This window comes from Wyeomyia smithii, chromosome 2, assembly GCF_029784165.1.
Source record: "Wyeomyia smithii strain HCP4-BCI-WySm-NY-G18 chromosome 2, ASM2978416v1, whole genome shotgun sequence".
NCBI classification, from domain to species: Eukaryota; Metazoa; Arthropoda; class Insecta; order Diptera; family Culicidae; genus Wyeomyia; species Wyeomyia smithii.
In genome coordinates this window covers 191802352-191946530 of record NC_073695.1, presented here as the reverse complement: position 1 = coordinate 191946530, position 144179 = coordinate 191802352, and the positions used below count along the sequence as shown (strand labels likewise).

The 144179-nt window shown below is 39.9% G+C and overlaps 1 long non-coding RNA gene across 1 annotated transcript; it reads left to right on the top strand.

Annotated features, from left to right (window-relative positions):
* The first annotated feature begins 36935 nt into the window (after positions 1 to 36935).
* LOC129725389 (uncharacterized) lies at positions 36936 to 123340 on the top strand. The gene is made up of 3 exons (XR_008728083.1): positions 36936 to 38074; positions 92577 to 92600; positions 123284 to 123340. It is a non-coding gene; the product is annotated as an uncharacterized LOC129725389 (long non-coding RNA).
* Positions 123341 to 144179: the final 20839 nt, after the last annotated feature.

Sequence of the window (144179 nt, the reverse complement as noted above, 5' to 3'; positions counted from 1 at the left end):
TGTGCCAAAAAATAATATCGATAATGAAATCTCTCAACTAATATAGTTGATCGAGACCGCCATTAGCCCCAAGGCTAAGCGTGCGATATTGTTGTATGAGTGTCATATCACTAAAATGAAAACGGAACCAGTGACGTTTTGCGTGGAATTTTTTCACGATTATTTTGAACGGTAAAATGATTTCACGAAGGTGAGAAAGGTTAACAAGTAAAAGAGAAAGGTAACAAGACTCTCTTTGAGACTAACTAATTTTTGAACTGCGGCAAAGGAAACGTAAGGTGAAAAACTAATCTTTGAATTTTGTTTAGCGGTAGGGCTTCAAAGTTTTGTCTCTCCGTCTTTTTCGACTGATGACGAAAGGCACAGTTCATACAATTGTCGATATGGAAATTTTTGTTGATACCAAATATCTTAGACTTGCGTAAAACGCCGAGATCTGGTGTTTTCTCGAAAAAAATCGGAACAACCCGACTTTCTGGGACTTAGAAATTTTTGTGCTGGAAAACTCATATCACTTGTCACATTCTCATTTACCATTGGCTGAATATCGCACTTCAGGCATAAAAGTTAGAGCATTGCAATATTCGGAAATTTGTGGTACTACTTGGGGACTACAAGTTTATCATACATCGTTTCTCAAAATTGTGCTGGTAGAGTGAGCTATCGGTAAAACGAAACTGCAACCGAAAAAACACCCACAAATTGAATAATTGAAAAGAATTTGCCGTATTGGAAACTGAAATATAATTAACGTTTTCGCAATAATATAAAAAATATTTGAAAATATTTTTAGAATCACGAAAAAATATCTAACTTATCAAGCTATGATTAGGAAAAACGATATATTTGAATGAATTTAAGTCGGATTTTATAAAAATTGTTATTTTTATAAACTAGACAGATAGACTTTTCCGATAAATGTATTTTATTTATGATTACAAGTAATAATAATGGTGAAAATGTGACATGAAAAGCGATGTACCTTGAAAATAGTCTAAATTGGTCTGATCATGATGATCGAAAATTGGTCGGATCATGATACATTACCCTAATACTTGATTAAACTATGACAACTTAGGTTTGGAATGGCTCCTAAGCACATTTGCGAAGAATCACTTGCAAATTTTTTGAATTACATTTCATTAGACAATTATTTTTTCCTACTCCTATCGAATAAACGACATCTTCGTGCTTTCAACATTCAGATCCGGTCGAACTAGTTCCGACAGTATCTGCGCGATCCAAATTCGATCAACCGATTCAAGAAAGACACTCTCCCGTGCGTTCACATTAGTGATGTGCAAACAAACAAAAAACAAGGGCTACATGTGACATGTTTCGCAACAGCTGCGAGAGATTTGCGGAACCGGTTGCAACAATGTTAGCGGCTCCCGTTATCGGCAGACTGCTCTCGTTTGGTCGTTTGTTTGCTCGCTGAACGACGACCGTTGACAGGTTTTCGCATTCCTCCCAGTTTTTGGTTTGCGCGTCGGGTCTCCTCCCTAACAGGTTCAGGTTGCCACGATCCGATGCGTGCAGCTTAGCTGAGCACTTGAGTGCAGATCGGAGACCGCCGAAGAAAGCAGAGCACGGCCATACGAAGATCCGTGCTCCATACCTAGTGTTTGTGGGACTAACCACAGGTTGACGGAAGGTGCGCTAGTTATGTTATTGATTGTCATTATAGAGAATAATGTACGGGTGTCCATAAGTTATCGCGTTGGTTTGAGGATAAATAAATTCAGTGCATAACTTTGAATGTTAACGAAATGGTACTATCGAGCAAAACAGAAAAATTTTTCTGTCATAAAAATGGTTACACCTGCCTCTTTTTCGCTAAACGTGCAAAAACCGAGTGTCAACTGATATTGAACTTTCTGATTATCAAAATGTCGAATTCATTTTCTTAAAACTTGCTACAGACCATTCAAAAATGTGAAAACTACCCTCAGGCTGATGATTTTGCATTCAATTATAGTCTTTTAGTGGTACCTTCAGAATACACTTTTTTCGGAACTATATTTTAAAATCTATTCAGTATAAATACTAGATCTCTGAGCAAAATGCACCATTAAATTAATATAAGACATCCAAATCTGTAATTGAGGTTAAACAGAAAATGGCGAAATAGCAAAAATATAATAAACTTATCAATAATTGCATTTAACATTACCATGCGTTAAACAATATATCGTTTTACCTGTGCTCCCATTCACCGCATACTTCCTAAAGTCATGCCTCTTCCAAATGTAGCTTTCCTAACCACTTAGCGGCACTTCTTCCGCTTCCGTTTCCGGTTCAAGTAACAGCGAAGATAGAACGGACAGCTTAAAAATCTTACAAAAACTTAATTTGCCAAAGAGCAAGAAGTCACCCGGATAAGTGAGTCATTTCTTCAGGTTCAGTTGTGCCATGTATCAACGGAATCCGCCAGAAAATTTTGGCAACATTTCAAAGCAATCGTGAGGAGAAACTCAGCGGCCTGCAGCGATCTCCTCCCGAGCCATGGTTGGGAGCCGTAAAAAAATATTTTTTTTGTTTAGATGCTGATATTTATTCCCGAGAAAAAAAAACTTAGTGCGCAGCACTCTCCTGAAGGGCTTTTTCAGGGTCCTCCCATCCGGGCTGGGAAATCAAAAGAGCTGCATGGGTTGCCTACGAAAACTAACCAGCTGAAATGAACCCGTTTCTGTTTGTGGCTCGGTAAAACCGGCCATGAAATAGCAGTAAATAATTCGACATTTTGGCACAACCTTGCAGTCCTAACTTTTTCTCTGCTCGGTGGAATCACGAACCGGGGTCCGTTGAGGAAGCAGCGAGCGACAATGTTCGACCTACCCCATCAGTTAGAAAAGCAGTTGCCTGGGCGATGGCCAGGATGAAGGCCACCACGGAAAGAGACGCACATTTTTTTCGATTGCCAGGCGTCGAATTTAAAAAACCTTGTAGCTATGATGAGTGGACCCGAGTGGTGAACTAAGCGCGGAAACAGTGGAATCGGTAACCGGCGGTAGAGAGGCTCGACCGAGCGAGATTGCCGCTTTGCAACACAGCTGAATGCCCGCAGCTTTTTATTTACGCTGTACGCATACCTACACTAGTTTCACGCTCTCCGTCGAACAGACGCTGTAAAAATATTGTGCGGCAAATGTATTCGCGAATAACCAACCAACAAAAAAAAAAACACACTATCGAACATGCTTCTCCGTGATCGCATTAATATTTAATGTATCCCGCACACATGCGTGTGCAATAAGTTACGATTCGCCGCGCGCTTCTTGGTAGACGCACATTCGTGTGTGGGAAACGGCAAGGCGATTAATTAGAAGACCTTGAAGTAGAGCCGAAATTTGTTGCAAAATTTGTCCATATGCGCGAACGCTTTGCTACGATGGTCATCGAAGTGGGAAGTTGCCAGCAGTGGGAAGAATTAATTTGCGAATAATTGTTCCGGAGACTTTAACCATATACTACAACAGCTGTATACTATAGATATGCAACTATTGATTGTCAATTCTGTAAAATTCATTTGAATAAGGCATTGCAATAACAAGCGAAGAACAAAACGGCATTGCAATTGAACGTATAGCGATTAAATAATTTAATGAATATTTTTATACTGAGCTGGTTCTTCATTGGAACGTACCTAAATATTTTGGCTGCATCCAAAACTTCAGCTTTCATTTCCATGGAATCGTAATTTAAAAAATCATATTCCATAACCTAACACTGCAATAATAATCATCTGATTGAAATGATACTTTCGAAAAATCGATACTCAACTGTAAGAATGGGTTTTAAAATACATCTATTCTTATGAAACTGAGCAATTTTCATTAGCCGAGGTATTTTTTTAAACTAAGTTGTAACATAATTTATACGATGGCAATGATTTAAGTTTGCGAATGTCATAAAATATAATAATTCTACCCGGTGCATTAAAGGTAGTGACCCATAATTGTAATAATGTAACATTTTGCGGGTCAGTCCATAATGTGGCTATTTTTATTACTTTTGCATGATCAATACTGAATGAAATACCTAACTTGTTATCACGCTTTTACAAAAATAAAATTACTTTTGTGATATATTTTGACGATTTTATAGACTAAATGATTTTGAATGCCAAAAGAGATCCAAAATTATGTCTTTTGCTATGTAAGTGATATTTTCCTTCCCAATCGATTTGCACACATCAGCTGCACTTAAATTAATTGCTGATCGAAAGCACACATCAGAACACAGAGATAGATAGTATAACATTGGTAGTTGATAACTACTCCGATTTTATATTTTTGAATATTCAGACAACACGTTGACTGACCCATAATTGTAGAGGTTTAGAAGGTTACTGTTTAGAAGGTTACTGCAAATATAATTGTTGTATTATGTTGAATGAAGAAACATTTCCATGACAAAAAAAAACGATAAAAATATTCCATACCACAATTAATAACGTTGTTGACCCATGCAGATCGTTCGAGGAAAAGATTTAAGAAATGTTAGTTTGATACTTACCGCCACTGAGGTATAAGGAGACCCGAGCATCACCCACAAGTTTAATAGGAAGAAGCTGGTGTTAGTGGGAAGGTAGGTAGGTAGGTAATCATACTGGACACAATCATAATAGCGCGTGAAATTTCTGGTAAATTGCCGACGAATGAAGTTCCGTACCGATTCAAACTTCGAACACTTTAGAATAAAAATCGAATTATTACAGCTTACGTTTTGACCTTCTCTCTCAGCATGTAGCGTTGAAGTACTGGTTTTTCGATTCGCTTATTTCAACAATTTGAGACGCTTTTTCTACTGTTTGTATTTTTTTGACATTATTTTTTGACATCATCATCAGCGAATCATGCTACCATCCGAAATTTAAGGAATATTAAGGGGGTTGAAATTATGATATATTTAAGGACAATGATTGTATTTCAAACGATTATATTTGACCTATTTGATTTCTGTATTATAATGTTTACCGTGAAAATGGGTTCGATGAATCATGGAATCAATCAATTCATCGCATCGCAGCCCGTAAACATTTCATTCGCTTGTATATTGCTTAGGAGCAAAATAAGAAACTTTATTTCAAAACATTAAATTATGCAATATTTCTGGTTGTAATTTAAGCTGTGTATATAACAACAATGTATGGAACAACTTTTCCACACATAATAAATAAATAATATGGAGCGGGGGCCTAGTGTGGTTGGTAACGTCTCCGTCAACCACGCTCGACGCCTGGGTTCGAATCCCACCGCCGACATAGGTGTCGATGGTTGTGAGGTGGCGTGATCCACTCACAACCAACCCAACTGGTCTAGATTCAATCCTAGCCGACACCGGGAGATTTTCTGAGGCGAAAAATCTCTGGGATCACGCCTTCCATCGCATGAGGAAGTAAAGCCGTTGGCGCCGGTCCGTTAATAAACGGGTCGTGAGTTAGGGTCCTGGGTGGAGTCGCCTCCCTGGGCGTCAGTGATTGGCACAACAACAGTGGCGGAACTAGACCGACGGAAAATAAGCGAGAATAAAAAAAAAAATCAAAGCCAAAATTTAAATTCTTCGGTTTTTCATGCACAAAACATGTTTGAATCTATATAAATATGTAGTACTTTAAAAAAAAAAATTTCCCTTAATGATATAACTGTACGAAATTTATACGCAGTATGATATCATCTATATGAGAATAGATTCTTCTAAGTAAAATTATTTGTCCAATCTACGCCATACAAATCTCCAGATGATTTTTATTTAGTTTGACAACACTCTCTTGAATTCGTTGGTCGTTAATTTTAATGTCCGGTACGTGTAACAATTCAAAAAAAAATACAAATACCATTTCATGGTTTTGTTTTCACTCGTGACATTGTACATGATTTCATTAAAAAACGCCTTTCTTTTCAATGACTTGATAAAGGGTGTTACGGTCAAAAATTGGTGAACTTCAATTAGCCGTAATATTCTTGTCGTGAGGCAGAAAAAACCTTATTTTAAAGTTGTGTGTGTAAAGTATCATATTTTGACAATTGCTCTTCAGTTGTGAAAATGGTGTCGAAGCAAAAAAGCATCGCCTTAAAATGTTGGTCTCGCATCGCGGAAATCCGAACTACTCGCACGTCAAGTAGGCAAAACTTTTGAATGTGACCAAATCAACCGTCCCCAACGTAATAAAAGTGTTTGGAGAACGTTTGTCTACTGCTAGGAAGACAGAATCGGGAAGAAAACGATAGCCGAAAGACGCAAAAACGACGAACAGAGTTGCCAGGCGCTTCAAGCGGAATTCCAACCATTCCGCTAAAAAACGAGCCGAACTGTCGACTTACAAAAGATGGTGACTCCAAATCGTCAGGATGAGCAAAACTGCTCGGCCGGAGAACGACCACAAAAACTGTACGTCAAGATGCTGACGAAGTTCGACTTTAATCAGCCCTCTGGACAGAAATATTATGCGGCAACTGGGAGAAGAAAAGTGACAGAGATGATCAAACACATTAAGCTGTCGAAGTTTACAAATTGGATTGAAGAGGTTCCGTCTGTTGCCTTTCCTCAAGCACCACAATTGTTCCGTTCTGTTTTGGCCGGATTAGGAATCTTGTTTTTATGGAAAAATGCCATGAAATGGTATGCCGCGAATAACGTCCAGGTGGTGCCGAACGATATGAACCCTCCCAACACACCAGAGCTCCGCCCTTTAGAAAAATACTGAGCTTTCGTCAAGACGAACGTCAAGAAGACACGAGAGACAGTTGTCAACGAGATGCAGTTGAATACTTAGTGGCGCGGCGTGCTGTGGCGAACAAAGTGACCAAGAAGGCTGTACAAAACTTCATGGAAGGAGTTAAAAGAAAGGTCAGGCGATTCGCATTCGCTTAAAAGGAAGCTTGAGTCAATAGTTTTCCTTGACAAAAAACACCGTAACCTTCCGGGACGACGGGTAAATATTACGTCGGGACGCTAACTACCTGCAGCCCGACAATTAGCTGCTACTGACGTGTTGATTGTTAACCGGCCACAAACGTTGCTACTCCAGGACAATCTGAGAGGTGGCTGCACAAACCGCCCTACAGATGTCCGGGTCGTCGTACATCCTCCAGACTAGGTTGTCTGGAGTAGTGCCTAGCCCACTCACTGCCGTTATGTCGCTCTTCGCACGTACAAAATATGGGCATACGAAGAAGACGTGCTTAGTAGTGTTCTTCGCATCGACGCACTCAGGACACATGGGGAACCCCGCTTGTCCGAACCTATGCTGATATTGCCTTAGACAACCATAGCTTGACAGGAGCTGTTCCAGGTTGAAGTTCACTTCACCATGGTCCCTACCGACCGAATATCTCTGGAATCAGTGGAGATAGTGCTGCAATAGCCGATGAAGCTCTTTCACAGAAATAGTCGACGTGGCTCCCAAACCTGAGCTTGTCGTCGAACATAACCCCCAAGAGCCTCAGAGATTACTTTGAGATAATAGTTCACTCTCCGACTCTGATCACCGCCTGTTGGTCCGAATTGCGGTTATTCACAACCATGACATCCGTCTTGCGGTGTGCTAGCTAGTGCCAGTTTCCTGGAGTGTATCTAGGTCTTCAGTGCGCGGCCGTCAACTCGACATATTCGATCGACTCTCCGTGGAACTCTCGAGTTATGTCGTTTGCGAAGCCGACGATCACAACTCTTAGAGGGATCTTGAGTTTCAACACACCGTCGTACATGACATTCTTTAGGATAGAACTTTGCGGAACTCCTGCGGGGATTGGGACGCACTTCTGACCCTCCTCCTTGTTGTAATTTCGAAAGTAATTTCCCAGAATCTTGTACAGCGACACCGGAATATAGATGCTCCTGAGCGCTATGGAGTCCCAACTGGCGCTATTGAATGCATTCTTCTCGTCACGCGATGACGATTGCGCATCAGCGAATGCCCGTTCTCTTGCGCTGTAGTGCTATCTCCGCCGTCTTGGTGACGGAGAGGATAGCATCCAGTGTGGACCTACCCTTCCGGCAACCGACCTGGTTACTTATAAGATCATTTACACGATCTGTGTACTTCACCAGTCTGTTGAGGATAATCTTTCCAAGCACCTTGCCACAGTGTCCAGCAGACAGATAGGCTTTATGCCGATGGGTTCCCTGGTGGTTTCAAAGCCTTCGACAGTGAGACCAACCTCTGTCGCTTCCGCCTATCCGAAAATAAACAGTTTTCCTGGCATCTTTGTATGACTGCCTTGAACAGCCCAGGGGCCATTTTTATTGACAGGTTAGGGATTACATCCGGTCTTCGTGCCTTGCTCACCTTTAAGGAGTTGGCGATCACGATGGGTTCCTCAGTCGTAACCCTTTCCTTCTCCTCAACCTCGACACGGCTGTCGTGGTGTATGGTGTGAGGCTCTCTATTGGTACGATGACGCAGCACACAAACAATCTCCCAAAACTCTAGAGCATTTTTAGCGTGCCTTATCTGTGTTTTTTTTGCATTACGAGTCGGTGATCCACGACATTCTGGAGAACCTTCAAGTCCGTGGTCTCTGCCAACCACGCTGGGTTCGAAACTCTAGGCCACGTAGGTGTCGATGATTGTGGCGTGGGGTGATTCTCTCAAAACCAACCCAACTGGTCTAGATTTAATCCTAGTTGACACCGGGAGATTTTCTGAGGCGAAAAATCTTTGGGATCACGCCTTCCATCGCATAAGGAAGTAAAACCAGGCCGTCAATCAACGGGTCGAGAGTTAAGGCTCTGGGTGGAGTAACCTCCCCGGGCGTCGATAATTGGCATTCGATAAAGAGTCGATTTCTCACTATTAGGCAAACACGTGAAGCGAGAAAGTCGATCATAAATATCACGATCACTTTTTGCGAACTCTCCAATAACAGCCAAATCAATGAGTACGCACCGACCACTAATAAACCAGATATCGAGAAGGAGGAGTTCTATGAGGTCCTAGTAAAAATGTAGAGAGAGTGCCCAGGACACGACATCGAGATCGTCATCGAAAAGGCGAATGCCCAGGTCAGACAGAAAGCCTTCCTTCTACGTACGGCAATGACCTGAGGCTTATTAATATCGCTGCAGCCAGCATGATTATCTACAGAACTCTTTTTGGCAAGCTGTGATATTCGGAACCTAAACCCGAGGCACCTAAAATGGGAAGTCTGCTCTCAGATCGTAAAATGTTCTGATCGATGGCCAGCACCTTTCGGGCGTTACAGAGATAACGTTCAGAGGATCAAACGTTGACTCAGATCACTATCCCGTAGTATACAAGATCCACGCCCGGATATCCATGGTATTAGCATCCAAGACAGCGAGGAACGTAGGATTGAACATCCAGCGGTTAAAAACTTTCAGAAAGTTGATGAGCAGATCAATGAGCAAATTGAAAAAGGCCTGAACGAACAGTGGAGATTGGAGACAATCCACAGTACGAATAGTCCACCAGCACGGGAGGTGTTGGGTACAACCACGGCTGCAAGTACAATGAATGGTTTGACGCTGAGTGCCAGCAAGCAAGTGTTGGCTACGGCTCTCTGAAGCAGTAGAGTGGGATGGGTAGTCGCTGAAAAGAGACTCTACTAACTAGACTAGACAACCTTCAACATTGAGTGTGTTCTTGTGGAGGGTTGCTTCTCCCTGCACGAGGTGCAACGACACTGAGGGGAACCTGACTACCAATAAATTTGAGTTGGCCTGGCGTAGGAAACAAGATTGCAGTGTGCTGTTTAACGGTGAAGAATACAGAGAAAAGAACACAGTGGAACAGCTGAAAAACTGCAAGGCAGCTGGGATAGACGGTATTCTCGCTGAACTTTTCAAAGTCGAATGTGAACAGCTGTGTAGTACTATCCATCGGATCTTGCTGAAAGCTTGATCTGATGAGGAATTACCCATGAACTGGTTTAAAGGTCTCATATGCCCGACTTTCAACAAATGATTCCACCTCAGCTGTAGCAATTATCATAACTTTTCTAAATATCGTTAAAAAATAAATTCTCTCCCGCATTTTGAGGTTATTTCAGGAAACCTTTGTTGGTGAATATCAATGTGAATTTCGAGGGGGACGCTCCACTCCACTTGCAGACTCACCATCTGTCTATAGACTTCAAGGTAGCGTACGATTCAATTAAGAGAAGTGAGTTAGAGCGGATTATGCTAGAGCATGGTTTCTCAACAAAACTAGTTAGATTCCACATTAAGCGTCAGGGTAGCTCGTGAAATATCTGACATTCTCGTGACATTAAAAGGTTTGAAGCAGAGTGACAGACTGCAGAACTTATTTTTTAATATCGCATTGGAAGATGCTATACGGAGTGTTGGCGTCGAAAAGATGGCACCATCATTACGAAATTTAAAATGCTCCTATGTTTTGTGGATCATATCGACATCATTAGTATTAACCGTAAAGCGGTGGAAGATGCCTTAGGATCTGTCAAGAGGGAGGCTGCTCGAATATTGCTTCTAACGAAATCTGCCAAGTACATTCCGACTGATAGGAAGCATAGTAGCCTGTCGGATGTTGGTACTGCAGTGGTGATTGATGGAGGAATATTTGAAGTAGGAAAACTGCTCCATTATTCATCTCAATAAGCCGATATTCACGAAGAACGCACGGATTAAACACCAAATTTTCACGAAATCATAGAACAAATGAACAAAATATGCTTACGTGCTCTTATGGAATCGTTCAGCATTGTATATTTAGTAATCTTAGCTGGATTTATCCTGAATTTTGTAAAACAAACCATTTTTCACAATGCAGATTAGCTTAGTTAGAAAATATGCGTTTTTTCCTGTTTTCAATTGTGTTTCCATGTTGTATGAGATGAATATATGGGCTGAGATGAATAATGGAGCAGTTCCCCTAGTCGACAAATTTATTTCATTAGTGGGATACATTGATGACGTGCGACATTAAGTTGAGCCGTAAGATAAAGAGGCGTGCAGCCTGCGAACCCGTACAAAACCTGCACTCTATAATACACTGATTCACCCGGTGGCCCTCTATGGCAATGAAACATGGACACTGAAAGAGGATGATCGGCGAGCTATTTCTCACTGATGTAAAAATCTCGTACTTTGCGTTACTCTCCATTCATAAGGTTCTGTACAGTAGCCTCGGTTATCTTGCTGGCAGCTCTTGTCTAGATTTGATGAAAGTGTTTATCTTTTTTGTCATCCTGCTTCTTTTTGGAAACTGTCCGCTCCACCAGGGCCCAATATGCCAAATTAGCCCAAACCATAGGATTGACATCATGACGCTTCAAGAAAAGCAACAATCGTTTTTGTAGACACTCCTTCTGGTAAATTTTCTTGTTGATTGTGCCAAACTACTTACTCTTTTTGCCACAGATAGAAATTGCTTGTCAAACAATTCTTGGGAAATTTAGCCATCTTTTTGCCCTGAAATACGCTTCGGTACCATTTCTGACCGTTGCAGTGTAATAAGCCAATCCTCGCAGTTTTTTTAAGTCTTCCACGACATTATGTCTCATCGTCCATTACAAAACATGACATTTTTTACAGAAAATCGCAATACATTTTCGAGAACATGTTTTTGTCATGAAATTCTGCTTATCGTCGCATTTGAAAGCTTTCTTGGCTTTGTAAGACTTCAAACCGGAAGGCTCCTTTTATTTCTGAACGAATTCTGGTGACATTCCTACTTTTCGAGCCACAAAATCTTCTCCACCTTTCTGTCCATAGAACTAAGTATTCGCACGACCAATATTTTTGTCACTTCTTGCTTTTCTTTTGACACTCAAGCGTTCAGAAAAGCTTTGTAAAACATCGTTAACTGTGGTTTTGAGTAGATTAAGTTTTTTTCAGTTTGTTTTTCTGTAATTTCAATAAGAGGAAAATATCGAAGTTCGTAACCAGACGCTCCGGCAGCGAGTGCGTTTTCGATTCATTGCTGCGAAAATTTTATGAATCTTTGAAGCAGTAACTTAGTTGAAGGCGAAAAAAAAATATTCAGATTAATTGCCATTGTACTTATTGTTACAAATATCAAGACCCGTAAAGACACAGAATAGTGTTTGTTTTACAGCCCAAATTATTCCGTCACTCTTGTTCCCATCATCTGACCGCACCGATCTTCGACGCAGTAACTACACATTGCAAGTTACCAAAAAAAAAGAGAGAGGAACACAAACTAAGCATTCCCGTGTGCCATCAAACTATAATAGTCCGCCATGTAGGTGCTGCACAAATGTGTGTACGATGATCGCCAAAATGTGTGCGAATTCTCGACACGGAAGGGCAAACGCGATTCGCAATTATTGTATCGATCATGAGAGATTGATTTTTTTTTCTTCCACTCGAATTCCGGCAGCCACAACACAGAGGATGTTCGGATCGGGTTCGAAGCACGGACCTATCATAATCGTAGATCTCGCGTCAATCAACTTCGGTTGTTCGCTGCCTATCGGCTGACTACTTTCTGTGAAGGTGTATGGGAGTGCTGATCTACTAGCGCACAGATTCGATCGGTGTTGGCGAAAAATGTTGAATCGAACGATGGAGGCAGCAAAATCCGCAAAGAAATCGAGGTCATTTTTTGCGGCATTAGATCACCAACTATTGCAAACTGCTCAAACGGCGATCGATATTTCATTGAAGGCTTTCTCGTTATGAACCCATTCAAAAATTGAACTGGTAATGGAACCCATTCGAAAATTGTGCTGGTAATGGACTGGAACAAAATGAAAACCGAACAATCTGGATGCTCGTAATTATTCGGGTTAAACTACCTTCGTCAGGCACGTCGGTCACTGGAAACCCCGCCCGACAGCTCGTGTTAAATCATCTCAAGGATGCAGGGACGCATAGATTAGAGAGTTTAGTGGTACCGCGGTTTAAATAGAATACCGTCTGGAGCGCAGAAAGCGATCAGTCGATCAGCATTGCAAAACCGCGCTTGTCTGCGATCAAAGCTCGAAGTTTCCTGTCGCGGTCACCCGCGTGGCCCAGCTGACGATAGGGTGACGATGTCAGTTCTAATGCTAATCTAGATTCTCCACTGTGCAGAGCAATCGAACGTCTGGAGGTGCGTGATTTATGTATATATACCCAGCGTGATTTGAGAGTCAATTGCGCGATCAACGGGCTCCTGCTTGGGCTGCATGTAATCCATAGGATATTCAGTAGGTACAGAAAGAAAACTTTTTGAAAATCGAAAGTCATTGAAAGACCCATTCCAAGGTCAACGGTAGGTTACTTTGAACAATCAATTGCCTGAAATAATGCCAGTTACTTTTGATTTGATTGAACAAAACTGTATTTTTTTTGGTTTACATCGTACGTCGATTATCTTCCGATATCGTTAGGAATTCAGCAGTACGCAGGTGAACAACCAATTTACTTTCGAAAAAAGCACCAAAGGCATTTCCGGAATTTCACCAATTCTCTTTCGTTATTTGCTCGAGGAATAAAAAAATGCTCGCGGCTTTTTATGCATGGTTACACGTTTCTGCTTTTTCGAACCTGTCGTCTATAGCACATTCCTTCATGGCTGATGGCTCACAATAGATAACGATGGTTGTTATAATGCCCTTTTTGGGTACACAGATTGTACATTCCCAAAACTTGATATCACGTGACCGAGGTTCCTTTTTCAGAACTACATCATATTACGTACGTATGTCATCATTACCTTCTTCTTCATCGTTTGATTTTCTTCGTCTTTGTATGATACTAATTTTTACTAACTCTTTTCATCTTTATTCTGATTCTCTGAATACATTTGGTTTCTTCATCTTATATTTAAATTGAATTCGTCCATCCGCATGTTCTTTTTTTCCGTTTTTTTCTGACTCTCTTCTTCCTATTTTTATAAAATAGAATTTTTTCTTTTATTATTCACTCCACTATACAGTTTTGTACTTTTTAATTTCTTTTTTCCTCTTCTGATTCACTTTTTCGGGTCTGAATTTTTTATTTTCAATTTATTTATTTATTTTTAGTCAATTCTTCTCTTCCAGACTTTCGATATTTCTCTTGTGTTCTTTCGGAGTTTTCTTCTTTTCCCGTTTTTACACTTGCTATTGAGGTTTTCTTCTTCCTCCATCTCGCTTGATTAAAGCGAAAAAATGTTACCTTAAATCTCAAAACAGTTGTACAAAAAAGGATTTAATTTTTTAACCAACTCTGCAGTAATTGCTCGCCGGGTCGCTTCAACGTTGTGTTTATGAAAAAACTCTTTTCAGTTCCTTCCTTTTTTCCAGTTTGAGCTTGAGCACACCTGTGTTGATCAGTGTTATTCTCTTTTTCTTTTTTCCTTACACTTTGTTGATATTCTCTTCAGTTCATGAACATAAACGAAGCAACCGAGAAAAAGTACAAACTTGGCATCTGCCAACACAGGTTTTGCTCAAAATTAGAGTAAATATTTATGTATGGCCACTTCGGAAAAATCCTAATTTTGGTGTCAACTGGAACACCCCTCGCTCTGTTTGTTGCAAAATAATGCATTTACTTATTTAAAACCATTTTTTAATTTTCGTACAATTTATAGATGTAAGAGAATAAACTGATAGGTGATTCTTGAAGGAAATCAGTCCAGATATTCAAAACTTATATCAGTTTTGGCAGAAGGTTCGCCAATGTGAAAAGCTTGTTGAACACTTGTGAAAACTTGAATCATGTACGCTGCAGGTTCGAAGTAACCATAATTCGTGCGGTGGAATATATTTTATTTTAAATGAATACCATATTTCATCGTGTTTCTCGAAAATTTATCTCTTGGTGTCAATTCCAAGAACATATTTGACTCTATATGTTGGAAAATTTTGAAAAATATATTACTTTTCATATTTATATATTTATATTTCTATAATTCAATTTGAAAATATGATAAAAATGATAATGATTTGAATTTTTTTGCATTTAAAGACACACAGATTTGATTTCTCAGTATTTTTTCCTAAAACTAGGCATTACTATCTTTCATTTGATACAAAAACATCGAAATTCGATCAACTGGTTCAAAAGTTATGATAATTTGTAAATAAAATATATCGAATGAAGCCGTTTCGGTGCTGGTTGCCCAAACGACCCAACAAAAATCCCTGTCATTTTGAGCACATTTGAAGCACTTTGGGCAACCAGTTCCAAAATAGAGGGACTTTGAAAAGTTTTTTCGACAAAGTTGCTTAAAATTAACGAGGCAGCAACATTACAGAAAAATTCTTTTTCTATCTACAAAGATAAAATTCCTAGATACCTGATATCATCGAAAATTTGGATGACTGTAATTTTTGATAATTTGTAAATGAGCGATTCATCATATACAGGATATTAGGGAGCTGGCTTAAAATCCTTTAAGGGGTGACAGACTCTATTTGGTGAAAATAATCATAGTTTAGTCAATGGTCAATTCTAGAACAACATTCGAATTGTTGTTTACCACATGATATAAACAGTAGGGTGCAAATGGAAATCAACTATCCGAATTTCGTTTAGCGGTTGAAGTTAAGTCTTCTCGAAGCCCCTATGAAAATTTCAACACAATCATACAGCAGCCTCCTCTTTCGCATGTACACGATCATCGATTATGTGATCGTGTACATAGCATACATAGATATCGGTGCTTCAAATGTCTCCAGTAGGAGACTTGTAAGAACTTTAGGAAAAATAAAGCATTCATTTCTCCTCAAAACCGTCTCTGATGTAACTCATTCAACCGAACGGTCACAAGAGGAAACAAAAAGTTAAAATCGTAACAGGACAAAGGACAGTTCACTCAATAATTACACAACAGAGCTTACTGGAGTGCTTTTATTGTGTATCGCTTAAGCTTACATCAAATAAAAAGAACTCGTAGGTAGGAAAACACTTTATATCTCGAAAATGAAAAAAAAGTACGAGGGTAAGACACCACCGCATGACGTTGAAATACGGTATTTTAATATTCTATTAAAACAAATAGTAGACGGAATTGAACTCTAGTATTTTTTGCAGTTTTATCTAACAGTGCATTTCTAAATGCTGAGACGTTAAAGCGTTATAAATAATAATATACCTATAATAGCGCTGTCACTTCAGAAAATCCTTTGTTCGTAGCTGCACTACCAAGACAAACATTTAATTTAGCGAATTGGGATTTTTTTTCCTATCTTAGCAAAAGCAATCTTAACGAAACTATCTGAAATTGGAGACCAGAACGATTCAAGCGGAAATTCTAAGATTGGAAGTTGTTTGACATTTAACCGATAATACTCATACTAGGTTAGCTCCAGCCCAGCATATTACTTCATGTATTTAAGGAATTGCGTTTATTTTAATGACTTAAAAAAGCAAGAACTCAATTACACGCTTTTTGCGTAGTTGTTGTAAAGGTTTTAGCGAGTGATAGTAAAATATATTAACTTCTTTTATTATGATTTATAGCATTTCTAAATGTTTTGTTATTTTTCACGATAGAGACAAGTTTGTATCTTTTTTTCTTTGTGTGAGAGAAACAAAAGTAAAACCACGTACCGAGAAACAAAAACGAAAATTTATTGTATGCTTATTGAGAAAACTTTACCAATAATTTATGGTGATCTTTTTACAAATAACACAGTGCAACAAAAATTGACTTTTGTTACTGTCTTGGCTTCTACAGATGTTTTTTTCGTGTATTTTGACGCAAAGCCAAATTTTCCCGAGTTTGGCCATATTTCAACTAAACGGGCAATAATCGCGCCATTTTGAATTTTTGAGAAATCGGGAATGTTCGATGTTTTTTCGACGCCATTTTGTTTTGAAGCCAAATATAAAATTTCTAAGAGTTTACCCACATATGAGCAGCTTCTTCTTACCCATCTTAAAAAAAAAAACACAGATCTTAAATCGGACAAAAACTGAGCTCAAAACGGTGATTCTATGAAACCGGTTTTGGCATGGTTTTGGTATATTTCACAAATAATATCGAGTATCTATGAGCATTAGCGCTAATATCTAAAAGTGGTAGTCAAATTATTTCTTACACGGCGTAGGTGTCTGATCCACGTAAAATGTTAGCAACATGTCGATTTTGCCCCAATTCGCCTACAATACTAAAATAGGTTTATCTTGACGTTAAATTAACCTATTTGAAACCTGTCTATTGTAATATCAAGAGTGAAAGCGATACTCGAAGATAAAATAACTGCTCGTCTTCACATAATCCTCCCCTTTTTGCGGGTTTTCAAAGACGCGATGATTCTGTCTCATAGCTGAAACGAGATTTTCATGTTTTGACCGATCCTGGCCAAAAATTAGACCCCTCCCCACAAAATGGGAGGATCAAGAAGACGAGCAGTTATTGGATTTTTTAATTTCACTTACACTCTTGATATAACATTAAATTGATTTAAAATTAGCTAATCTAACGTCGAGATAAATCTATTTTAGTATTGTAGGGGATTTGGGGCAAAATCGACATGTTGTTGACATTTTACGCAGATCAGACACCTGCCAATCGATATCGGAGACTTTTTTACTCAATATAAGAAATAATTTGACTACCACTTTTACGAATGAGAAATTTACTTCGATGGAGTACGCTTTTATAAGTGACCGATATTTGCCACCACCCGCTTTTTGCTGCTCTAAAATAAACCGCCTGCTTCGCCGGTCAATGAACGAATGAGAAATTCAATTCGGTGGCGTGCGTATGATACCGTTACAGTTTTGGAATGAAAATGATGGGGTGAAATGTTCGAATGGTACCTTTTATATCAAGGTTTCGTAGGTTATTTGGAAACAGGGTGGAGCGTGGAAGTATAGGAAACGGCAAGGAAAGTAAAAAAAGAAAGCGACCACGAGTAATATAGCAACAACAACAACAAATCGTTTACAAAGTAAGATCGGTTGTATCCGTTAGTATTTTCTGCTTTTGGCGCTTACGTCAAAATCCCAGCCCACGGCAGTGTGGTGTAAGTAGCAAGTCTACTATTTTTCTGCGAGCAGCAGAAACGCAGCACAAGGTAGAATGAAGAAGTTAGGTGCAAAAAATACTATACGCAGCGATCATACTGGGCCAGAAGTAGGCTGTGAATATTCACTCTACTCTTTCCATATATTGAGGAGAATAACAAGCATGTCTGGCAAGAAAAACTTCTGGCCAAAACTGTTGTTTTTTCTAGATATCTTAAATGTTTTCTCCAAAAATAATCTACCTCGTTATTTATGGACAAAACAGCTCTTAGATATAACATAAGAGTTTTTGGCTAAAAATGCGTTTTTTCTGAATATAAAGAACGCCCGTCCACCAGGTCGTGTTCAAGTGGTTCGGACACTTCGTATGATAAATTTTTTTATTTGTTGGTATTACGCTATACAGTATGCGACAGAAAAAATAAATGCGAAAATGTTCAAACGTTAGTATTGAGTAAGTTTGTGTATCTAGTGACCTGTTCTGTTGGACAGTGTATCTGTTTACATTTACTTTTGAGTGTTGTAACAAAACATCGTAATCGGCGTATAGCAGATAAGTTAAAATGCACGCCAAAGAAGTGATTATGAGTTTACTGTTCGCCCAAAAGACGCTGAAAAAGCTATCCTAGGCCGTTGGATGTCATTTAATCATTTATAGCATCAAAAAGATTTTACAGGATGGCCCTAAGCAGCGAAAGCCGGGAAGTGGACGTCCTCGATTTGCACGTACGCAAATCGGGATTGAATCAACCAGCGCAAAGGTTGCTTGTAACCCGGTACGTTCTATAAGGACACTTGCCAAGAATGCCAACAGTTGTGAGAAATCAATGCGAAAAATCATCAAAAAAGACTTGCACGCATCATCCAAACGTCACTTAATCATAAAGCGGACAAAAGGACTACGAGTAGGGTGGTTTACCGGTAAAACAAAAACCGATAAAACCGATATTTTTTCAATACCGAAATACCGGTATTGGAGAGGCGAAAAAACCGGTATTTTCGGTATTTTTCTTGAAATTAAAAAAAAATGTCACAATATTCATAAATCATTTTAAGGCTAATCAATACTACCCACTTAGGTAGACGTTAAAATCACATGACGGTGTATATAATAAATACATTTAGACAGGAGCAACATTGAATATTATTTTCCCTTATCTATTTATCAATTTTTGTGTTTTTCTTGTTTGTTTTGCTTGGATTCAGACGAATTTGTGTGTGTGTTTGTGTGTATCGATAATATGTCAAAAAACTTTATATCAATAAAGCAAAACATTTATGTTTTAAGTAGAACAGTCAATTTTGTTTTACACTCATTCTTACAGAGACAACTCGTGGGTTATGAACCTACCAGTTCAACTACAAATTCTGAAAATCATAGTTTGAGCAGTAAAAACAATCATGCCCGCGAAAAAAGGCATGTCACATTATTTGTTTTGTGCTATCTAAAAGACTAAAAAAAATAAAAAATAATATATAAACATCAATTTGAATTTTGTTTTTGTTTGGCGTCTCCGTGTGCATTGCCCAGGTTGCACCTAGTTATGGGCAAGTTGCTCCTAATGTGTTTACAAGATGAAATTATCAATCAATAAAAATTTTCATTCTAAACATAATTGCTTCTTATTCAAGATAAAGCGAAATTTAAATAGCTATATCATGGCCAAAGCTTCTTCGCCCAAACCGCGGCGGATTTTAATAGCAATACTTCTAGCTGAGAAAAATGCTGAATTTGAACGAACTGTTCAAAAAGCATCGAAACCCCTATGTGCCAGTTCGTGATATCCTCGCTCAGCGAAACTTGCCATACATGCTACATGTTTAGAACTATTTGAAGAGCATCAAGGTGCCTATTTAACAGCGAGACGAATCTCTGATGAAAAAAACATGCTAGCTTTAGTATTGAGCAAAATCATTTCAAATCGCCTGGAAATACGCGAAAATTTAATCGACCATTTTTGATTTGAATGAAACTTTGCACAAGTATTTGGCTTAGCAAACTGAGCATTTTTCACAGGTGGAGAGATATTTTACACCCATGAGTTACATTCTGAAAGGGCGTATGCCTTTTGGCATTGGTTTTATTCGAAGCATTGTAGCCCAGAAACCGTTGGTTGTATAGAAAAACTATCTGAGAATGAGTTGTAGGGAATTAGAAATTCACCATAAAAAAAATATACACTGTACAAAAAAAAATTTCCGACCAAAAAAAATTTAAAATAAACATTAAATTTCAATTTAAAATAAAAAGAGTTGAATTTTTTTTTATTTTTTTTTTAAAGAAAATCGCGTTAATACGCAATTTCTGAAAAAAAAGTCCAGGATGGAGAAATGAAAAATAATTTTTTTATGGTAGACTAATTTTTTTATGAAAATTCTAATTCAAACATTTTTCAAAATATTTGTATTCGGATGATTTTAAAAGATGCAGAAAGTCATTTTGATCAAAAAGCTCTTGGTAGTAAACATTTTAAAGGCATTGGTTTTCGAGTTATTTCAAATTTAAGCTCGAAAAATTATAATTATTTAGAAAAATACACGTTTTTCTTAATTTGTCCATAGTTCTCCTGCAAAAACCATACGTTCATTGGAATGCTTGATCAAAAATATACAATTCAGTCTTTATAGTTAAATAGTTAAATGTTCTAAGTGATATAAATATATATAAGAATCAAAAATTTATTTTCGAGTTTTATTATGTTAGGAACATATTTTTTTATGACATAGATATTTTACAGAACTAGTTTCACCTTATATTTTATATACATCATAAGTAAATGATTCGTCATCTTTTAAAAACAGCTTCGTTTGTATCTTATGTTCTGAAATCGGAACAAAAGAGTAATACTTTTGTGTGGCAGCTATTATTATAGATTTTTTGAAAATATTGCTCCATTCTGTTACTCCTTGTTCATATTCTTCAACTAAATGATATTTTTGATGAATTTTTATTATAATCATACAATTCTTTTGCGCTTGTAAAGGGATGTTCATGATCTTAGCTAAACTTGCATTTCCTGCCATTCGTTTTAATATGCCACCAATTGCATCGCATGGCCCTTTACCGTGAGAAGTCGCAAAAAAATGCCACTCTGCATCGACGTTATATTTTGTTTCGAACTTGCAAAGACTTGCAAAGTCTTTTCTATTTTTATATTGTGAGGTAGCTCCATCAGACATTAATATCGCTTTTTTCAACTCTATTGTTGTTTTCAAAAAACTCACTCGCTGATATTCTTAAGTGTTCCAGATTCTGAATAGTAAACAACGAAGGGATGAATGGTGACTTGACTATCATTCCAATAACTACACGAATCACAAATTGATAAAGACGTATTAAAATGAGCTTGACTGTTCAATATTTTCGATTTTGCAATAACGTTTTCGTTTAATTTGCGTAAGCATGATGAGCACCGATAATCAGGAAAGGGTTTACAGCGTTTAGGCTTGGTGTATTCTATTTTCACTTTATTCATCTTCACAAAATGCAAACTGTTACTAACATCAGGATTATTACATCAGGAGTAGTGCAATCGTATTTATATACGAAAACAGATATTATAGGTAACCCAGTAGTTATTGGTTGCGTACTTTACAAACAGTTATTATTAGTAAACAAGTAGGTAGTGATGCACGACAAATATATTTTTTTATAAAACATTCGGCAAGGGGGAACGTGTAGGTAGGCTAAGGTTTAGCGCTTGAGTTATTTATCCAATCGTTTTGTTGTCAAAGAATGAATTGTATATTTTTGATCAAGCATTCCAATGAACGTATGGTTTTTGCTGAAGAACCACGGACAAATTAAGAAAAACCAGTATTTTCCGAAATATTAATAATTTTTCGAGCTTAAATTAAAAATTACTCGAAAACCGATGCCTTTAGAATGTTTACTACCAAGAGCTTTTTGATTCAAAATGACTCTCTGCATCTTTTAAAATCATCAGAATACAAATATTTTGAAAAATGTTCAAATTAGAATTTTTATAAAAAAATTAATCTACCATAAAAAAATTATTTTTCATTTCTCCATCCTGGACTTTTTTTTTAAAGTTGCGTATTAACGTCAAGTTTCTTTAAAAAACAATAAAAAAAAATTCAACTCTTTGTTTTAAATTGAAATTTAATGTTTATTTTTAATTTATTTTGGTCAAAAATTTTTTTTTGTACAGTGTATATTTTTTTATGGTGCATTATTAATTCCCTACTACTCATTCTCAGACAGTTTTTTTATACAACCAACGGTTTCTGGGCTACAATGCTTCGAATAAACCCTATGCCAAAAGGCATACGCCCTTTTAGAATGTAATCCATGGGTGTAAAAAATCTCTTCATCTGTGAAAAATGCTCAGTTTGCTAAGCCAAATACGTGTGCAAAGTTTCATTCAAATCAAAAATGGTCGATATTCGACCATCGGTCATTTGGCGCGATTTGTCTCTATTAGATTTAGTTTCAGCTCGTAGTCGGTAGCGAGGATACAAAATTTGCCTTTAGCTTATAAGATATTTTAGACCATTAGATATAATTGGGTCCGTGAAACATTAATTTGTATTGTGCCGTGTCAAATAAATGTTGTGTGAACAAAAAAAAAAGAGCATCGAACAGAATAGAGAAGAATTTAACTTCGGATTCATAAAATGAAAATTCTTGTCTGATCGTCATTTCATTTCCTTCTTCATTCATTAACTCTTCTCAACAGTTTCAAATATTGTTTCTCTAAGAATTTTAAAGTTTTTTACTAGCTTAAAACTAGGTTTTGTGGTGCGAAAGAAATTTTTAATAAAAACCTGCATGATTTTTCGTTAATATGAGTTTCGAAATTATGTTCTTTGTAATCATATCACTGAATTCATTCATTGTAGTTTATCAAATACTGTTAATCCAGTGTTGTATCTGGATCGTAAACCAGAAGAGATCAAACGATGGCCACAGTGGTGCAAATCTAACGAAAAAAAACCTGGATCGTAATGAAGCATAGGTACTCATAAAAGCAAAAATTATTATTTTTCAGTTTTATTAGACTGATTTGTATTTATCGCGAGCATGATTGACATTACTTCCCCAAACCTTGATTTTAAAAATTTTGTAGTTGAACAAATAGGTTCAAAGACCACGAGTCGCCCCTGGTTTGTATTAATCCGAAAAACAAATTTGAAAAAAACCGGTTTTTTACCGGTTTTGATTTCTATGAAAACCGGAATACCGGTTTTCCGAAAAGTCGGTAATACCGACCACCCTAACTACGAGTGGCTCGTTCGAAGAAAATGCTTTTTTGCTGTTAAAGAAAAAAAGATAACCCTGTTCTCTGACGAAAAGCGGTTTAACCTCGATGCTGCGTCGTATAACCGCACAGACTGGTTCATTCCACCGAAGAAAGTTTATTTATTTATTTATTATTCTATTTCCATCTGACCTTATAGGTTATAAGTTAGTGGATGGGGAAAAGCCTATTTGAGGCTGTCCTCATGTAGGCATAAAAACCCCATCATCTTTGATAAATATACATGAAATTTTACGTTACAATGAGTCAATAACAAAACGACAAACAGTTCATATCTAACATAGAATTAAATGAATAATACATTGGGTCCAACTTAGTCATTACATAAAACATTAATCCTATTATTAAACAATATGGTCAATTATAAAATATTCGACATGTACACTTTCTGAAGAAATTTATGTGACGGTTCGCCGAACTCGAAGATCTCCTCTACTGGAGCGAAAGCTCGAACACATGCCGTGACAGGTTCATTATATCCGAACAAAGTGCGATGTACATTGGGTTGAAGTAAACCAGCAGATCGAAGTGACCGTTGCGGTGCACGAAAGTTCAGCAAAGAGAGGATTCTCGGGGAGTCGACTTCGCCATTTAAAACCTTGGCCACGAACACGGCTTGTTGAATTTTCCTGCGTCGCTCAAGCGTATCAAGAATAATAAGGCGACACCTCTCGGAATACGGAGGGAGATTAGCAGGATCACGCCAGGGAAGATTTTTCAAAGCCAACCGGATAAACCTTTTTTGTACTCGTTCGATCCTTAAAGTCCAAGCAAGTTGATAAGGAGACCAAATCAAACACGCATTTTCCAACAATGGTCTAACAAGTGAGCAGTATAAAGCCTTTGAACAGTACGGATCCTTAAATTCACGTCCTATTTTACTAATAAAACCGAGCTGTCGAGTTGCCTTGGAAATAATAGATGAGCGGTTCAAGTTAAAATTTAGCTTAGCGTCAAGTAAGACACCGAGGTCATTCACGTGATCAACTCTTTTGAGTACGTGTCCATCAATCACATAATCGAACTGAATAGGTTTCGCAGTGCGATGGAATGTCATGACCTGGCATTTTGCAACACTAACTATGAGCCAATTTCTGCGACACCAATTAATAAAAACATCCAGCAGTCTCTGTAATTCACGACAATCATCTACGGACCGCACAGCCAAATACAATTTTAAGTTATCGGCGTAAACCAACTTGCACCCAGCTCCTAATAGCAATGCCACGTCGTTAAAATGAAGAAGAAAAAGAAGCGGCCCCATATTACTGCCTTGTGGTACTCCAGAAGTGTTAGTAAATTCTGAGGATAAACAGGAACTTAGCTTTACTCGTAGTATTCGACCACATAAGTAAGATCGTAGCCAGTCAATGAATTGTTGCGACACACCAAGTCGAGAGAGCTTCCGTAAAAGTATTCGGTGATCAATCCGATCGAAAGCTGCTTTCAAATCCGTATAGATTACGTCAACCTGTGCCTTCTGCTCCATATGCGATATACAAGTCGAAGTAAAATCCAAAAGGTTCGTGGCGACAGAACGTCCAGGCATAAATCCGTGTTGATCGCAGGAAATGTAATTTTTCATACACGAGAGGATTCTTGAGCTCACTACAATTTCAAACAATTTGGACGAAGCGGAAAGACTGGTAATGCCCCGGTAATTTCTTATGTTTCGTCGATCACCACTTTTAAACACAGGAAACATGTAAGACTGCTTCCAAATCATCGGGAATCTTCCTTGTTCGAATGATCGATTGAATATGCGACATGAAGGTTCAGCTAAAACGGCCGCACAGCGGGTATAAACCACTGCAGAGATACCATCCGGCCCCACAGAAAACGAAGTTTTAAGTCGTTTCGCAGCAGTCACTATCATATCGGCAGTGATTTCGAATGTGCTTAGGTCAACTAGGTCAAGCGGTACCTCCGCAGAAGCAATTTCAGCATCCAACTCGGAAGCAGTGCTGTCGGCGAAAACAGAAGCGAAAAATTTAGCGAACAACTCACACGACTCCGGGGAACATGCTGCTTCAGTGCCATCGAGGTGTACATTAGAAGGGATTAGTGAACATTTTCGCTTCGAATTTACAAAATTCCAAAACTGTTTAGGGTTCCGGCGGAGGTCTGTTTGTACCCGCATTACGTAGCTTTTGTACAAACAGGCGTTCATTCGACGAAAATCGGTGCTGGATCGTTTATAATTACATTTAGTCTCAACTGTTTTAGTTTTTCGATATTTACGCTGCCAAGCATTACGTACACGCTTTAGTGCATGTTGTCGCGGAGTAGCCCATGGAGGGGAAGCAGGCTTATTCACTAGTGGCAAATTTTGTCTCAACCATTGGCATAAAGTTTCACTGAACGAGTTGGCTAGATCGTCAACGTCATTGATTTTGTACAGAGTCATCCAGTCGAAACTTTGTAAAAACTCAGTAAGAGCCGTGAAATTAATTTTACGGTAATTCAAAGTTCTCATACCGGTGCCGAAACCGGTGTCGTCATTCTTGACTCAGATGGCAATGATATAACAAGCGGGGGATGATGCAGATCAACGGGAACAAGTGGGGCAACACAAGTATCGACCACACATGTTTGCTCGATAGGACAAAAGATAAGATCGAGCATGCGGTCGAGGTGATTCAACTGCTGGTTCACTTGGCTTAGGTTTAAAAAGTCCATGCCATCGATCAGTGCAGCACTAGCAGCAGAAAATTGAGACGAACTGGTATGAATTGCTTTGTCCTGTGACCAAACGATGCGAGGTTGATTAAAATCACCACAAACGAGAATGGTATCATTAGCCGATCTCTTACTGCACAGCTCAGTGACCGAGGCAATAAGGCAAGTTAAGGATGTTCCTGAAAAAATAAGGTTTAGGTTCCAAACCAAACATCCGTCTGATATAATGATGTTTGGCTTGATAGCGTCCAACGGTATGGAAATGCCATATGTTTTCATAAATACTGGTGTTAAAATCAATACCGAAGTGTATATCGGTATTTTGAAGGACAGAGTGCGTCCCTAGGTGAAGGCCAACTTCTCTAAGGATCAATACGTTGTGCTACAAAAGAAAGGAGCCCCATGGCATACGTCTAATCGAACCCAACACTGGTTTGCTCGAAAGATTTGTGGCCCCTAGCAGCCCGGACCTTAACCCTATTAGATTTGGGTGTATGTTGAAGCAAGAGCCTGCAGAACATCTCACACTAGTGGCCCAAAAGTCTAACATAGCGCGCACATTGTTGTTAATGCCGGAGGACTACGTTCAAAAGGTCTAGCTTCCGACGTCGTTTCGAGGATTTCATTGCTAAAAATAAGAAAAATGTAGATTTGTTGGATAGGATCCTATACATATAGGTAACCAAATTCGAAAATGTTGATATTATTGCGTATATATTAGGGTGGGGAAAAATAATCGGTTTTCCAGAACCAAGTTTTTCTGGTTCCTTTTGGGGTCCCATACAACCCCAAACTTACTTGAAGTCGATTGGTTTTGCCTCAGGTTGGCGCTGTGCATTTCAAATTTGTATGAAAATTTATATGGGAAAACCTACTTTTTTGCATTTACCTTTCTAGAGAGCTCAATAATGCTCTGATAATGCACTACATTTTGTTAAAGTACAGTATTTTAGATGCCTAACAACTTTGCAAAAGACACTGAAGAGCTAGAATGTCCCTGACAAGAGTCATAGCTGTTCAAAGTTAAGTATGTCGATTTAAATGCAGAAAATCTTGTTTTCTGTAGGGTGGTTTACCGGTAAAACAAAAACCGGTAAAACCGATATTTTTTTCAATACCAAAATACCGGTATTGGAGAAGCGAAAAAACCGGTATTTTCGGTATTTTTCTGAGAATTTAAAATAAAATAATAAATGCCTTCCACTTAGATAGGCGTTACAAATACATGACGGTGTATACAATAAATACATTTAGACAGAAGCAACATTGAATATAAATTAACTCTTACATATCTATCAATTTTTATTTCCTTCTTGTTTGTTCTGTTTGGATTCAGACGATGCGTTTCTATGTACCGATAATATGTCAAAAAAACTTTATATCAATGAAGCAAAACATTTATGGGGAGCTTCGTAGCCGCAAGGTTTCAGAATCCACTTTGGTAAGCGGGTGGTCGTGGGTTCGATCTTAATAGAATCAGGCTATTTAGTTGTCAAAGAACTTCAGCTTTGGTTTATTCTCAGGCTCCTTATCACGTACCCTTCCATATAAAATCCACAGTACTCTTTTGACTCTCCTTCTAATAGAAATAAGTCCTTGTTATAACAAAACTGGTATGAGTAACGTGAGAAAGTTCTCCACAGGAAATTGAAATTAGGCGATATTGTTAGGATGGACATATAGTAAGGGAAAGGTAGAAAAACTTACACACAAGCACGAGTATTAAATGATTAGCGTATTACTCGCTTCAATAGTGATACTGCCAATAATATGAAGTGCGGAATACAGAAAACACCTGGGCAATATCACAATAGATCTAAGCTCTGGTCGCAGTGATAAGTCCACACAGAAAAAAAGCAAAACATTTATTCTCTAAGTAGAACTGCTAATCTCTTTTCACACTCAGACTTACAGAGACAACTCGTGGGTTTTGAACCTACCAGTTCAACTACAAATTCTGAAAATCATAGTTCGGGGCAGTAATCACAATAATGTTCGCGAAAAAACGCAAGTCATTATTCGTTTTATGCTATTTAAAAGTAAAACTTTTAAAAAATATAGAAATTTGTATTAGGAATTCATTTTTTGTTTGGCATCTCCGTGTGCATTGCACAGGTTACACCTAGTTTTGGACAAGTTGCCCCTGATACAAAGTCTTACTCTTCTCAACAGGTTCATATATAGTTTCTCTAAAAATTTTAAAGTTATTCACATTCTGCACACTGGTAGGGGCAGGCTACCCCGCCAGTGATCTGATACGCAGCTGATATGTCAGCAAGGATAATTCTCCCGCACCGCTGTTACCCCGCTAGCAGCACGGACCATCATACGATCGAGCGAGTGGAAGTCAACTACAAGTGGCATCTACAAGGTCGAGTGTAAGATACGGCCACTTTGTCACAACACGAAGCTGGATCGTCATTGTTTGTTCTGCGGAGACACTCGATTAATCCAACTATCAGCCGTGAGGTCGTGACTTAGACGTTCGGTGAAGTATTCACTTTAGAATTTTTATCATTATCATTAATATTATTATTATTATTGTTATTATTATAATTATTATTATAATTATTGTTATTATTATTATTATTGTTATAATTATTATTATTATTATTACTTTTATTACTATTGTTATTAGTAGTAGTATTACTGTCTTTTTTTTTATTTTGATCCATTGTAGTTTGAAAAATTGTTTTTAAAATTTAATATCAACTACTTGATCCCCCCACCCCCCCTCATTCGAATATTTATCGTTTGTGTGCGGTAGAGCGTAATGCTCCCGCAAAATGGACGACATGCAGGTGCAACTATTCCTGGATGTGGGAACAAATGGGGAAGAGATTGAGATCTCCCCCATCAATTCCCCTCTACCTTCCCCGCTACCTAGCCCCGTACCAAGGGTACCGGCAACACGGGTGAAAGCTTACCCAGATGCTTCGAAAGGTCCGTTCGTAGTTTACTTTAGGCCCATAAAGAAGCCTCTTAACATTATACATATAGGTAAGGACCTGGCAAACAGGCCGTAACCGAGATTACGAAGGTGAGGCCGAACAAACTGCGAGTTGTCGTGAGTAGCTTGAAGCAAGCAAACGAAATTGCTAGCTACGAGCTCTTTACAAGGGAGTACCGCGTGTACATCCCTGCCAAGGACGTGGAGATCGACGGTGTGGTTATCGAAGGAAGCCTCACGGTCGATGACATTTTGCGTCACGGGGTTGGCTGCTTCAAGAACCCCCTGATTCAAGATGTAAAGATACTGGATGTCAAGCAATTACATTCAGTATCCATCGAAGAAGGGAAGAAGAAATTCCTCTCTTCGGATTCCTTCCGTGTTACATTCACCGGATCCGCACTGCAGAACTACATCTCTTTGGACAGGGTTCGTCTGCCTGTACGGCTGTTTGTACCGCGGGTCATGCATTGCCAAAACTGCAAGCAGTTAGGTCATACAGCCACCTACTGCTGCAACAAGGCACGCTGCAGGAAGTGCGGAGCCAATCATGCTGAGACCGCTTGCAGTGAGGATACTGAAAAGTGTCTTTACTGCGAGGGAACTCGGCATGACCTTTCGGCGTGTCCCGCGTACAAACAGCGCGAGGAAAAAATTAAGCGTTCCCTTAAGGAACGATCAAAGCGCTCTTTTGCAGAAATGCTTAAGAGGGCTGAGCCACCCTCGACAGGAAACATCTTTTCCTTTTTGCCAACCGATGAGGGTACATCTGACGATCCCGTCGAAGGGTGTTCTTATGCCTTGCCAGAGGGATCTAGGAAAAGGAGAATGCTCAACTCTCCTAATCTTTCTCGCAAAGGTCGTAAGATAACCCCTAGCGGAATGACCAATAAGACAACACAGAAAGGAAGCGGTGAAGAAAAACCGAAGCAAGTACCCCCCGGTTCTAGCTTCAAATCAAACCAGGAGTACCCACCGCTTCCTGGGGCACCAAAAACCCCTCGTGCACCCATTTCTCGATCAGAAGACATAAAAGAAACAGGGTTCATAAAATTCTCTGATATTGTGGACTGGATATTTAAAACATTCAACATACCAGATCCCCTTCAAAACATTCTTCTTGCCCTTTTCCCTACAGTGAAAACCTATTTGAAGCAACTCACAGCAACTTGGCCCCTCATTTCAGCTATCGTATCTTTCGATGACTAATACGTCGAAAGAGGTTAGGAATTTTGTCACTGTGTTACAGTGGAACTGCAGAAGTATAATCCCCAAATTCGATTTATTTTCACATTTGATAAACACATACAATTGTGATGCGTTCGCGCTTTGTTAAACTTTTCTCAATTCAAATGACCAACTTAATTTCCACGATTTCAACATCATTCGTCGAGATCGAGACTCACACGGTGGAGGGGTACTTTTAGGGATCAAAAAGTGCTATTCTTTTTTCAGAATCGACCTCCCCTCGATCTCGAATATTGAAGTTGTTGCCATTCAAACGAATATGAAAGGAAAAGACCTTTGCCTTGATTCGTTATATATTCCCCCATCCGCGCGGATTGAACAGAAGCAACTCCTTGATATAGCAGAATTGCTTCCCGCACCTTTTTTGATTTTGGGAGATTTTAACTCTCACTGTTCGCTATGGGGGTCGCTGTACGACGACAACCGATCTTCTTTAATCTGTAACTTGATCGACGACTTCAATATGACAGTTTTAAATACTGGGGAAGCTACACGCGTACCTAATCCTCCAGCACGTGAAAGCGTGCTTGACCTATCCTTCTGCTCGACATCACTAGCGTTAGATTGCCAGTGGAAAGTAATCAACGATCCCCACGGTAGTGATCATCTTCCAATCGTTATATCAATTGCTAGTGGTTCAACTCCCCCGAACCCAATCAATATTTCCTGCGACCTTACACGTAATATTGATTGGAAGCGTTATGAGTCTATTATAGCGGAATCTATCGAGACTCACGAGGAACTTCCTCCGGAGGAAGAATACGCGTTCTTAGCTGGCTTGATAATCGACGCCGCGACTCAAGCTCAGACGAAACCGATTCCCGGGGTAACGATTAGACAGCGCCCTCCCAACAAATGGTGGGACAAAGAGTGCTCTGAGCTGTACGTGCGAAGGTCCGCGGCGTATAAGAACTACCGGGAGTACGGCACTGTCAACCTGTTTCGAAAGTACGAGGCACTGGGCAGGCAGATGAAGAGCTTAGTAAAGACGAAAAAACGCGGGTACTGGCGGCGGTTCGTAAACGCGTTGTCGAGGGAAACAGCGATGAGCACTCTTTGGGATACCGCCAGGCGCATGCGGAACCGTGACGTTTCGAATGAAAGCGAGGAGTATTCAGATCGCTGGATACTCGATTTTGCCAAAAAGGTCTGTCCGGACTCTGTACCGGAACAGAAAACCTTTCGCGACGCGTTATTAGTAACTACGGAAGAGCCTCCATTTTCGATGTTGGAATTTTCAATGGCTCTCCTGTCGTGCAACAATAAGGCTCCAGGGTTAGATAGAATAAAATTCAACCTGTTGAAGAATCTACGCGACTCTGCAAAATGAAGCTTGTTGAATTTGTTCAGTTGTATCTGGATCGTATACCACAAGAGATCAAACCAATGGTCGCAGCGGTCCAAATCTTACGAAAAAAAAATCTGGATCGTAATGAAGCATAGGTACTCATGTATGTAAAAAACATAACTATGCATCGACACGTCCATTCATGCAACCTGAGACTCTCTACATATTTAATTATTTTTCAGTTTCATTTTTATATAGTACAGAGAGAATGACTTGCGTATTAATCCGAAAAAATACCGGTTTTTTACCGGTTTTTATTTTTATGAATACCGAAATACCGGTTTTTCGAAAAGTCGGTAATACCGACCACCCTAGTTTTCTGCCAACATTACCAATGTACCGGCGTCAGTAGGATTCCCATCAGGAGTAACCTGTCGTAACGAGTTTATACACTCAGCTGGACCAAGCAAACAAATTTAGGTCAATATTCTAGGGGTAAATAGAATCAACAACGTGTTTCAGAGGTAACTTCTGATGGCAGTCTGACTGACGCCGGTACACTGGCAGTGTTGGCAGAAAAAATGATTTGCAACATAAATTTCGACATACTCAACTTTGGACAGCTCTAGTATTTTTTTGGCACACCCTAGCTTTCAAGTGTCTTCGGCCAAGTTGTTGGGCATCAAAAAATCTACTATATGAAGTCATGAAACCTATGGTTTGAGCCATTTTGAGCTCTTTAGAATAGAAAATGCAAAAATTTGGTTTTTCCATACAAATCTCCATATGAATTTAAAATGCAATGCGCCAAGCGGAGACAAAACCAATCGACTTCCAATAAATTCAGGATTGTTTGGGGCCCCAAATAGAACAAAAAAAACTTGGTTCTGGCTTTCTGCTATCAAATTTTTCCATTTAACGATTCCCCACCCTAGTATATATTATTGAAAGAAACATCATAAATTTGCGCATTTTTTTCCGCCGCACCCTGTATGGTTTTAAATTCTTCAGTTTCCATACAACAGAATGCAAATCAATTTTGCAAAGCTCTCATAATCGCCGCTATTTTTATAGCTGTTAACAGTTACTGATTGAAAATTTTCATTAAACCGCACGCCGGGTTCGTCGCTTCAACGTTATGTTTACGAGAAAACTCATCTAAGTCTCTGAAAAAAAGACACCAAAATACATAGGAATGGTTGAATAACTATTACCAGGCCCGGATTTAAGGGGGAGCGAAGGGGCCTTCCTAGTCCTGGGCCAGACGTGAAGGCAGAGTGGAGAACTCTTTTTCTGGCTTCGTCACCTTACAGCGAAGCGAAGCCATTTCAAAATTCAAAATTTTTTTAGAAATGGGGGCGCCACGAAAATATAAAATATTTAACTGATCGGGAAGATATTCAAGAACTAAAACTTACCTTCAAAAATTCTACAAGTCAATTTTCGAATTTACCTGTACAGACGACCGGTTTCGAGTAGAACACTGCCCCTAATTGCCTCCATAATTGCCTCCCCAGCTGGTCTCGAGGTATGATGCTGGTCTAACAAGCCAGTCGTCGTAGGTTCGAGTCTCGGTTCGGGAGACACTGTTAGTGTCAGTAGGATCGTAGCGCTAGCCCCGCAATTGTCCTGTACACTTAACAGTTGGCTGCGAAGTCTATGTAAAATAAACAGAAGGTCAAGTCCCGATACGGGATGTAGTACCAAGGCTTTGCTTACTGCCCCTAATTCAGGACGAGTTCTGATGTTCAACTTTTTTTTCTAGAAAATTTGACAGCGCTTGCCTTGCATCCACAAAAATTCGGTAAAAGAGGTTATGTTTGAGGCTATCCCAAAAAAATCGATATTGAAAAAGTCCAGCTGCTCAGCCCTGAATTAAAAGATAATGTTATTTATAGCATTTTTGTAGAACATTCCGACTTTCTAAAAAATTGTTTTCAGGTTGCCCAAACGTGATTTATAAAAAAATTACTTTTTCAAGCTACAAAACCACTCTTTTGCACTTTTTTTAAATCTGTTCGATTCCTACATTCTTCCATATATTTTTTTAGGGTTTTTTTTTTTTTGAATATGTTGCATGGTTTAGTTCAGCATCGCATTCAACTATTTGACTCACAGAGCCAATTGAACATCACAAAAAAATTAAAATTTACTTTTCAATCAAAATAAGACAGACGCAAGGTGTCTTCGACAAAGTTTCAGGTTATCTTAAAACAAGCAACTTTACCGAAGACATAATGTTTCTATCTTTTGCATATTACGAACAACATAGAGTTTTCTATAAGAAGGCACTAAAAGTCGTAATTTTCGTTCTAACTTTTTTCGCAGATTTTTTGAATTTTTAAACATTCTACTAATTTATCAGCCATCCAAACATGCATTTGTGTTCTGAACATTATTATTTTTAGTTAACATATTTGTTAAAATACATAGTTTTCCATCACATATAAAACTGCCAATATCTCAGCTCCCCGATAAAATATCAAATACCTTTTTTTTGTAAAATTTCGTCATAAATACCGCTTTGCAATGAAAATTTTAGTTCTCGATCAATTTTTTTTATTTGTGTTTTGAAGGATTTTTTTTCTAAAAATTATTAAAAAAAATGATTTTTCTGTTAAGTTTATTGGGCTATGGGAGTCAAATAGCTGAATGTAATGCTTAACTGAACCATGCAAAATATTCAAAAACAACCCCCCAAAAATAAAAATAAAATATATGGGAAAAATTAGGAATCTATCAGAATTGAAAAAAGTGCAAAAGAGTGGGTTTGTAGCTTTTTTAGAAAGTCGAAATGTTCTACAAAAAATGCTATAAATAACAGTATCTTTTAATTTAGGGCTGAGCACCTTGACTTTTTCAACATCGACCCGGGACACCCTATTATGTATGGTTTTTGGAGAATTTTATATTTTTTTTTAAATACTGCTCTTTACCTGAGAACATATTCTTGAACTTTGTTACCAATTTATTTTGATTTTAAAAATAAATTTGAGGAAGATTGATTTATGTTCATCTGAAATTTTTCTTACTATCAGGTAAGTAACTGTACTCGGTCTTGTTGAGCTTGTTTTTATATCGTTTTTAAACAGGGTATGTACTAGATATATCTGGTTTGAACTTATGTTGTATATCTTCTTTTCTTAAATAAAGATTGAACCTGCATCAGCCAAGAATATTTGTATTTAAATTTCAACGTACATGAAATTCAGTGCTTAAGAAGCCTTACGCTCAAAGTCTCTCATAACCAGCTTAATTGTTTGAGACCTGAATAAGGGTTACAATTTTTCAATTTGTTTGGGTTGAGGCTGAACGTTGTTGTTGTAAAAACAGTTAAATATCTACAAACTGATACGCGGCTATTTACTATTACTAAATATGTACAGGATTTTCTTACTTTCAACCATCGCATCGGCTTGGAGCTCTTTCCTCCCAAAAAACCGACCCAGCAGCAAACAAAAAAGAAGAATTTCACTCACCTTCTGGCCCATACCACAAGCACGCGTCGCTCAAAAGTCATAAATCTTTCGCTTTTCGCTGCAGATATCACCGGCCACACACCGGCCCGCCTCTGAACGTATGGTTCGTACGTACTACTGCTGCTGGGTAGCTCCAATACGTAGTCGTACATGGTCGTACGCGTACGGGAGCGCCATTGAGTTACCACCGGAGATTACAAATGGCACAGCATTCGCTCCCGCTCTCGCTGCGGAGAAAGCCTCGGGTGATATCGCGCCCGACGGCCCCCCAATTGACGAGAGCGCTCATTTTGAATTCGTGTTGCCGCTATCGGTGTGGAGCCGCACGACAAAAGGATTCACGTTAGCTGGAAACTGCCTACTGGGTTGCGGAGGGTGGTGGGACATGTTGGAATTACACCGCACCGCATGTGCGCACGATCATCGTAACTCATGTACGCACACACACACACAACAAACAAACGGGTGCCGAAAATTTCGCACATCTTCGACTTTGTTCGCCGGTGGCGGAAAACGAACGAACGAACCGATGGTCTTCGTCGATGTTGGTTGACGATTTTGCAACTTCAAATTCAGGATTTTATTGCAGATAGTGCCTTTTACCAAGTCAATCGAGTGAAAACGTTACTCCGTTCCGGTGGTGATTGTTAAGCGGATGGTTCGACTTTCTGAGTATCAGATTACCGTGGTGGGCCGGTGGCTCTGAGGAAGGTTGGAGCACGCGCGAGGATACAACCGAACAGAGTCTCCGATCGGATCAGCATCGGGTGCGATTTTGTCGATGTCATCGGGGATTGCGAACCCGGGTCTGGTGTAGTGTGGATCCACCAGTGGCAGTGGCTGGTCGAATGCCGGCAGTCGCGCTTAATCCATGAAACAGTGCGGTATTGACTTCTGATCATCATCACTACAGTTCATTCTGGTACTACAATAGATGCACTGACGGAGCACGAAGTGGAGAAGTGTTAGAAGAAGAAGAAGGAAGGAAGAAAAAGAAGACTACTAAAACTAAGCCAAATTGGGCGGCCAAGTTCTAGTGGTGTACCTAACAAGTAGTGGTTGTAGAAATATTTATTTTTTGTTCTGTATACTTTCGACAAGTGTAGACACGCCTCAACCCACCTTCAGCACTTGAGTTGTGTTCAGTGTGTATTTGCGTGCTTGTTATGTTCAGTTTAGTTAGTTTGAGTTTTCGGCTGATTATTTTTTACCCGGAGAATTAGACATGTTCGCTTGGCTGTAGACAAGCAAAAGTGGCGTACAGTGTGAACCAGATAGAGAAAAGGCGTAATAATATATGTAATCTAATATTTGCGAACCCGGAAGTTGGGTTTTTTGGCGAATTGACCTTTAGCGGTTGGTTGGCTGGCGAGCAACGGTGGTAAGCGAACGAACAAAAAAAATCGTTCACCTTCGATGGCCCTGCACTCAACTGCACTAAAGATCGATTACTACTCTTCATTCTGGGTGCTTGCTTATCGATCCCGCTATCCTCCTGTGCCCTTCAACATTCATATCACTTATTTACATACGGAACGCATTACATTCGGCTGAATCCGGCGAAGCACATTTGGCTGTTCTGTGCTGATAAGCGGTATACATAACTTTTCGCAATTTAAGGGCTATTCCCACTGCTTCCGTTCCGGGACCGGGCCGGGACCGGGCCGTGGCTGTTCCGCGTGTCGTCCGGGCTCGATTGAGATTGATTGCGTGCGTTCTTATGAACGCATTCACACCGACGCGCCGTGCCCAGACCTGGGCAGCGTTGAATTGCCGTCGTGCTGCCGCAGTGCGAGAGAAAAACTATCGTTGCCGACGATACTTTGTGTTGGCCGGAGAGTGCACGGGAGGCACTCGGGTGGATGCGTGTATGTTGTAGTGACATATTTCGCGCGGAGTGAGCTGCGGTATGAAAAAAAAGAGAAAGACGTTCTTTCACATATACACACCAACATTTCTCAGCCAGAGCGCAGCGCGGGCACGGTTCAAGCACGGCGCAGTGTGAATGCATGAAAAGTCCCGGCGAGCCCGGTCCCGGCCCGGTCCCTGAACGGAAGCAGTGGGAATAGCCCTTTAACCCCCTGCAGTTGGGTATTTCTCTAACAAAAAAAAAAACTGCCGCCGTTAAAAAAAAGAAGATTTGACTAAAACCTTGCTATTGCTAGAGCACATCATGGTAACGAAGATTAAGCCTTTCGCTGTATTACAATTGGCAGCGAATTTCAAGAAAACCTTCAAATCATCTAACAAAAAAAAAATGAACATACGAGAGATGAACAAATATTTGCAAATGATTATAACACAAACACTGGCGAAAACCAGCTGAGATAGAACCTGTCATTGCCGAAGTTGGCAAGGTGTGGAGAACAACGAACGCGCAGCGTGCGGGGAGGGGCTTACCAGCACCACCCAACAACAGGCATGTGGAACTATAGAAGAGAAGAAAAAAATAAGCGAGCGATAAGTGCGCGGCTCTTAACTCATCTGTTTCGCGAATTTTTTTTTCACGCTACTGTTCTTCTTTTTCGTATTTTATTTGCTCGCCAGCTCTAACTTCGTGGACTTGCGAAACCTTGGTGGATTTTTTTTACCCGAAATTGGTCTGCGTTCGAAGCTTGCGAAATATACGATCATCACCATCATCATCACCTCCCGTTGTCAACGGCTTCGTCGCCCTCTACCGTGTCGTCGGCTGCTATTTGTATGAGTTTTTTTGGTTTGCTCCATTTGACCGACCCTCACCGTCACTTGAATCCATTACGCAAAAAAAAACTGCAAGAAAACTCGCCCTGAACCAAAAAAAATGTGGGTTTCATATTGGTTGACGATTAAATGATAAACTACTCCAAGTTTGATACTGTTTTGCTTCTCTGCAAACAATAAACATGGCTAAGTTCTGTTTTTCTCAAATCATGTGGATCCACCTTGAGCAGAAGAAAAGAACATCTGCAGCGGCGAGTAATAGTTATCAGTTTTCATTTTATTGTTTTGCGATGAAAAGTTATTCAGACGGCAAATATGAGTCAACTTTTCCCGCTTTGTGAGGAACCAAGGCATCCAGTGTGTAATGGCAAGTGAAAAAAGCAACCGAACTTCCCTAGAACAATGATCGATAGTTTTCCGTTCCCGCTGTGGATATCCTCGTTCCGAGGCAAAGCAGCAATACTTTGCCAATCGTCGGGTTGCATGGCAACTACCAAACTTTTGTGCGATGATGTCAAACCGGACAGAGTCACTGGCGCCGATGGATGAGGTAAGCTGAGCTGAAGTTTGTTTCCCATTTTGTTCCCGGGCTGGCGATGCCAGAAATGAGTTTCATCTTAATTCAGAGTTTGGGAATTGGAATTTGAACTTGTTTTATGCTTTTTGTTTCGTTGCAATGTTTTGATACTTGGCTGAAACAGTTAGGCGGAAACTATAACGGCCTGGTTTAATTCTTTGCGAAGTACCTATAAATCAAAGATATTTGCGCTGCCAGAAGACGTTGACCTTTCAAATCTACTTTCTCGACATGCGCGCGCATCGATGACAAGCATGGAACCGCTGAAAAACATTTCTGTGCAGAGAATCTTTGATACCTATATTATAAAATAATATCAAATTATTATATTTTTTTTTCAAATTATAATTATAAAAAAAATATCAAATAATATCAACTTTATTTCTTTTTTTTTATGCTTATTGACGTATGAATATTCAGCCTTGTTTCAACTATTTTTTCATTTGGGAATACCTAACTACTTGATATCGGTATTGATATTTTTTTTGGTATATTAGTCGTTGAGAGCAAAAGTGGTACATGTGCTATTGAGTAAATTTTTCAGGAGACGCGATAAACGAAAACACTCGAATAGTTAATTATTTTCAACATTTTTTTCCCAACATAACTGCACTTAATCATTGATGAAAAGGTTTCGAATGACGGTACATGAAAACATATGGTTATGGTTGAGAAACTCACACAAACTTCAATGGAAAAACATACACCACTTTTGTTCCATGGGAAAATAATGACAACCAGAAAATTTTGAAAGCTATAACAAGGTTTTGGATGGTGATCTAGCAGGACACTTAAGGATCCTTGAAGTTTTTAAACCTTTGTTGGCAGTGCGTTTTTTACAGATTACCTGAAGGTTAGTTTACATCAGTCTGTCTCGAGACTACTTATTTAAAATTTGATATGTGAGTCTCAGTGAGAATAACTAACTTAGAATCGATTCTTTTGTTGCCGATAACCGATCTTTGGTATCGATACTTGAAAGGTGATCCTCCACCAATATCGATACACTACCCTTAGTATCGAATCACTCTACATAGATCGATGTCCACTCCACTTAGTACGAGAAAACTTATTTATATGATCATGTCATGTTCATAAAAATAAATAAATAAATAAAATAAGTAATAAGTAATGTAAAGGATTCTGTACTTCTCACAGTTTCATTGAGTGAAATACGAACACGGCAAAAAACTTACTTACTTCTTCTCTCGTACACTCGTACGTTTACGCTGCCTGTAAAAATGCGTTTTAACGTAGGATTACGTGCTACTTCAGTATGCAAGATTTTAAATGCTTAAAATTTATTACAACTGATCGGATTTCGGTTTTCTGGATGGATAGAGAACAAATCGCTCTGTATATGAGATCATTTTTTAAAACATTTTTCATAGTTAAGTAGTTCAAGTGCATTTGATGTATTTTTGACTGAGCTGACAGAAGTAGAACGACTTTTTTTATACTTTCCGGCGTTTCGCCGCTGATTAGTGACATTTTCAGGGAAGGCAGGTGATAATTTTTCAACAGTTAGCGGCTTTTAAAATATTAAACTGGTGGTCTAGCTAATTGACTTTGGCTATTGTATCTGTGACTTACATATATCTTGTCAAAAAAACTTTTCACCCATTCTTGTGAATTTTGGTGTCCTTATCCAGCTCCAAAGTGCGTAAAGTCTTCAGAAGCATTAATGACGTTTCCCAGTAAGCAACCCTAGAAGCAACGAACTCGGCGAGCATTGACTCTGTGGTCTTTTAAAGCACATCTGGGCTGGCAAGGAGCACCAAATGTCACAGAAATGGTTGACAAACTATAATTTATCGTATTATTTCAATCTAAGCACTAAGGAAAGCTAAGACAATAATGCTAACCATTTAGTAAAAAAAAGTTCGGGAAATAATATCGCTTGCACATCGACAATGAGCACCAAAATTAAAATCATCATAGGAAAAATAAAGAAAACAGATTTTTTTCAATTCGTATTATTGTTCAGTATGTTTTACTTGATACGTTACGCGCGACGCGACTGATTGTCAGATACGTGTTGTGATAAATGTACGAATCAGAAAAGTTTGGATGCTTTTGACGAGTATAATCGGTGAAACATTTATAGAAGCTGTTTGTTTTTAGTTTTAGGGGAACTGCTCTATTATTCATCTCATTAAGCCGATATTCACGAAGAATGAAGGGATTAAACACCAAATTTTCACGAAATCATTGAACAAATTACCACAATACGCTTTAGTGCTCTTATGAAATCGTTCACATTGTATATTTAGTGAACTTAGTTAGATTTATCCTGAATTTTGTTAAACAACCCATTTTTCATAACGCTTCCATATTCATCTAAAAACTTAAATCACTGCTCAATTATTCATCTCACGACGCCCCCATATTCATCACACATTAATCATGAATAATTCACATAATCATGAATCAACGTAGCCGCAGCCCGTCGTAGTAGGTTACCTTGATATACACCGTAGTTGTTTACGTGCAAAATTGGTAACCTAGGTAACCACTGCAGTGCTGCCGATTCATGTCAATTATATGTCGGAATAATTTAACATTTTCAGTATGATTTTTTCGTATTAACAGAATCCGATTTGGCAACTTTTGATTTTCTTCAACGCAGTGAAAACACATGAAAATACATACAGTTGAAATTTAGGAATTGTGAAAATTCATCTCATATATTTCTGCTAATTCAAGCTTGTTTTTGGAAATTTGAGGTGAACATTTCAAAGAAAGTATTCTTAGTGTAGTGAGTGATTTTGTTCAGTGATCAAAATAAAAAGTGGTCCGCTAGTGATGAAAAAAACTTTCGTTGGCTGCTGAACGTGTCCCGTTGTAGCCATATAGAACATTGCGCGGATTTTGTTTTCTGAGGTAGGTGATTGAATTAAATGAGTTTTCGAGTGCGGATGCCTGACTATAATATCAAATTTAAAGCTTTTAAGTGTGTTTTTGAGGATTCTACTTCATGAGAAATCTAAAGTGAGCTAAGGAGAATCCATTCCATGGATAAGCAGATTCCTTTTTCCTGTTTTCAATTGTGTTTCCATGTTGTATGAGATGAATATATGGGCTGAGATGAATAATGGAGCTGTTCCTCTATTCGTGGCAATAAATATGCAAAAACAGTAATATGAGTTTTACTTTAAATGATCCTGATATAGAACAGCAATACCTTGCAGTGTCGATACTTTTTCACGATTATAACGAAGTATCAGCACTCGCTTTCGATACCAGCTGCGATTCCAAGTATCGATGCTTCCTGTTGGGGTTTTTTTTTGGACCACTGCGTCCATTTATTTGAACTATTGTGGTATGCTCCGGTTTGCTGTACTGCGCTTGAAGCTTGTCTACCACTTATTGAGGAAGTGATAGACGGCGAGCTATAGCGAGATAGGTGCCAATCGGGAATAACTTGTTTTATGAAACTAGTTACCTTGACTGGCGGCGCAGACCAGGTTTCCTTGGTTTCTAAGGAGGTCTAATTAAAGTACTGAAGTCTGCGTCTAATTAGTGCTCCGCAATTGCAGAGCAATTGTTCTGAGGTTTCGCTTTCTAAGTTGCAGAAGCGACAAATATCATCTTGGGTGAAACCAATTTTCTGAAGATGATGTTTGCTCGGACAGTGACCAGTTATTAGGCCAGTGAATGTACTGAGATCGCTCTTATTAAGACTCAGCAACTTTTGGGAAATTTTTGATTGGTTAAGAGATTTCACTGCTTTCCAATTGGCTCGTTGTTCCCATTTCTTTAGCTCAGCCTTCAGGGTACAGTCTGAGAAACCACAAAATGGTTCTGGACCAATGAAGGTTGATTGGGAACCAAATCTGGCGAGTTCATCTGCAACTTCATTGCCCTCTATTCCGCAGTGACCAGGAATCCAGTAAAGATTTACAGAATTCAACTGGCTCACCTGTTGTAGAAGGCCAATGCAGTCCCAGACAATTCTAGACATGCACTTGTAGGCTTTCAGAGCCTTAAGTGCCGCTTGACTGTCCGAGAAAATGCCAATGTTGGCGTGTCTATACTTACTTTTCAGGCAGATATTGGCACATTCTATGATGGCGGCTATTTCAGCCTGGAAGTCTATTGGCCAGTTTCTCATAGGTACTGAAATTTTTGTTCTAGGACCGTACACTTCCGCCCCTGTTACGATCCCCATTTTTGAACCGTCAGTATAGAACTTGATCGATCATTTCGAACGCTAGATCCTCCCGCATCCCATACTGAGCGAGAGGGTTCATACACTGAGTATGGGATGTCGTAGTTGGTTCTAGGTTCCATCCAATCACTGTTCGTTGCTAGTTCAGCAGGTAGTAGATTCGAGATCTTAAAGTGACCTATCTTATCCCCGTTTAGTATCATCTTAAGTGCTCTTTGCTTGGCCCCTAGTTGTGTTGATTCAAAGGAAGAAGATGGAGGATAGCTTCCAATGCTTTAGAAAGTGTACTGCGCATTGCTCCGGTATTGGCAATACAAGCTAGCCGCTGAATTTTATCTAGCTTTCTCTTTGCCGTGGTCTCCTTGGTTTTTGGCCACCACACTAACCAAGAGTAAGGAATTCGAGGCCTTACTATTGCGGTGTACACCCACATTACCATTTTTGATCTCAAACCAAAGTTCTTCCCACCATCTTGGAGCAAACCCACAACGCTGAGTTTGCCTTGCTTGTTATTGAATCTAAGTGTGCGTTCGAGGTTAATTTAGCATCTAGGATTACACCGAGATACTTAACTGAATCGCTGTATTTGATTTCTACCCCACTAATATATATAGACTGCAGGCGTAGTTTTCATCTTTTTGTGAACGAAAAAATTAAAAAAAGGCCTGAGCATCAACCCAACAAAGTTAATGCTCAGGCCTTTTTTTATACAATAAGAGCGTGTAAGGTTTAAGGCCTGTTGCATCCTATCTGATATCACATTGTCGAGTTTACCACGAACCACTATAACTAGGTCGTCAGCAAAGCCCACAACTTCAAACCCTTCTATCTCGAGGCCCCTTGGAAGGTCGTCAACCACGTCATAGCAAGGGAGAGAGAACCCCCCTCTTGCGGGCAACCTTTTGTTGCAGTCACGATGGTTAACGACCCAGCCAGCTCTGGGGTAATTTGTCTGTTTGTGACCATGCTATGGATTCATTCGACTATGCAATCTCGAAATGTCTCTTTTTCATGGCTTGTGTGATCGATAAATATGATAAATATTATCGAAGCCCCTTCAATGTCGAGAAATGCGCACAGGGCTACTTCTTTCAATGAGAGGATTTTTTCTAGTGTAACGCTGTGATCGTTGTTTCTCCAGATTGATACGCAAACTGGAACTCAGGATAATGGATATTTAGTCATGTTTTCGGATTTCAGGTATTCGTATATAACCTTCTCCATCGTTTTCAGCATAATTGATGATAAACTGATGGGTCTGAATGCTTTTGGGAGTGACTTGTCGCGTTTCCCTGCTCTTGGTATGAAGATCACCTTTATGTGGTGAAGTATTAGGCTTGCCTTGAAAATCTCCATAAGAGATGGGATTGGTGCTGATTCTCCATTTTGAATCATGGCAGGTAGAATCCCATCTGCCCCTGCGGATTTATAAGGATGGAATGATCTCATCGCGTTTTTCACTCTGGCACTTGTGAAAACCTTTCAACTCTGCAACACTGTTCGCAACCTCTTTTGTTTTTTCAGACCTTGGTGTGATCACTCGAGAACATCTTATGTCGCAGGCTGGGTTGGTTTTAACAGTCTCCAGAAGTGAAACCTGGAAAATGAGTTTCCATCATTGAGTCTAAAGCTTCAGAAGACGTTTTTGTGAACGAGCCGTCATTGGCATTGACCGATATCGTATCGATACTTACGGTATCGATACTTAGGGGCCTGAATATCGTTGTTTTTTATCGATGCAAACGACTTAGATATCGAGCAGGATCGATACTTTCGCTCCGATATTGTTTTGATACTGAAGGGAAACTATAAAATCAGAAAATATTGTTGATTGCTACAAATTGTCTAACGGAAAATCCTTATAGAAGTGCGCGAATACGATCCATCGCGTTATTGTCTTCTTCAAACTGTGCAGAAATTTGATTTGCGCTCTTTTTGTAAAAGACGTCAACCGGATTGAATATACCGGCTCATTTCTAAGGCGGTTTTCATGCATCTTGCGAGAGAAATTCTCCCGCATTTGATAATACTATCGGAGCAGAGCAAAATCGGAAGTGCCCTATATTTCAAATTAGGCCGCAGACGCGCTTATGCTATTGCACTGCACCGTGGTCCCATTAGATCTACTGACCGCAGGGATACCAAATGTACAGATTTGTCTTCAAAACGCAGATTCTTTGAGTCAGTGTGCAGATTTTTATTGATTCGCAGATAATTATATTTTTTCCATAGTTTCTGCAGATTTTTGTCAGAGTCTCTTCATATTTGCGCAGACTTTCTCAACATCTGTGCTTTTGCCTGCGCGAACGCAATTTTTTCAAATCACAGACAATTTTTTTTAGACTTTAAGCAGATTTTATAGATTTTTTGAGTAGTTCCATACATTTTTCGAAAACACCTGGCATTTCTGATTGCGAGTATTAAAAATCAAGAACAAATGGTAGCTTTTCATAGACGTGTTTCAAGTAGCAGTTAGAGTATCGATACAGCTGGTATCGATGCTCCGCTCTCAATATCAGCCCGGTATCAATGCTACCCAGGAAAAATTAGCCATATTCGAGTATCGATACTTTTGCAACTTTTGACCAATGCTCGTCATTTTTTCTAAGGTACCCTAGCCCGTTCGAGTGGTCTTTCGCGAGCGTCTTATAAAGCTCGCCACAATTGGGGAGCATTCAATACTTTCGCAAGTGTGAACCCAAGATTTTCGCTTGGATCTACTTAGTTCATTGCAGGGCCAGCGTAACACTATTTTCCCGAGTGGGTAGTAAGGAATAGGAAAGGTTCCTGGGTGACAAAGGCATAGCCAGAGAGGTGGGGGGGGGGAAGATAATTGGGATTGATAAATTTCCCATTGAAGGTAATTATATAAGCTTACTTGCAAAAATCTACGCCCTTGCAAACGGCCTCCCGGCAGTTAACCAGAACATTCGCCATGGCGGGCGAAAACCTGCGTGTGGGCATGTTTTTGAGTTCTTTCTTCGTCTTTTTTATAAATTTCTCCTCAGTTTTCGTAACAAAATTGTTGGAGTAGATTTCACGCTTCAGTTTTTCCCAAAAACTCTCAATGGGACGCAGCTGGGGGACGCTATATCTTCTACAACGAATGCATCGAGTAGTGGTCCGACAGCCCGCGTCTTCACCCACTTCATCTCGGTGCTCACTTTCTTCGTGGGGGAAGTAAAATACGAAGTGCCCTGCCAGTCGTTGTCATCCAGGGTGAAATAGGGCTTGAAGTCCATCACCATCGCCACGTCGCGATTGCCGGGAAAATCGAAATATCTGTTCTTTTTTCAGCCACTGCCATGTATGTTTTGGTAATTTACACAGTTTGGCCGGTAGAACCAACCTCTCGGCCAAGCGCACGCAGCGATGTAGCCACTTTTCCCTCGGTCTTCCGAATCCTTTGGAGCTTATTCTCGCTCAGGGTTGTCGGCCGTCTAGAGCCGGGCTTTCTTTCGATGCTCTGATTGTTGTCCAATAGTGCCAAGATGTTGTAGATGCCGGTGTATCCGGCGTTCACAAAGTGTCGCACGATGTCCTTTTTCGGGGCGGGGTACCGTTCTTTGAACGCACATACTTTTGAATGAAGTAGCTTCCCTGTTTTTGCCATCACGGGTAGAGTTCGAGTCAATTTTTTTCTGCTGACTCGTGGGTTACCATGATTGATGCTGCATGAACAGTTTTGTTAGTGCGTCTAAGAGTGAACCCATGAAAAATCGGCAGTTTTTGTGCATTTTTGTAATGGATGTCGATAATTCCATTTCCGTAACTACACAAGGTCAGCTCTAAGACTTCTTGTTTAACAGCATTTATGATCGTGGGTTCATTTTCTTTATTGAGAGAATCAATGTTATTTGACGAGAGAAATTCTAAAAGACACTCACCTCGACTGTTGATGTTTGTACAACCCCACAGTGTGTGATGAGCGTTGGCATCGCAACCAACGATGAAGCTCCTGTTGGTTTCTCTGCAGTATTTGACGAACGTCACAATCTCTTGAGTAGGAGCCTCAGGAACATCGCCAGGAAAGTTAACCGAAGCAATAATGATTTCGGAACTTCCTCTGGCAGTTTGCACCTCAACCCTGACGCGACGAGGTCTCGTGTAATGAACTCTGTAATAGGAAAACACTTAATATTTTTGTTAGCTAATACAGCAGCTCTTGGAGAGTCGAGCTTGTCATCGTAGAATAACTTACACTTAGTTGTTTGAATACCAAGTATTCTACCTTTGTGGGCCCAAGGCTGCTGGATAAGTGCCAGGTCCATCGCTTCTTTGACAAACCTCCTCGAAAGCACGCTGGATGCTGCCTTCGCGTGGTGGAGGTTTATCTTTAAAACTTTAATGTTCTGCATCGCAATGCTTTTTCCCGCTCTTTTCGGGCGTTTGGGAGAGTCGGAATCCCTTCTTGTTTTGTTTAGGCTTAGAAGATGCAGAAATTGCTCTACGACCAGTACCCGAATTCGCTTTAGATCCAGGGGGTGTACGGTTTCGTGTGGCCTCGTTTTTCCCATGGATTTTCCCAGAGTTCCCTAGGCACCACTGTGAAGATTCTCTGCTTTACCAGAAAGCACATCAACGTTTCCTAGATTATCACGTGGAACCACAGGATTGGTACCACTGATTTCAGGGATCGTTGATGCACTTTTCGTGGAGATTTGAGGCTCTTCACCGACGGTTTCAGGATCACCTTTGAATACGCCAGTACTGGTTTGTCGAATTTGTTCATCCGCTTGCAGCTTTTGGCGTGGCTTTGGATTAAGTTTTGTTTCGCCAAGGTGGAAGTTTATGACGAAATTCTTGCGCATAGAGATATCGTCAACCGTTAGCATCCACTCTGCATGGATTCCATTATTTATTTATTTATTTCGTCAAGCAAATGTCAAGCTACAGCTATAATAATACAATGTTTTCTTATATTCTATACATTATTTCCAGTAGTTAGTCGTTTTTTTATTTGATTTCTGCCCATGGTGATGTTGACATTTTCGCAGTGCTGATTATAGTTACGCATCTTGCGATTTACTGGGCCATTTTTTGAGTAGTTAGGTCTGTGAGAGTTTTCCGAAAATATTTTACGATTTCTTAATTGACGACTGGGTGCATAAAAACTTAGTTGTGATAATAATTTAGTAGATTGCACGCGTTGAGAAATAATGTCATTGATAAAATAGAGCATTGAAAGTTCGCGGCGTTCTTTAAGTGCTTGTATTTCTATAAGCATGCAGCGTGCTTCATATGATGGTAAGGGAAATGCTGTCCAATTTAGCTTACGAAGCGCGTACAAAAGAAATTGTTTTTGGACAGATTCAATGCGTTCTTCATGTGTGACAATATATGGATTCCATACAATGCTACAAAACGAATTGGTCCAGAATTGGTCAGACGTATGTAATATACAATAGTTTGATTGTATATGGGTCTTGAAAATTGTGGCCGAAGCGTTTTATAAAGCCCAGCATACTATTTGCTTTGTTAATTATTGTGTTATAATGTTCTATGAATGTAAGTTTGGAGTCCAAGACTACGCCTAGGTCTCTTACGATTTTGCATTTTTCTACTTGTTGGTTTCCTAAGAAAATGTTTGTAGGTGGTGTTACTGTTTTTTATGCTGAAAGCTATTGAATTACATTTTTTAATGTTGAGTTGTAATAGACTTTTGTTGCACCAAGTGTAGAATACATTAATTTCATTCTGGAATATTTCGAAGTCGTCTGCATTGGTTATTTCTATAAAGAGCTTCATGTCGTCAGCATATACAAGCGCATGTATTGACTTAAGAAGAAAGGAAATGTCATTTACGTATAATATAAAAAGAAGAGGGCCCAGGTGAGAACCTTGAGGAACCCCAGAAGTTACTTCTATTGGGTTTGAAAAGGAATTTTGAAAGCGGACTATTTGTGTTCGATTTGATAAGTATGACTGCAGCCATTCCAAAAATTTTGTTTCAGTTCCGTATTTTTCGAGCTTGAAGAACAATAAAGGTATGTCGATTCTGTCAAACGCCTTGCTAAAGTCCGTATAACGAGCTTCTACGTGGTTGCCGTTGTCCATTGCAGTAAAAGTGAAAGTTATGAATTCCAAATGATTAGTGGTAGCTGATCGACCTTTGTAAAAGCCGTGCTGTTGAGTTGTAATTTGGTGTTTTACTTGCTGAAAGATTTTTTCATTAATTATTGATTCAAATAATTTTGGAATGCATGAAATAATGGCAATTCCACGATAATTACGAATGTCAGATTCAGCGCCAGATTTGAAAATTGGTACTAAATATGAAGTTTTCCAGAGTTCTGGGAAAATTCCATTCTTCAGGGACATATTAAAGAGGTGTTGTAATGGTGTAGATAGTTCTTCTGCCAAGTTTTTGAGAAAAATTGGAGCTATTCTGTCAGGTCCAGGACCTTTCGTAGCGTCTAAATTTTTAAGTGCGTTCTGAATTTCGAATTCAGATATTTGATTGACAGAAAAAGAATACGAAAATTCGGGAAAATACGAGAAGTATTCGCGGTCGCGATCTGTTTCTTCATATGTGGTGTATATTTTTTGAAAAAAAGTGGCAAAAAGACTACATATTTCATTACTAGTTTGTCCTACATTACTGTCAAGATGCATTCGTGATGGAAAGTTGTTACTTTTTAGTTTGGTTTTTACGTAATTGAAGAAGTTATTAGGGCAAGACTTGATTTGATGTTCGATTTTACGATTATGTTTTCATGTGCAATTTTAAGTTGACAGCAAATTTCTTGGTAATTTTAAAGATTTTCGCAATTGTTGTCTTTTTTGTATATTTTATGTGCTTTTTGTTTTCTATTTTTTAGGTTCTTCAATTGTGGATTAAACCACACTGGATATTTGCTGGTGTTCGATCGTCTTCTTTTTTTAGTGGTACATTTTCTGATATAATTTGATTAACTATTTCATAAAATTTTGGTACTTCTTCGTTGACATTTCCTTCTTTACAAATTATACTACGCCAATTTATTATGCGAAGTCTACGTTTGACTTGTTCGAAGTCAGTTTTGTGGTATTCCGGTACATCCTCGTACTCGCAGTCGCTAGGGTACGAAGTGTTATTCATTACTATTGAATATTCAATTGCTGTGTGAAATGCTTCATTTTTCCAGATGGGAGTCAATGATGCATCTAGACAGAAGTCTTCAGTGCAGTTTGTGAATAATAGGTCTAAATAAGCATTTTGTTTGTTTTTGACATGATTGGTTTGATATAAATCGAGTTCTGAGGATTTGCCAAAAAGATACTGCAGTGTTTCGTTTTCGCCTACGACTGGGAGTAAGATAGATTCATTTTCAATGTCTACAATAAAGTCTGCATTACGTTGGTTGAAGTCGCCAGGATTGGATCGTTGCAGAATGCGCCATTTATCGGTAATGAGATTTTTCTGGCTCTTAAAAAGTCCACAAATTTTCTCATTATCGAAAGATGCGCTTTGTGGGAAGAACGCGTCCTGAGAAACTAGCCTGGCCCACAAAAGAAGTTTTGGAACCGCATCTTTCAACTAGTCCGAGGTTTCGTTATCCTTGCACGAAAGGATCAGGTAACCGGACTTAACCGGCTTGTTTCTTTGCTGTTAATTGTAGCCACAAGTGAGTTTTGCAAGGAATCTAGCTGAGCCGTCGACAGTTCAGTGTTAGGATAATCTTCCGCGAGTATACCAACTGCTGAACGGCTGCCCCGTAGGAAATTCCCGACACCGGATCCATTGGACGTTTTTGCCAGTGCCTGGTTTCTGGATTCTTCCCGAGCAAGTTGGCTGGCCTGCTGCCGCACGTCAATACCCGCTCATTCACGGGGGTATAGATTCCTCGACTTTTTCTTCCTTGGTTTTTCTTCGCTGCTAGGCAATTCCGAGATCCGATGACGTTTTACTGATCCAGAGACAGACTGAGTCAATTCATGCATCCTAACTTCCTGCATAGGAATTCCGGAGGCAATCAGACTCTTGAGCTCTCTTTTCTGAGCTCTGGTCAGATTTCTCTTCCAAAGAAAGACGTTTCCAGGAACCTTCACTTTGGTTCCTTGAATTATGGTGACGTCGGTGCCACCACCATCGCTTTCGCTTGGCTTGCATGTCGTGAAGCGGAGGATGAAAGTATAGCATGGCTTAGCATCCACAAGTGAATCGTTTAATCCCAGCTCCACTTCCACACTCATCAAGTCATCCTCCTTCGTTGTGTTTTTTTCTGGCAGAAATTGGCTGTCGGAACCCAGAAGTTTTGATTTATTTATGTCATCCATATAAAATCCCACGAGCAGCTAATTAAAGAAGGGTCTGCTGCATCAGTGACCCGCGTAATGCAGTAGGGGCTAATTACTGAAAAGGGTGCTCCACAGGCCCCGTTCGCGGCAGACATTTATTGAACCCCTCTACCTTTCAAGCATAGACACGGGTCGCATGACACCTTTCCTTGGGGTTTTAACCATACAGTCTTTACGTAATAGTCATGGCTCACAACCATGGCCGGATTTTGGCGCTGGGGGGCCCGGGGCAAATCTGTTTGTGAGGTTCTCTTTTCTTTAAACATTTAGAGGTAACGTTCTGGAAGGTGACGAGCAAAAAAAAGGTCGCCCAGGACTAGGAGGGCCCCTTGAATCGGGAGGTTCGGGGCATTTGCCCCCTTTGCCCCCCCCCCCCCCCTCAAATCCGGGCCTGCTTACAACTATACAACCATCCTCCTTTAGGGGCTTTGGACTCTGCTCTGGATCTCAATAGTCTTATGGTCGTAAATGAAATTTTTTGTATGTGTGTATTTAAAAATTATGTGAAAAATTACTCGTTTTGCGATGTATAATGGGCTCTGAGAGTCAAATAAGTGAATGCGCTGCTGAACGAAACCATGTAAAATATTCAAAATTAACTCTGCAAAAATAAATAAAATATATGTAGAAATGTGGGAATCGAACAGAGTTGTAAAAAGTGCAAAAAGTGGTTTTAAAGCTCAAAAAAGTAGTTTTTTTTTAAATCACGTTTGGACAAACTTGAAACAAATTTTTAGAAAGTCGGAATGTTCTACAAAAATATCATAAATAACAATATCTTTCAATTTAGGGTTGAGCACCTTGACTTTTTGAATATCGATTTTTTTGGACAGCCTATCGAATATGCTAAGCAATGCTATAATATATAAATAATTTATTCATGCTAGAATAATGTTTTCATATGTCGAACTAAGCTGTCCGAAATAAACGCTCAACTGCCCGTGTACTTTGGTGCAACTTGGTTGAACATGCAATTACCCAATCAACGAGGGCTTATTTGTTGTTGATTAAATTTATGTAGAGCCTATGGAAATTTTGATAAGCATTCACACAGCCAGCAATAACAGTCGCCTAGCAGTGCTCAGTCACAAATTAGGAGATCAAATTGTTGCAGGTCATTGAGAATCATACTGAATTGTGGCCCTGTGATCAAAATAGATAGGTTGGATTAGCAGCCACTTCTGGTGCATACTAGATGCAGACGAATTAAATTATTAAAGTTTAAAGGCTCAGCAAAATCGCTACACACGCCACTCGATCACGCTAATCGAATTATTGAGTAATGCTTCTTTGTCTGCGCCGGTAATCCGCTCACTCAGATGCAGAGGTCAATTAACCTCTGCGGAGTAATAAATCAGAATTCGATCCGTGGGCACATGATTTACAAAAGCCACGCGTCGGGGTGTTCTGATTGCGATGCCGCCGGACAAAGGTGAACGAGATTCAGAAGGGATTTTTCAATGTCAAACTTATCTTCGCGTTGTTCTGCTGGGAGCTGCGGAATATAGTGGATTTTCATCGGACTGGAGATTGTTCAAGGTCCAGTTTTGGGATCCGAAATTACATGGTTCAGTTAACAGAGTGCCGCACGCATTAATTAGACCATTCATATGCATTAATCTTGCTTGTTTCAGGATTTACATACTACAGTAAATTTCGCCCAGATAATCCAGTTTGCGTGTGCACATCCGATGGCAATTGCACCGGTTGACAAAATTTTGCTTTAGTGACATATTCAGGAAGTTTATGCGGATTTGTGGATATGTGGTAGATAATGTTTTATGTTCTAATTTTTTCACCCACAAGAACTGTGGCTGTGTTTCCCACTAAAGTTGTTATGTATGACATTTATAGACCATCGGAATTCACTGGCGTATTCATTACCAGTAAACAAACTTCAAAATAGCTTGCTAGGCAATAGTTATTCGGGGAACTTTTGCCGAAACAATTTGTCGTACTGCTGCTATTCGCCCAGTGGTGGCGCCTCTTCCGACATCAAACGAGGCAGCGAATACAGGGGCAAGCATGCGATGTGAAATTTTCGTGTTATTAGATAATTTTTGTTGCCTTTTTTCGGTTCTCTATTCCTACAGTTGGACGTCTGTTCGTTCGTTCGTTGACTTTGGCAATTGCTGCAGTAATTTCGGTTCTCTTTCCCTGTCGTAGAATGAAATAGTGCCCGTAGCGGGTTCGTCCAAGGCAAAAATTGTATGCAATAAATAGCTTTTTCTGTTTTGAGGTTTTTTATTTGAAGTGAAAATTTTCGCAGTCGCTGGTAGCTCCACGAGGAAGACAAGGAGAAGTTCAAAATCCATTCAAACTTACAGAGAAGTTGGGAATGAAACTAGTCGATTATTGTGGCCAGCATGGAAACAAATTGGTAATTCCTATCAGGTTCGTCTCATTTCGATCGCATGTCATGAATTCAAGATTTGGGACGCGAAAGGTGCACTGCCGCACACGACGTTGTACAATGGATTGTGGTTGCGTCCGGGAAAAAAACTGAGTTTGGCCATAAAGCAAGGCACTGGGCAGAGCGGCGGGTGTTTTTTGTTGCGTCTGTTTCGTTACGAGGTCATAAATTTGGAAGAAATTGCTCCAAATTTGTCGCCAACCGTTTGATTGATTAGGTTTCAAACAAGTCAGTCTCGGTTTTGTTCGTAGTCGTATGACTCGTTGATGGTGTGACACATTCAACTGAAAATGGTGTGTCGAAAACATCCATGGTATTTAAGCTATTTTTGCAAATTGCTTTGTTTTATTATCCTTCATTAGTCAATATAATCCTCAACATGCTTGACTATTGAATGTTGAATTCGCCAATGTTTCATTATTTGTTGTAATATTCTTCATAATTAACCTTTGGTGATTCAATGAACAAAAGAAAACTTCCAATCCCAACTTTTCTGGTGAAACGTCTTCTCTCGAATTTGCTGTTATAATCTAAACAAACCCAGTACATAACGAAAAGGATTGTGACACAATCACCAACCCGGTAACTTTTTCGTCGCCATGGTCTGATTGTCCGGTGGCAACCTTATTGCAGTAATAATTGCCCAAAACTTCTTAGTTAATTATAACTTTTCGTAGTACCTTTCAATTCCACTGGCTCCGCCAGTTGCGCCATCTTCCAGTTTGGTTCCCAAGCCTCAATGTTCCGACTGTACCTCGTTCCGCCAGATGTTTCGAAGATTAATAGCTCAGCAACGGAGACAGATAGCCCCGTAAGGTGTGGCGATGAATTAAACTTTCGTCTATCCTTCTTCCTAGCACCTGATGCAAAAGCAAAACACAAACAAAAAAGAGAAAACAAATTGCTCACAATTTAATTAGAACCAACGATTGATTCATCCCCGGTGGACATCGCTGTAGGATTAGCCATTTGTAATTTCTGTTCTCGACCGGGACTCTTCCGCTCCCGGCAAAGCTATGCATCAGTGCTTAAGCTGCCCAGTTGGCTATAAATTTCATTGATGAATCATCAAACATGACAGAGAATTCCCAGAACATGCAAAAAAAAAAACAAAACTCGTGTTCGAGTTAGTCCTAAAGGTGTAAGAAGGAAGGACGTAAAAATCGGAACCTTCTCTTCCCCCGCCCCACTGCAGGGGCCGTTTCTTTTTATTTGTTTTAGCTTGTTTGTTTCCATTATTTTTTGATCATTGCAGCTTTCCTACGCCCCGTGGCAATAAGAATTGAGCAAAAGTTTGGCGCTTCTGCAGCGCCAAGCTGGGGCTTTGCTATCATCACCGGTTCGTTGTTGTTTCTGTTGCTCTTGTTGTTGTTACCGCCGAAGCTAAATCCGGTCGGCCGGATGAATGAGACCCATTAGGTGTAAACTTTTCGCCCCCGGCCCCCCGTGGACCGAGAGGCGGCAGTAAGCTGCGGTTTTTCATTGCGGCACCTCAGCTATTCTTTACGCTTGACTTTTGGGGGGCAAACGAATTAAAACTTCAAATGGAAATTGAATCTCTGGAAGACAGATGCTATCCTGGGAGCTTGGTGAATTATTCAGCGGCCAATCTTATGCATTATTTTACGTACGCATAACCTGTTTAATGAGGAAATGTTCTGACCCCGGACGCTTTGTTAGTGGTTTATTAAAGCATTGGTGGCCGTGCAATTGCCCAATACTAAGTTTATTAGATTTTGCTAGTGTTGTGTGAATCTAGACACATTTTCATGTTTATGTGAAAATATATTATTGTTTTCGAAAAAAAAAAATCGGGTTGATAAAAAAATTACAATTTAACCTAATATGTACTCAGTAAAAGCAAAAAGTGTTATTGTCTTCTCCAATCATTTTCATACTGTGTAACTCTTTCGTTAGCACTATTGAAATTAGAGGTGGGCAATCCGCTCACGAACTGATCTAAAGAGCTGGTTCCACAAAGTGAGTGAGTGATCTATCGCTCTTTTTTAAAGAGCGGTAACTCACCCCTTACTTCAAGCAAAACGCTGAAGCCGATTTGTTGATCAGACACCGCAAGCGAGAGCCATATGAACGTTTTACACCCCAAGCGCAAAGCGGCGTGCGACACTGCAATAGAACTCCCAGAAAATAGCTGCCGCCGGCTGCCTGCTCTCCTATGCATAACCATCCACCAGCCGCGGGAATAAAAAATAAAATCTACTTGCCACAGTTCACACACAGCACACGGGCTGGCTAAAGCCTGTATCAGACTAACCGTTGCAGCGGTCAACCGCTACCGTTCCGTTCTTTTTCGACCAATCAGAACACAGCGGTCGACCGTCGCTTGTTGTTGTTGCAAAAAATAGAATCTTTTCTATTTTTGCCGCCGACCGTTCCCAACGGTTGCCGGCTGCTGTCATTGACATGGCGAAGGCAACCGAGTCTCTTCACACCTACACAAGATCACATATAGAGACTTGACAAATGAAAATGAGTGCTTCTCTTTTTGGCACACACGACAGCCAGTCAAAACATTGATAGCACCGGCAACGTTGGTTGGCGATGTCAATTTTCGACAAACGCACACTGGCAAAAATGAATCCAAATTCCCACTAATTAAAAGCCGCTGGGCTGGATACCTTAAATATAGCATTTCCTATGTAAAATTGGTCAACAAATTGATTGGCGATGGTTTCATTTTGGACAGGGCACGAAAAGTGGAACGAAAAGAGCGAAAGAACTGGTTCACTGATCTTTTGAATCTATGCAGACAACCCGCTCGCGAGCTGATCAGAAAATCAGTTCTTTAAAAGATCGCAATCTTTTGATCGCGAGCGGATTGCCTGCGAGCTGAACAAAAGAGCCATCGGAAGAACCAGTTCTTCTGAGAGCGAAAGATTTCGCTCTTTCAAAGAACTGAATCTTTTGATCAGCCTGCGAGCGGATTGCCAGATGAGTGAATCAGTTCTTTCGTTCTTTTCGTTCCACATCCATTCGTGTGCGTACTTGGCGTTAGCCAACCCGTGTACCTGTGTATGGACTGTTGCAAGTTGTTTTGCCTTTCTCCTAGAAAGGTATAGCAATCACTGGAAAAACCAAAGGTATAAAAGTGGTCCCAATGGCCAAATGTCATATACCACTCGACTTCTTTCGACGAACTGAGCATTTTCTGTATGTATGTATGTATGTGTGTATGTGTGTGTGTGTGTGTGTGTATGTGCAACTTTTTTTTCTCACTCACTTTTCTCAGAGATGGCTGGACCGATTTTCATAAAATTAATTGCAAATGAAAGGTCTAGTTGCGCCATAGGTTGCTATTGAATTTCATCGTAATCGGATTTTTAGTTTAGAGGTTATGTATCAAAATGTAAAAATCACGAAACATCAATATCTCAGAAACCACACAACCGATTTTAATAAAATTGGTTTCAAATGATTGGGCTGTCTCCAGAACCCTTAACTTTTGAATTTCGTTTTGATTGAACATATGGTTCAAAAGTTATGTAAAGAAAAGTTATCCTGAGGTTGTTTAAACTCATTCATTTTTCTCAGTTATGGCTGAACCGATTTTCACAAAATTAGTGTCAAATGAAAGGTCTAGTTGCCCCTTAGGTTGCTATTGAATTTCATTGCAATCGGATTGTAACTGTGTCCGTTGTTCATAAAAATGTGAAATCACATAATGAAAGTAAACATATTGACTTTCTCCTAACGATCACTGGCTAATTAAAAGGTAGAAAAATGATTGAAATGGCCGAATGTCATATACTACTCAACTCAGTTCGACGAATCGAGCATTTTCTGCATATATGCATGTATAGGTGTATATGTTTGTGTGTGGGTGTGTACGTGTGTATGTGCACCTTTCTTTCGCACTCACTTTTCTCAGAAATGGTCTGTCCGATTCTTTCCATCTCGGTGTCAAATGAAGGGTCTATTTGCCGCTTAGGTTGCCATTGAATTTCATTGTAATCAAACTTTTAGTTTTGGCACTGCGTCAGAATGTGAAAAACGCTCTTATATCTCAGAAGCTATGAACATGGTTGAATTCAAATAAATGGGCTTTCAAACCCTCAAACAATGAATTTCATAATGTTTAAACATGTGGTTTGAAAGTTATAGAAAGAAACGAAACCCGCAGACTGTTTAAAACTATAGGTGCGATCAAAATATGTGGCCTCAACATCATTTAAATTTAATATTGTACTATTTCAATGTTTGCGGCCTTGCTCGGGATTGAAGTTGAAATTAAAAGTCATTTCTATCATTTCACTTTTTGCCTTTCTCCTAGAAAGGTATAGCAATCACTGCAAAAACTAAAGGTATAAAAGTGCTCAAAAGGGCCGAATGTCGTATACCACTCGACTCAGTTCGACGAGCTGAGCATTTTCTGCATGTGTGTGTGTAACGCTCTCCCAATCTCACTCGATTTTCTCAGAGATGGCTGAATCGATTTCAATGAAATCAATTGCAAATGAAAGGTCTAGTTGTCCTATAAGACCCTATTGAATTTTATTGTAATCTGATATCTAGTTTAGAGGTTATGTATCAAAATGTAGAAATCACGAAACATCAATATCTCAGAAACTACACAACCGATTTGAACAAAATTGGTCTACCGGTCTACGGTCTACCTAAAAACCCTCAACTTTTGAATTTTATGAAGATTGAATATATGGTTCAGAAGTTACAGAAAGAAACGTGTTCTGGAGACTGTTTGATCTCACTAATGTTTCTCAGAGATGGCTTGACCGATTTTCATAAAATCAGTGTCATAGGGAAAGTCTTGTTGCCCCATAAGACCCTAATGATTTTTTAGCGAACGGATTTTTACTTTTCCTGTTATGTTTGAAAATGTGAAATCCAGCTATAAAAAGAAACATTCTGACTTGATGACTACTTGGGCTCACTCACTTTTCTCAGAGATGGTTGACCCGATTTCCACAGAATTAGTACCAGATGAATGGTCTAGCTGCCTCATAACACCCTGTTGAATTTTGCTGTAATCGGAATGTAACTTTGTCTGTAATGTATCGAATTGTGAAAATCACTAAACTTCATTATCTTAGAAACTACACAACAGATTTGAACAATATTGATATCGAATGAACGGGATAGTTAAGGGATAACTGATAAATTATGATTGAACAGTTGGTTCCAAAGTTTGGCTCCCCCATACGTTCCCTTTTCATTTGCTTGTAATCAAACTTAAGCAACCGTTATGTTTTAATTTGTAAAACAACGAAAGTCTATTATCTCAAGTATCACACGACTTATTTGAACATAACTAGTGTCATACAAACGAGTCATCTCTCAAACTTACAAATAACAAACTTCATAAAAATTTGATATACTGTTCAAAAGTTTTGTAAAGAAAAGAAATTCAAAGACTATTCAACACTATAGCTGCTTTGATCAATATATATGGCCTCAACATGATTTAAATGTGGTATCGTACACGCAAAACTTGTCCTTATTACTTTGAAAGCAATAGCGCAAAATTACCTTTTAGGTAACAAATCCATTACTTAAAAAGCAAATAAAATTCTTCCCCAGTTAAGTAACAACACATACTGTCATATATTTAGCACGTGTTATGAGAGTACGACTATCTAATAATGGTCGTTTCAACCACATGCAACGTTTTTTCTGTCGAAAAATGCTCCCTTTCCACCTCAAGTCAAAAAAAATTACACACCGTCGCATAAGTTGCACATGTTACAAGTTTCTTCAATCTCCAATTCATCCGGTGGGCGTGTATTAGTTCGCTCGTTGTATGCATACGGAGTAGCGAAAAAATATGACAAGAGCTGCCAAGCAACATTTTCCCCGTCATAGAGTATGCAAACGTTGATGATTTCAAAGACTTGAAATGCGCCTTAAAATGACATCACGATCTGTAAGTGTAAACTGCGTTAGAGAAAAATAAAAACATTCGCTTTCTTGCAAGCTATTTACAGCACATAATCATTGGTTCATGGAAACTCATTTGGACCTGTTTGAATATACAAAACTCGTGCCCATCCAGAACAATATTCGCAACTTCGGCAACTCTGGTCAGACAGTATTACATATTTCCATTTCAAGTAAACACTGGGGGACGAAACGAAAGTGTTTCTAATTGGACATTTGAGGTTGACGGTTGAGATTCTGATTATGTGTGGATGGAGGGAGACAAAAAAGAACCAGATCGTTGCATCAATACAAATGCAGCGAGTGAAGTCTTGCCAACACATGCATTGCGGTGCTTGGCTGTATGTTCTCCTGCAAAAACACATACAATTTTTATTACTTTTTGTTTGTTACTTTTTGTGTATAATGCGCAGTCATAAGACACAATAAGTAATAAAAAATTGCCCAAAAGTAATAAAATATTCCCCGTTTGCGTTGGGTGTACTATTTGAACGTTCCCGGTATCGCTCGTGAATGAATTGTTCGAAATTAAGAGTCATTTCTTATATTTCGCTATTTCTGAAGCACTAACATTTCGTCAAATTTCATATTTTATACTTTAATTACAACATCAATATTTTAGAACCCAAAGAGTGAATATACCTTTTTGGACTTAAGCATTCATGTAAACCTATTTTTACAAATAATAAGTTTGAATGAGATAAGCTGAGTCTGACCGCTACGTTGATTAATTTGGGTTTTTTGCATGCTCTTGCGGCTGGCTGGTGGCTGGGTGATAAGAAATGCACGTCATGCATATCAGGGCAGACGTTTGGTGGCAGCTTGTTTCTGGGAGTTCTATTGTAATTTTGCGCGCGACCTTGCGCTTGGCAAATCGGGTGTAAAGCTTTCACCTGGCTCTCGCTTGCGGTGTCTGATAATTAGTTACACTGATAAAAACCAAAAATTATGTAGGAACGAAAAGAACGAGTGAGCTGTTAAAAAGAACTAGTTCATCTTAGTGAGCGGAACCGCTCCGATCCGCTCACTATAGTGAACCATTTTTCCCACCTCTAATTGAAATATTTATAAGAACAATCGTTCATAAAAATAATGTATGTGATTTTTTCGAGTAAGCGAATAATGAACACGGACTGAGGATGTGATTTAGACTTAGAAAAAAAAATTTCCTTCGTCCAGACGGAACTCGAACCCGCAATCTCCGAGTTTCGTCTGGACAAGGGAAAATTTTTCCTAAGTCTAAATCATACCCTCAGCCCGTGTTTATTATTCGCATCCTCAAAAAATTAAATACATTGCCTACTCTATAACCTAAAATAAGGATCATAGTACAAAAAAATGTAATTAGTTCATGAAGTAATTAAAAATTATCTAACAAGATTTCTTCCATTCAGATAGTACTCCAACGTAAGATGACGGATGGGTTCCTGAACTGAACCTGAACCAATCAATCGCGGCCCAGCAGCTACTATACCAAATAGCCACTGAGTCGTTGTCGGACATCGCCATCGTATCAGACCCTTACCGCATCCCTCCCGGAAACGGTGACTGGGTTGCGGATAAGTCCAGTACAGCGGTTCAGAAGGTTGTTTCAACCTCAGAAGAAGGGTACGTAGTTGCCACGTTGGTCTACCGAAAGGTCCACCCAGATGGTCGACCTGTTATCCATGAAACTAACGGGCCTAACGCCTTTGGTGGTGGTGGGCGACTTCAACGCTCGGGCTGTTGAGTGGGGAGATTGCTTCACGAACCAGAGGGGTCAAATCTTGTTGGAGGCTTTGGCAATGCTCAACTTAGATCTGGCCACCTTGCGGACCAAATGTACATACAGCAGAAATGATGCGGAGTCGATCATCGACGTGACGTTCTCCAGCCCAAGACTGATCAAGAACTGGAGGGTAGACGATGGCTACACTAATAGCGACCCCCAGCCAGTTTGCTAAAGTGTAGAAAACAACGAGAACCGGCAAGCGACGGGTAGAGCCAACACTCCGACCGTCAGCGGGTGAAAGACATCGCATTTTGATGCCGAGATATTCGAAGAGGTAATGAGAACATAGCGCGAGGGAAGCAGTTGGCTCCGCCCGACTGCTGACCAACTAGTTTCCATGCTATCACGCGCGTGTGACGCCACCATGTCTAGGACTCGCCAACCTAGGAATGGGAAGCTAGCGGTTTACTGGTGGATGGACGCAATAGCCGACCTTCGTAGTGCGTGCCTCCGTGCAAGATAAAAGTTGCAGCGTGCGCGAAACGAAGAAAAGAGGACAGAGCGATGCGCAGCATTCGATTCTGCAAGATCGATGCTAAAAAGTGCAATGAAGGTAAGCAGAAGGACCTGCTTCGATAGGCCAAGTGCGAGTGCCAATACGAATTCGTGGGGTGACGCCTACAGGATCGTAATGGCCAAGACTAAAGGCGCGCTGGCGTCTGCAGAGCGACCACCAGCGTTGCTGGAGCGTATCATCGAGGGACTCTTTCCGCGCCACGAGCAAAGCCCTCGACCTCCGACGGTCGAGTCTCACTTCCGACGTTCCAGTATCTCAGACATAGACCAGGGATGGTCGGCCAGCCTACCAAACATCTAATCCGTAAGCGACGACAGCCGTATAGAGGTTGAGGAGGAGGAGGCAAGGGTTACGAATGAGGAACTCATCGTGATCGCCAAATCCCTAAAGATTAGCAAGGCACCGGGACCGGATGGTATCCCTAACCTGGAGATCAGGCTGGCGATAAAAACAGCCCCCGGGCTGTTCTGGGCAGTCATGCAGAGGTGCCTGGATGACTGTCTCTTTCCGGACAGGTGGAAGGGGTGCGCAATCGTCACACTCGACGTGAAGATTGCGTTCAATAGTTCAATAGTGGGACTCTATAGCGCTCGCGCTCATATCCATGTACTGGTGTCACTGTACAAGATTCTGGAAAATTACTTCCAGAATCGAGTACTTGTTTACAACATGGAGGAGGGTCAGAAGTGCGTCTCAATTACCACAGGTGTTCCGCAAGGTTCTATCCTGGATCCGGTATTGTGGGATTTCATGTATGACGGGGTGTGGAAACTAACGCCATAAACCGCTGATGTATGACGGGGTGTGGAAACTAACGTTTCCTGTAGGGGTTGTGATAGTCAGGTTTGCAGACGACATAACGCTAGAGGTTTACGACGAGTCGATCGGGGAAGTTGAGTTGACGGCCGCGCACTGGATGCACTCCGGGACTCTGGAGCTAGCGCATCATGATACGGAAGTCACCCTTGTGTGTAAATTTGGAGCAACAGCCGGTGGTAAAGCGATCTCCGAATCTCTTGGGGGTTATGGTTGAGAATAAACTCACGTCGACGGAATTACTATCTCATATGATCAGCGGTTTATGGCAGCAAGCGAAGACTTCTTGCCAGCATGGTTTCGTCCATACTTAAGTATAGTGGGCCAGTTTGGTCCAGAGCGCTAGGTACTAACAGTTACCGCGGTAAACTGGAAAGTACCTACAGGCTCATGTGCCTGAGAGTTGCGAGCGCGTATCGTACGGTGTTATACGATGCAATCTATGTCTTGTTCGGCATGATGCCTATCTGCATTGCCATCAAGGAGGACAAAGAATGTTTTAACCAACGTAACACAAGGGGCTTACGAGGTACCAGAAGGTCATTCTCGATGCTCCGCTGGCAGCGGGAATAGTCTAACCTCACAAAGGGCAAATGGACGCACCGACTCATTCAGCAAATATTCGGTTGGGTCGGGAGGCGCCATGGCGAAGTGAACTTACACCTGACATAGATCCTTTCAGGCCATGGTTGCTTCAGGCAATATCTGCACAGGTTCGAACACGCGGGGTCCCCCATGTGTCCAGAGTGCTTGGAGGCGGAGGAGACTGCTGACCATGTCTGCCCCCATTTCATAGGAGTGACGACCCGGAAAACTGGAGCGCGGCTTGTGCGGCCGCCTACCAGATCGTCCTGGAGCTGCAACGTGTGTGGCGGGTCAACGACGTTAGGAGGTTACAAGAGTAAAGAGCAGCATCACGCACAAAAGCCACTCCCCGACGTAATACTTAACCGTCGTTTCCGGAAGACCAGGGCTGGAGACTGGAGGGGCTTCAGTGGGTCGGACAGGGACCAGTAGATGTTTTACACTCCCCCAAACATCTACTGGTCCCTGTTCCGACCCGACTTCCCCAGCATCTCTTCCCTAATTCTCTTCTCAGGTGTCTGTACGCAGATTTCCCCGCCACCTTATAAAAGACCCTGATTAGTATTAGCAGAACTGCATGCCACCACGAGTCGGTGCTTGGCGACCACCGAGGGCATGCATGCGTGATGTGTGTTCAATAATAGCGAGCTGGCCTAGGACGTGGTGGAAAGTCGGACACTGGGCTGTCGACTCCCCGTAATGGCCACTGTACCCGTAAGTAGCTCTGACGTAGCGAGTAGGGCCGTTCCCATCACCCAAATGCACTACTCCGCCCATTGGGACCAATAACGGTAACGCTGTAAGGCTGGCACCTGGACCGAGCTTTCTTAGTAAAGTGGGAAACGGATGCAGGGATCTTCGTCCCGTAAAACCTGGCAGGCCTTCCACGGCGTTCCGTGTTCATTGCCTAGTGGAAATCAGGCTGGAACAGAATCAGATGGTGGGAATTGCTCCTAATACCAGATTCTTTTTTTTTATCTGCGCCTGTCGGGGGCAACATAGCTACTCATAAGGCGCTATGGGCGACCTGCCCTAGCTATGACTGCTTCGGCATAGGCCAGGATAACGGCTGGGATAATGAATATGACAACAGGAGAAAAGGAATTGCCGGTAGAGGCTGATGGGCTGCTTAACCCATTCATCCACCGAGACCATCGGATGCAGGAAAGGTTGGCGCGAAGGTTGGTACGCCTAACGTGACACCAACCGAAGACGGTAAAGTTAATGCAAAGACGAGTACGCCTAGGGCGGCATCAACGACAGCGACAAAGAGAAAGCGTAGCTCTGGTGCCTTACTGGTTGCAACGGTAGAAATTCAGACGGATACTCCCCCGAGTGTGGAAGCTCTGCCTGTCCAACTTGAGAAGATACTCAAGTTCACGGACGAACGTAGCAACATGACGAAAGACCTAATACAGAGACTTCTGTTGCTACGCATCTGCATCAATTATGCAAAAAAGTAGTTCGCTGAAACCCTGAGGAAGACCGAGAAAACGGAAAAGCATGCGCAAGTGGCAGAACAAGCGGTTAAAAAGCGCGAACTCGCGTTTAAGCGCTTCCAAATGCGTACAAACGGACGTGTTAACTTCCGCAAAGAGGACGAGGCAGTCTCCGGGGGACACAGCTTCCGTGAGCACCGAAAGACGGTCGATGGAATTAAGCCCAGAGGATAGCTAGTCAACTGGGCCGACTCGCCCCACTGGAGAGAAGACTGAAACTACAGGTAACGGTCCATGGACTACCGTAGAAAAAACTAAGCGACAAAAGCGGGACAAGCGTGAAAAACAGGCCCGATAAGCCGCGTGAAGGTGAGGCGAAGAGTAGGGGCGACGTGCTTATTCTCAAGACTGATGGGTCTAAGTACGCTGAAGTCTTAAAGGCCATGAGAGGTGATGCCCAGCTCAAAAACCTCGGCGTGGATGTTAGGACAATTCGTCGGTTCGGTACTGCTGAGATGATCCGGGGACTCCGCAAAAAAAGGACTTCACCTAAAAAAAGGGAAAGTACATGGCGAGGGTGTGCAAATTCGGGCGCTCACCCGACTCTCCAGCTTAAGAATTTGGACGAGATTTCCGAAGAGTGTGACATTGCACAAGCCTTCGACAAGCAGTGTGGAGTGTGGTAACCATGACCACCGAGGCCATCCGCCTCCGTAAGGGCCCAGCGGGGACCCAAATAGCCACCATGAAGCTCCCACTAGAGGAGGGAAACAAAGCCCTAAAGATAGCCAGGCTAAAGGTCGGTTGGTCGGTATGCCCCTGGGTACCTTCCAGCAGCCCGATGTCTGCTTCAGGTGCTTTGAGAGCGAGCATAGATCCTGATCATGCAAAGGGCCCGACCGGCCTAAGCTTTGCAGAAGATGCGGCGGTGCAGGCCATGTAGCTGGGGGTTGCAATGTGCCTCCCAAGTGTTTTGAATGTACCCGCAAACGGGACGATAAACATACCACCTTACAAGTGCCCAGCAAGCAAGCTGGTTACTCAACCGCAAGGGTGATTCAATTAAACCTGAACCACTGCTATACGGCACAGCAGCTTCTATACCAAGCAGCATGCGTGTCGCAGTCCGACATTGCCATCGAATCGGACTCGTACGCCATCCTACTCGGAAACGGTAACAGGGTATCGGACAGGTCTTGTAAGGCGGTCATATGGACGACGAGTAGGTTCCCGTTGCAGGAAATTGTGTCTACTTCAAATGAAGGATACGTAATTGCCAAACTGGACGGAGTATTCTACTGCAGTTGCTATGCTCCGCCGTGTTGGTCTATCGAAAGGTTTACCTAGATGGTCGCCCAAGTGTCAATGGAATTGACGGATCAAACGCCGTCCGTAGTCGAATTCTAGGGGCCAGATCCTGTTGGAAGCTTTGGCGTAGCTCAACTCGGGTCTGGCCAATATCGGCGATAAGTGCACTTACAGCAGAAACAGTGAGGAGTCGATTATCGATGTGACGTTCTGCAGCTCGGGGCTGATCACGAACTGGAGGGTAGACGACGGTCACACTAATAGCAACCACAACGCTAGGTTACAAACTGTACGTTTTCCTCCAAAAGCGGATACCCAGAGCCTTACAACTTTTGGAAGACCGAATCAAAATTTTCCAATCAGAAGAGAATAACATAAGAATTTCAAAGCTCTATCTACACGAGATACAAATAACATATTTTGATACGATTTTGTGGTTTCCATATGCTTTTGATAACAAAAATTTACTGAGCTTTTTTCTGGGTTTGATACTAGTAGAATCATTTTTGTAATAATTTCTGCTATTTCATCACTTAACGTAATCAAATTGAAAACACAACCAAAATCATTTTTCGCATAACTAACCAACAGCTTCTGTTACATTTTTGTTTTGTCTTTCTGATCTGGTTATGCACTAGGGTGTCCTAAAAAAAATCGACGTTGAAAAAGTCAAAGTGCTCAGCCCTAAATTGAAAGATAATGTTATTTATAGCATTTTTGTAGAACATTTCGACTTTCTAAAAAATTGTGTTCAGGTAGCCCAAACGTGATTTATGAAAAAATGACTTTTTTAAGCTACAAACCCACTCTCTTGCACTTTTTTCAATTCTGTTCGATTCCTAAAATTTTCCATATGTTTTTTTATTTTTATGGGGTTGTTTTTGAATATTTTGCATGGTTCAGTTCAGCATTGCATTCAGATTTTTGACTCCCAGAGCCCATTAAACATCACAAAAAAATTAATTTTTCTAATAATTTCTAGATAAAACCCTTCCAAACACGAAAAAAAAATTCTTGATCAAGAACTGAAATTGTATTTGCAAAGCGGACGAAAATTACCATGAAAAAAGATACTTGATATCTTATCGTGGAGCTGAGATATTGGCATTTTTATATGTGATGGAAAACTATGCATTTTAACAAATATATTAAATAACTGTTTTATTTTGGGAGATGAAACATAACAATGTTCAGAAAACAAATGCATTTTTAGATGACTGATAACTTAGTAGAAGGTTTAAAAATTCGAAAAAAATTTGCGAAAAAAGTTAGAACGGAAATTGTTATTTTCAGTGCCTTGTATTTGAAAACTCAATGTTCCTCGTAATATATAAGAGATAGAAACATGATGTCTTCGGTAAAGTTTCTTGTTTTAATATAACCTAAAACTTTGTCGAAGACACCTTGCGTCTATCTTATTTTGATTGAAAAGTAAATTTTTTATCTCACTCATAGGTGGATTGATCACCCATCTTTCTACATTAAAAGATGCATTTTTGAATATCCTGAAACTCCTCCGAACATACCTTATGGCTATAATCATCGTTTGAATCACTATTTAGGAAATTTTACGCACAAAGGGCAAAATAAAACACTGTGCAATGGAGATATTGAGCTTTAGTGGCATTTTTGACAAAATGCATAGTTTTCCATCACATGTATAAACGCCAATATCTCAGCCCCCCCGATAAGATATCAAGGATCTTATTTCATGTACATTTTCGTCTTGAATCCCGCTTTGCAGTAAAAATTTCAGTTCTCGATAAAAAAAAAATTTATATGTGTTTTGAAAGGTTTTATCTGAAAATTATAAGGAAAATTCACTTTTTTGTGATGATCAGTGGGCTTTGTGAGTCAAATAATTGAATGCGATGCTGAACCAAACCATGCAAAATATTCAGAAACAACCCCACAAAAATAAAAAGAATATATGGAAAAATTTAGGAATCGAACAGAATTGAAAAAAGTGCAAAAGAGTGGGTTTGTACCTAAAAAAAGTCATTTTTTCATAAATCACGTTTGGGCAACCTGAACACAATTTTTTAGAAAGTCGAAATGTTCTACAAAAATGCTATAAATAACATTATCTTTCAATTTAGGGCTGAGCACCTTGACTTTTTCAACATTGATTTTTTTTTGGGACAGCCTATTATGCACTCTTTTCAACCTACTTTGTTAGTGTCGGATTAGTAATCAAATTTTATTCACATTAAATGTTTTCATATGTCTCATATGTCAGTATGCCAAAATCCATTACGATTGGTTTGGAACTTACCGCCAATAAATTCGGAATTTTATTTTGTAACAAATTAAATGACCACGAGGTGTATCAGTTAGAATTTCAGGTATGGTAGTTTCTGGTAGCCTATTTTCATAGTTTTCGCCTTTTTTAGTTTCAATAACCAGCTCTTTTAAACTAATTACTATTCAACGACACCACAGCTTCAACAATTTTTTCGCAAGCACGAATGCAAAATAGACTAGTTGAAGCCTACCACGCCAGATTCGAGGAACCATCCTCTTGAATTTGTTTGGTACGTGTTTGGTACGTAACTGGATCTGAAAAGTTTTGCAAGTAATCGCAATAGTTTTTGAGCCAGAAGCCGCAACATAGCGGCCTGTTATAAATAATAGCCAACAAACGGTACTCTAATAGCCAATAGGTATAATCGCCCGATGAACTATTTGGCAGCAAGCAGAAAAGGGCAAAAAACAATGAACTGAAACTTACGAAACAGCTGGCTGCAAACAGTAGCACCCCTATTCCCGCTTTCGGGAATTGTGGTGAACTTTCCGCTTTTTCTTCACCGCCATAATACAAACAGTAGCAGATGCAGAAACAGTACGACAAAAACTCGACCGACGAGGACACTCCCGCAGTCGTTGTCCAGGATAGATTTTAATTTAATTTCTGAGAAACCATCCCACCTACAGCACACTCGCACGGAAGTAAATTTTGCGATGATAGCCGCAAGTGAATGTAAATTGCAATAAAAGAAAAAGGTATGATATAATCCGTTGAACAAGAATAAAACGGAAGAAGCTCCGGACGGAATACGTGACGACTTACAGATTTCGAATCTTTTTCAGACCAGTTCTGAGCCATTTCCCCTGGCGAAGAAGAAAGGAACGCAAGAACGCAGCACTGCGGAAAACCCAACTGTTTGCAACCGGTTGGTTTTTATGAATGAAACAACGATTTCGTAACTTAATTATAGTTATTCCGGTTGAAAAATATTTTCGCAAGTTTGGGGCCTCTTTGGAGTGTACTTTTCGCTAAGGGCTGCTGCAGGAAAAGTCCACAGATTAACAGGCCGAGTTTTTTTCTCTCGTTTGTTCGTGCCCGGCAGCAGCAGCTTTTCGTAATTTCACAGCTTTTAAGTGATAAATGAAAAACAACCTTTGGATAGCGAACTCTTTGCAGTCGGTTAATGGCATCGTTGTGAAAGTTGGCCAACATTTATTCTGATTAGTTTGGAACTAATCATAACCAGCAACATTTTCGTTGAATTGAATTACTTTATTGAAAGTGGTTGGTTTGCTTCTTTCTACTGCAACACCGTTACGTTGCGTTCTGATTTTGATTTCGCTCCGGAATGCGGGCCGTGGATCGTACGGACATATGTTTCCAGAGGATACCAAGCGCGAAAGTTTCGTCGCTCCTGCCATGCCTAGCAGCGTTTAACAACCAGTCACCTACCCTGCAAATTGAAATAAACGACTAGCCCTGTGGAACTTGTCGAACTTTACACGAATAGTATAATGTAATAAATGTGGTCGAAAATGGACTTGGCCACCAGAAAATTAATGACCATAATTTTCTGGCTAATTAGACTGAGCTGCGACGATTGGCGTTCAAGGCGTGCTCGCCAAACGATGTAGAGTGGCTTTCTCCGTTAGACTGAAAATTAACATTTTTATATCCCAACGACACGTAATCGATTGATGTTATCTGTAAAAACTACTTACTGCTGTCAAATAACTGTTCTGAATTAGTGCTACTGGATTACTTCACAAAATTACTTAGAAACTATTTGTGGTCCTACTGAGATTCTTGTTAAAGCTCACAGAAGTTTAACTTGAAAAGTTAAAATGCATCTTTAAAGCTTTCTTGCATTAATTCAATCCATTAAACTTACCCGAATCAGATTTAAAACATTCGGGTTATTAAAGTAAGTTTCAAATGGTGTTTACTTCTACATGTTGTGTCTGCCCACACAGCTTTGTATGGCTTGGCAAGAATAAATTGATGCCCTTCATCCGATTCCGGGAAAGCTTGCTCTCTAAGCTATGCTATTCTAACCAAATTGCACAAACCAATAGAACGCGAAGCAAACGAAGGTAGAATGGAAAATGTTTGCATAAACATCAGCTGGAGAACAAAGTCGGTTTCGATGATAAATATATAAACTCTTCGTATTGTGAGTAGGGGTAAACAGGGTAAGACCGCCCTGCGGGGTAAGACCGCCCACCGTAGTTTTACTACCAAGTTATATAATAATTGAAAAATTTTTTTAGCGTGTCTATTACAGTATAATTACATAACATTTTGCACCCTTTCCTGTTTCGATAGTGCGCGACCGGTCACAAAAAAAATCAAAAACAACATTTCAGCCGTCCTGTGATTGAAAATTTTGAAAGGTTAATCGAACTCAATTCTCAAACCCGTTTTATGACATTGTATTTCAATCACATGTCCCAAAATATTAACCCTTCTTTGAATATTCCAAATCGTGTCAACTTATCAAATACTTCTGATTCTACTGTGTTTTTCGATACATCCATGATAGAAGAAACTCGTGGAATCCCGGATCATTTACGCGTGCAGCAGATCCCCAAAATTTTTTCCAATAAATATCGAAACATCAACTGCAACAATATGTTCTACACTGACGGATCACTTCTCGATGGGTCCACTGGCTTCGGTGTCTTCAATAACAATTTAACCGTCTCCCATAAGCTCGATAATCCTGCTTCTGTTTACGTCGCAGAATTAGCTGCTATTCAGTACACCCTAGGGATTATCGAAAAAATGCCCACGGACCATTATTTCATCTTTACAGACAGTCTCAGTTCTATTGAGGCTCTTCGGTCGATGAAAGATGTTAAGCACTCTCCGTATTTCCTGGGGAAAATACGGGAACATCTGAGTGCTTTATCCGAAAAATCGTTTCAGATTACCTTAGCGTGGGTCCCTTCTCACTGCTCGATACCGGGCAATGAGAAAGCGGACTCTTTGGCTAAGGTGGGCGCATCAGAGGGTGAAATTTATGAAAGACCAATTGCTTCTAATGAATTTTTCGCATTTGTACGTCAGAATACGATCATCAGTTGGCAAAATTCTTATACCAGAGGGGAACTGGGAAGGTGGTTACATTCCATTATACCCAAGGTATCGACGAATCCGTGGTTCAAGGGGTTGGATCTAGGTCGAGATTTCATTTGCGTGATGTCTCGGCTTATGTCCAATCACTATAGATTTGATGCGCATCTCCGTCGTGTTGGGCTCGGGGAAAGTGGTTTCTGTGCCTGTGGTGAAGGTTATCACGACATAGAGCACGTTGTTTGGTCATGCCCTGTACACCGTGACGCCAGGTCTAAATTAATAACTTCCCTCCGGGCCGAGGGTAGAGAACCAGCTGTCCCTTTTCGTGATGTCTTGGCGAGTCGCGACCTACCCTACATGTCCCTAATATACATTTTCCTGAAATCCATCCATGCCCAAGTCTAGTCCCATTCCTTTCCACCCACATTCAACAAAACGGCAAGAACACGTCGTAGACCTCGATTTTGGAACCAGCAATTGAACCCCACACGAACTCGCCAGGGAAACCCGAGGCCTTTCTTTATATCTTGGCTCAGCGGCACACACCATATGGCAACTTGAACACCAGCGAACAACAACAACGAACCAAAACCAGCAACTAGACCCCGCACAATTCCCTCAGAACCCGAGGATTACAAGCCCCTGTCCCAGCTCATGACATCGTGGCTTAGCAGAACAAATCCATACATGCTGCATATTCATTCGATGATCATCAGACGACCATTCAACTACAAAACACTGATTGAATAATACATGCGAGTTTTAAGATAGACTTAATTTCAGCTCGTAGTCGGCAGCGAGGATAAAAAATTCGCTTCTAGATTTTAAGTCATCCGATATAATTGGCGCCGTTAAACATTGAATTGTATTTGTGCCGTGTCAAATAAATGATTTGTGAAGAAAAAAAAACATTTCAGCTGGCAACCGGTCAATGCGCTAGTGTTTTGCGGCAACGGGACGTAAGGTTTTTCTGTCTAAAAATCTATTGTTTTTTTTTGTGAATATACGTTTAATCGGTTGCCTGAATCTGTCTCCGTTCGGAAATATCGAAAGCCGTTAGAAACCTTGTAATTTCGACTACTTATTCGGTGAAATATGAAAATGTTCCTCTGGGGGTAAAGCCGCCCACTATTAATGGGGTAAAACCGCCACGTATATAACTGTTTGTTGTTCTGCTTCGAGACCCAAATGCATCGACAATACAAAGGGAATGTTTACAGGATCAGTAAAGCAATTTCAAGCCACATAAGACAACGATGTTAATCGACCATTTTTGATTTGGTTAGCTTCCTAGTAATATTTTTTAACAAGACTAATTTTTTAAAAAAGTAAACTTGTGTAAAGATGGTATTAATGAACAAAAAAAAATTAGAGCCAGAACGGTTTGTTTGATCGGTATGACGTTTCCGGCAGAGTTGAAAATAGTAGTTAATAGTAGTTTTGTCCTTCCGGAAAAAGTATACACTGTGAAAAAAATTTAAAAGAAAAGATGAAAAAATAGAATTAATTTTTTTTTTCAAAATAATTACGTCTTTACCTGCAAAATCTACAAAAGGTTAGCTCAACTTCGATGGTTGTTGGATCATGGAGTAATAAAAATTTGAATAGCTCAAATTTTGTAAAGGCAAAGTTTATTTGCCGGTTCGTTTGACTAGTATAGAATTGTTGGTAAAGTTTCAGATAGTAATTTTGTTCTTAAAAAAAAATGAAAAAAATTAAAAAGTAAAAAAAAAATTATTAATATCATTTTTACTATATACATAATAAGTCTTCGAAAAAATCATACAGACAGGTTTAATGAGTATTTATTTTGAGCAGGTATATTATAAATTGAATATCTTGAAAAACCCCAATTCTGAAAAATCTATTTATTTTGAAAACCTCAAAAAGTTATTCGAACATTAATTCGAATTTGAGTAGTAAAAAAATTAAAAAAGGTAAAATTACGAAAAAAAAATTTTATTTCAAGTTTTTCACAGTGTATAGTTTAAAAAAAAACCCTCTACAACTTTGCCAAAGACACTCTATCGATAAATCCAACTGTTTTGGCCCTTCAAATATTTGTTATCCTCAACAGATGGTGGTCGATCTTACCCCGCTGGTGGGCGGGCTTACCCCGCATGAAAAAGATCTGCAAATTTTCAATGAATTTTTAAAAGCGAAAAAAAAGGCTGGAAAATAAATAAAAATATTTCATTTCTTATTTTTTAGATGCGGGTATTGAATAGAAGAGCCTCTTAACGAAGAAAAAATAAAATTGCAGCCGCAACTTTTTTTTCTATAAACAGAAATGCTTAAGGTGGCGGTCTTACCCCGCTTATCCCTAATCCCACCGAATAGGACGACATTGGGGAATCGTCTAGCGGGGATATGGAGGAAACAGATAGGTTTAACAGATGGAGTGATGCGAAACACATGAGATGAAATGCTAGGATAATGCAATAAAAAATTGTTTTGAACTCTTTTGAACAGAAATTGAATGTTTTAGTGTTTCCTTATTCTAGGGAGGTTGGGCAGAAATCTTTCCCCCTGCAATTATTTTGGGAGAAAGGGTTACCATGCTGAAAGGAGAAACAGAATGGTATGAAATTGTGTTAACAAAACCTAATTCCTCAAGCCTCGACTTAATCCTTTGTTCATCTATTTATTTTATGTCTATTAGTTTGTTTTATCAACCGCTGTTTTCGTATTTATTTTAATATTATAAGTCAATTCCATTACATATTATTTGTTTGGCTTCTCTAGGTTGTAGAGATCTTTTTTTTTTCATTGATTGTGTTGATTCTAGACTCGATTTTAAATCTAAGTTGAGAGCTTAGCTTAGTTCTAACTGTACATATCAATGGTTGCTACTCGGTGCTGGGTCCGAGCCACTCAAGCAGCCCAATGAATCAACTGAAAGAACGACTAGGAGTGGTAATTCCTTCTTACAGTGTATCATTCGATAACCCGATTTCTTCTTTTCGGCTAGGTCCTTACATTCAGGTGGGGATATCGTCACACACTGTTTCCTAAACTGCAAAAACGTGATCGAAATTATTTTGACTCAAAAACCTGATATTAGTGCCGTAGCACACTGTTTCCAAACCTGTAAAAACGTGATCGAAATTATTTTGACCCAAAAATATTGATTTTGGAGCCGTAGACTCTTCAGCAAAGTTGTTCCATTAATTGTTCCCCATGTTATAGAAGTTGCTATTCCATGATTAATCCACTAAACAGTGAGAAGCGAATTTTACTTTTCTCCTTTTGGAATATAAAAATTCACTTTGTTCGGCAAAGTTGTAGCAAATTTTAAAAGAAAAAACTTTGTGGAAGACATCATACTTCTATTTATCTATTCAAATGGACTTTTGTGGAGTTTTCTATAGATCACTACTGAAAATCTTTTTTTGCTTTTTAACTTTTTATAGTAATTTTCTACAATTTTTAAAATGTTTTGCAAAACTGTTTGCTACAACAAAACAAACAATATCTCCAAATAAAGTTAATTTTTATCTCACATATATATTTGGTTGTTGACTATTTTTACTAGAATAATGCGCTAATTTACACTAATTACTCTTAACTCGAACAATAATGATTTTGGAGTCGTAGTGTCTTCAGTAAAGTTGTTCTGTTATGCATTATCCATTTTTTTTTCTTCATATATAATTTATTTGGCACGGCACAAATACAATTCAATGTTTAACGGCGCCAATTATATCTGGTAGCTTACTTTCTAAAGTATCTTAATAACTAAAAGCAAATTTTTTATCCTCGCTGCCGACTACGAGCTGAAACTAAATCTAACTTAAAGCTAGAATGTTTTGCATTAAAAGCACTGATTTGTTGTTTGATGGTTTTCCATCGCCATAGGTAAGCAGCGTATTGAATATGTTCCGCTGCTGGGCCAAGATATTACGGACTGGCATATTGGGTTGTCTCCCTCGGGACCTGAGAGTATCGTGCGGGTCTAGTTGCTGTTTCCGGATCCGGGGTCTTAACGTGTTCTTGTCGTTTGGTTGGATGTAGGCGGAAGGGAATAGGATTAAACTGGGGCGTGGATGGATTTCAGGAAAACGTATATAAGGGACATGTAGGATAGGTCACGGCTCGCCAAGACATCACGAACAGGAACAGCCGGCTGCCTACTTTCGGCCTGCAGGGAAGCTAATAATTTAGACCTGGCGTCACGGTGTACAGGGCATGACCAAACCACATGCTCTATGTCGTGATAACCCTCACCACAGGCACAGATACCACTTTCCCCGAGCCCAAAACGACGGAGATGCGCGTCAAATCTATAGTGATTGGACATAAGCCGGGACATCACGCAAATGAAATCCCGACCTACATCCAACCCCTTGAACCACGGGTTCGTCGATACTTTGGGGATTATGGAATGTAACCACCTTCCCAACTCCCCTCTGGTCCAAGCATTTTGCCAACTGATGATCGTATTCTGACGTACAAGTGCGAAAAATTCATTAAAAGCAATTGGTCTTTCATAAATATCACCGTTTGTTGCGCCCACCTTAGCCAAAGAGTCCGCTTTCTCATTGCCCGGTATCGAGCAGTGAGAAGAGACCCACGCTAAGGTAATCTGAGGAGATTTTTTGGATAAAGCACTCAGATGTTCCCGTATTTTCCCCAGGAAATACGGAGAGTGCTTAACATCTTTCATCGATCGGAGAGCCTCAATGGAACGTAAAGATGAAATAATGGTCCGTGGGCATTTTTTCGATAATCCCTAGGGTGTACTTAATTGCAGCCAATTCTGCGACGTAAACAGAAGCAGGATTATCGAGCTTATGGGAGACGGTTAAATTATTATTGAAAATACCGGAGCCAGTGGACCCATCAAGAAGCGATCCGTCAGTGTAGAACATATTGTTGCAGTTGATGTTTCGATATTTATTGGAAAAAATTTTGGGGATCTGCTGCACGCGTAAATGATCCGGGATTCCACGAGTTTCTTCTATCATGGATGTATCGAAAAACACAGTAGAATCAGAAGTATTTGATAAGTCGACACGATTTGGAATATTCGAAGAAGGGTTAATATTTTGGGACATGTGATGGAAATACAATGTCATAAAACGGGTTTGAGAATTAAGTTCGATTAACCTTTCAAAATTTTCAATCACGGGACGGTTCAAGACCTCACATTTGATAAGAATACGAGAAGACAGGCTCCAGAAGCGGTTTTTCAATGGTAGTACTCCAGCTAAGACCTCCAAACTCATCGTATGGGTCGATTGCATGCAACCTGAGGCGATACGCAAACAACGATATTGTATTCGCTCCAGTTTGATCAGATGTGTGTTTGCTGCGGAGGGGAAGCAGAAACACCCGTATTCAATAACAGACAATATCGTTGTTTGGTAAAGCCTTATAAGGTCTCCTGGATGGGCTCCCCACCATTGTCCGGTTATTGTACGAAGAAAATTCACTCTTTGTTGACATTTTTTCATCAGATACCTCACGTGACAAACCCAGGTGCCTTTAGAGTCGAACCAGATACCAAGATATTTGTGTACCAAAACCTGAGAAATCGTTTTACCCATTAATTGTGTTTGAAGCTGAGCAGGTTCATGCTTCCTAGAAAAAACTACTATCTCAGTCTTCTCCGGAGAGAATTCGATACCTAGCTGTAAAGCCCAAGCAGACAAATTGTCCAAGGTATCTTGTAATGGTCCTTGCAAATCGGCAGCTTTGGCTCCTGTAACAGAGATTACACTGTCGTCTGTAAGTTGTCTTATCGTGCATGAATTTGCCAGACATTCGTCGAAGTCATTTACATAAAAGTTGTAAAGAAGGGGGCTTAAACATGAGCCCTGGGGAAGACCCATGTAGCTAATGCGAAAAGTTGCCAAATCGCCGTGCGTAAAATGCATGTGCTTTTCGGACAACAAATTGTGCAAAAAATTGTTTAAAATTGGAGAAAATCCTTGTCGGTGAATTTTGCCCGAAAGAATGTCAATAGAAACGGAATCAAAAGCCCCCTTAATGTCCAAGAACGCAGACGCCATTTGTTCTTTGCGAGCATACGCCAGCTGAATATCTGTTGAAAGCAGCGCAAGATAATCATTCGTCCCTTTGGCACGGCGGAAGCCAAATTGAGTATCCGATAGTAGGCCATTTGATTCGACCCAATGGTCTAAACGACGGAGTATCTTTTTTTCCATCAATTTCCGGATACAGGATAGCATTGCAATCGGCCTATAAGAGTTGTGATCAGAAGCTGGTTTCCCTGGTTTTTGGATGGCGATCACCTTCACTTGCCTCCAATCCTGCGGTACAATGTTTTGCTCCAGGAACTTATTGAACAAGTTCAACAAGCGCCTCTTGGCATTGCCGGGTAGATTCTTCAACAAGTTGAATTTGATTCTATCTAACCCAGGCGCGTTATTGTTACAGGACAGGAGGGCAACTGAAAATTCTGCCATCGTAAAAGGTGATTCTATCGCGTCGTGGCCCGGAGACGCATCACGAACAATATTTTGCTCAGGAACAGAGTCCGGACATACTTTCCTGGCAAAATCAAATATCCACCTACTTGAAGACTCCTCGCTTTCGTTGACCGTTACGCGATTCCGCATTCTTCGGGCTGTGTTCCAAAGAGTGCTCATCGATGTCTCCCTCGACGTCTCGTTCACGAACCGACGCCAATATCCGCGTTTCTTTGCTTTAGCCAGGCTTTTAAGATTGGTATCAAGCTCTGAATACCGTAAATAGTCGCCAGGTATACTTCCCTTCTAGTAGGCCAAAAACGCGTCGGATCTTTGCGTGTAGACATCGGAGCACTCTTGGTCCCACCACGGAGTGGGAGGCCGTTCTTTAATCGTTACGCCGGGATATTTCTTCGTTTGGGCTTGCAACGCGGCGTCGAGAATCAAGCCCGCGAGGAGGTTGTATTCTTCAAGTGGTGGATGATGTTGAATCGAATCGACCGCTTTTGAAATCATTTCCTCGTATAACTTCCAATCGACATTCCGTGTGAGGTCATACGGAATGTCAACTGGTCGCATGCGAGTTGACCCGTTATTAATTGAAATAAGAATAGTCAAATGGTCGCTACCGTGAGGATCGAGGATTACCTTCCATGTGCAATCCAACCGTAGCGACGTCGAACATAAGGATAGATCCAAAGCGCTTGGGCGCGCTGGAGGTTTCGGGATACGTGTCATTTCGCCGTTGTTTAAAATAGTCATGTCGAAGTCATCGCAAAGGTTATAGATTAAAGAGGAGCGGTTATCATTGTAAGGGGAACCCCAAGCCAAGCCATGAGAGTTGAAGTCTCCCAAAATCAAACGTGGCGAGGGAAGAAGTTCTATTAAATCAAAAAGCAGCCGTTGCCCAACCTGTGCTCTGGGAGGAATATATATTGAGGCAATACAAAGCTCTTTACCTTGTATTGTCATTTGCCATGCGACAACTTCGATGCCTGGAATCGAGGGGAGGTTAATACGATAGAAAGAATAGCACTTTTCAATCCCTAAAAGTACTCCTCCATATGGGGTGTCTCGATCAAGGCGAATAATATTAAAATCATGGAAGTTGAGATCAATATTTGAAGTAAGCCAAGTTTCACAAAGGGAAAATGCATCGCATTTGTTTTTATTTATCAAAACTTTAAACGAATCAATTTTTGGTAAAATACTTCTATAATTCCACTGTAAGACAGAGATAGAATCCTTCATATACGCAGTTGAATTAGGCATCGAAGGATACAATCGCTGCAAGGAGGGGCAATTGGGCAGTCAACTGCTTCAAAAATGATCTAACTGTTGGGAGAAATGCTGTAAGAAAAATTTTAATTGGATCGGGTACATTGAAAGTTTCAAAAATCCAGTCCACAATGTCAGAAAATTTCACTAATCCAGAGTTTGTTTCATCAACTGGATGTGCAAAAGAAACAACTGGGGTTTTAGATGTTCCTGGCAGTGCTGGGAACTCCTTCTGGGACTTAAAAATTTGCAAGCCCAGGAGGAGTTTGCTTCGGTTTTTCCGCAGCACTGTTTGGTTTGCTTGTAACTTTCATTTCACTTTGAGAAATCTTAGGACCTTTTCTGGGAAGTTTAGGAGAGGAAATATTTTTCCTCTTTCTAGACCCCCCAGGATTGGCGTAAGATGTTCCCGCTGGTGAATCGTCAGAATCGGTTTCATCAGAGGACAACAGATCATAAGGGTTTGATGTAATGGGAGAAGTGGTAACAGTCTTCTTCAGCATGTCAGCGTAAGAACGCTTCGAACGCTCTTTGAGAGACCTCTTTATTTTATCCCTGTGCTGCATGTACACCGCACATGTCGAGAGCTCATGCTGACTCTCCCCACAGTGAATGCATTTTTCAGCATTTTTACTGCAGGAATCATCCGCATGATTCTTCCCACACTTGCCACAACGTGCCTTATTGCAGCAGTAGGCGGCGGTGTGGCCTAACTGCTTACAATTCAGGCAGTTCATGACGCGAGGCACATATAATCGCACAGGGAGACGAACCCGGTGGATCGAGACGTGGCTTGGTAGCGCTGACCCGGCGAACGTAACTCGAAACGAGTCTGACTGTTTTGCCACCGATGATCGATGCTGACCGCAATTGCTTGCAGTCGAGCACCTTTACATCGGGACAGGTTTTGTTATTAAAGCACCCTTTGGCACTTACCAGTATACACTCGACGGACAGACTCGAATCGGTTATGACACCGTCGATCTCCACGTCTCGTGCGGGTATGTAAACGCGATACTCGCGTGTGAAGAGTTCAGAGCAAGCTATATCGTTGGCCTCCTTCAGGTTACTGACCACGACACGGAGCTTGTTAGGCCGGACCTTGGAAATTTCGGTCACGCCCTTGTAGTCCTTCGTCAGGTCTTTAGAAATCTGCAAGAGGTTCAACTGTTTCAATTTCGGGCCCGCCTTTGGCCGAAAATAGACAGTATAGCTGCCCTGGGCTCCGTCTGGGTAAAGCCTGGGGCGAGGGGGGACTGAAGAATGAACAGGGGAGGGGGTAACAGAAGGGTCAGGGTCAGAGGGGTTCGGGGATGGTGGCGCGGGAGGCGAGGGATCTACATCCATCCCGCTAAGGCTAGCGCACTAGCGCCGACAAGAGCACGTACCTTTTTACTTCTGCCTTCCAGTAAGGTTGGTTGTCCGATCGTTCGAAGTTGCAGCCGTTACAGCCAGCAGCACCAATACAGCAGCACCAAACAGCCACCAGCAGCGAGCCAGGTGTGAGATTACTCCACACAGCGATACAACTCACTGTCAACTGATGGCTTCTTCTTGTTCCTCTTTTGTGTCTCGTCCACTGCTGTAGCACAATTCAGCCAGCAGCCAAATCGGCTTACGCACCAGCTGGTAGTCACGATGCGAAACAGTTGCACAAAGGCGAGACCTTGAACCCGGATTTATTTCACTCGACCAGGCAAACAATGCCAACACTTGTTCACACGTCTTTTGTTTTATATTCTATCGGAGCGATCACCGATCACACGTCCGATACTGATGCGTGTTCGGCACAGAATCATTATCCATTTTGTAGAAGTTAGAATTTTGTGATTCATCTACCTTAAAGTGAGAAATGAATTTTATTTTTTCCCTTTCTTGCATATAAAAATCCACTTTTTTGAGTCAAGTTTCAGCACATTTTATTAAAAACAACTTTGTCGGAGACGAATTTAAATGAACTTTTGTGAGGTTTCCTCTAAAATGCCCCTTAAAATATTTTTTTCAATATAACTTTTTATAGTGATTTTTGAAAATATTTCAATGTTCTACAATGTTACTAACTATTATAAAATACACAAATTCACCGAAAAAAGTTTATTTTTATCTCTTATGTTCATTTAGTTATTAAAGTTTTTCATTAAAATAATGCTCTTATTTATTTACAAATATCTGCACAGAAAACAGCGAGAGACAAATGCCTATATCTGGATTAAATGATGTTCTACTTATACTTAAATATAGAAAAGGTTTAGTCTGCAGATATTTGCAGATTTTATAGATATCTGTCAGTAACTTAGTACATTGTTTAAATAAGAATTGTCAATAATCGAAATATGAAAAATTAAAAACTTTCTTCGATGAAATTGTTTGTTTCGTGATATCAAACAACAGAAAATCACCACTAATTAATGGAACAACTTTACTGAAGACACTGTGCTGCCCATAATTCAAAAATTGGCTAATATGCCATTTTTACCAAAATCGAGAAAACAGTTTCTCGTGATGGTACACACCCTAAACAAAGTCCCTACGGAAGCCGATTGTCAAAAAATGCATTTGGGAAGGCGGCAAAAGTGAAACAATTTTGGCTAATATCCAAAATAATTGAGATTTTGGCTAATATCCAATATCCAATATGAACCTGTGGCATGTTCACGAACCAGTGTATTATTACTGAACTGTGTTCCTTCTAACTTTCGGAAGTGTGTTGTAGCTTGGTGGTTACTGGCGACAGGTGAGCGATCGTAAGGCCCTTGCATCAAATTTGACTTTTTCACGAAGAATATTTGATGCTACAAGAATTTATTTGTTGTGCTGCGAAACCCAATGATCAAAACGTGTGACTGTTTCCTTCTGTCATAAATCTTTACATTTAAAAAAATGATATTTAGCTCTTTTAATAGGAGCAATATTTATAAAAAAAAGATTCAAATTTCATTTTGGATTTGATGAGAAAAAATAGGAAAGTGGATTGTGAGATTACCATGAATAATAATATTTTCGTAATATTATTATATTGCTGCAAGTAACAATTGTCTCGTCGTCCTTTTCATCCTCACTTGTGCTTCCGTGTTGTTTTATTGAATTTAAAACCATTTTCATCACCAACGAGTACGATATAATTCACATCGTATGGATATTAGCCAAATTGCACACCGTTTTGTAAACTGACCTTTCGTTTATAATTGGAAAAACGGCTACTGTGTTAAAAATATGTTGTGGATGGAATTTTTCTACAGATTTCTCTGTTTCAACTCAACGGCAAGGTTCCAGCATATATGAAGGGTGATATACTCAATAAAAAAGTTATAATAAAATTAAATGATCTTTGACCACAATCAACGCCACAGGACGACCTCCTCACAGAAAAAGATACCGTAGGTTCTGGACGACCCCTCAAATCAAACAAATTTTGCGAGGAAAAATTGATTTTTTTTCATTAAAAATTGAAACAACATAGGTAATATAAATTAATTACAAATCAAAACCATCATCGTCTTCTTCTTCATCATCAACATCAACCTCTTCTTTTTCTTCTTCTTTATGAATGCGATCAGATTCATTATGTGCTTTCCCTGATTCAACAATAGTTTTCTCCAATGGAAATATTACTATTATATTACTATTACTTGGATCTGTGGAAATATGAAGATGCTCGAATGTATCATAATTAGTGTTTTCTAGACTGCGAGTGAAATGTTCCCGGGCATACTTATAATCATTAAATTATTATTCTCTCGAGCCTTTTCGGTCAACCTTCCTATAGATAGTATTGCAACATCAATTTGATCTTATCTGAGTTTTTTCTTCGTAGTTTCATATTGTTTTTGAACCCAGATTTTCGCCATCGCTCGAATCCCAGCCGATATGGAATATAAATCATGCACCCAGAATAGCGTAACCAACCATGAAGCGGAAATATTCCGAAATTCAAATAATCTTCGATAACGTTCAATGTCCTCATCTTTTCAATGTTATTAAACTCCGATATTGTAGCTTCACAAGCTGAACAACGTTGAGCATAAGTTGTACAGTCAGGTTTTTTTACGCGATTTTTTATACGCGGTTTTTACGAGGTTTTTTTTACGCGGATTTTTGAATTAACGCGTTTTTACGCGGATTTTTGAATTAACGCGGTTTTTTTACGCGGATTTTTGAATAAACGCGGTTTTTTTTACGCGATACCGCGCTAATTCAAAAAAAATTCACGAATTTCCGAATTAACGTGGGTTTGGAACCAGAAACGTTTAAGTGTTTATCTAGTGAAAGACATAGTCCAAAAAATACTCTCCACCCACCGAAAGATCCGGAACGACCGTCAAAGAGGACAATTAAATACTGCATTAAATACTGGTTCTAGAGTTTCTTGGGTTTTTTCTAAAGCCCTTCTTGCTGGACTACTTTACGCGGATTTTTTAAAAAACGTGGTTTTTGTTACGCGGTTTTTTGAATTAGCGCGGTTTTTTTTACGCGGATTATCGAAATAACGCGGTTTTTTTACGAGGTACGTATCACTCGCGTAAAAAAAAAAACCTGATTGTATTTGTTAAGGAATTGACGCATTTGCATCGATCATTGTACGAAATGATGACAACACCTGTATGGATTAATGGCGATTTCACCAATTTTCATCACTGGAGTATTAGGTGTTTGATTAAATTATTTCTAGATAAAATTTCAATTTTAAAACTAAATATTAAAAAAATCTACTATCGCTTTTTTCACTAAAGGGGCCATTCGTGTAGTTTTGCGCTACAGCGAACAAGTTGCATTTTAAAGGTTACGTTTTTACCTAAATTTTGGATGTAGTCACCGTGGCAAACTGCGGCAACAAAACTTTTAAGCTACTTTTCTACAAAAAGTCACTTTTCCATTATTTTTTTATTGTTATGCCGGCTATTATCATATTTTTAATATCTAATGGAAGAGATTTGTTTTACATGGTATTTTGAACAACTTTTCCTTTGAAGCCGAAAAAATCCAAGTTATCATTGAAGCAGCAGAGCGTTTCAAAGAAATTCACTTTTTTTTAATATGTCAAAAAACGTCAGTACACCAATCTTCGAAAAGTCATAAAAAATATTTTATATAATTTCATAATATGCAACCAAATTTTGGATTTAAGCACTTGAATGTTATAGCAATAAAGGAAAAATATTATGAACAAGCTGACGTAAAACAAATTTTTAGACTGATGGCCAGCGATCCCCCACTGTGAGACGTGTCGCTCCCTTCTACAACCATTCACCGCATAAAGTCATCCAAACAGATCATTCCACCTTCACGTTTCCACCACAATCACGAAGGGGGAAAATTCGAAGCACCGAGATACAACGATTTACAGGTCGAGCGAAACAGAAACGACTCTACTACCATTCTAAGAGACGTTTCAGAGCTCAATCCATGAATCTAAACATATAGAAATACAGCTCTGTCTGTCTGTCTGTCTTTCTGTCTGTCTGACCTATATAGGCTTGGAAACTACTGAACCGATCGGCGTGAAATTTTGTATATAGAGGTTTTAAGGGCCGAGACAGGTGACTAAGATTTCCTCTTCTGAAAGGGAGGAGTCCCATACAAATGAACCACAAATTTCTGCACATCTCGAGAACTAATCAAATAAATGGAACTAAATTTGGCAGGTGGATGTTTTTGGGGATAACAAATATATCCATAATAGTTTGACACTCCTCTCTCTTCTATAAGAGAGGGGTCCCAAACAAATGAAACACAAATTTCGCACAGCTCGAGAACCAATCAAGCATCATTCGACACCCTTCCACGATGGCGACTTCCGGTTTCAAAAAAAACAGCAGCAAATGACCAAATACCACCCAATATGGGCATTTCCGGAATTGTTATGATGCACTGAAGCCACAAATCGACCTCAGACAACATTTTGAATTGTAAGATGGCGACTTCCGATGCGATGCACAGAAGCTAAAAATCGATCACAGACACAATTTTGAATTCATAGATGGCGACTTCTGGTGGTTGGCAAACAGCCTTAAATGACCAAATACCCTTCAATATAAATGTTTCCGGAGCCAGAATGACACTCATAGGTGAAAAATTAATCGCACATGCCATTTTAAAATCCAAGATGGCGACTTACGTTTTCTGAAAAATAGCCTGAAGTGACCAAATTCCACCCAATATGAGTATCATCGGAACCAGAATGATGCAAAGAGCTAAAAATTGACCTCAGACACCATTTTGAATTGTCAGATGGCAACTTCTGGGAAACAGCCGAAAATAACCGAATACTAACTACTACATATGGGTATACACTGGAGTCGCTTTTTAGGCGATTGATTGTACCGCATTCAAAAGATTAGATTAGATATACTGATACTAAATTTATTTGATACCGCGTACAAATGATCTTCCGAATCGAGTAAAAATAATCCGCATTATTGTGAAAATATTCCGTTTGAAAAAACGCACAAAAACAACCCGCGTAAAAAGCGACCCCAGTGTATCCGTAATCGGAATGATGTATAGAAGCCAAGCATTGACCCTGGACACCATTTCAAATTTGAAGATTACCACTTTCAGTTTCTGGAAAACAAAGGAAATAACTGAATACCACCCAATATGGGTATTTACGGAATAGAGGTGGTGTACAAAACCCAAAAGTCGAGGATGTTGTCGTTCCGATAAAACCAATCATTTCAAACGATATAAACAAATCGCAAGGAATCAATGAATTTGAAATGTTTAAAACTATTAAATTAAACACTTAAACAGGCGAAGACGAAGTTTGCCTGGTTAGCTAGTGAATAATGAAAATAAATAAATTTTAACAGAAAACATGGAACTGCTGGCATAACGCAAACGTAAAAGCAACATCACTGGGTATGAGCTCGAATATTAACACATAACAAAATCGAGACAATCATTTGTACTTTCCTCACTGAAGCCATTGATATATTCGAGCGCATCTACAGCCTGCAGCAACCACTCACACCAAACGCACATCAAAAAAATAATGAAAAACCACTTGAAATGTAAAGTTTGACTAAGAAGACAATTCACATGTGCTGACGATAGCCGTGCTGCCAGAGATCCTTTCCCTTGATTTTAGTCTCGATTTTGAAGGGCAAAAACGTAAAATTCTTTTATGCAGTTTTTGCGACTTTGTCGATATTTTGAATAAATTCTCTTCACATTTTTAGTTACATCCTTCTTCAACATTTTTTTTATTCACTCAATTAACCCTCTAGTGCCCAAGGTAATTTCTAGACGGGCTTCGGTAAAATCAATATGAATCATTATAAACAGTTTTGAAGTATTTATTGAAGCTTTTTAGATGTTTGACTGAAGCCCGCCAAATGGCGGTCTTGGGCACTAGAGGGTTAATTGATTACTGTCGGTTAAGAAGACGTCACACCGATCAAACAAACCGTTTTGGATCTGAAAAAATTTGTAATCATCAATACCTTCCCAAAACAGCATTTCTAAATAGCTTCTCAAAAATAAGTCGGTTATAAGTTATGAGTAATTTTTATTTCATTTTATGATAGATGTTCACTACATAATTCTGACCAGCATAATACGAAAGAGTAAATTCCCAAAAATACAAATTTGTAGAAGAGTGAGAGCCAGCGAATGTCTGTGAAATTTTTGGTAATTTACTAAGATTTATTCTGGATCAATTTATACTTTTCAACATTGTTAGATATATTTTTATTTTTAACTTAACGAATAATGTTAGTTGTCTTCTTAGTATAACAAATGTAATGATTTGCAAATGAAAAAACTTCTCAAGACCAAAAACCAAAATAAATCTTCTTAAACTTTGAGGCTGCTGTGCCGCTCCCAAATGAGTTAATCGTTTCAATTGTTGATTGCTACGATTTTTTGCTGGAACTTGTTGATAATTTTGTTTGACATATCTTCTAATGTTTACTTAGTAGTGAGCCTATGTAACGGCTTCGAAATTATTGACGTGGGACTACGTCTTTGTTTACTATACTGTAATACTGTACTGTAATTCTGAAAAATTGGAAATGATTGCGTCAGATTCCAAACGTTAATAACAGCATAACCACATGATGGATAACAATAACCAATATGTTTTTGGATAGATAAAATATCTAACAATTTTATAACACGCTAGTTATCATTATTATGTATTTCACTGCTCAACGGTGAAAATTGATAAAAAGTTACAGGGAAACTTACGCGTACAATGAACCAATTACATGCGAGCATTCCTAGCACAGACGACGTGAATGGACACCATCCGTTTCCCGTGTTATTCTCTGTATCGATATCGATATAAAAATTGATAGAGTCTCCCTGTCCCAATAGGTCAATTTATTTTTGCTTCCATGAGCTTACACTAAAATGATGTCTCGAAGGTAAAAGTTTTACGAAAAGTTTGAAACAATCCCCATTCTTGAACATTTTCTAAACCTGCTTTCAAAACCTAATAAAAACTGATGTCTTGAAAGAAAATATGCCGGTAAAAGCAGTACCAGTACCAGTGGAGTAAAGAACCTCAGGTCTCTCGTCGTCCATGATTGCAGCGGTACTCTTCTATTCGTACATTTCAGCGGTACACTTCTATTTATACTGCAGCGGTACTATTCGTATTGCAGTGGTACACTTTTGTTCGTATATTTCTATTCGTGTGCAATCGAGGAAAAACTGCAATGCTGCTGTTGATGGTGATTGAAAGTTTATCTCATAAATATGATTACCATAAACTATTCAACAAGAATTGTAAATTTTTGCAACGAATATTTGTTCAATTTTATTTTCGATATTCACTAAATAATCGTGACCGGATAGTATCGAAAGAGTCAATTCCACAGAGCCTGCGAATGCTTGTGAATTTTTGGTTTATTTACTAAGATTCACTAGAATCCCTTTTAACATTTCAAAATTGTCAGATAATATATTATTATTGAAAGCTTTACCAAAATAAACGTATGTATATTAGCAGTCTTCGTAATACAGCGAATGTAGTTGTAGGTAAATGTAAAGAACCATATTATAGATTTTATTTAATCAGAGTTAAATAAGACAAAACCATTTATTATAATAACGTAAGTATTATTGGATTTGGTTTTAGAGGATATAAAGTTAATTCTGACTTTGACGCATTACGAGAATATCTTGGTGCTTTCTCAACAAGAATGATATGCTTGTGCCTTTCCAAATACATGTTGTTTGCACAAAAAAAATACTACAGGCTTATACCCTAAGGCTGTATACCTTGTAGTATTTTCAAATGAAATACCAAGGTTCTTTTTTTTGTAAAAATGCGGTTTATTTGGTCGAGAAGATGACAAAATTATTTACATGTTTCAACTAATTACATTCACAAGCATGTAGAGTTGATTCCTCGCTTCCAAAAACAACTTCAAGTCATCTGCAAACACCAGCATGCAACCATCAGCACGTCATTGACAAACAATGGGCCCCATGTTGCTTCCTTGGGGAACTCCTGACTTGTTAGTGAATTAAGATGAAAAACTTGAACCACATTTAAGGCGTAGAATTCTTCCATGGTGATAAAATCAATAGTTCAGTAAAAATTATTAAACGCTGTTACAAAAGACCAAGGCATAATGATTTCTTTTGTATCCATACCGTTTTCGCATCACACTGCTTCCGGCAGAGTATACCAACAGAAAAGTTGGATTAGACCGACCGACGTCGCGCAGTCATTCATGTGTCTGTCGCCTGGAGAATACAGTCAATGTGCTTATCACGGTCCATTTGCGAGAAACAAACGCCACACCTATCGGCGGTAATAATTGTAATAGCAAACCGTCGGTCGTAACATTACCAAAATAAGGTGTTGCTGGTTGGTGCCGTGTACTGAAGCTGAAGCAACTCGGTTTGAGTGTACGTTTCGTTCTTTCGGTTTCTATATTTGTTGAACTTTGCCATTCGATGTTTACGTAATCGCTTATCAGTGGTGACTACCTTCACAAAAATACACATAATTACCCCATTTTGCGAGTTCGCAAAAAAAACTGGAAAGGGGAATTAGACTTGCCAAAAAAATGGGGCCAACTGATAAGACACACGGTATCAGCGGCTATCGCATCCGCCGAGGTGTTACATGACATGCAATAAAGGTGGTTCTGAAGCACTTTCGGGAATGTCTTTGTGCAACAAGTTTAGAGTGACTTCTTGACATATCTAGTAAAGCGCAAGTACTGCTTAACGTTTTTACTGACGGGTAGTTCAATTTTTTGTGGGTCACGTAAAAAGTCTTAAAGTAAACAACAGTATTCCAACCCTACCAACCTAAATTTGGCTACTGTTATCATATCAATTTCAAATTATGTACAAAGTATATTGCAACCTTGGCAACCGACCTACGAGCGTCGAGAACCCACCGCTCTTATTAATCATTTATTCAAAGCAGCTTTCCGGCACTTTTCGGTACACATATGCTGGCGCCTTACGGAGTGAAAAATGATCCAATCGTGTAGGATGACCTGTGAAAAATATGTTTCCTGATCGGAGGAATAACGTTTTGCTTCGGCTCGTCATTGTCCCCATATATTACGAAGTGAGTGATTATCAGTGCTGCCAGATGTTGGGAGAATTTGGCACTCTATTTCGCATTCTGCTGTTGATACAGACATATCGGTTGAGTCGAGCGAGGGAAAGCTGGCAGCTACTATCACCTTTGCTTGCATTGCTTCATTCATTTTCATTTCTACCAAACCGAGCGGAAGAACAGTCTTTCGTCCCCTTTTCACGTGTCATCAAACAGGCGGCCAACCACTGAACGATGTCATAAGTCGCAGAGTCGAAGAGCAATCTATCTTGTGGTCTTCAGTCGCCGAGACTTGAACTTCAGTCTATCCAACCAACCCGAGCAGTTGTAGGTGTCCTTGCGAAGAATGGTGCCGAGGGCCGCGATGTGATGCGATGTTGCGTCCAATTAATTTCGATTCAAATGAAAGACAAATTATGCCTTGCTTCTGCCACTGTTCTTTGGTTGGCTGCCAGCACTAGAGGTAGGTCGCTTGACTATGCTGCTGGTGTCTTCCATTGCTTCGCAGCACACAGTGATGACGGTACCTTGTCACGAGCACCGATTTACAGCAGAAGGCTTCCCGTTCCGGTTGATAGATGGCATTTGCATTCATTTGCTCTACTTGAATTTCGTGTGGTGACATTTAATACCTACGCACTCGGAAACGGCTCTGCTGTTTTAAATGACGATCAGCGCCGATCCGTTTGTTCGCGTGTTTGGTGCTGACGTGGATTTGGGTAATGGAAAAATTATTGGTAGCATTGTAATGGGTCTTTTGAATTTTACAAAGCTCCCGCAACGGAATATTTTTCAATATCATACAGTTTTAGGCTCGGTGCGAAGATTGATGACAGAGAACATTATGTTTATGCTCATTAAGATCAAGAGATTTAATACATTTTCGAATGCAAGAGATTCTCTCGAATCAGTGTTTTTCTAAAAAATGACTTTGCCATTATTATAATTGTCGAAAAACTACTTAAGAGCCAGTTCGCGAGAGGTGCAACCGCATTTTGTTCCGATTTTCTTGGATCGGGCAGAAAAATACAAACATTACATGTCGGGTTTCTTAAGACTTAGTAAAAGAATCGAGCAAATCTCTAGTTCATTATAGTTAGTTTTCAAATAGTGCATCTGGATTATTTATCGAATAAAAAGCCTATTAAAAGCCACATTCAGGTTTTGGACCTAGTTTTATAGTGAAATCTTCGGAAAATGCCAATTCTATTCCAAAGAAAAAGAAACTTTTTTTCATCATGTATTTTTTTTAGGGACTCCTTTACCTTTGCCCTTAAAATTCTATTTTAGCTAGGGTAGATAAAATCTAAATTTTCAACAAATCAAGTCCAACCAGTGTAATTGGGATTTTGACAACATTTAAAAAAAAATTTTTCAAAGAACGTTTTACCCCAAACCGAATTAGTCAAACGAATGTTTTCAAGGTGCCTCACAAAGCTTTACTTTTTTTTCTTGCAATTTAACCTCTTCTGCAACTTTCGTAACCGTGCGGTTTTTATTTCTGATAGAGTATGGTTATGCAACTTTTCAACAAAATCTGTCAAGCCTAGCCGGAGTTAGTATGATTTTATGGAATTTGACAATTCTGGAAAAAAATCAAGAGCACTTTCTCTCTCTCTCTTTGGCCTTTTTGGATTCTACATGAAATGGAAGCTCTTGTGTTGTTCTAATATGAAGACCCTGAAGTTTGCCAGAACCGGAGTTATTGCATTTTTAGTGAATTTGACGAAAAAGTCTTCAAGGACTGTCTCTCCACTTGGTGCATTTCCAAAACGCTGTATTTAATTTTTTGCTAGTTCTTTTAGGAGTAGTATGAAGACCCTGAAATTTGACATTTTTTGACGTGGGACTACGTCTTTGTTTTCTATACCGGTATGCATTCTGTAAAATTGGAAATGAAACTGGCATATGTTGCGTCAGATTTCAAACGATAATAACAGCATAAACACATGATGGAAAACAATAACCAATATGTTGTTGGATAGATAAAATGTTGAACAATTTTGTAATACGCTAGGTATCATTATTCTTTCATTACAATGCGGTAAAAATCATTAAAAAGTGTCAAGGACAAATTTACGCGAACAATGACCCAATCACATGCGAGCATTCCTAGCACAGACGACATAAACAGACACCAACCATATTCTGATATTCTCTGTATCAATATCCAAAAAAAATTGACAGAGTCACCCCGTCCCAATAGGTCAATTTATGTTTGAATTGCTTCCATGAACCTGGACTAATTTGATGTCTCGAAAGTAAAGGTTTTTCGAAAAGTTTGAAACAACAATTTTTCTTGAACAATTTCTAAATCTGCTGTTGGAGCGTAATAGAAACTGATGTCTTGAAAGGAAACATGCTGGTAAAAGTAACAGTACCATAGAGTATATGTGGAGCAGAGCGCCGTTAGTTTCTCGTCGTCTGTCATTGCAGCGGGCACGACTTCTATTCGCGTGCAATCAAAACTGCAATGATGCCCCTGATGGTGATTGAAAGTTTATCTCATGAATATGATTACCATAAAAACCATAAATTACTCAACAAGAATTGAACATTTTTGCATCGGTTATTAATCATTTTTAATTATGTTTTATCTTCGATATTCACTAAATAATCGTGACCGACATAATATCGAACGACTAAGTTTCTAAAAAATACTTATTTATAGAAGAGTAAGAGCCGGCGAGTGATTGTGCATTTTCTGTCCATTTACTATGATATAATAATAATCTTTTTTTTACATTTTAATATTGTTAGATATTTTTTTTATTTTTAACTTTACAAATAAAATAATATACTTATATTAGCTGTCTTCGTAATACAGTGAAACAAACTTGTGAAGCAAAAAAAAACAAAAATGAATCTTTTAAAACTTTAACTTCGTTGTAATTGTTAAATGTTATTTGCACAAAAATACACCACAGGCACAACATCACTAAGTGTAAATGAAGTTCTTTCGAGTGTAATTAAATAGAGTTCTGATAAAATGAAGAGGAGGCTGAGAATTGAAATACGTAAATCACTAAACAAACGAATTTATTGTAATTGTAATTACAGTAATTACAGTGTTTAGTCCCACGTCACAATTTCATACAACCCTAGGGCTGTATACCTTGTAGTATTTAAAGAGAAATGCATTTGTTTCGTGATCTTTTTGCCCTTGTTTGTGTTTTATGAGTGCTTTATAAGTGATAATAATTACACAAATAGTTAGAACAAGAAAAAAAACTACCATGTATAGCTGGTGTTATTGAACTTTTTGTGATTTGAACGTTTTTTATGTAACACTGGTCGACAAAAGCGAAAAATTAAGTTGTCCTAAAGCTCTAACAAGTTGCCTATAAGAGTTGATAGCTTTTCAACCATCCATCACGTTTTATGGAAAAACTCATTTAAGTCTCTGAAAAAGTTATCCTTGCTAGGCGCACTAAAATTTGCAGGAAATGGTTAAAAGCTTTTATATTCCTAATATTCCAGCAAAAGCGGTGTAATCTTAATAAGTCGTTTAACCCCGATTAACTCTAACGAGAAAAATTAGCGTTTTGCGAAACTTCCTACCTTGAATAGACAAACAAACTGGTTCTAAACAGATGCCCTTCATTTTTTCTTAAATATTCGTTGTTAATGTTGGGAGTCCTTCACATATAAAATAATTTCAATTGAAAACTAATATTTTTTTTCTTTTCTTTACAGAACATTTAACTTTCGATATTACACGTAAGTATGTTTAAAAAGTCGTGTATGCAATTGTTATCTTTATCAAAGTTGTAGATTAGAACGTTATAAAAACACACTAGAGCAACAATATTTCTTTGGTAAGCAAAATATCCCAAAAACTAATTTCGAAGAAAAAGAATGATATTCTCGCCTTAAAAAAATCAATTCTCAGTTTAGTCAGCGTGCGACAAATTTCTTGGTCGAACGAGGTTAAACATGTCATTTATCAAAACTTCACCTAAAGTTGTTCTTACATTTCGAAACCAATACTTCCTAGGCTACCACTTTTAAATATGTTTTAACTGTTGAATGATTATTCCAACATTCCAGACAAATTGAGAGAAAAGTAGGGGTAGTATCAAAAATACGACAGCATGAGTGACATAGGACTGCGAAAATTATTCATCGAACACTTCAGTTATATTTTTGGTGGTCTTGAAGAGTACCGTTTTTATTGTTCTTATGGACAAAAATGGTAATCACTGCTTCCGAATGCGATGAACACTCACTTTTAAAGATGATGGTTTCGTTTTGAAAAATTCATTACACTCCATAAAAATTGTGGAAACGTATTAAGAAAGATGGTTATAGAACGATTTCACAGCAGCATTTCGAACTCGAACTGAATTCGGTTATACCCCAGCCCTGGCACAGACAACTGCGGTAGCGGTTTAGGTTCATTGCTTGCCAAAACGGGATAGATTCATGTTTCGAACATTGTATTACATATGGAAAAAAGTCTCTTTGCGTCTTGCGAAACTGGTAGAATGACATAATTTTGAAACTAGGCGATGCCAATTACATAATGGGTCTAAACCAAACATCACTATATGAGATGATATTATGGTTGAAATCCCTCTGAAACAAAAACCTGGCGAGGCAAAGAATAATATTATGTCAGTGCAGATATCTTACGCATTTATGCGATAACTAGCAGAAATTTGCAATTGCAACTGGCCTGGTCAAGATTATTACACATATTTGGAAAACGTTAGTAAATGGTTTTTATCAAATTGCAACTGTAATCAATATCCGCTACATATAATGTGGTGTTCTCCGCAACTTGATAATACATACTTTTCATAAGCAGTGGTATACAGGGTGTTACGGGGCTCACTTAAAATCCTTGAAGGGGTGATAGAGGACCTTATTTGATTAAATAACTGGTTCTACGTATATGGTCAAAATTTAATTGCTGCAGAGCTTTTTAGTTTTTTTTTAGTTTTCGGTTATGTTTACCTCTAACGAAGCCTAGTACAAGAAGTATGATAGCTGGCTCAATTGGTTTCTTTGGAAAAAATTCGTAATAAATAGTGTCCTAAAAACGTTGATTTAGAGAGAATTTAGCACTTAGAATAGAACAAATGTGAAATTAAATGTTTTTTGAGAACTAAACAACAACTACTGTGGAATTGATATTCTCGCATGCATTGTGAACGAAAAAAAAATTTCAGCAGATAAAACACAGAATAACAAATCAACAACATGGCGGTTTTTAAGGCAGGTCAACTTCCTCAAACCTTTTAGAGTTTGTTTTTATTCACTTTGAAAGTCTTAGATAGTGGCAACCACGTAGAAACCCTTTACACAGACTTTGGTAGAGCATTTCACCGTATCTAAAAAACATTATTATTTTTCAAATTGCAAAAAGCAGGAATAGAACATATGATTCTTAAATGGCTTCACTCGTATTAAACAGAACGCAAACAAATTGTTCGCTTTCAAAACGTGTGTTCTGGTCCCATTCGTGTCACTTCTGAGGTTCCACAGGGCTCTCTCTTCACTCTGTATACGACGTTATCTTTCTATGAAAACATCTGAAAATACTTTTAGATGCAAATTATTCATGAAAAAAAATGAATCCAAAATGTACAGTAAAGTCCTCTTTTTCACGATTTTACGTACCGTGCAAATAAAAAACCGTGTAAAAAAACCGCGTTAGTTGGGAAAACGTCGTAAAAAAGAACCGTGTAAAATGGAACCGTGTAAAAATGAACTGTGTAAAAAACAGCCTACTATATCCTGTTACCGTTACTGTTACTTACTGTGACAATTTTACGCGAAGACGAAAAATCGTGCAAAAAAAACCATGTGAAAAAACCGCGTTATTTGAGAAAACGACGTGAAAAAAATCGCGTTATTTGGAAAATCGTCGTAAAAAAGAACCGTGTAACATAAAACCGTGTAAAAAAGACTTTACTGTAATTTCAAATTCAATTACTTTCTGCAGAAAAACTCTAATCGTAGAAAACCAAATTGTAGAAAAATGCAAAATAGTAAGGGTCTTAGGAATAATTCTGGACTTTGACCTTATATTTATAGAACATTACAACACGTACGCTTGAGTTGAAGTTAACTCGACTTTGCATGGAAGACAATTATTTTTCATTTCGTGGGAAATTTTACAAACAAACAAGAGGAGCAACGATGGGGAATCCGCTTTCACCTTTCTTATGTGAGCTTTTTATGGCACATTTGGAAAATAAACTAAATGAAAAAGACTGCTTACCAGATCGTTGGTGGAGGTATGTTGATGATATTTATTGTATTTTACAACAGGGCGACTTGGAAAGTTTTTCGGGAATTTTGAATGGTTTTCATAAAAATATCCAGTTCACTTTGAAAATTGAGCAAAACAACAGGCTTCCATTTTTAGATGTAGTCGTTGTTAAAAACTCCAATTACTTTGAATTCGAAATCTTTAGGAAACCCACACATACTAAGCGGGTAAAACCTAACACTTTCAACCACTCCTCCCAGCATAAAATGGCTTTTTTCTACCATATGATCCACCGTATGGAATCTTTGCCTCTCAGTAATGAAGGTAAGAAAAACGAAATGGAATATATTTTTGATATTGGTGAGCAAAATGGATATAATAGAAGAACCATACAAGCTATTTATGATAAAAAGAAACGAATCCAACATAGGAAATCTCACACAACACTCACACCACTAACAGAAGATCGGAAGAGAGTAGTGGTTGAATATGACGTTAATTTTACACGTCAACTTCGAAAAAAATTTAGAAAATTTGGTATCGATATTATTTACAGTAGTAGAAATAATCAAATTAAAACAAGGTTGGGGTCTACTAAAGATACTATTGACAAATTGCATAGGGCGGGTGTTTATAAAGTTGCATATCCACATTGTTGTAAGGTTTACATTGGCCAAACTAAAAGAAATTTATACATCCGGTTTAAGGAACATACTTCAGAACTTATAAAGGCTAAAAAAGACTCAGAAAAAGGAATAACTCACCATTTCAGATCCAAAATAGCCGAACATATTTTTTATGAAGATCACGCTATGACTACCGACAACATTAGTCTAGTTCGACCAGTAACATCCCCTTGGAAATTAGATGTCGCAGAAAGTTTAGAAATTTTCAAACAAAACCCAGCTACCCTCCTTAACAGAGATCAGGGCAATCACTTCTCTTGGCTTTTTAAATTTCTACCTAAAACTCCCTGACAAGGCATGGATCATCAGGCCGCACATTTCTCTACCTAACTCAAGTTGTTTACGTTCTCTGAGTTGAAATTTGTCCCATTCGTTTTCCTACTTAGGTATAAAAATTTAGGGGCTTCGCTATTTTCTCCACAGTCCAAATAAGCACTGACGAAGGCGCTAAGTAAGCGTTGAAATACGTATATGCAAGTGATAAGTGAAAAGTGATAGAATTAAATAGTGAAGTGGACAAAATTAAAAAAAAAAGAACAAATGAATGAACCCAGTCGCACAACTGCAATATGCAACACGCAACAGCGTATTAGACTACTTGCTAATATAAAATGAGATTCACTTCTCGCGTACAGGCGTGTTACACACAGATTCAAAGTTGTTTGCGTCTTGCGGAATTGGGAAAATGGAGTAAATTGTGAAAAACGCATAAATGCATAAAAGCATTCAAAACGGCACATGGTACGTATAATTCTACACTGTTACATTTTTCACTGTTGTTAGCTGTTGAAAGTGGATTACAGAATGTTCCGGTACTTTCATTAACTTAGACGTCTTCGAGATTACTCCCACAGTGATTATCACTGCTGCTAAGAAATTAAAAAAGCTCTTCTTCCGCTGGACCTGATGGGATTCCCGCCGTTATTTTCTGCCGATACGCCGAATTGCTTGCTGAACCACTATGCTGCATCTAGAACAAATCCTTCACATCAGGAAAATTTCCGGATGTCTGGAAAAAATCCGTTATGTTTTATGTTTACAAGAGTGGAGATCGCAGCAATGTCATAAATTACCGCGACATTGCTAGTTTGTCTGCTGGCTGGAAAGTTTTTAAAATAGTCGTGAGTGAAGCTATACTACGTAGCTATATCACATAGTTTCATGACTTCTATATTCCACCTCTAGTTGCATTAATGCACTGGAACGCAAAGCGCAGGTGGACGTGATATATACTGATTTGAAAGCTGCGTTTGACCGTACAAATCACCGAATACTTCTGGACAAGATTTTACGAGTGGGTGCTTCACAACAATTCGTAGAATCGCTGTGCTCATTTTCAGCGATAAGGCGAGTAAAATTAGGCTCACATTTATCACCTTCATTCACCAATAAATCTGGTGTACCTCAAGCAGGCTAAGGGTTTCCTTCCCTGTTGCTGTTTGTTCGTGATATCTATCGTGCTGGCAGTCCGATAGTTATATTGAGAACGTATTGGCAACAGAGGATTACAAAAGAAAACGAAAAATGTACTCCGTGTTTCGATTCGGCATGATTTGAAGGATGCCTGCGGGATTGTGAATGGAGTAAAGAGAAGAAGCTGTTTTTTATACAGACGGTCTTGTCCGCAGTACTCAAACAGCGCGTGTCGGTAACAGCCCGAATCCACCGGAGACATTTTCTCTCTCTTTTTTTATTTGCCTATGAGGGATGTCGTGTGACGGCTGTTAAAAAAGGCTGTGGGAAGAAGAAGCATAAGGACTGCTCGGCATCTTGTCGACAGCCTTTGTGCAAAGAACAGAAAATCGAGCGTCTGTGCACTGAAGGGTGTGTGTATCGCATACCGAATGTTACATGCAACGATACATGCTATTGTCGACATGGGAATGAGGTGAACAGCAAACTAGACGGCAACGTTATAGTTGCAATATATTTTATCTGTCGGCTGTCTTTATTTTACCAATACCAACAATGTCATAGAGGAACGCTCTCGGATGTCATCAAAAAAATGTCATCGCTCGGTACATTTTTTTACCTGACCTCAAGGCAGCATTTTGGGATCACTGTTGTTTATTTTATTTTTTAACTTGGAATTGGCAGTAGGCTGTTTCATGCTGACGATCTTTAAATTTGTTTGACGATTTGTACGAGGGTTGTCGACGTCTTCAGGATACGTTAAATTAGTTTGTGTATTGGTGTAAATTGAATTGTCTGGCAATCTGCATTGCTAAACGCGACGTAATGACTTCCCATCGCATAAAATCGCCTATAATATTCATTTGCTGATAAAAAAGTATTAAAAAGAGCTGAATACGTGAACATTCATGGCGTGACCCTCAATCTAAAACTGACTTTCGATCGTCACCGCGCGATAATTGTCTCAAAAGCTGTCCGCCAGCTTGAATTACTTTCGAAAATCAGACCACGACTCTCCCACAGACCATCATCAAAAGAATGCACCAAAGGATCCGAATCACAGAAAAAGTTGTAGACAAAAAAACCGATTTTGAGAAAGGGTGTACCATGAAAAACTCTATTTTGTCATACCCAATGTACAGATAGGAGATCGCAGTATTTCACTTTTTTATCCTTCAAATTTTTCCTCAACTTTGCTGAAGGAAGTAATCTAATAAATTGAAAATTGAAAAAATATTCATTTATCTAACTGTTAGGAGGATGATCGAAAAACCAAAAACCCCAAAAGTAAAGCCTTGTTCTATGAAACAATTTTGCTGTAGACATTGAGTACATACAATCAATTTTTCACAGTCAAATCTAAAACGATCACGATTTTTCGAGTTTAGACGATTGTGCACTATGATACTTTCAGGTAAATCTTTTCACCAATATTAAATGTCATGAAATATAATACTGGTCGACAAAATTGAAAAATTAATTTTGGTGCCCCTAGCCATTACCAAAACGCGTCAACTTACGTGAGAGTGTCGTATAGAAATTGCTCGCCGGGTTCGTCGCTTTACCGTTATGTTCACGAGGAAACTCGTTTAAGTCTCTGGAAAAACGGTAATGGCTAGGGACACCAAAATTCACAGGAAGGGTTTAATAGCTATAATCTTTCATTTTTTCCGGTTTGAGCTTTTGAAGAGCACCTGTGTTGACTAGTGCAATACTTGGGATGTTAAGAAAACATTTTGGAAGTTATTTCATGAAATGATGGTTGAAAAACGTGCTTTACAATAAGAAGGTATTTAGTCGTTTTTATGCCACTTTTTGTAATTTATAACCTTCAAAAGGCCATTAGTCAAAAACGTACTGTACGACGATTTTGAAATTTTGACCCGAGTTCCAGGACGTCAAAACAAATCGAATGGTGTACTAAGAGTCTTTGGTGCACTTTTTTTATAATAAAAGTCTGTGGGAGCAGCGTGGTGCATAATAAACTATGCGAAAAATAGCCCAGTCAATCGCATGATGCGTTATTATAAATTCACAGCGAAGTGATCGACACAACAATGTCCAGAAATCAAATAGAAACGCTGCTACGTATTGGGAATAATGCACATCGATAATCTTCCAGATGATCTCGCGGTACGATACTGGCCCAACAAATCAGTCGTCGTAGGTTCGAGTCTTGGCTCGGGAGAGACTGTTAGTGTCAGTAGGATCGTAGCGCTAGCCCCGCAATTGTCGTGTACACCAAACAGTTGGCTGCGAAGTCTGTGTATAAATAAACAGAAAGAACAAGTTCAGAATCGAAATGTAGCACCAAGGCTTTGCTTTTTGCTTTACACATCGATAAAACATTGTAATCTTATTGTAACTAATGTAATCTACATTAGTTCGACGAAATTGATAAAATATGAATGAACCGAATTTTGTGTTACCCCAGTCGTGGTTGTACCAAAATGAGGTTGTACCAAATAGAGACGTAGCTCTACGTCAAAATATTCTCAAACGAGCCATTTCACATTCATTAGTTTTAAATCAGAGGTCAAATGAATAAGAATTTATATAAACAATTAAGTTAGGAAGAAAAAAGGCAATCAATGCTCCGTTCGTTCGTTTATATTTTGTATCATTAGGAGCATTTATTTTGCTGCTATGCGTTTGTTTATTGTTTTTAAGCAAAGCTTTGCAGTATTCAAAAAAAACTAGTCGGACTCGAATATGTATAGTCTCATATTTTTTGTGGCCACTATATATAATCGAGGGAGGGACTTTTACGCAAACAAAATTCCGTCTATAATCGAGTTTAAAATTCTATATACATTAGGGTGGGGAATCGTTATATGGAAAAAATGGAACTTGATAGCAGAAAGCCAGAACCAAGTTTTTTTGTTCTATTTGGGGCCTCAAGCAATCCTAAATTTATCGGAAGTCGATTGGTTTTGTCTCCGCTTGGCGCATTGCATTTCAAATTTATATGGAGATTTGTATGGAAAAACCAACTTTTTGCATTCTCCATCCTAAAGAGCTCAAAATAGTTCAAACCATTGGTTTCATGACTTCAAATGGAAGGTTTTTTGATGCCTAACAACTTGGCCGAAGACACTCAAGAGCTAGGGTGTCCCAAAAAAATGCAAGAGCTGCTCAAATTTGAGTATGTCGAAATCTATGTTGCGAATCATTTTTTCTGCCAACACTGCCAGTGTACCCGCGTCAGTCAGATTTCCATCAGAAGTAACCTCTGGAACACGTTGTAGATCCTATATACGTCTAGAATATTGGCCTAAATTGGTTTGCTTGGTCCAGCTGAGTGTATAAATTCGTTACGACAGGTTATTTCTGATGGGAATTCTACTGACGCCGATACATTGGTAATGTTGGCAGAAAACAAGATTTTCTGCATTTAAATCGACATACTCAACTTTGAACAACTATAGTTCTACTTGGAGACATCCTAGCTCTTAAGTGCCTTCTGCAAAGTTGTTAGGCATCTAAAATACTATACTTTAACATAATGTAGTGCATTATTAGATCATTATTGAGCTCTCTAGGAAGGTAAATGCAAAAAAGTAGGTTTTCCCATATAAATTTTCATACAAATTTGAAATGCAATGCGCCAAGCGGAGACAAAACCAATCGACCTCCGGTAAGTTTGGGGTTGTTTGGGGCCCCAAAAGGAACCAAAAAAACTTGGTTCTGGAAAATCGATCATTTTTCCCCACCCTAATATACATAATCGAGTCTATGTAGAATTGAGACCGACCTGTATAACGTTTGTATCCGAAAATGTTCGAAGTACTGTAACTTGTGAAAGCTATGTGAAAAATGTTTGAATCATTTCATACGCAAACTTGCAAAAGAGATAAATTTTCCTAAAAAATGGGGCCAGCATTTTTTCAAAAGCCATCAAGGATAAAACAAAATTCGACCAACTCATGTGCTCGTAAGCTATAGTGCGATTGTTTATATAAGTTTTCGTTACCTTTATAAACGATGAAACTTACGTCCTGGAAATTTAAAACAGCTTCCAGGACTAGCTTACTATACAGCGATCTCAAGAAATTGACCAACTTAATATTTACTACGAAAAAGAAGACGAAATTCACCCAAAGATATTCTATTAGACAAGTAATTTGCGATTTTGGTCAAGCCAAAGTCAATCTTCCATCAAAACAGGCAATCAATACAGAAATCTGCAGAAAGAGGTCTTGTAAAAACTGTTTGTTCTCACACGATCTCTAGATTAAAATTGTATCAAAACCTGCTTATACTCCTAAATGTGATGAATTATGTCCTATTGAAATACAGATTTTAGATAAGGCGACACTAATTTGAATTTTTTTAAAAGAAAAGTAATGTTGAATAATTACCATCACCATGTAACCATTTCTAAATTCAATGTGGATAATTAAAAATGAAATAAAGTTTCAATTTCTACCCACTCATAACCGACTATTATATTTTAGATATCTCGGAAACGAATCCTTCCAAATACCGCATCCATACATCTAACTCCAAAACTAGCATGGACTGGCAGTTACAAGGAAAACTATTCCCGATAAAAATCACAGACGGCACCGATCCGAGCGCCGGTAATTACAGACCAAAATGCAAATTTAACTAAAATTACTGCACACCTGAGCCATTGTTGCACGGCAGAAGGAACATAAAAACCGTTATTTAAGAAAATTACATAAAACAGCAGCGCGCGCGTGTGCTGACACGGCAGAGACTCAATTATGCGGAGCTCCGGATCATGTGCATGTTATCTACGACAACGACGTCGACGACGACGACGACGACGACGGCAACGACAACGACAGGATGGCGCGCTAACGGTTGAAACGAAAGTTACACCCCCATGCATGAAGCGAGCATATCAAATTCTTCCAGCGGCACAAGGAGGCACTATTTCCCGCTACTGGACGGGAAAAAAGTTCTTCTCGTGGATGCGAATAATTAGGTCTGCTCCCATGGCAGTGTTGAGCTTCCACCATGTTCAAGGGAAAACTGGGATTACTGAAAAAATATTTAATCAAGCTGTAGGTTGAAGAATAAGTTCGCCAGAAATAACGCAAACACTAACTTTAAGTGCATTGTAGGGTTTGGTTGGCAAATTCCACGATTACTGAATGTTGAATATATACCACGCAGAAATAGCTTCGTTTGCAACAATCAGACATTTCTAAAGCACAACTAAAGCTGACTGAAATCTGATAGACTTTATAGATTTTTCACATGCGATAGACTTACCAACCCAGGGTGAAAATTTTTACTCCTCTTCTTCCCGGCTCGGTCACGGCTCATTAGGAATACTGCTCGATCAGGACCATCAGACGACGCATCCTCACAAGTGACTGCGGTGGCAGACGATTTGCCGCTCGATTTGGTGTTCGATTTACACACACACGGCATGGTGATAGCAGTGGAGGGAAAATGGAAAGAATTCATTCTCGGAACCCAATCCAGCTTCCACCGTTTGAAAGACTGGCCACCCTCGGCTAATGGAAATCAATTTCTAATTTCGTTCCTTTAAGCGTTCGCCCCCCGGTACCGCAATTGAAAGGATTTTACAAATCCTGGTTTTGTTCCGGAAACGATTGCCATATCTTAGAATCATTATTTTTCTTCGCTCCTGCTTCAATTAGGTTTGCGAACTATACTGTTTTTTTTTTTTCACGTTGCGCAAATTTTCGTGCTACCGGTGAAATAAGTCCAATATAGGGCGTTGCAATTTTGCTGAGTTAATTCATCCGCGTTGCTTTGTTGTTCCACGTGCTACCACCACCGACGTTAATTGATTTGTATTTGAATTCGATTATCCTATTTAGGAGATGTTGTTTTTCGTTCTCCGTGATCAACTCTCATTTCCAGTGGAAAAGTGTTCGCTCTTGCCGCCATGCACGGCTGGCTGTCATGGACGATGAAGATTTCGATCTGCTTTCCGACAAATGGGAATGGAATGAAAATAGATTCGTTGCTTCGGCGAATGGTGTATGTTTTGAAAGTCATCCCGTGGAAGTTTACCCTGTCATGCGAACCCAGCTGGATTAGAAAAAATAGGGATTAGTTCAATAAGGAAAAAGGATAATACTTATCTCAATTGGATCATGTACAATCGAACCTGTTTTTGTGCGATTCGGTTTTGTGCAAATTTTTTAATTGTTTAATTTCCTTTGCTTTCTCAATCCTTGACATCAATTTCATGGCGTCACATAAGTATTGCCAATTTGAATCAGTTCTACGCCCAAAAAGTCACTTATTGTTATCACATATATCAATACAATTTCAGTTCAGTTCAACTTAACATTCAACTTTTATTTATTCAATCTCATCGAACATTGTGGTCTTGATAAGATATTCTCTAAATTAGTCAAGAATTATATTTTTAATATAGAGCGTAAGAGTTGCCTAAAACGGTACAAGATACATTGACGTCGAAGATGTGATACTCTAAGGGCATCTTCAGCGGTGGTCTATTTTTGAAACAAATTTATACTAGATTTACACCAGCGAAACCTGAATAGAACCAGCTAATATAGACCAACTTTTCGTTCTCCGCACCGGTGTTGTATATCTTGTTGTTTTAAACCGCTGACATTTGTCACAGTGTCAACAATCCAATACCCCATGTTATCAGTTTATGAGACTTGAATTGAAAAGCACTCAATATTTAACAAACGGAAATTCGATAATTTTTACGCATTAAACGATTACTTTGGCAAGACACTTTATATCCACAAGACTTTATGGATTTGACGGTTTGACCTAAGCGTTTGAGACATTTCCGCAGGATGGATTGGTAGGATCGAAAAATTTTTGCTAAAAGTAGGGCTCCGGAGGATAGCGAAAAATATTTGATCGCGTAGATGTTCATCTTCCGTTCTCGTTTCATCAATCTTTCAAAATCTTGCAGTTCTTCAAACGTTGGTTGGATTTTGAGGATATTGAAACAAGCTTGGGGTGGCATTGCGCAGCTCGATTCGAACGATTTTCGCTATTTTCGAGTAGGTCACATTCTGCCAGTTATGCTTCAAGCTCAAAAGGAGCTGTCATTGTCATTTGTCCTGCGGCTCATCTAACCCGCAAAGTCGAAAAAATACGAAAACGAAACATAACGCCCTCAGCGATCATTTAGTTTTGTTCGAGTTGCTCGAATTGAAATGCGCAATGTCACCCCATCATTTTGAACGTTTTCAGTTCAGTGTCTTCGAGGAACATTTTTCTGGCCTCTCAAGGTCTCCTCTAGTCCCACTACAATAAGGGCGATTAAATATTTGTCATCCTGGTAGCTGATGTTTGCAAACCAACTAGTTGAACCTGCGGTTATGGTCTTCCAGAATTCCCCCTTTTGCTGGTCGGTTTCTTTGAAGCCAAAAACGACAAACCTGTTCATTTTCTTCTTCAGAAAAACCACAAAAACATATTGTGAATTGTCATGAAAAATCTTTGTTTTGTTTATTTCCCAACACTCGCAAAACGTTTATATGGAAATAGCTACAAATGAGGTATTCAATTAAAATATGACATTTTACCCACCTGTTGGTAGCGTACAAAGGGTCTTAGAACGATCTATTTCTTGTTCCAAAAAGTGACAAAAATAGACCAAAACGTATACCAGTTTCAAATTTTTTCAATTTAGATCTGGTATAAAACAAAATTTACACCACCGGTGCAGCAGTGAATTTGAGTTTGTTCCAAAAAAAATAGAACAAAACAACGATTTGGACCACCGCTGAAGATGCCCTAATTTAAATCTTCTATGTGTAGTGTTCACTGCATCGTTGTTACCATGTGCGGTGTTCCTACGTTCTGGCGGAATAAGTGGTCGTTCGGGGGCATAAATTCTCATGCACTCTATAGCAATCTAGGACTACCGATTTCTCCGCGCAAAATTTCTGCACCAAATACCTTGATTTATGTCTCGACCAGTCTCAAGCGGCTCTATTCCTAGCTAGGCACATCGATGTTCGTAGGGAGACAGGTCGTTAAGATTGCACCACGGAAATCTTCTTAACGCACGACGGATAAACTGGCTGAATGACCGATGCAAATTCGAGTATTGATCGAACTAGGGAGCAAAAAAGGGCACGTAAGCAGGTTGGATCACTGAAGTCGTTTGCCTTTTTAAAAACAAATCCTAGCTCCATTTTCAAAACAAATCTTATCTCTCTCTCTCTCTCTCTCTCTCTCTCTCTCTCTTCTCTTTACGCCAGTATTTTTTTTTTGTTTTGCTTATGCATGCCCAGTTCTGTTCAAAATGGCGTCGAAACAAGAAGCATTTCGCAGGTGCATTGTACAGTTCGCTATGAGCTGCACAACAATTTTGGCGAATACTACAAGGTATATAGCTTTAGAGTAGTCTGAAATGGTGACGTGGGACTAAACACTGTGATTAGAGAGATTTGTTACAAAGGTTACAGAATCCTGAGACAGAATCAATTCGTTTGTTCAGTGACTTACATATTTTTGTTCTCAGTATCCCGTTAATTTTTTTCAGAAATATATTTAACAACACTCAAAAGAATATCGTTTACACTCAGAGTTGGCATTTCGCACAGGCGTGTCACTGACGTGCAAGAAACGTACGAACAAAGAGGATACAGAGCATCACTCACCACACTGAAAAAGAAATCCGTTTGCTTAGGTGATGAATATGCCGCACGAGAGTGTGCGCTAGTGCTTGATTGACAAAGTGCGAGTGCGATACACTCTCTTTCGAAGAGTTGCCTGGCAGGCCTTCCAGTACTTTCCGCGTCCATTGTCTGGTGGGAATCAGGCAGAGAAGGATCAGATGGGGGGGGGGACTAGTCCTAGGACAAGATGCCCCTTTCCTGACTTACGCGGGCGGGGGCGTCATAGTGCTCATAAGGTGCTATGGTGACCTCCCTTACCCATGGCCTCACTGCTTCGGCATAGACTGCCATGGGACCATACAAGCGAATTCTCCTCTATGGACAAGGATAGCGGCTGGAAAGGGGACCCAATTAATCCCTCCAGCAAAAAACAAGCGACGAGCGCGGAGGGACTACCAAATCCCTTTGCGAGAGGTGGCATCCAGCGGTCTCCGCAGAAGAAGGCGGAGACGGATGCAGTAAAATCCGGTGGCGGAAAGGTTAACACGCCAGTCTCCACACCGGATATAACGGTCGACGGTCTCTTGCTTGTCAAGGCCATCGAGAAAAGTAGGGACAAGCGGCCAAGGGTGGCAGCGCTGTCCGAACAGCTCGATGCGATCATCGAGTTCGCGGCGAATTGGAGCAATATCGCCAAGGACCTGAAGCAGAGCCTCCTCCTGCTTCGGGCCACCATTGACGAAGCTCAACAGGAGTACGCCGAACTCGTGACGCGGGCCGAAGCGGCTGAAAAGGAGGTGGGGAAGAAGAGGGCAACTGAATCCAAAGGGGTTCAGACTGATGCCCCCACGTTCGCAGCGATCTGCTCTACGGGGCAGACCATTAAGCGAACGTGGAAGTCCCCGGGGAAAGCGGCCCCCGATAATGTGAAAAAGCGGTTGGTGGCACTATCCACGCGGGACAGCACACCAGCAGGCACAAGGGCCGAAGTGTCGACCGGAGCGGCTACTGCGGGAAACCCCTGGGTTACCGTGGTAGGAAAAGGGCGCCAGGAAGGTAGAAAACGCCAAGACGGAGCGGCGAAAAAACGACCGCTAAGGGCCAGGAAGGCTAAGAGCAGGGGGGGCGCCCTCATCCTCAAGACCGACGGGTCTAAGTACTCGGAAGTATTGAAAAAGATGAGGGGTGAAACTCAGCTCAAGGAGTTGAGGGTGGATGTGCGAAGCATCCACCGATCTCGCACCGGCGAGATGATCCTTGAGCTCCGAAAGGCAAGGATGTGCAAGTTCGGGCACTTACCTCGGAGGTGACTCTCCAGCTTAAAAACCTGGATGAAATCACCGAGGGGTGCGACACTGCGCAAGCCCTTAAGGAGAAGTGCGTGGTGGAGGTGGCCACTGAGTCAATCCGCCTCCGGAAGGGTCCAGCGGGAACCCAGGTGGCCACCATTCGGTTAGCGTCAGCGGACGCGAACCTGGCACTGAAGGAAGGTAAGCTAAAGGTCGGCTGGTCAGTATGCCCCCTGGGTATACTCCAGCCACCGGACGTTTGCTTCCGGTGCTTCGGGGAGGGCATAAGTCCTGGACCTGAAAGGGGCCCGACAGGAGCCATCTATGCAGGCGTTGCGGTGGTGCAGGCCATGAAGCGAAGGACTGTGGGGAGCCTCCCAAGTGTATGGTGTGTTTCGGGAAATGGGACGCCAAACACTTTATGGGAGGCCCAAGGTGCCAAGCCGGCAAGCCGGCTACGGAAGCACGGACGTAAGGGTGAGACAACTAAACCTGAACCACTGCTACGCGGCTCAGCAGCTGCTATACCAAGCAGCCACTGAGTCACTGTCGGACATCGCGATTGTATCGGACCCCTACCGCATCCCTCCCGGACACGGTAACTGGGTTGCGGATAGGTCCAGCATGGCGGCCATATGGACAACGGGCGGGTTCCCGGTTCAGGAGGTTGTTTCAACCTCAGAAGAAGGGTACGCGGTTGCCAAGGTGAACGGAGTGTTCTACTGCAGTTGCTATGCTCCGCCGCGTTGGTCTACCGAAAGGTTCACACAGATGGTCGACCTGCTATCCATGGAGCTAACGGGCCTAACACCGTTGGTGGTGGCAGGCGACTTCAACGCTTGGGCTGTCGAGCTGGGGAGTCGCTCCACGAACAGAGAGGCCAGATCTTGTTGGAGACTTTGGCCATACTCAACTTAGATCTGACCAACGTGGGGACCAAATGTACATACAGCAGAAATGGTGCGGAGTCGATCATCGACGTGACGTTCTCCAGTCCAGGACTGATCAAGAACTGGAGGGTAGACGATGGCTACACTAATAGCGACCACCAGCCGGTCTGCTATAGTGTAGACAACAACGAGAGGCGGCAAGCAACGAGTAGGGCCAACACTCCGTTCGCCCGCGGGTGGAAGACATCGCATTTCGATGTCGAGGTATTTAAAGAGGCAATGAGACGAGAGCGTGAAGAGGGCAGTCGGCTTCGCCCGACGCCTGACCAACTAGTTGTTATGCTATCTTGGGCGTGTGACGCCACCATGCCTAGGACTCGCCAACCTAGGAATGGGAAGCCACCGGTCTACTGGTGGACTGATGAGATAGCGGCCATCGCAGTGCGTGCCTCCGTGCGAGACGGAGGATGCAGCGTGCGCGAACAGACGAACAGAGGACAGAGCGCCGCGTAGCATTCAGTTCTGCCAGATCGACGCTGAAGAGTGCGATTAAGGCCAGCAAGAGGGTCTGTTTCGAAAGGCTATGCGCGAGAGCCAATACGAACCCGTGGGGTGACGCCTACAGGATCGTAATGGCCAAGACCAAAGGCGCGCTAGCGCCTGCAGAGTGATCACCAGCGATGCTGGAGCGAATCATCGAGGGACTCTTTCTGCCCCACGAGCCAAGTCCTTGGCCTCCGGCGGTCGAGTCTCACGTCCGACGTTCCAGTATCTCAGACACAGACCAGGGATGGTCGGCCAACCTGCCGAGCATCCAATCCGTGGGCGACGACAGCCGTGTCGAGGTTCAGGAGGAGGCAAGGGTTACGAATGAGGAACTCATCGTGATCGCCAACTCTCTGAAGGTGAGCAAGGCACCGGAACCGGATGGTATCCCTAACCTGGCAATCAGGCTGGCGATAAGTCATGCAGAGGTGCCTGGATGACTGTCTCTTCCGGATAGGTGGAAGCGGCAGAGATTGGTCCTACTGCCGAAGGCTGGGAAACCACCAGGTGACCCATCGGCATATAGGCCTATCTGCCTGCTAGACACGACGGGCAAGGTACTTGAGAGGATTATCCTCAACAGACTGGTGAGGTACACAGAGGGTGTAAACGGTCTGGCAAGCAACCAGTTCGGCTTCCGGAAGGGCAGGTCCACGCTGGATGCCATCGCCTCCGTCACCAAGACGGCGGAGATAGCACTCCAGCGCAAGAGAAGGGGAATACGCCATTGCGCAATCGTCACGCTTGACGTGAAGAATGCGTTCAATAGCGCCAGTTAGGACTCCATAGCGCTCGCGCTCAGGAGCATCCATGTACCGGTGTCGCTGTACAAGATTCTGGGAAACTACTCCCAGAATCGAGTACGGGTTTACAACACAGAGGAGGGTCAGAAGTGCGTTCCAATCACCGCAGGGGTTCCGCAAGGTTCCATCCTGGGTCCGGCGTTGTGGATCGTCATGTATGACGGGGTGTTGGAACTACAGTTTCCTGTAGGGGTTGTGATCGTCGGCTTTGCAGACGACATAACGCTAGAGGTTTACGGCGAGTCGATCGAAGAGGTCGAGTTGACGGCTGCGCACTGCATACGCAAGGTCACGGAATGGATGCGCTCCAGGAAACTGGAGCTCGCGCACCATAAGACGGAGGTCACGGTTGTTAACAACCGTAAATCGGAGCAACAGGCGGTGGTCAGAGTCGGAGACTGCACCATCACCTCAAAGCGATCGTTGAAGCTCTTGGGGTTATGGTGGACGACAAGCTCACGTTCGGGAGTCACGTCGACTATGCCTGTAAGAGAGCCTCATCGGCTATTGCAGCACTATCTCGTATGATATCCAATTGCTCAGCGGTTTATGGCAGCAAGCGAAGACTTCTTGCCAGCGTGGTTTCGTCCATATTTAGGTATGGTGTGCCAGAGTGGTCCAAAGCGTTAGGTACTAACAGTTACCATGGTAAACTGGAAAGTACCTACAGATTCATGTGCCTAAGAGTTGCGAATGCGTATCGTACGGTATCATACGATGCAATCTGTGTCTTGTCCGGCATGGTGCCTATCAGCATCGCCATCAAGGAGGACAGAGAGTGTTTCGACCAACGTGGCACAAGGGCCATACGAGGTACCAGAAGGTCATTCTCGATGCTCCGCTGGCAGCGGGAATGGTCCAACTCCACAAAGGGCAGATGGACGTACCGACTTATATCGGAGTAATCCGGCTGGGTCGGGAGACGACATGGTGAAGTGAACTTCCACCTGACACAAATCCTGTCAGGCCATGGTTGCTTCAGGCAATATCTGCACAGGCTCGGACACGCGGGGTCCCCCATGTGTCCCGAGTGCGTGGAGGAGGAGGAGACTGCTGAGCATGTCTTCTTCGTATTACCAGTTTCCAGGTAGTTAGCAAGGAGGTTATAAGAGTAAAGAGGGTGCATCACGCACAGAAGCCACTTCCCGACGTAATACTTAACCGTCGTTCCGGGAAGACCAGGGCTGGAGACTGGAAAGGTTTTAGTGGGTCGGGACAAGGATCAGTAGGTGTCTGGAGGAGTGTAACTACCCCAGCATCTCTCCCCTAGTCTCATCCCCACACCCTGAGTTCTGTTCTCAGGTGTCTGTTTGCAGATTTCCCCGCCACCTTAAAAAAAGGCGAGCTTTTCAAAATTGTAGAAGTAAAATGGAAGTTAATATTAAAAAAAAAAAGAATGACCAATGTACTAAAGTCTCTCTACACGCGACGTAAATCCAGAATTGTGCATAAAAAATCCGCGCGAAAAAAGGGCCAATTTTGAAATCAATGTAAACAAATCGACTAAAGTGTACTATTACTTAATGATTCAAAGTAAATTTTCTCTTTTGTACCGTAAGAGACGTGATAAGTCTTGTGCACCGCCGCCGTCGATGATTTTAAATCGATGCTCCGCCAAGGATATTTTTTGAGGTCAATAATGCTAGTTTTCTGTTCATTCCTGTTAATTTGTTAAGAGGCCATCCACATACCACGTGGACAGATTTTTAACGATTTTGACCCCCCCTCCCCCTCCGTGGACAACTGCCCATATAAATTCTAAAAAAATTGTATGGACCGTGGACATTAGCCAACCCCCCCCCCCCCCCCCCAAAGATGTCCACGTGGTATGTGGATGGCCCCTAAGTCAATTCTGGTTTATTTTCAGATTAGTTGCTGTTTTGCTTCAGTTTACAGTTTGGTGATATTTTAGTTTCAGTTCAATTTTAGACAAGTTTTAGTTTAAATTAGGCTTAGTTTCAGTTCAGTTCTAGCTCAGTCCCAGTATAATTTCAGTTCTGTTGAAAAATAACTTGAGTTTAATTTTACATCAGTCCCAGGTTAATTTCAGTTTAGTTTCAATACAACTTCAATTTTATTTAAAATCAATTTTAGTTTAATTTTAGTTCAGTTTTAGAACTGTTTAATTGCAGTATCAGTTTAGTTTTAACTTAAATCTAGTTCATTATTATTCATTTTTGGGATTAGTTTAAGTCTAATTTCAGTTAAGTTTTAGTTTAGTTTAGGTTTGTTTTCAGTTCAGCTTCAGATCAATTCAGTTACAGTTAAGTTTCAGCTCAGTAACAGCTTAGTTTCAGTTCAGTTCCAGTTTACTTTTATTTCAGATTCATTCCAATTGCAATTAACTTGTGGTGCAGTTCCAGTTTGATTTCAGTATACTTTCAATTCATTTTAAATTAATAAAGTTTCACTTAAGTTGCGTTTCAGCTATAGTTGCGTCATATTATAGTTTTAATTCAGTTTCAGTTCCATTCCCTTTTAGGTTCGGTTTAGTTTTAAATAAGTTTCAATCTATTATATTTTAGTTTAGGTTCAACTTCAATTTATTTTCTGTTGAGTTTAGTTTCAGTTCAGTATAGTTTTTTAAATATTTTACCACACAAGGTTATGTTTTGAAACTCAGATTTTTAATTTAAGAGTAGCACAACAAAATTATTTGGAAGTGAACTTATCTGAGGAAACCTAGAATCGTTCAAAATTATAACAAGGTATAGTTGTAGAGTAATTATTATTGAAGTTGCAATTGAATGTAATCAATTTTTTACAAAAGTTACAAAAGTGGTGTGAAGAAAAAAAAGTAAAATTAAACTTTATTAATAACCACCAAGAGAAACTTATCAGACACAAATTACTTTCCGTCCAAGTCATGCAATTTTATGTATAATTTAATGAGTAATTCTGCCATAATTAGCCTAGTATGCTTTGTGTATACAATTGTCTACATAACTAGTCCATCCATACCTATCAGGTAAAACGTACCTTCCCAATTACATCAATGCAACATTTTCAAGTTTGTTAAAACTAGTATTGAAGCGGCTTCAACCATTATCGCATTATTTAAATTAATTTAATATGTGTAAAATGTTGGAGCAGTCAAATGCAAAATAAAAAAAAAATTCCCCGCAAAAATGGCAAGAATGGACTTTCGGCACCGCCCCTCTCGTATCCTTGTATGCACGGCTGAACCTAGCAGTTCAAGGGGTGGTGTAATGATTTATTTTCCATGTGCCAACTAGCATCAGCAGCCAGACCGCAGTCCAGCCAAGCCCAGCCTAATGTCAGGCTGTAGCCGGCACAGAAAAAGGACGGAGGCAAGGTCCGAGGATTTGGCCACCGTATCATCGACGAAGTTGAAGAAAAATTACCAGCCGGGTCGAAGGGGGACTGGGTTCACAATAAATTAATTTCAAATTTTTGGTTTACCAACCCCAAAGCCAGCCAGCTGCAGCGTACGATGTACGATCCCGGGCTGATTTCGGCAGGTGCTGTCTAACCGAGCTGGAATAGAGTGGTGCCCAGAGTTCGGAACATGTGTGTGAACATGATCCAGAAAAAAGTGGATAGTTTTTGCACGGTAACGAATCATTCTCTCGACGAGGCGGATGGTTGGATGCACGGTGACAGATGCAGTTTATCATCGATTCGTTTATATAGAGATCATGGAAAGCGACTGGACAGACAGCGCGTGCTGATCACGTTCTGGAGTGAAGAGAAGCTTCTGCAGCATTGAGCGTATAATTGAATTAGATTTAAAATCACTGCAGACCACAGAGAAATACTGCTAACGGCTGGCGAACGGCAATTCGGTCGAACCAGGAAGGGAGTTTGTGAATCGAACGTATTAGGAGCATGAAAATGGATTAATAAATGATATTTCATGAATGATGTGTACAATATGGAAAATTTCGTTATTTGTTTGCTTGGAAACGTGCTTCGGAAACAGTTTCTGATCGGGCCGCTAGTTGTGTTACAGTACTAAGGAATTTTATTTAAATTCAGTATCGGAGATTTCACGGTGAGAGGACATATTTCTTGCCATTATGTCACTTCAACTAACTTTTTCCATAGTTGACTGTTATAAAACTGAGAAATAATACCATGAAATATAGATAGGGAAACCACGATTTACTCACCCCAATTAGAAAAAGAAATGAGTGGAACCAGGAATGCAGAAGCCAACCAAGCATTGTTGGAAACCGACAGCTGCAGCTATGACAAGATAACAATAATACTACTTTAGGGCTCAACTTTTCCGAAGTTGAGAAGCTGCATAATAATGGTACATTCATTCGTTGAATAATTAAAACCGTAACAGCACCCGAAAAGTTGAGAGACCGGCTGGCCTTTGGCCTGTCCAAGGATTGTGTGTGTATGTGTGTGTAAATCAAAGTTATAAAAAGTCTTTGTGATTACCACCACGTGATACCACCACGTGAGGCACTAGAATGAAAGTTGCGCTTTTCGACTGCTGACCGATATGTTGCCACCAGCCAGAGAAAGCGAGCGTATTAGAAGGGAAGTGTATCTGATGGTAACTATCTAATACAGTAGAATATTTTTCCGGCCTATCCAGAAGCGTTTATTCAGCATTAGATAAAGATCTCGAACCAGAACGTTTATGAATTTTGGGATCCTCGCTACCACATTAACTAATAACGCTGTGGGTTCAATTGCAGAGTGTGCCAAGAGCACATTGCATAGGACAAAATCATATTTATTAGTTCACACTGTATAGATAAATTAAGCGACCGATAAATCGGTGCCTAAGCGTGTGGTGCAAAAGCTAGCCGGAGTAGTCGAGAGGTTAAATGAGAAAATCGGTAAAATACCGCATGATGATAAGGAAGCCGACTTCTTTGAAGTTACCCCTATGAGTACTCATATGCTTACTATTGCCTCTGTGAAATTAAAAATGTCCTTACATTATTGGTTCTGACAGAATACCGCCCGTTATTTTGTTCCACTGTGAACTATTCGAGATCATTGTTAGATCTGTTGCATTGAAATGCACACGCAACTACATTTTTTTGGACCAGTATAATTTTGTTGCTTTTGGAAGTTTCCGTGGTAACGCATCTTATGCCGATTAAAGCTAATACTTATTAGAGTAATCGCTCCTATATTCATCTCAGTACCTATATTCATTTCATCACGCCTTTTTAAACAATTTATCGTCAAATTTTACCATATTTTCAACGTAAATCTTTCAACCACTTGAAAAAATCGAGAAGCAAATAGTTTTACTTTCAAAATTTGTAGAAATTTGACGGTAAATTGGACAAATGAGAGAAATAAGATGAATATGGGTGCACCTAGCTATTGAGATGAATAATAGAGCGGTTATCCTACAATAGATTAAAAAATAAGATTTATTTCCAATCCCTCTGGCCGGTTACCCTCGTTTTATTAGTGTCCATTCACAAAAAACACACCACAGTCGTATGAGAAAAACATGTAAGGAAAAGTATAAAATTTTCAACCAATTGCTTCGGCAAAAGCATTAAAACGATAGAAAAGGATGTGGAGTTAAGTGAATGTACAGAAAACCTACAGAATCGTAAACCAGATGACGTAAACTGTAACGTAAACAAAAGGGACTTTAATGAATATTAGGGAAAGATTGCTCAAGTTGATTAGGATTTGCCGTAATCTGTTATTTTAATGTTAAATTATGTCTATTATACTACTGTTCATACATTTCTTGCTGATTGTTGAGTATTTTTCATGCTAAAATATAAATTGAAAAAAAAAGTGGTTTGTCAGTGATTTACATTGTATCGGTTCCAACAGATACTGAAGAACAAGCTGTGATATGTAAAGCTTGTAAATTTATAACGATTGTCATGATTGTTTTCACAATTTTTTCTTCAAAAGCAATTTTAAAGCTCAACTACTATGTAACTTTGGACAACTGGGCAATAAAAATTTAACAGGCGAATGTTTGTGATGATTTTAGACTTCCTTTCCCCTGCGTGGACAATATATATTTGAAACATATATAGTTTTAATGGACCGTGAACAATTACTGTAAACTGTTCACATGTAGATGTGAATGTAGATAACCCGCAAATTACTTACCTTTATTTTAAAACTCATTTGAGACGTTTTAGACCGCTAAATTTGATTCGAAATTTAACTCCAAATATATCTGAACAAAACAAAAAATAACCAAAATGATCCCGGATTAAAAATTGTAATTGTTAATTGCTATGTCCTTTTGCTAGAATGTGTTTGACATACCTCTTAATGTTTCCTTATTAGTGAGCACGTGTAACGGCTTCGAAATTATTTCCACAGTAAGAATCATATAATAAATTCCATTGAATCAGAGTCAAATAAGATAAAACCATTTAGTATTATAACGAAAGCATTGTTGGATTCAAGAGATTTGGTTCGATTTGGTTTTTGAGAAAACAGAATTATTCTGATATAGACGTATTAGGAGAAATTTTTGGTGCTTATTCAACGACAATGATACGCTTATGCCGTGTCAAACAAATATTGTTTGAACAATTAAACAAAACTACAGGTACCCCAATTGAGGGCCAAGTGTAAACGAAATTCTTTCAAGTGTTATGAAATATTTTTCTAGAAAAAGATTTTAGAGTAAGGCTGCGAAAAAAATACATAAGACCCTGAACAAACGAATTGGTTCTGTCTGCGGACTCTGTAGCATTTGTAACTAGAGATTCTTCTATTCCCTATCCTACCTACCTAATCTCCTACCCTACCTAACACACACTCGAATAATTTTTGGCCTGAAAACGAAAATATAGTATAATAACTAAATAATTTTGACTGAAAATTTTCATAGAATAACCCACCTACGACTATGGAAATTAATTTGTAAAGTAATTCGATCATAAAGGAGCTTTCCGGCAACCATGGTCGGTGGAAGTGCACTGGCTGATAATCTTGATCATGCAAGCACATAAATATAACAGTGAGTCGCTGTTATTCTTTGTGTGTGTCTATGAGAGTGTCTCCTACTCTCTCAATCATTCACAGAGTGTGTGCGTTGATAAAGGCGTGTAATGAACATCAGTTAAGCTCTGAAGAATGTATCTTACCAGTAGTTTAATTGGATAAAACACTCTGCCGGAGACATCGGAAATTACGGGTTCGAGTCTGGATGAGGTATAATTAAAGTATTTCAAAGTTCAATGCTCAGTTCTCGATCATTTTTTGTGTTCTCGTAAAATTACATACACTACCTGTGATTACATCAAATGCAAAACAAGACTGAAGAAGTGAAATTAATTCGTTATGTAATTACATAGCTGATCCTATAGGCTAAAGATGTCGTCTTATGCTGTTAGTATTTTTTGGGCCGAGTAATTTTTCAAAAGGGGTTGGATAAAAAAGGTATTGACGATTAAAAATGAGTCAGAAAAGATTGTTTGAACATCTGTGTAAAGTTTCAGCCAAATCAAAACTTTCGACGAAGAATCTGGTATTGATCACGCTCCATAAATAGTGGATAGTGGATTTTGTCCAGCAAGAATCGTCCGAAACTCTCAAAACTGCAACAATCCGCCGGTAAAGTGTTGGCCAGTTTTGAGTTGGTCTGTTTTGAGATTCGCAAGGCAGAATATTCAAAATTTTTGACCGCTTATGCCGAAGCAAAAAGTGCTCTTTCACCAAGACAACACTCGCTCTCACTCTACTAACGAAACATCCGATATATTAAAGGAATTGCGTAACGAACTCTCTCTTTTTCATTCTCCAAATTCAGCCTAAGTCGGCTCTGTAACCTTGCGGTAGTCGAGCAAGGTTACAGAGTTCGCCTCGACAAGGGAATGGTGATAGGTTCGAGTCTTAGTAGAACCAAGCCATTTGTTGGCAAAAAGGGCTTGAAGTATGGGTTTGTTTTCAGGCTGTTCCACACAAAATCTTCTCTCCAGATTTAATAACCACTGGTCTAAAGCTTCGATAATATCATAGACTATAGTACGTTATAAGCTGTTAGAGTTGTATCTTGCAGGAGGATATAAGGTCGATAAGGAAAGAAGTAGGTTACTAAATCTGAATGAGAAGACATAAAGCACTTTAACACGGAGCAGGTTACTTCTCAATAAGTAGCACTGCAAAAGAGTAAAAAAAAAAACAAAAAATGTGCGAACAGCAAAAACGTCCGGACAATGCCACAAAAGATCAAAAAAACTATTGGTCGCAGTGGGGTCCTTACAAAAAAAAAACCTTGCGGCAACGAAGCTCTACAGGAAGTTACATAACAATTTCCAGAAGTAACATAACAATTTGAAAACAGTAGGAATTTTTTTTTATTCACGCAGCCATTCTATATAATAATAATGCTGCAGAGAAGATGTCAAGGGAAAACTTTGCAATCCGGTTTCGATACCTGCAACTGAAAAGTTTGATTTTTTTTTCGAAGAGCGATCGCATATCGATGTTCAAAAAGTCAAGGTGCTCAACCCTAAATTGAAAGATAGTGTTATTTATAGTTTTTTTGTAGAATATTTCGACTTTCTAAAAAGTTGTTATCAGGTTGCCAAAACGTGATTTATGAAAAAATGATTGTTCAAAGCTACGAAATCACTCTTCTGCAATTTTTGCAATTCTGTTCGATTCGCTTATTTTTCCATATATTTCCTTATTTTTGTAGGGCTAATTTTGAATATTTTACATGGTTTGGTTCAGCATGACATTCAGTTTTTTGACTCACAGAGCCCATTAAACATCGCAGAAAAGTAAATTATTCCCATAATGTTCAGATAAAACCCTTTAATACATACAAAAAAAATTTAAGTCATGAACTGATATTTTAACAAAAAAAGCGGGATTCATGACGAAAATTTACGTAAAGAAAGATCCTTGATATCTTATCGGGGAGCTGAGATATTGACATTTTTACATGTGATGCACTAAGCATTTGTATAAGAATGCTACTAAAGCTTAATATCTCAATTGCACTGTGTTTTATTTTGCCGTTTGTAATGGTTATAGCCATAACATATGTTCGGAGAAGTTTCAGGATATTCAAATAAGTATCTTTTGATGTTGAATGATGGGTGATTAATCCACCAATGAGTGAGATAACAAATTATCAATCAGATTGAGATAGATGCAAAATGTCTTCGGCCAAGTTTAGGTTATCTTAAACCAAAAAACTTTGCGAAGACATCATGTTTCTATCTCTTACATATTACGAGCAACATAAAGTTTTCTATAAGAAGATACAAAAGCCACAATTTTCGTTCTAACTTTTTTCCTACATTTTTTCGCATTTTGAAACCTTTTACTAAGTTATCAGCCACTTAGAAAATGCATATGTTTTCTAAACATTGTTATTTTTATCTCCTAAAATAAAAAAGTTATTTGAAAAATTTGTTAAACTGCTTAGTTTTCTATCACACTTAAAAATGGCAATATCTCAATCCTTCTGATAAGATATCAAGGACCTATTATTATGTAAATTTTTGTCACGAATCCCGCTTTCCAGTAAAAAATTTAGTTTATGACTGAAAATTTTATTCGTATGTGTATCAAAAGGTTTTATCTAGAAATGATGTAAAAAATTCACTTTTTTTTGCGATGTTTAATGGGCTCTGTGAGTCAAATAACTGAATGTCATGCTGAACCAAACCATGTAAAATATTTAAAAGGAACTCTACAAAAATAAAAAAAATATATGGAAAAATGTAAGAATCGAACAGAATGGTAAAAAGTGCAAAAGATTGGTTTCGTAGCTCAAAAAAATTATTTTTTCATAAATCAACTTTAGGCAACCAGAAAACGATTTATTAGAAAGTCGAAATGTACTACAAATATAATATAAATTATATTACCTTTCAATTTGAGCACCTTGACTTTTTCAATATCGATTTTTTTTGGGACACTCTAATGTGCATGCTAATAAAGAGCAATTCCCAAAAAAAAAACGGGCAACTAATTCAATCGACCATATTTGATTTAGGTGAAACTTTGCATAGACGTTTCTATAGACAAAAAAGACCATTTTGTGCTATTGGTTGAGTTTTTTGGAACACGATACTAAGTTGTAGATAATAATTTTGTCTTTCCGTAAAAAAACCTACACTCTAAAAATCTCGCCCGATCGCTCGCGTTGGCTTTCGTTCTCAGGCAGAGACCTGAGACGTGATGACCAACCACAGGGCAAGTGATTTGTTTAATTTGAAGGCAGCCATAGGCGCAACCCGCTGATATATTCTGTTACCGCTGAGTGCTGATATCTGCTGCTGCTGCTGTCAACGTTGTGGACGGTCCATCCAGCACACCTTCCGACTAATGAATGTAGCTAGTTTTCCCAGAAACACTCTTTTATAGCCGAAGGGTGCAACGTAATAGGCCACGCCCTATCAGTTCAGTTGTTCCATTCGATAATGTTCTTCAGACAAATTATTCCACAATTCGCATTTGATTTTTGTATCCAGCGAATAAACACCAATGGTACTCTCACACACGCAACGATTTTAACCCGTATCTTATTGCGTTTGTAACATCAAGCGATTTCGTTTGCTCGCTGTTGCGTGTTGCAACATGTTGCAACTTGGCAGCTGGGAGACGACGAAATTCTGTTCATACTGATTGATTGAATCGACTTCATATTAGCTCTGCATAGTTGAACTTACTGCTTTTGTGAATGCGTTCTAACAGGGCAGTTTATTATTCAATGTCGGTTATGCTGATCGCAGCCTTTGCGTTGCCCTTACAGCGGGGGGTTTACTAAATAAAGTAAAAATTAGACAACTACAACAGAATTTGATTGCATCCCGCACAGAATGTCTGCTTGTGTTGATGTCAGAAAATTATTAACCTTCAATTATTTTTTATTGGCCTTGAAAAAAAGCATTTTGCGGTTCAAAATCGGTTGCTAATTACAACCTTTGAGCTGCCCTAACATTAGGGGAATTGAGATACACGGACAACATGCACTGTGGAAGCTATTTTACATTCAGTAAATTCGACGGGTGCGACAGATTTAAATTGCTAGGATGCAACTTCAATGACTTGTTTATTTGCCTTCAAAAAGGCATTTTGATGTTCAAAATTGGATTTCCTGATGGAAATCTTCATGCTGCCCCAACACGGGGGGAATAATGGCTGTCTGGCGACACACGCTGAGAAAAACCGCGCTGCTCCTGAGACGTGGTGACCAACCACAGGGCTAGTGCTGCTGCTAAGGAAGGACGACTGCTGTTGTCGCTGTCTAGAACTATTATGAGCGGCTCCGGCTTAAACAGGCTCTTATATAGGCCAAATAGCATGTTTTCAATTGCAAGGTATATGATCCTGTCGACCGTGCTTGGGAAGCAAGCATATAACGACCAATCAGAGGTCGAATTTTTCGTTTTGACAAGGCTTTACTATTTTCAATAGTACAATAGTGTGAATAATAAAATTACAATTATCTTATTTTGGGAAGAATCTTAGAAGATTTTCCAATCTATTACTGCAAGAACGAAGGAAATCCATCGAATACTAACCGATTTATTAGCATTTGAAATTGGACATATTTTTCACTTTTTTCGGTTTTAGATTTTCATTTCACATCCCTATGTAGCCGAACTTTCTGAGAGAAGTATTCTACTTCAAAAGTCAGAGATACATGGTAAATATTACTGGAAACCTCTGGGACTGATAGAATATAACCATCATATGAATATCATTCACCCGATTTTTAACACCAATCGATAGTTAAAATATTACCAGTACTTGTGTCTTGATGGTTGGGAAAATCAGTGGCGCAAAATTAGGCAACTTTCAAAATATTTTTATACATTCTCCGTTGTTCATCATGATCGAAATGAAATGAAAGTCATATTTTGGGTGGTTTTGGCGATTCGGTATTTTTATTTCCAAACCCTCTTGTGCTTGGGAAACGACTGTGTATTAGGATAATTAACTTGCTCTGCAGAGTTTGATGAGTAACAAGTTACGTAGTCCTACGTCCGTTACGCGGACGTGTATCAGCTAAAAACCCTTTTCTTTTCCATGTATCGTTTTATTGCTGAAGCAACACGCCTCCTGCAACTTTTTGGAAGATCACCATTTCGTCATAAGTTTTGTCAGAGTCCGTCACTCTTTGACATAAACGTACAATTTACAATCGATTCTCTTTATGTGGTTTTGTCAGTTCAGGTTTCAGGGGGATTCTCGCATTCTATCCTGTGTTATATGCTCGTGTCTTTTATAAAAAAAAGTACAACACCGGCAGAACATAACTGTCACGCTGTGTGCCGAAAGTGGCAATTTCCAATGAAGTTAGCTCTGTAGCTGTTTGGGGCTCGCTTTTGCTGTGCTTGTGAATTGATTGATGTTGCTTGTACTTGCGCCTCTCGGCAGCGATTGTTTCCTTATTTCGTGTGCAATGTTATTGCAGTATCAGCAGTGACTGCAGCAATTCCCACCCCCTTCTTTTTTTTTTTTTTTTTTTTGAAAAAGTGCTGCGATTGAGCAAGTTTCAGTTGTGCTGGTTTCATCGCACGGGAATACAGTTTTGCCCGTTTTAGTTTGGGCAGGAAATAAATTTTGATAGCGGTACGAATTGTGACAAACCGCAGTTTGCTTGGTAGTAAAGGCAATGTTTGTCTAACCCAAGATGGTAAATTTCTAGCGTAGAAAACACTAATGATTATATTTTTTTTCGTAGTGATCTAATTGTAAATCGATGGAGTCGATTTTTTCCATAATTTTATTTAGAAGTTTTAAAAACAGTAAAGTTCAATTGTAAGTTGTGGGTTCGAGTCCCACCTGCTGAACTATATTTTTCGTAGTTTCTACTATCATATTTTCAGTTATTTTAATTTTTTTCTTCATTACTACATTTACTCCTTGAACCAAAAAAAAGTTCAATTATATAGAGAAAACAATATTTAACAAAACATGGACACTCTATTCAAATTCTTCTCGCCGTTTTCTTGTGAATCTACTCTGCACTCCACTTTACTCTTTAGTATCTTAAAATGCGGTTTTCTTGAAACAACATTTTTTCCAATCGGTGTGCAGGGCTACTCTCTTTGTTTTTATTAGATTGACATCAAATTTTTTCAAACTTAGTTGTTGTATATTGAAAGCGTGTAAGAAGGATTTATTCAACTCTATTAAACTTTATCAGTTTTTTGTTTCATCATTTTTGTCGACTCAAAAATTCGTGACATGAGTGCCTAATACAATGCGCCTCCATCAACTGAAATATAAAGCGGGCGCAAAATTATTTACTTTTTTTCCAGAAACTGATCAAGTTATATCAGTTAACATAGAAAAACAAATTTTCTACATGAACTGTCATACAAATCTTGAATATATTGTGAATGGTTTCAAACAATCAATATTAAATACCAATCACCTTCCAACTTTGCCCTCAAATTTAAAACCCGTACAGTACCATGATAACGTCACACTTCAAAGTAGATTAGCCTAGTCCGTTCGCATGATAAACTACTGCTTAGATTGACTAACTACGAGGAAGATAAAAGCCAGCATCGAAGCGCATCTCTTTTCGCATTCGGATTATTTTCCTCTTCCACCTTATTGCAACGCTTGCGACAGTCCGTACGATCGTCTTCTCGTATGACTCTTTTTCTATTACCGTTCATTCTCTATTTTGCTCCCCCACATTAGCCATAAATCGGAAGCCGTTCCAGCCGGGCACGAACGCTTCCAACACAGAAGGTACAAATTTGTATTAACGTTTTGCGGCGGAACGCTCTGGAGAGTAAAAGTTCGCCTTAAGTCGATGAGGATAGAAGATGAACCGTTGCATTGGGTGGTGTAGAATGAAAGACAGTGCAATGGAGCCCACGTGTGAAATGTCGGAGCCGGAAAGAATAATGTGGGAAAGCTTAAAAGTTCCGGCTGCCATTGTCAGTTCGCACCGCCGATTAGTTTTAATTGGACAATTGTGATAATAGTTTCGGTTAGTTGGGTTTTGACTTTCGTGTGAAGTCGCAACGAAAACGTTGGTCTCGTTTTTGATATATTGTTCTTTTTTCTTTTCTATTACAGTGTCAATCGGAAACGCTTTGAATTGTTCAGGAGTATCCGTTGAGAAAACGAAAATGGTGAGTAAACCAATATTTTCACCCTTCTATCCAGAATGTGTTGCGTAGAAATACAAACACTTCAAGATAACCCACGTTTTGATTAACATGGAGTTTTCGAATCACCAGTCAGTGTAACAGCAGCGGCAGAGACCATCCTTTCCGGCACAAACAAATAAATCTCCCTCTCCAACGGAGGCAAACAACCTGCTCTCTCCATTCACTAGCGCAACATTTGCACTGTTCAGCACCGTTAAACCTTCTCTAGGATCGGATAATCCCCTAAAGTGGCACCTATGGCCACGCGACAGTCAGCCTTACATTCCCTGCTTTGAGACGCACGGCTGTTGCGACTGTTTGCGTAAACAAACAACCGACCTGGAAAACCGCATTCAAAAGACACATTCACAGCATCCAACGACTGCGGCTTGGGCAGGCTGATGCTATAGATCCTCGGCTCACTTTCGACGTAGATTCTACTATCAAAATGTATCCTTGTGTACTCTAAGCACAAACGTACACACACACACATACACCGTACCGCAAGTTGACACGTTACAAGAGCAACCACTTACGAACAGCAAACTACCGCTATTATCACTTTACAGCGCACGCCAAGGTCTGAAAATAGTTAACGATTGTAGCATAGGCACTAGGGTGGTTCAGTTTTATGCCGAGTCGTCTAAAATTCTACCAGCTGCTTTGAAAGTTGTTTGCTACAGTCATAAAACCAACTGCTGCAACAACCATCCATAGCTCCCGGATTGCGGGTGCTAGAATCTCTTCGGGTGTTGCTTTACGGCATGAAACTACCGGCCCGTAAATGGCACTAGTGCCAACCGGAGGAAACTACCTGAGAGAAGTATAAACAGAACATAATTAGATCACATCCACTTCCGCGGTCGGAACGGTAACTTCTACTCCTACTTCGTCGTTTTCGTCCTAGCAAACAGCAGCCGTTTGAAAGCTTCAACCGTTCTGTGCGGTTTGAACAAGTGATTTGTGGTGTTTGCAGCTAGTTGAATCCCCCGGCCACAGGTGATTGATGGAGAATATTAGATACACTCACTCCGGTAGCCGAAGACCGGGAATGTTTAAACAGCACAGATTAATTGAAGCTTTGCTTGCTAATACGGTGTGGGTTCCGTTTAGCGAGACAGTCAACGGAAGTCCGCTGAAGTTGTTGGTGTTTCAATAAATTTGTCCGACTTCTGTCTCAGGAAGGAATAAATTGAATTATTATCCATTGAAACGTTTGCTGCGATAACTTGCCAAGTTTGAAAGTTAAAGTTTGGCTATTGTTTCAAGTTACTGATTTCATCACGGTTTACTGGTAGTTTTATCTGCTGTAGACCAAATTTTCTATAATTAAGCCTAGTGTGTTATAATTAATGATAGATTACTTTGATTTAGCTAATTTAATTGTTGACGAAGTTATAATGAAGTGATAACATTGCTTAGCAGTAAAAATTGAATAAAAGTTACAAGGTTCAATTTCCACGAACAATATACCAATCATATGCGAGAACGCCTAGCAAAAACTTCATGAGTAGATACCAACTGCCTGCTGCGATATCCTCTATATCAACAGAAAAAAAAATTGACAGAATATCCCCGTCTCAATAGGTCAACTTATGTTTACTTTCCTGAGCATAGACTATTTCGATGTCTTGAAGGAGAAGCTTTTTCGTTCATAACCACCTGCTTTATCAGACAGTTTATCGATCTGCTGTTAGGATGTTATCGAAACTGATGTCTTGAAGGGAAATATGCAGACACAGGCAACAGTACTGCACCGAGCCATGTATGAATAGAGCGCTTGTTACTCGTCGTCTATCAGTGCAGAAGAACTCGATATTCATTTGTGATTGTGGGGTTCGTTGGGCTAACGCGTAGGTATCGTGTTGCGATCTGGAAGACAATCGAATTGCGTTTAAATTGTCTTCTTCTTCCAGAGGCGACGCGTGACCAAGTGGGCTACCTGTTCAATCAACATTTGCAACACTGAAATAACAGTATCGTGATAACAGTTTCAAAAAATTTTATCTCTCTACATTTATCTATATGGCAAAGAAATTCTACAGTCTATTATGACCGCGAGTTTTCCGATAATTTTCTCGTAGAACAATGATATCTGCATCATTTCATAGAGGAAATCTTTATCCACATCTATCACATCATGATTCTCAATGATCGGTTTTAGTCGCAAATAACTCTGGATCCGTCGAAGAACTATAAAATTTCGCTCGACGGATGGCATTGCGATATGCAATGTCAGTATCATTCAGGTTTTGTCCAACGATAATTAAAATTATGTTTATGATCTTTTTGCCTCTAAACTTTTCGCATGAGTAAAAACCCTATCTTTGTTCAATGCTAAAGCGTTTTCTTTGACGATGTTAAAATTTTAAACTGAAAAGAAAACAGCGCGTAAGAAGACAAACGTATACTATGCGGACTATGCGAGGTTCAAGTTTTCGAATGAACAAAATGGGTGTAGGAGGTTTGAATGAAACTATACATCGACGGAAGAATTCCACCACATTGACAGAAATAATGAATGAATTTGCTCGTTTTTCATTTGCACTACGAAAGCTCTGGAGATGGATCTGCGAACTCTCGTGGCCACGTGGTCTCTCTCAAATTCCAATGACGTCGAGAGAAGAAACAGAAAGGCATAACGAAACAGATTACCAGACACTAAAGAGAGGTGGTGTGAAATGAATGTTTTCTCTCGTTGACATCGGTTTTGCTCAACATAAAGTTTTAACTAAAAATGTCATTTTTACGCGAGGCGTCGCATTAGTAGTGGTGAGCATAAATGACTGCGTCTACTCTGCCGCACTTGAAGGTGCAGAGAAGTGTTGAACGACGCACAGTGGGGCAGATTGGTCTGTTGGCGCGACAAAACCTCATAACTCCTTAACAGTTGTTTCCACAGTGTTCATATATTCGGCAATGTTGTTCACCATAAAAACATCTTCTTGAAAAATGTATTCAGGTAACTTTAATTTTTTTTCTACAGATGGCGCTGACATCTATCTTTTGAATAAATGGTGCTAGCCATTTTGTTTCTTAGGGAAAGTTGTTTGTATCATCAATTGACATAAAGTTGTCGAACATATTACAACTGTAGGACTGACCGTTTTTTATTCTCGCTTATTTTCCGTCGGTCTAGTTCCGCCACTGTTGTTGTGCCAATCACCGACGCCCAGGGAGACGACTCCACCCAGGACCCTAACCCACGACCCGTTAATTAACAGACCGGCGCCAACGGCTTTACTTCCTCATGCGATGGAAGACGTGATCCCAGAGATTTTTCGCCTCAGAAAATCTCCCGGTGTCGGCTAGGATTGAATCTAGAAAAGTTCGGTTGGTTGGGAGTGGATCACGCCACCCCACAACCATCGACACCTATGTCGGCGTTGGGATTCGAACCCAGGCGTCGAGCGTGGTTGGCGGAGACGTTACAAACCACGCTAGGCCCCTGCCCCCAGGACTGACCATTAACGAGATAAAATTATTTTCATTATTCACAAACCCAAAATTTCTGTAATGAATTATAACTGGGACTTAAGTACATATGTTTCAATTTCAGATATATTCGAACTTTCGAGTCATCATGAATTGGATTATTGAAGGTTTGTAGTTGTCTTTGTATAGTTTTTTGTTAACCTATGATGTGTCATCATATTTGAGAAAAAAATAAAAAATATAGTTTCAATGTTATTGTTTGTGATAAAATGTTTCAAATAGGAACATTGTTCAATTGAAGATTAGTTGGACATGTTCCCTTTCTAAGAGCTCCTCTTGTTTAATTTTATACCATTTAACATGAATACTAAACGCTTACTTTTGTTTAAAACACTGTTCACCCAATAACAAACTGTTTCCTAGTACTAATAATTATTACCGAGGGGTCTTAATACTACTAGACGTCACTTTCGAAAGACCCCCGAACACAATCATGGTCGTGTTGCATACACCGGCATTCAGCAAAGCCTATTGTAGGAAAAACATCGATACGGACACTGCTGATTGACGATTTTTTATATGAATTGACATGAAAACAATCGTTGCGAAAACTCGAATTACTCGGTAAGTCGCAACTAGTAGCAGCTGATTTTTAGTTTAGTACTAGCCAATACCTTGTATTTTAGTACAATAATAGTGTCATAGCAGAACAACGTAGAACTTTATGTTTTTCATATTGCCGAAAATGAGAAAAAATTACAAAAAAAACTTGTTTTACACATTATGCCTCCTATGAACCTATTTTCAACAAAACTGTCTTAATATCACATTACCTATTAGTTTATACTCTATTTTATGAGGATCTTATGAGTTAGCTAATTATTTCCTAAGTATTTGCATGCCCTACTGGAAAATATCTAAGAAAATTTTTTCTTTCATTTTACAAGCCTTGTAAAGCCTCACTTTTACAATATTATAGCACATTTTCTAAATTATTTTTCAAAATGAATTATCATGATTTCCAGTCGATAAAATGTCTACTGCAAGTAGAAAATAAAATGAGGCCTGAAAACTTAATTTTATTTTTTTTAGTTTTGTCGCGACTTTTCTTGGTTCTGCCCCACAGTGCGACGGTTAGTTCAGGTGAAAGGTCTGAAAAAACGGTAGTCATTATTGCGTGTGGGTTGCGTTGCGTGTGAGTTGTATGGCGTAGTCTGAAGTGTAGCCCAACAGGTTACATTCTTCACGGTGCATAAATTACCACTATGTAGAAAAAAATAAGGATGTTCGGGATAACTTTGAAATTACAAATCAATAACTCCGATGATTTTTCATCCGCTCTGCAAATGTGAAAATAATCACTTTTTTTCTGAGATTGTCTACCGGTCCTATGAACAGGTTGAACAGGTGGACGAGACGCCTCTGTCTTCTTCTTTTTGTTTCGTACAGAAGCAAATTTCAGAAGGTGCCGCACATTACGCTTTGCCGCCGGGGACAACAAAAAACTGTACTAGTCGGTAGAAGTAGATAGCAGGGTATATAAATTTGGTGCATTGTACAGGTAAAATTCGTTATTCGTTATCTTGATATTAGGGTTTCCACAATTATATTTGTATTCGTCAAATCATTTTTTTTTTGCATCAGCATCTGCAAGAAAATATTACTATCCATAGCCTTACTTGGAATTGAACAACACTATGCAAACATCAATTGCTGAGGCTAAGGTTGTTTATCATTCTAGCCTGGTTTCTTTTTGAAGATAACAGAATTTTTGCAGTATTTTGATCTCTTGAAACTGAAGAAACTATAAACTGTAATTTTATATCGTTACTTTTCCCGCGAACTTGTCAATGCAGCAAAATATTTTATGTGATATCTTTGCTTGGAAGTTGTGAGGTATAGACAGGTGAAGCTAAGAAGATGCTGCTTTAGAATCGGTGAGTGAGCCATATTTCACAAGACAATTAAATATAAAAGATAGTTTACTTTCTACTAATTTCGTTGTTCGTGGTTGAAGAAAGATTTCAGTATACTACCTTACCAGGGTCGCGATACCTGATGGGGCTTCCATCTTAGGTGTAGCTGGCAGGATACAGCATTCCATAGTTCAGCCGCCCGCTCCGGGACAGACGCTGTTGTACGCCGCCCCTAGTATGGGGATACAGCCGCGGGGGGTCGTACCCCGTTCCCAGTCAGCATACGGCCATAGTTTCCATCGGGGGTTGGTTACCCGATCTCCGCATGGGTTACACGTATTCCGGTCGGCACCACTTTTTATTAAATCGTACTTAATTTAAATCTGTGGAAAAAATCGAGTGAATTAGGATAAAAGATATTCATCAATGTTCAAGAGAATACTTTTTCTTCTAAAATAGAGTGCTGCAAATAAATAATCAAAATACAGACCCCCGTTCGATTCTGCCAACACGCCAAAAAAAATTCTGTTGCCAAAGTTGTACCATACCAAAAATGAACGGATCTCTTTTCATGACTTTTATTACTTTTTAAGTGGCCTATGACCACCTTCACAGAAGATATGGCCATTATTGAACTAGTTTTAGTTCCAAGTCGTAAGTGGCCTTGCTTGGTGAATTTAAGCTCAATAATTTGTGAGTAACCAGAACTCAACGGGGACAACCTAGATACTCGAATTGACCACCCGAGTGATCAGAGACATAGTACGGTTTTTAACACTGTGAATCAAAATACCTTTCTGTTGATGAAAAAAACAAATAATTTCAAAAATATGATCAAGCATAATCGCTAGTTTTTGGCACATGTGTGCCAAAATCGAACCGTCTCAAAAGTAAAACGTGCTCAAATCAAATATAGCCTGTAGTTTCGAAATCAAATATAAAACTATCGTAGTCCTACGTCAACTTTGCGGTCGTGTCTTGGTTACCACCCTCCTACTTTTTGCTTTCAATTTTATAAATATTCTGTTATAATGTAAACTGAAAGTCAATTTAAAAAATGCCTTAATTTTTCTCTCTTCAATTAAATTAACTTGACTGAATATAAAGCATTCATTTAATTTTCGTTTTTGTTTCTCTTTGCGCGGTTTTGTTTTTGTTTCTCGCACACAGAGAAAAAACAAACTAGTTTCTATCGAGTAAAATAACAAAACATTTAGAAATGCTTTAAATCATAATTAAAGAAATTAATATATTTTCTTGTCACTCGCCAAAACCTTGATAACAACTACGCAAAAAACGTGTAATTGAGTTCTTGCTTTTTTAAGTTATTGAAATAAACGAAATTTCTTAAAATACATGAAGAAACATGCTGGGCTGGCGCTAAGGTTTTTCTGAAGTGACAGCGCTGATATAAAAGATCAATTTTCTAGTATATATTATTATTATTAACGCTATGACGTCTCCGCATTTTAAAATTCACTGTTAGATAAAATTGCGAAAAATACTAGAGTTACAATTCCGTCTACCGTCTTATTTCTAGACATCATACTTTTGAAGCTATAATTGAAAGAAAACATGACTTTTTAACGAAACGGGCGAGGAGTGGACCGATCGGTACCAAAATTGGGATTTGGCCATAATAACCTCAAATCAACCTTTTCACATAATTTCAGCCAAATATGAGGAGCTCGGTGACACGTTTGTCTCTTTTTTTTTTTGCACACTTGAGATGGAACAAACAATATCACACGCTAGTCTGCAGGGCTAATAGCGGTCTTTTTCAACTAGATTAATTGAGAGAATTCGTTATCGATACTGTTTTTGGCTCATTTTGCATGTTATAGGATAAGTAGAACGAAACACCGTGCCCCAGTGCTGAGTCGAGAAAATTTTCAGCTCGAAAAGATCCTCGACCTGATCGGGAATCGAACCCGACATCACAGCCGTGTGGGAGAGCTAGCCGACCGACATCGCTAACCACAGAACCACGGGGACCATACTTGAGATGGAATGACCCATATATAACAACTTTGTACAAAAAAAAAAATTAACATTGTTTCATTGACATACATTGAAGTCTGTGTAAAATAAACAGAAGGTCGAGTTTCAAATCGGAATGTAGCACCAAGGCTTTGCTGTTTTTTTGCATTGACATACTATCTTCAGAAAACATTCAGTACATAGAAAGCCTAAAAAGTGACAACATATTTTAGTTTGTATCTTCACCGCTAGTAGCGCTGCAAAATCTATCTTTTCTGTCTTACACTTTAGAGAAATCGAGTCTTCAGTAAAGTTCTAGATAACGTTGTCGAAAAAAACTTTGCAGAGGACTTTTTCTTTTAACTTCTCTTGCTTTGGTGACACACTGTTTCGTATAAGACTAGTCTTCAAAACTTGATTTTTTTTAAATATGCAAAAAAGTGTAGCATTCAAAAGGCAACAATGTTTAGCACATATTTGTATATCATTGAAACACATAACTTTGTGAAAGACTTAAAAAAGTTAGCTTCTACACAGACCGAGTTATTGTTAAAAATGTGTTCAAAATCGTGTTTTCTTTTTCATTTGCTCTTCAAATACTGGTTTTATTGACATGCTATCTTCAGAGGTTATATAGTATTCAAAAAGCCTCAAAAAATGACAACAAGATTTCCGCCGATAGAAGCGCTGCAAAATCTAACTTTTTTAACTCACACTTTAGAGAAATGATGTCTTTAGGAAAGTTGTAGAAAATATTATTTAAAATTTTTTTATGAAGACACTTTTCTAATAACTCTATTCTTGACCAAGAATTAGTAGACTACAGAGGAAGACGCAAAACCAACAACTCAGAAAAATTGATTACCGCTCGAAGTGAAATTGTCATAAAAGTGCTAGAAAAATGCACCAAAGTGGGACGCCATTTGTAATACACACCAGACATCCAACACACCAACACACTTAACAATAGTATCCTTTACTCCTTGAAAAAGGTGAAATAAAGTTTCCGAAACTGTCGGAATAAGAAGAAACAAATCGTTTTTGCTTGTATACACGGACTGATTACGACGATACATCCGTTAAACTAACCGTTCCAGTCGTTTTTTAAACAAATTCAAAACCATGGCCACCGTTTATAAAGTCTCTTTCCATCAGAACGTTGAGCAGAGGTACGGCGTACACACGAAAAATATGCTAAAAGACTACGCGAATACAATCTACAAACTGGGCAGCATGTTAAGCCGAAGTCTTTCCTCATACGATGCCGAAAAACAGGCGTGTTCCCAGCACACATTACAACGAATTTCCGCTTCGTTTTCCCGTTACTGGAAAAAAAAACAGTCCATTTACGAAAACTCTGGAAAAATACATCAACAGGTTTAAGTAATCAGTTCTAAACATCGAAATCAAACACACATTTCACAAATTGAAAATGCTAAAACAAATACAACATACACTCATGGAAAGGATAAAAAACTCAAACATACCAAATGAAGTAGTCGAGTCCTTCCTCAACAGTCAGACCTCTTACGGAAATAAACTAATACAGGAAAAATCCAAAAACACCAAGAACAAATTCGACCGTATCCTACACCGTACTCGGTCATCGAACGCAACTCCTGTATGTAAAAGTAATGCTATACATAACAGCACTCAAAAATCACTACCAATTGAAGCAGAAATACTACTCAGCCTAGGCCAAAAGTTTGCACTTCCAACCAACATCGCCCAGATACCCTTTTATCATCTTCTAGCCGACATTGAAAGTGTGCTAAAAACTAACCCAGACACTTCTATCCAGGACCCACAAAACACAAGGTCAAGAATTAGTAGACTACAGAGGAAGACTCAAAACAAACAGCTCAGAATATTTGATTACCGCTCGAAGTGAAATTGCCATAAAAGTGCTAGAAAAAGTAAGTGCTAGAATAAAGCTTTAGGAGCTTATACAGTGTAGCGCATAAAAATAGATACACATGCACCAAAAGGGGACGCCATTTATAATACACACCAGACAACCAATGTTTGACACCAACACACTTAACAATGGAACGATAATCCTTTCTGCTCCTTTAAAAAGGTGAAATAAAGTCACTGAAACTGTCGGAATAAGAAGAAACAAATCGTTTTTGCTTGTGTACACGGACTGATTACGCCGATAAATCCGTTAAACTAACCGTTCCAGTCGTTTTTTAAACAAATATATTAAAAACTGTAGTATGTCGAAGGCAATAATGTTCAATATATATTATATTTGTATTTCATCCAAACACACAACTTTGTAGAAGACACAAGAAAGATAGTATTTACCTACCTCTATATGGCTACAACGGTACTCGTTCAGCAACCAACCAAAGTTTTTTTTATCATTAGCTGACCACTTTTTACTTTAATCACTAAACGAAATCACTCACTACACTAGGAATACTTTATTCTTTAAAATGTGCCCCTCAAATTTCCAAAAACAATTGAATTATCAGAAATACCTTTATGAGATGAATTTTAACAAACCCTAAATTTCAACTTTATGTATTTTCACCTGTTGTCACTGCGTTGGTGATAATCGAAAATTGGCAAATCAGTTTTGTTAATACGAAACACTGAAAATGTTGAATTATTCCGACATAATTGACATAAATCGACAGCACTGCAGAGGTTACCTAAGTTACCAATTTCGCTCTTAAACAACTACAGCGGATATCTAGGTAACCTACTACGACGGTTCGCGGCTACGTTCATTCTTGCAAGTGTGATTTATTCTTGCTTAACAGTATGATGAATATAAGGGCGTTGTAAGATAAATAATTGAGCAGTGATTTAAGTTTTGAGATAAATATTGAAGCGTCGTGAAAAACGGTTTGTTTTACAAAATTTCGGATAAATCTAGCTAAGTTTACTAAATTTTCAATGGTGGGCGATTCCATAAAAGCATTTAGGCGTATTTTGTTTATCTGTTCAATAATTTCGTGAAAATTGGGTGTTTAACCCGTGCATTCTTCGTGAATATCCGCTTAATGAGATAAGTAATAGAACAAATACCCTATAGCAATCCTACTGGTGGTCGCTATTGGTGTAGCCAGCATCCTTCCTCCAGCTCGTGATCTGTCCTGGGCTGAAGAACGTCTAGTCGATGATCGACTCCGTACCGCAGTGGTTCTGTACTAATTGCGCCCACATGCCTGCTGGGCACTTGGAGCTTGCCATGAAGTGATTGGCTTCCCGTTCTCCGGAACATATCAGGCACTTGGGAGACTTCCCGCATTCCTTCGCTTTGCGGACTGCACCTCCACAACACCTGCATACTTTACTCCTCAACCTAGACTTATATGTCCTCCCTCAAAGCACCTGAAGCAGACGACCGGTTGCTGACAACTTCGGGCCTTCCTCCCCTCAGTGCCAGGTTCGTATCCACCGACGCTAGTCACTGCTAAAGCCCTTTGGAGGCAGGTTAACTCAGTGGCTAGCTCCACCCCGCACGTCTCATTGAGGGCTTGTGCAACGTCGCACCCCTTGGTGATTTCGTCCCGAACCTGCACATCTATGCCTAGGACCTGCTCGGCTAGCTACCGTCTTGTAGGAAATCAAGAAACATCTCACCAGAGGGAGATCGACAGATGCTCCGCACATCCGCCCGTTAAATCTGTAGCTGGGTTTCGCCCCACATTTCCTTAAAGACTTCAGAGTACTTAGACCCGTCAGTCTTGAGTATAAAGGCGTCCCCCTGCTTCGCGCCTTCTTGAAGGTCGTGTTCCCTTGGAGACCTGCCCCGTACAGCCGACCGCTGCGAACGAGGAGGCGTCGGTCTGAACCTTTTTAAATTCAGTCTCACTTCTAGTCAGATTGCTGTTCAAAGGTTTCTGTACTCTTGTTGAGCCTCGCCGATGGTGACCCGAAACAGGAGGAGTCTCTGCTTCAGATCCGCGGCGATATTGCTCCGATTCGCCGTGAACTCAATGATTGCAATGAGTTGTTCAGACAGCGCTGTCACTCAAGGACGCTTTTTTCTACTCTTTTTGATGGCATTGACTAGCAAGGGGCCGTCGACCGTTATGTCCGATGTGGAAACTGGCGTGTTAGCCATTCCACCAACGGGTTTAACCGCATCCGTCATCGCCTTTTTCTGTGCAGATCGCGTGGTGCGAAGGGATTTTCCCCCGCACCAGCCACCAGCACCAGATTCTTGTTTGTTGGACCCATTCTGGTTTAATCTGATCTGATTCCCACCATCTGATACTTCTCCTGTCTGATTCCCACCAGGCAATGAACGCGGATCGTACTGGAAGGCCTACCAGGTGCTACAGAACGGAGACTCCTGCACCGGGTACCACCTCGCCATTTCAACCCGCTGTCACGCAACTTCACTAAGGGAGCTCGATGCAGGTGCCAGCCCAGAGACGTGGTACCAAGTTAGGTACACTACCAGTTGCCATAATTGGAACCTTACTGGCATCGGCCTCAATGGGCGAGCTAGTGGGAGTGGCACTGCTCGTTCCATCAGGGATGCTTCCGGGTCCTTGTGGGTTTGGCGAGGAGTCGACGGCCCAGTGTCCGACCCTCACCACCCCTAGGCAATCTCTGGCTGCTGATTCGGGACTGTCGGGTACTGTCAGTGGTCATACACATATTGCATGATCTCGGCGATAATATGCAAGTTCTATCTGCTAGTTTTTGCTTGAATGCGATCTGGGGATGTACAGAAAATGATATTTCCTACTAAATGCTACAGTTTTTTTTTTAGATATTTAAAAAACTAAGTTTCAAGGACTAGTCTGATAAGAGACGGTGCATCTCAAAAAACAAGAGAAGTTAGAAGAAAAAAGTTTTCAGCAAAGTTTGTGGTGTTTTTTTTTGTTATCTGCAGCTTTGCTAAGGAATCCACTTCTCTAAAGGGTAAGACTATGAAGCTAGATTTTGCAGCGCCACCAGTGGCGAAGATACAAACTGAAACTTGGTGTCATTCTCTGATGTTTTTTAGTACTAAATATCTCCTGAAGATAGTCAATAAAATCAGTATTTAGAGAGTGAATGAGAAAAGTTTAGGAGTTGTGGTCGTTAACACATTTGTCCCTTTTTGCACATATGACATTTTCTTGACACATTTATGCGTTTTTTTCCCTTGTAGGAGACTGAACCACTGCGTCCATTGTTTGATCTATTGTGCGTTGTTTCAACTACTTTTTTCTGGATTCCTTCTGATAGACATATAGGGGAACTGCTCCATTATTCATCTCATTAAGCCGATATTCACGAAGAATGCACGGATTAAACAACAAATTTTCATGAAATCATTGAACAAATAAACAAAATACGCTTACGTGCTCTCATAGAATCGTTCAGTATTGTATATTTAGTAAACTTAGCTAGATATATCCTGAATTTTGTAGAACAAACCATTTTGCACAACGCTTCCATATCCATCTCAAAACTTAAATCACTGCTCAATTATTCATCTTAGGACGCCCCCATATTCATCACACTGCAGTTAACTGTTAATCATGAATGAACGTAGCCGCAGCCCGTCGTAGTAGGTTACGTAGATATCCGCTGCAGTTGTTTACGTGCAAAATTGGTAACCTAAGTAACCACTACAGTGCTGTTGCTTTATGTCAATTATGTCGGAATAATTCAACATTTTCAGTATGATTTTTTCGTATTACCAGAAACTGATTTGGCTGATTTTGATTTTCTTCAAGGCAGTGAAAACAGATGAAAATACATATAGTTGAAATTTAGGAATTGTAGAAATTCATCTCATATATTTCTGCTAATTCAAGCTGGTTTTTTGGAAATTTGAGGTGAACGTTTCAAAGTATTCTCAGTGTAGTGAGTGATTTTGTTCAGTGATTAAAATAAAAAATGGTCCGCTAGTAATGAGAAAAATTTTGGTTGGCTGCTGAACGAGTCCCGTTGTAGCCGTACAGAACAATGCGCGGATTTTGTTTTCTGAGGTAGGTGATTGAAATAAATGAGTCTTCGAGTGCAGATGGCTGACTATTATATCAAATTTAGAGCTTTTAAATGAGTTTTTGCGGATCCTACTTTGTGAGAAATCTAAAGTGAACTAAGAAGAATCCATTTCATGGATTAGCAGATCGATTTAGTTGGAAAATATGCGTTTTTTCTGTTTTCAATTGTGTTTTCATGTTGTATGAAATGAATATATGGGCTGAGATGAATAATGGAGCAGTTCCCCTATGCTCGTACAATCTGGTTGGGATAGTCCATCGACATATTGCACAATTAACGTAGCAACCGCGAACACTGAAAAAAAAATGGTCGTAGTAATTAGAAACAATTAGTTGAGAGTTTTAACTATTCAAAATTCTCTAAGAATGTATAAAGTCCATTTTTGGTAAATAGTAATTTTCATATTTTTGTGTAGTGTCTGCCAATTTATAGTTTAAGATTATTTATAGACTATATTGCCGATTTTTTCGAATACAAACGGGTCAAAATTAAGGGCACACATTTCAGTATTTCAAGCAATTTTGCAACAGCATCGATACATTTTCTAGATAATTGTACCCGTTGTTCAGTAATAATAACGGTACTCTTTTGACAAATAAAAAACAGCAGAAATGTATTGGATTACATTTGAAATTCCACTTCGAATCCACTAACAACATTAAAACTTTCCATTCGTTGCATATTAATTGAAAGTACACTCGTAACCGGACGAATAGCGGAATCGACCTAACCACCAAACTAATTCGGCTTTAGAACCTCCGCTTTTGATTGCCCTCCGATGATTTCCATTTGTGGAGCATTTAGCAAAAATTTCCGATCGTCAGTGGTTGCCACATAATCCCAAATCCCCCCACCAGTTATGCTTAACAACAACCGCGTGTACTCATCGGAAGCGGCGGCGGTTTCATCCCTGTAAGCCTGCAGTCAATAGCCAACTACCTTCGACCTACACACACACTTGTACGTACAAAACTGGTAACACTTTTAGAACAAAATAAAATCAGGTGGCAGCAGTGGCGGCCCGTTTGTAGCTTTAGTAGGTAGTATATTGCAACCCCCCTGCAGTTGCACTTGCATCGACCCCCGATCCAGTTCGACTCGAATGCGGAACAGTGGAAAAAGCCTTCCCGGCAACGGCGCGACGCCCGACCTGCCGGGAGTGGATGTGAAAATTTATTTGCATACAAGCAATAAAATTTATAGCGAAAACGGAAAGAATTGAACATTACCAACTATTTACACTACTTGCAACCGTCCATTGGCATTGTGGCAGAAAAACTGCGTGGGTTGGAGCTGCGCCAAAAGGTGGAAGGTTGCCTATAAGGCCGTAACCATGTTCCGGTCTGGAATGAGGTTGCTTTATGAGACTATATGCTGCTGTGGCTGTGAATGATGTGATATGCATTTACGATATTGAATGGGACCGATTTTTATTTACTGATTTCTATTGCGTCCGGAATTAGTTTTGAGAAATGTATTACGAACCACTTGTCGATAAGCGTTACCAGTCTGGGAACGTAATGCAATTGAGGAAAATTTCGCGAAACGCCACATCGTGTTATTTCCCCAATGAGAAACCATTGACTACGCAAGCTACATTCTATCCGCAACCGTTTACCGGCATAATGTAACATCGATAATCTCGATTCAACTGGCATTCGTAATGGATTTCCACACGCCTACCACTAAAGAGTACATAACCGAAAATAGGCCACTTCTATCGTACCGTGCGGATAAACAGCGCCGCTCTATTCTGCACTGAACGGAGCCGCAATTTGGAAACTCGTTCACTGTGTTTGATGTGTGAATGGAGCCACATGTGGCCACACACCTTGACACCTACCACCCCTTCGCATTCCAAGCGATTGACGTTTCCAGGTACAATCCGACCCTGAACATATAAAAAAGTTAATTTAGAAGGAGAAACTCGGAACGGTGGGCGTTGCTTACCCCGAATCGAACAAGACATATCCTTCGCTTTTCAACATACCGATGTCCTCCTGGGTGCTTTCGAATGCGGCGTTGTTTGGCGCTGTACAGTAAAACACTGCAACGTTGGGCGGCCAGTCTATAGAGGCATCACTGGAATGGACGAACGGCGAGCTTCCGTGCATGTGAAAAATGAAACATCACCATCGAACCGTTGAAGGGAATGCCGCTGTCCGCCGAGACGTTGCCCTTCCACGCTGCTTGTGAAAACGGGTCAAAGTTGGAATGTAACACTTTGGCCGCAGTGCTGTTTGTTTCCGCACACGATGGTAACGTTGTGATCGACGAATCGGAAAGTGCCCGAGGAAATGTTTGTTTGTGGAGGATTCCGATTCTGACTCGTTCGGACGGTCCGAGTTAATTCGTTAACAATTGACTAGAAAGCTGCAGCGAACACTGTTGCCCTTCAGTGGGTGGGCTGAGAGTTTCATACGGGTATGTAGACGAGCTGTTTTGGGCTTGGACGTGACGATGAGACACGTTGCAACTCTATTCTGCTGTTTTTAAACCAGATACAGAGTAGAAAACGGAAGTCATCCTCGTGCTAGGATAGATTGCAGTTGGAGTGTAATTGGAAATAGTTTGATTTCGAGAGACGGACGGGTCGATTTATAACTCGGTACATTGGATTGTGTGCCAGTTTGTTGAGAGGTGTGATATTGGATTCGTCGAACTGCAATCTTTACGGATTTTCCATTCGGATAATATTTGATTAACGAGGACGGCAGTAGGTTTCGATCCGTTTGTGATGAAATTTTCTAAATGAGAATCTCTGAACAGTTTTGCTTTCAACAAATATATTGAAGATGTAATGACGACCATAATGCTGAACGAGAAGCCGTTTTGGTACCTAGTAGTAGTCAAGGGACAGGCAAGTCAATCAAGACTCAGTATCACAGCAATAAAGTTACAACTACAAATCAGCTGAAAAAATTAGGTTTGAGTTTTTAAACTTGCCCTGAAATACCACATGGACTGAAAGGTCTTTGAAAATTTCATGAAAAAAGGTCGTATTCTTCGACATATTTTCCATCTAGAATAATGCTCTTATTGTAGCGGTTCAAGGTCCTTTACATAATCGCTTGTTTGCAACCCGTTCGAGTGAAATTACTTGCAAGAGAACTCGGGGCCAAATCTGACAAATACGGAGAATAATGAACCCGTTCGTAACGCAGTACTTTCAATCTATCGGTCGTATCGCGAACAGAATGAGCGGGTGCGTTGTCTTGGTGGAAGAGCACTTCTTCGTCCCATCGATCGAATAATGTACAATAACATTGTTTTTCAAATGTTTATAGCTCGGCTACTTTTCAACAGATTTTCATCACTTTTGCAGCAATCGAACGTAAATTTCGACCAGTCAGAGCAGAAACAAGGACAAATATTACCCAATATGCATATTTTCAGAAATAAAATGATTCCCAGGGCCGAAAATTGATCACAGATACCGCTCTGAATTTCAAGACGGTGGCTGCCGGATTTAGTCAACAATTGTCATTTGGATATTCAAGATAACGACTTCCGGTTTTCGGAAAACAATACAAAATGCCCAAATACCACCTCACATGAATGTTTCCGGAACCTGGATGGTAGCCAAAGACCGAGAATCACCTCCAGACGTCATTTGGCAGTTGAAAGTGGCCAAACACAGTTTCCGGAATCGAGATGGTGCCTAGAGATCGAAATGCAACTCCTAACACCACCGTGAAATCCCAGATGGCGACTTCCGGTTTCTGGAAATGACCAATTACAACCCTATACGGATATTTTTGTAATCGGAATGATTCTTACTTACTCTTACTTTTTTACGGCGAAAGACCGATTGTCGATCCAATACCGAATCCAGAATCGGCGCCATGTCACTCGGTCTTGGGCTGCTATCCTCCAATCTCCCCTAACACCTATTTCGCGGGCATCCCCGTGGACCGCACACATCCAACGAGTGCGTGGCATATCTCGAAGTCGAAGGCCTCAATCGGGATTTTTGCTAAATGTAGTCTTCGCTGGTCGTTCATCCGGCATTCTAGCTACATGCCCAGCCCACTGCAACAAGCTTTGTTTTATCCGCTTGACTATATCTGCTGATTTGTGCACCTGGAACACTTCGTGGTTCATGCGTCAGCGCCAAACATCATTTTCTAGTTTGCCGCCATGAATTGAACGCAAAATCCTACGCTCAAAAACATGCTCTCTTCAACGTCCATGCTTAATGACCATGAAGGGCCACGGGAAGGATTAGTGTTTTGTAGAGTGCAAGTTTATTACGGCTTTGCAGACTGCGGGACCCCGGTTGGTTACGTAATCCATAGAAGACTCAAAAACTTCAAAAGTTTCCCCATTAAAGTTTCCCCATTAAACACCACCTCAGCACCAACATCCGTCGGACTACTACGCTCTCTACCAGCCACCATGTATTTCGTTTAGGCAGACTTAACGATGAGCCCTATTAACGCCGTTTCCCTCCTGAGAAGTCCGAAGGACTCTTCCACAGCTCTACGGTTCATACCAATGATGTCGATATCGTCTGCAAAACCTAGAAGCATGTAAGACTTCGTAATGATGGTGCCACTTTTTTGCACACCAGCCCTCCGTATAGCACCCTCCAATGCGAAGTTGAATAATAAGTTTGACAGCCCGTCTCCCTGCTTTAAACCATTTGACGTCACGATATCGCTCCGGCTATCCTAAAACATGATGTAGAGCCTTCAAGGGTGGCACGTATCAGCTTCATGAGTTTTGTTGGGAAACCTGGTCCGAGCATTATTCGTAGTAACTCATTTCTGTTAACTGTATCGTACGCTGCCCTAAAGTCTAGGAACAGATGGTGAGTCTGCAAGAAACTTATCGAGGATCTGTCGCAAGGTGAACATTTGGTCCGTAGTGGAGCGTCCCCCTCGAAAACCATATTGGTTCTCACCAACAAAGGTCTCCTCGACGGCCTCAGTATATGGGACAGAATACGGGAGAAAATTTCGCAAACGGGATGGAGAAGGGCTATGCTCCGATAATTACTACAGTCCAGGCGGTGGCCTTTTTTGTAGATCCGACATATGAGACCCTCCAAACAGTCCGAGGGTAATTCTTCATCGGACCAAACTCTCAGCATGACTCGGTGTGAAGCACGATACAGCTTTCGCTCCTGGGTTCCCGGCAGTTCGGTTGAAATGCCGTCCTTACTAACGTTTGGTCCTCTAAGCGACCTTACGTCTGTACCACGTCTGAAAAGTGTCGACCATCAATCAGAACATGGTCGATCTGAGAGCAGGCCTCTTCATTCGGGTGCATCCAAGTGTACTTACGTATATTCCAGCGTGCAATATAAGACGAATTGACAAGCGAAAATGACAAGCCTAAAGCCGTTGTCGTTCGTAGTAGAGTGGAGGCTTTCTCTACCAATAACGGGGCGGAAGAAGTTCTCCTGCCGGGCCTGCGCATTTGCATCCCCGATGACGATCTTTATGTCGTGTCCTGGGCACTCATTATAGTCTTTTCCTTAGATCCTAGAACTCCTCCTTCTCTTCAACGGGTGTAGTTGGAAAATTTACCCTTAATTCTCAACACGCATATACGATCACTGCTCCGCTCCATATGTTTCCCTATGAGCACGAAACCGACTCCCCTTTCTACCTTCACGTCGCCACTGTAGTAGATGTGGTACTTCAATGAAGTGCCCGCAATAGGATGTGCTGCCCGGAGTTCGCGTTCTAGCGTTTTCGGTCTCCTCACCTCCTGTATGGAAGCAACCTCTACATTTACCTTCTGCAGCTTTCTAGCATTTTTTTAAGGTGGCGGGGAAATCTACGAACAGACACCTGAGAAGAGAACTCAGGGTGTGAGGATGAGACTAGGAGAGAGATGCTGGGGTAGTTACACTCCCCCAGACACCTACTGATCCCTGTCCCGACCCACTTAAACACCTCCAGTCTCTTGCCCTGGTCTTCTCGGAACGACGGTTAAATATTACGTCGAGGAGTGTCTTTTGTGCGTGATGCACCCTCTTTACTCTTATAACCTCCTAGCTTACCTGGAAACTGGTAGTTAGCTACCACTGGTGTTGTTGGTGGTTGATTGCAGCTCCAGGACAATCTGGGAGGCGGGCGCACAGGCCGCGATTCAGATGTCCGGGTCATTGCACATCCTGCCACGATGCTGATAGACATCATGCCGGACAAGACACAGATTGCATCGTATGACACCGTACGATACGCACTCGCAACTCTCAGGCACATGGGCCTGTAGGTACTTTCCAGTTTATCGCGGTATACAGTGCGTATACAGTGCGTATACAGTGCGCGGCCGTCAACTCGACCTCCTCGATCGACTCGTCGTAAACCTCCAGCGTTATGTCGTCTGCAAAACCGACGGTCCCAACCCCTACAGGGAACTTGAGGTTCAACACTCCGTCATACATGACATTTCACAACACCGGACCCAGGATAGAACCTTGCGAAACTCCTGCGGTGATTGGGTTGCACTTCTGACGTCCCTCCGTGTTGTAAACAAGTACTCGATTCTGGAAGTAATTTTCCAGAACCTTGTACAGCGACACCGGTACATGGATGCTCCTGAGCGCACGCATTCTTCACGTCGAGCGTGACAATTGCGCAATACCGTATTCCCCTTCACTTGCGCTGGAGTGCTACCTCTGTCGTCTTAGTGACGGAAGAGATGGCATCCAGCGTGGACCTGCCCTTCCGGAAGCCGAACTGGTTACTCGCCAGCTCTCTAGCATGGATACCTGCAAGTGCCGGCTCGAGTAGAGCTCTTGCATTCGAAGTACCGAGTTTCCAATAATCATTGTCGTTTTTTGCACAGGTCCAGGACGATTATTCCGTTCCGTATTTATATTTGGATTGTTCGTAGTATTTTATATTCGATATGCTGCTTTACCAGAGCTGCGATACCTAGTCTCGCGACTGGGCGGGCGTCTTAGATATAGCCCGCCCGCTACGAGTCAGACGCTGTTGAACGCCGCCCCCAACATAGGAATACAGCCACGTACGATCCCCCTTTCCAGTTAGCATACGACCGTAGTTTCCACCGGGGGTTGGTTACGCGATCTCCACTAAGGTTGTTCTTATCTTGGTCGGCACCTTGTGGAGGTTGGAATAAAAGTTTCTGAACAGAGGTGGATGACCTAATAGGATCTCAAGTGACACGTGCCCAACCATTAACCAACCATCGGTATGACTCACAGAGTTCAAAAATCAAACCCAGATGCCATATTGAAAACCGAGGTGTCAACTTCCGGTTTCTGGCAAACAGCCAAACATACCAGAATTTACCAACAACCACGAAATACGTGTTTGCTGAATCCAAAATGATGCTCAAAAACCGAATATCAACTCCCCACGTCATTTAGACATCTAAATGACTACTTCCGGTTTCTAGAAATGATCAAATGGATATTTTTGTAATCGGGATGATACATAGAGGACAAAAATCAACCCCAGATGCCATTTTCGAAACAGAAGTGGCTAACTTCCGGATCTGAAAATCAACTAAAAATAGTTATTTAGGAATCAAGATGGTGCC